Source organism: Blennius ocellaris (assembly GCF_963422515.1).
Source record: "Blennius ocellaris genome assembly, chromosome: 23".
In the NCBI taxonomy this organism is placed as follows: domain Eukaryota; kingdom Metazoa; phylum Chordata; class Actinopteri; order Blenniiformes; family Blenniidae; genus Blennius; species Blennius ocellaris.
In genome coordinates this window covers 15797283-15941461 of record NC_137672.1, presented here as the reverse complement: position 1 = coordinate 15941461, position 144179 = coordinate 15797283, and the positions used below count along the sequence as shown (strand labels likewise).

Sequence of the window (144179 nt, the reverse complement as noted above, 5' to 3'; positions counted from 1 at the left end):
CTTTTTAAGTGTTGTGGATTGACTTTATGGTAATTATATAAATCCCTTCATGGCTGATTATCAATTCTGCGACAGTAACCGGTCAATATTTATTCACATCTCATTATAGAGCTCAATCATTTTGATATACTGAAGGTATATTGACATTCCTTCCTTCCATGCATCCTACTGGAGGAGCAGAAGTGTTGCTTGTGATGTTGCAGGCTCCTTTGTCACTTTTAAATTACATAACTTTTTTTTTTTTTTCCACCTTGGTCTCCTACCAGCTGTACGAATTTTGCAGCCTTATAAATATTTAAGCTGCTACGATGTCCGGTGTGGATTTCAAAAATCTCAACAGTAAGTTTGACTGCACATTGTCACTTTCTACTTAATTGGGGGTGACGGGAAGCTAAAATCGTACATTTTGAAGTTTTTTCTTTCTTTCTTTCTTTTTTACATAATGTAACAGTAACACAAAAATGAGCTTTGAGATCTGCTGTTCCCACAGAGTATCTGCTAAAGTGTCAGAAGCAGAAATGTTCCTTCCTGATGACGGAAAAAAAAAAGAAGCAATGCACAACATGGAAGTGCTGTCCATGTCTACAAAGCTCATGATATTTCAGCAAAATGTACATGTCAGTCAAAACGGTTTGAAGAAACTGTTTCTATATCTGCTTCTTGCCGAGAACATATTAACATATCCACGAGGCCATCTTCTCACAGTTGTTTAACCTGTACGGGGTTGTGAAGTTGTGGGTGAAGTTGAAACCCACCGCAAAATGTTTTCCGTGTCCATTTAAAAGCGTTGCGGCCGACGTTGCATGAGGCAGAGTTCAAGTTCAAGAGGTCAAATATGTGTAAAAACAACTTCAGTTTTTTTTGTTTGTTTTCACAGTACAACAGCTGTTAAAATTGATCGAAACACAGCATGCTTCACAAACTCAGCTTGTTGCTTCTGTTATTTTGTTGTTGCCTCCACTATAAAAAGAAAAAAAAAGAAAAAAAAAGAAGAACTGAGGTTCGGCATAGACATAAAGTCCCATGATAAGCTCTATCTGCTGATGATAAGAAGGGCCGGGGCGCAAATGTGACTGCTTCGGCATGGACCGAGATATACATGCGTCACGTCACGCCACAAAACAAATTAGTCTCTGTCAAAATCCCTTCAGATGCCTTCCTGTGCAATTCCAGATTTCACAGGCAAAGCGGGGAGGGGGGGGGGGTAAAAAAAAAAAAATGGAGGCTTCCTGCGATAGAGAGAGAGAGAGAACCATATCAGGAGGTCATCTGTGCTTCAAAAGGGAGATATATTAAATTCATTCATCTCAGTCAGTGGGAGTGCCAGTGCTGAGGCGTCCATGTGATGAGGGATAGAGAGATCTCCCTCTCTCATTTGGCCTGCCTGGCTTCACTGCCTTCAGAGGCATTGTCGGGGAAAATATCCCCCTGTAACAGAGCCAATGATTAAATAAAGACAGAGAGGTGTGCATGAGTGTATTTGCTCGCGTGGCGTGCATGGGTGCACACGTGAAGAAGATGGTGAAGTCGCCCAGTGCCCGGGGAGAGTCTGCGAGGGGGGGGGTGGGTGTGGGGGGGCAAAGAGGAGGGGAGGGGAAATAAAAAATGCGATAGTGGGGAAGAGGGTGATGAAAAAGGGTGAAAATGAGAGTGACAGCGATGGCGGGAACGCAGAGGAAGGAATACGAACGCCGTGAAGAGGCCACCGGGAGGACAAAAGGGGGTGGGGGGGGGGGGCGAGGGCAGTGCTGCGGCCAACCTCACATTCATCATGTGTCGCCGCACCGCCGCTCATACAATGTTACATTCACACAGATCGACTACCTCACACATTCTCCCATGAAAAAAAAAAAAAAAACGAGGTTCTTAGGAGTGGACAGGGGTGAACAACATCACCACACACCCCTGTGGATTATTCTAATAAAGTATCCTGTTCGGTGTGCGGTTGCATGTATTTACTGTGATTGTTCCAGCAGTAAAAAGAGACGTCAGACGAGAGCAGGGAAGTTAACAGTGATTCATCGCTGTTTTCACAGCGGAGCCTCAACTTTGATCGATCTGCGAATGTGTTTTGCACTCCTGCGTCTCCTTGAGTCGTTAAATTGGCTGCTGAGTGAGAGGGAGAGAACGGGGTGGGAGAGGTGAAGGAGACGAGGGAGAGGAGAGGAGAGGAGAGGAGAAGAGAGGTGAGGAAAAGGAAAAGGAGAGAAGAAACGGCGTGAGAGCCAGCTGAAGGCCTCAACGCCTGGTTTATTACCTCGTGAAGGCGAGGTGTTGTGGGACGAGGGCGAGAGCTGCTGTCTCTGCAGTTTTCTCCACACGGAGCCTCAACGGGAATCTGGACGCAGCAGAAACCGTCGGCTTCGCTCACGATTACCCCCCCCAAACACATTTTTTAAAGCCATAACGACAGAAGAGGTCAATCTGCACCGATGCTGATACTTTAGGTAATCGTGCACCATCGAATGGGATCATACAATAACAAAGCAATGCTTTTACAACTCAGCTTGAGATGTCCGACGGCATGAGCAATGGGTTTGAGCTGGATAGTTGCTTCTAATATTCCGTCATTCAATACGAGTAACCCTTCTCTATTTCTCAATATATCATGGTCCAGTTAAGTAATGGACAGAGGCAGTCCATCACAGGACAAACGGCCACACACAATCACATTTATGAACAATTTCGAGTAAATGAATTAACCCTACAAGTATGTTTTGGGACTGTGAAGGGAAACCGTTTCTGTTCATGGGGAACATTCACAGCAAACAGATGGATTTTGGTGCAGAGTTTGCACATTGTCTCTCTGTGTGCGGGAGTTTTTCGCCAAAATAATCTGAATGGAATTGGCTACCATTCTGTCTATTTTCAGCCTCTGATCTCTGATAAAGCGGCACAGAAGATGAACGGACGGATGAACGGAACTGGAGTAGAAATATTACACCGAATCAAAGTATTTCGTACGCGGACAATTACAAAATGCAATTTTCATGCAGAAAGGACAAGAGCAAGTCTTCAAACGCTGATATTCTCACACACACTCAAACATAAACACCTATTTGACAATTAACCAAAAAAAAAAAAAGACGGAAATTGTGTGGTGACCGTTATTACAGACACCCTCTGCAGGACTGATAAAGTCACTACACCACAAAGACAGGAGATAATTATACCAGTGAAGAACAGCGGGAGCTGAGGGACTTTTCTCGCTGAGAACAACATCAGTACTTCCATTTAATTACGGAGCCCGTGACAACCCACCATTGTCTAATTTGTCCCACCACGGTGTCCTAACACTTCCTGAAGTATGTTTACACTTAACGCAGTCGTGTTTTGCCCCCGTGTCTCCCCTCACTTCCAGTCAATGCACCAGATGGATGCGCTTTCCATCAACCGTGTTCATTTGCACTCTGCAAGGGTTCGAGGAAAACGCAGCCACAGAAATCTGTGTTGAATGCGGGAGATTGTGCGTCCCTTTCCCTCAAAGACGCTGTATTGAAACAAATTCCTCAGCGGCGGTAGCCCCTGTCGTCTGAGACCCCGTTGACACAACGTTTCATGGGAAACGTCATCGTTTCTGTGTTTTTGCACAGCAACATTTTGAAAATTGCGTCCATTTATGAGGAAATGGAAGAAATGCTGAAAACTAAGTCATTTTCAAGTTGAGCCACTAGTGGGTGCTGTTTGTTTGTTTTTGTAATGAAACCACACACATAATTGCAGAGAATAATGTCATATAAACATTAACAATGGCGGGGTACGTTTTTGTGGACAGATAAAGAAGTTTTATTGTTATTATGATGACTGAACAACAAAACTACCAAGTCTCAGCAGACTATAGCCTGGGAGTCTTGACACTCTGCCACCATTGTCCGTTTACAAGCGTATGTGTAGAAGGGTTATTATGCACAGTAGCAGTGTTTCTAAAAGTTGTTTCTGTCCATTTATGCGCAGATGAAGAGTTTTCAATAATGTGGGTTTTCACCTCCAGTTTACATGGAGAAGGAGTCTGAGGGTTTTCCCAAAAGTTCCAACTTTGAAATACTTCTTTACTTCACTAATACTACGCATTTTCCGTGTCACATAATGCAAAATGCAACAAAAGTTTTGTGTTTTCACTTGAAAGTGTTCAAACAAGGCTTTAGACTTTTCTCCCTTAAATTAAATGTATAGTGTATGTGCAGTTACATTACACTGCACCAGAGTAGTGAAACTGGTGGCCTGGGTTTCACATTTCATTTTTTTTTTTTTGTTGCATATAGCAAGTTACAATGGAATCATCAAATGATTGATTCTGATTCAACAATCATGGTTTAAAGTCATTCATTTAGGCCTTTAGGATGAATGTGGCTTCAACTGTCATAGAAGTTAATGTATTGTCCCTTTTCTGTGATCCTCACCATAACCAAAGCAGTCCATTCCCATACTTAACATTATACTTAATCTTCTTTTCTCAGGGTATAATTACTACCATTATGGCGAGTATGGCAATATAATGACTCAACATGGGTTTTTTTTCTATAATTTGTAAAAAAAAAGAAAAAAATCTTTTTTTTTTTTTTTTTTTTTTACATCAACGTGACTGATTCACATCTCTTTATGGTCCTAATGGCTTCAAGGAAATGTACAATACTTTAAGTGATGCCCATTTTCTGAAAGTTATTTCACATTGCACCTGTGATTACACAGTGGGATTTCTTAACTGCCTTGTTAAGCCTAAAGAAAACTGAATAAAGTGATTTAAAATGTCAATTCTTTAGAAAGGCGCTCTCATACATCAAGAAAAGATTTACTTAACAGCAATTACAGCGCTTTCTGTGGTGTTAAAATGTCCCAGAATCACTTTATTGCGCTGAATACTGCGTGGGAGTGACCAATTTATCACCAACCGAAATATGTGAAAAAAAAAAAAATGACGTGTATATAAAGTCTGAGATGTGCTTTAAGAGCGGGAAGGTGAGAAGGACACAAACGCCGCGGCGGCGCTGGTGACAATTTGCCAGTAGACTTTCAATTTACGACGTTATTCTGCGGCTCATTTCATTTGCCACAGAGGAGGCTGCATTCTGGCTTAGACCTAATTCTGTGACAAATTCGGAGACGTTGGCGAATCCTTGGGGGGGGGGGTTGGGGGGGACTAATAAATGGGTTTCCAAGCTGCCAGCGTTGTTGTGTTGACACTGCATCTCGCAGCACTCCACCAATTTTCCCCCGGATCCCCCCTTTCTCGCGGCGAGCAAACACGTATGGGTTCGCCAGTGTCAGAGCTCACAAGGTGTATTCTCATGGTAAAGTCTTTATTTTTTTTATTTTTTTTTGCTCAATCATGCTGCATCCCTTCGATGCCACCTTCTACGTCCTATGCTCTCTCTCACCCAGTTCCTCCATCTTCGCTTGTATTCTCTCATTTATGTGTTTTTCCTCTCCGTTTGAAATTTTCCATCATTGTCTCCAGTCGGCTATGTATGCATGCATTTAAAAATAACCACGAAGGGGTTCACACTCTGGCCTCTAAGCACATGGCGTGTACCCTATTGCTTGGAGCTACTGCGACACGCCGGTCACACATTTTTACCCTTGTTGACTCCCCCTCCCTCCCTCCCTCCCTCCCTCCCTCCCTCCCTCCCTCCTTCCTCCCTCCTCACTTCTCTCCATGCCCTGCGACTGAACCCAGTGTGTGGACTGACTGTGATATTGGCTGTGTGGGTGACAGGCCTGCTGGTGTGATATCTTGAAGGGGAGAAAAACAGATCAGCGTCTCTTTACTTAACACCCTTCCTCCTTCACCAGCTGCTGATGAAGGAAGGACCGAGTGGAGATAGAGCAGGGGGACGCTATTCATTTATTTTTCAGAAGGTGGCTATCTTTCTCAAAGAGCCTTTCCGAGTTCGAGGTCTCTTCAGAGTCCCATAAATAACGAAAACTGATGCAAAAAAAAATAAATAAAAGAGGATGTAATGTCGATTTTTTAAGTTTTGTTTTGGAAAGTTGTGACTTCTCCTCCTTCAAGTATAAAATGCAAGAATTAGATCAAATCTAAAGAATGAAAATGTGGTGAGGGTCAAGAATTTCTTCTTATGTGATTGAGTAAGTGCAAAATCAGACAATCGCAGGATTTACACGCCCGTCTCCAAACACCATTATAATATAGCGATGCAGCATCAAGCAAGATTTCAAGTGACAATGCAGGCATGGTTTGCCAATACGGTTGATGAGAAATCCCTCAACGTAGCCGTTCTCTGTGAACGTCAACATAAAAACAGTTACAGAACAATGAGCTGATCCAGGTTGAGATCATCTGTGAATCAGTCACAGTACTACTCATCTTTTCACACTATTATAATAGAAAAGCATGAATCGATCCACATCCTTAAAACTATTAGAATAGGAAGAAAAGGGAAAAATAAAAATGTGGCGGTGATGTACATTAAGTCTGACCTCAGAATGACGTGGTATAAACTGGATCGCTACACGAATACTTTTGTCGGGTCACAGAGTCATGGCTCTTCCCAAATAGCAGTAATACGGCTGTCCTCATCCTGCCCTGCCCCGACCTGGAGCATCGATCAGGAACTAAGCGCCGCCTTTAATTGGTTGGACGAGGTCGATTGCCCGTGCAGACAGGGGAGAAGGCCTGAAGGGGTATTGGAGGATCAGTAGTGTGAGTCTGTGTGCGAGCGGGCATTTCTCACTTTGTGAGGTCCAGAGGACAAACCTCGTATCTAAACGGGGGCGCGCGCCGAGGATAACGTGCACAAAATAACACGCAATATCTGTTGAGTGTGCTCAAAATCCTATAATAGAGTAAATACAGGCTTTTCGCTGCGATGGTTAGGTTGTGGTGGGAACGCAACAAGCCGACATAAAATATACGACCGCAGGTTGTGGCCGACGTGAGCCGGCGCTCTTGTTACAAGTCAGAAAGCCTTGAAGCACACTGCAGGGACCGCCACGCCGGTCTCTCACGGTATTTTTATGCAGTTTGGAGTGCTAAGACCTGGTTTAGGAGATAAGGTTACAACCAAGTTGAGTTTCAGGTTAAATACTCGGTTAAGGAATGCGTGATGGGCCCCACAAGTGAGGCTGTGCAAACCTGTGTGTGTGTGTGTGTGTGTGTGTGTGTGTGTGTGTGTGTGTGTGTGTGTGTGTGTGTGTGTGTGTGTGTGTGTGTGTGTACGCCAGGAAAAACACAGGGAGCCCCTGCACATGCTCTCTGAGGGCAATCACGGTAATGAAGTGAAAATCTGCAGTTCAGAAAACCACTGACCCTCTGATTAACTGACAAGTGACGGGAACAAATAAGTTAGCACTCCTTGGTCGTCCCGTCCCATTGACCCCGAGAAATAAAACACTTGTCTTTAAATGTTCAATTTAATTTCATTTTTTGAGGGCAGTATTTAATAAACAGACCAAGACACATGCTAATAAAGAGAGGGGGAAGTACAAGCGAGTGCAAACGAGCCAGGGGAAGCACATTTTTTGGCTTTAATCATATTAAAAAAAATTATATATATATATATAACAAAACTGTTTATTTGTAAAGATGATTTATTTGATAAAGAATTGAAAATCTGGGCGTATTCGCAATGTTTTCTTTGTGCTCTTGCTTGTACAAATGCAATTCAGAGGAAAGTTTCCTCGCACTCTGACCTCAAGCGCAAATCTTTTGCTGCAGTTGTTAAACAGTGTTTACTTTTATCTCTTCTAAACTGGAGTCCCTAATCTCTACTCCCACTTTGCACTTTGTCTTACAATCCTCTCTCCGGACAGCAAAGTTTTTTTCTGTTTAAGGGAAAACGGGGCCGTGTTTCATGTGTTAAATTAAATTAGAATTAGTCTTAGAAGATGATTAGATGCTGGATAATACCGGGCACAGGTTGTTTTGTTTTTTTTTTCCTCCCCGTGGCACCTTGTGTGCTGCCGGTAAACTCATCTCATGGATGATCTGATTGCTTCCAAACGTCTTGAGAAAAGAACAAAAAAGTAATCTAATTATTGAGGAATAAACAAAGCTGATTAAAGTATTGGGATGAAAAAAAATAAATAAATAAAAACAAAAAGAAGGAAAACATACCGCCTGTTCAGAATGAATGGGCCGACCTGCTGGGAAAAAGGGCACATAACATGGTAATCTTGACACAATCGGCTGGAAATGAAGTGCAGCTGGAAAACTATTTTGAAATCCCGCGGGAATCCAAATTTGGGTATTATGATTTGCAAGATAATGGTGCCGGTGCTTGGTCGCCGCAAAAACGGGGCCAAGGACAGTCGGCCCGCATTAAGTCGACTGTCGGCTCAAAAACACATTTAAGGCTTCCGACGTGAAACCCAGCTGCAGCTTTGAAAATCATTAGAGGCCTCGCTTGCTGGGGCTGATTCCCTATCTGTCCACATGTCCAAGTGTCCTTAAGCAAGGCATTGAACCCCAAATGAATGGATGGACTGAACGCCTTGCGTAGGAAGCCATTGGTGTGTGTGAATGGGTGAATGTGATTAACGATATAAAGCGCTTTGGGATTGCTCAGACTCTTGATAAGTGCTGTACAAGTCAAATCCATTCCCCATTTATCGTTGTTGTTGCAGTCCAGCCCACTGAAATAGGATGAAATCAGATTAAACAGGGCCGTACGTCATGCCGGAACTAGAATGCGTTGGATTTTCATAGACGTACAACCTCATTTTCAGAAAAGTTACGATTGTCAAAATATAGTTTTTGCAGTCTATGCATTCGTTATGCTTATATTTTTATGCACTTACTCTATAAAATTAAAACAATTTTAATGATAAGTCAATGTCTGCAAAGAAAGCATGTAGATTGTTGATGAGCCTACAGTGACATGAAAATACATCAAAAATGACAATTATTGCTTCTTTTAATCGATAAAATTCATTATATTAAGACAATGTCATTGCGTTTGCAAGTTTATATCATTAACATAAAACAAAATATAAAAGTGTAGATGCATGAAAAGCTGTATTTGTACTACTTTTAGTTAATTCAGTTACATACAACTGCTGCATTGCTTTCATATTTTACACAACTCACATTTTCATAGTTTCGTTTTTGATAATGTCCCAAAATGTCTTTTATACATTGTACTGTGCAACTCACTGATATAAACGCAGTAAAGACCAGGGATGGGCCATTTACCAGGCATAACTTCAACTCAGTTCTGCTCAATATGACTTTGTCTCTTTCAATTCAATTCAAATCCATTTGATAGCGCCGAACACAATAGTCATTTCAGGGCACTTTTAAAGAAGAAACGCAACAATTATCTTAATATAATGCAGTATGTTGAAGCATTTCCATTTTGTCTCCAGTTCTTGTCCTTATTTGATTGTTTAGTCCGATTCATGGTTGTAATCCCTCCACAAAGCAAAAGTGATGCATAAAGATCTACTGAAAACTGCTCTATTGCGTTGCCGTACAGCTGTATAATGCAAAAGTCTGACCCGGTTTCTGACACCACAGAGCAGATTGAAACCATTTATAAAAAAAAAAAATAAAAAAAAGAAAGCGTCTGAATGAATAAGATCTCAGTCTGCTGCTGCTGCTGAGGAGTTTCTGCTGTAAACTGGAGGTCAGAGCAGCCTGAGCTGTCATGTCTGTCAATAAACCTTCCAGCTTAATTGGCTGAAAACAGACTTTCACAAGGACGAGTCATTTTCAAACACGAGTCATTAAATGTGATTAAACGTGATGTTGATTCACCGTGGCTTCAATGAGGATTATGTTTGGCTTGCTTCCCAACTCTGCCTAAATTATATTTAATCTTACAGTCGCATGGCAATTTAATTCAATTAAAGGTAAATCAGACCTACATATTGATGATTTAACGCTTCTGATGACTTTGTTTAATATTGAACTGCTCTATAAGTGTCGCAGGCTGTCATTTTCTTTCATTTCCAGTCTTTAAAGGGTGAATCATGTTCATTCTTACTTGTGGGTGTATGTGGGAGTTTGTTCCGACGACACTGCTGACGATCACAACGCTCTTAAAAGATCTTGTCCGGCGAGATGCTTTTGGGAGGCTGCGGCGAATGATCTCATTACTCATCTGCAACACGGCAGAAAACAAACACCGTCTCACACACTTGTCACAAATAATGAGCTTCGGGGGACCAAGTTACAGACACCGAGATTTACATTTATTACACGCTCAAGTGCTGAGCCATAATAACAAGTCACTGTTATACCGAACCCCGGATAGTAGTCTTACAGTACAAAGTCATTAGCTGCGAAAAGGGGGGTACAAACAGCACGCAAAACCAAGGTATTAGCCGATTCATTACTCGCTCCAGAGAACACATTTTGGTTTTTATACAGCTTAGCTGAAGAGACAGAGGCATTACACTGGTTGCACTGGATGAATAAGAGTGAATTTCGGGTCCAGCGAGGTCCACCGTCTCTTACAGTGATAGAGTCTTCAGTTTAAATGGCCATAACCGACATCACTTCTGAAGGCGGTGATGCAAGGCAAGAGGTCCCGAGCCAGATTTGGATCCATTATTGGGAAATCAAATCCATTTTATGTTACAAATGATCAAACACGAGCATTTTTATTCGATCAGCTTAATTTAGACAGTCGGGTGAGTGTGTGTGACTTCTTCTGTGATGGACCTGTTCAGGTTGAACTCTGCCTTCTCCCATCCAAATATGAACAATTTCTATGTATATAAAGGTAAACAATAGAAATTATCAGCGACAAGTCAGACTTTTTTGTGATAAAATGTGTGTATATGCAAGTTATTATTTACTGTACTTGTAACATCTTGCCTGTATCACAAAACCTCTTGTTGACTAAATGTATAACTCTTTTCCTAATTGTACACACACACACACAGGAAATACATATAAACTCAGCCTCACACATCGCCTCAATCCCTCATTTGAAAGTATAGAAGATGAATTAATGTCTCTGTACCACAGCTTTGCCCCTACAAGGGTAAACAGCAGTAACTCCCACAACATAAAGACGGAGACATAATTTAAAGTTGACGGTTTTACGCCCAAATGCCACTGGCGCAAAGCACCCGGGATACCTAAAGAAGTCCACGTCCTGCCTTCTGTCTTTCGACAATGCGCAGACGACAACTATTGTCTCGGCACACAGTTTTGGGGTAGTTCTTGGTCTCCACCAGCTCCTGAAGGAGAAATCTGTCTCTCCAGCTGCCAACGCCGCAATATGACCACCAGCTTGTTTCCACTCGTAAAAACATCAATTAGATCTGCCACATTCGACAATAAAATGTATATTTAAAGCTTTAAAAGTGAAGCGCCGAGTAGTTTTATCTTTAAAAAAATGTTCATTTTAATGGATCATTATGACTGATTAGCTGCAGCTGCAATATCAACAGATGAATTATGTTGATTCTCCGGATAACACGCTCACTTTGACTGGGATTTTTTTTTCCTCAGTTTTTCCAGCAGACAATAAAATATTTTAAAAGCACAGTTGTGAAACACAAACACCAACTCTGAACTGTGCGTGGCGCGTTTTGCGGGTGTCACGTTTCATCGTTGTGTTAGCGTTCGACGAGGTGAGAGGAAAACAAGTCACAAAACTGGCGTAAACAACAACAAAAAAATCTGCTTCTGTGAATAGTTAAATAAAAACAACAAAAAGAACCACTGCAGTCAGTCTAAAAATATTACAAATAGCTGGAACATACAAATTCGGAGCTGTGGAGCTTTATCACACGAAAAAAAAAAAAAAAAAAAAAATGACGGGTGAAATAAATGAAATGGAAAATGAGAAACAGAACTACATGCAATCATTTCACTTCTTCACTATAATTGTGTGTGCGCGTGTGTCATAAGCTGAATCCAGCCCTCTGGCCTCTGTTTACCGCAGTCAGAACGGAAATACCCAAAATACATGTCATAAAATAATGAAAAAAAAAATAAAATGAAAAGGATCACAGTGTGACAGCTCGGCTCTGGTACCTCTTGACTTTCCCGCCAAAGGTCACACATGGCACCGCCTTAAATTGACAGACCTTAAAAAGTTGCTTTACACTCCGGGCCTTTGCCGTGTAACACTTATTGCTTCAGCTGAATATTTGATCACATTCATGAGCCCGAAGCCCCAGACTGAAGCAGTTAGTGTGCGTATATCCCCCCGCAGGTTCGGTCTAACCTGCCAGATGTGGGCCGGGGGAGAGGAGGGGCCGGCACATCTGTATCGATTCAAACGGGTGGATGCGGGCGAGCGAGCGCATGACAATCCATACACACACACACACGTACACACACAAATCCACAGGTGTGGCTTTGTAGCACGGGGAGAGAAAAGGGTACGGCTTTAAAAGTGAGTGTAATTCAAGCAGGCGCACATTTCATAAAAGCCCCTATTTGATGTGCTGGGTGTCAGTCAGGCATGATGTCTGGGACACACACACACACACACACACACACACACACACACACACACACACACACACACACACACACACACACACACACACACACACACACACACACACACACACACACACACACACACACACACACACACACACACACACACACACACACACACACACACACACACACACACACACACACACACACACACACACAGGTAGGAGGCTGCAAGAGAGGGAGGAAGCGAGGCGAGGGAAGGAGAGGGTGTAATTATTGAGGATGATGTGTATAGAGGCCTATGCGGAATGACAGCTCCCCTTTCATTTCTCTGATCACTGGTTTAATCCTGACAGAGCTACAGCGGGCCACGGAGCAGCTCTGTCTGCCTGCCTGCGCTCCACTGCCCTGCACGTGTGTGTGCGTGTGTGCGTGCGTGCATCTGCACACCTGTGAGGATGCACGAGGTTGAGGTGACAACGTATATATAGGTGTGTACATCTCTGCTTTCGATGGTGTCATAACACAAGCTATTTCACTGTGTGCGTGTGTGTGTGTGTGTGTGTGTGTGTGTGTGTGTGTGTGTGTGTGGTGAGCGAGTGCTCGCTGCCCACGAAAATGTGTTGTACAGTCTGATTGCGGTGGCAAGCAAATGCTGCTTTTAATGAAGGATGGGGGGATGAGGGGGGGGAGGGGGGGGATGAGGGGGAAACACAGGAAATTAAATTGATATGTAAATGACGGAAATTCTCATTTGAGCCGAAGGTTGAGAGTGCTACAGCATTAACCAGCTTATGAGTTAATAATGATTTTTTTTTTCCCCTCCTCTTTTCCTCCGTTCTTTCTCAGTCTGACTCACACACAATCTCTCTCTCTTTCATACGGAGGGAAGAAGATGAAGACAACATATGTCCCTGAATGTGAACTCTCTGGAGGTCCCCCCCCCCCCCGCCCCTCCCCACCCCCTCCACTGTATAATCAGTCCCCCCCAGAATCTGGACCTTCTCAAAAATGACAACCAGTGACTTTCAAAGCTGCACATCCCTCCTACTTCTCTGACTTTATCATCTTCCCTACTGTAAAAACAAGCAGATGTGTCTCGGATGGACGTGAGGGGCGAAGGGTGCCGGACAGTTTTGTAAGAGCAGTGGAGCTCCGTGTATCCAGGGAGTTAAAAAAAAAAAAAAAAACTAAGACAACATCGGCTGCAGCTCCAGAGTGCACCAGAGGCAAATGACTGCAGAACGATCACTGCAGCTATTATCAACCGCTGGGGTTATTATTTTCTCTCCCTCTCGCTTTGGTATTAGCTGGAACCGAGCAGCCTAGTCAAAAAGTCCTTGCCCTGCAGCCTGCGGTGATTGGAAAATGATATTAAACCAGACATTGTGTTCCCCAGTGCAAAAAAAAAAAAAATAAGAGCGCGAGAGAAGAGTGGAGGGAACACAAAGCTGCAACAAATGAAGAAAATGGTTGAGGCCCTGCCGGAGAAGGGGGGGGGGCAGTGGCAAGTCACACACAGGACACAATGCAGACCCACGCAGTCAGAAATGGGCAAAAGAAAAAAAGAAAAAGCAGGGGACACAATGCATTAGACATCACACACGTAAAGAGAGGCAGACAACCACACGTGCTGTCAAGACATAAATGGACTCTGATTAGAAAGTATTAGCCAAAAGACATCAGACACAAATGGAAACCACATCGGGGATCCATCTGGTCCCGCGCCAGTAAAAGAAGCGTGGAAGTGGGGGGGGGGGGGATGATGAAATCCTCTCTCTGCACAAAGCAAACAAGACATTTTCCATCTCTATTATTTCATACGGCTGCTGGGGGGGGGGGGGGGGGGGTCTGCGGGAGGTGATGGATAAAACGCGACGTGAGCGATGCTGCATCTATCTGGGCGTCGAGGAGCCACAGGTCTGGATCCCCGCAAAGCCTCTCATCACTGCAGCAGGAGCAAAGTCACACACCCACTTTATGATCTGTGCGCCGCTCACACATGTACAATACATGCCTGCTCACATGTAATATCACTCCTAAACTTAGCGTTACCGCTAAAAGCAGAGAACAAAAGTTGCAAACTGCTCCACCTTTTCGTTCTACCAATATTACAGACAGCAACAACAAAAACTGTGAAAGAAAAGTAACGATCTCAATGACTTGTTCAATCTGTTTTAAGTGGAAAAACCTGGAGAAAGTCACTCGTTTTCAATGAAAACTGCTTTATTTTTAAAAGGGAACAATGTCAATCTGAGGAGGTCAAATAGTACGACTTTAATTTAGAAAGTCAGACTTTTTCACGGACTTGAATCTTTAAACTCAACTCGGAAAATCCGAGTTGCACTCAAGAGTCTTTGACGCGACGTTATTCCCTTTGAAATGAGTCCATATGTAAATCAAATAGTCTGGATGAGTCTGAATCAGCGGCGGAAAATGAAAGCAATATTTTAGGGAACCTTCATTTTCATAAATTTGATTCAAAAACATTTTAAGACTTTTAAAGAGTTTCTCTTATAAAGCTGAGCCACCACAGGGGAAATCATATTTTTCTCTCTCTTTTTTTTCCCCATTATTTTCTTTGTTTGCCTTGTTTGGATGATAACTGGCGCCCGTGTGGGTCATTTCATTTCAGGTAATAGGGCCACTGTTAAATTATTTATATCCAAATGCACCTTTGTTTTAGTTTTTATTTCCAGTATTCTGTATTTCGGGTACATTTTGTCCACAAAGGGAGCGCAATTATTTTGTGATTGAGCAAAAATTTCAACCATTTAAAATCTCCTGACTAATAGATGGAAGCTCTGCTTGACATTTCAAATTCTTCAGTTTCAAGGAGCCTTAAGTCATGACCCAAAGCCAATCTTTAAGCATTAAATATGTTTCCACTATACATATATATATATACACTCACTGTACATTTTCTATGAGTAATTTCAAAACATGACAGTGGAGAGACAGTCAGCAAACTACTAATATATTCCTAAAATACTTTTAATTCCTGTGCGATTTATTGAGTCTAGCACATTTTGCAAGGTGTCTACAATGTACAGATGGATGGATGCACAGATGGACGGACTCAGTGTCCATTAAGAATTAAAATACTTTAAAGGTCACTGATGTTTAGGCCCAGACGAAGGGACGTGTAAGGTAAAAAGTTTAACCGCTCTGTATTTTCCGACCATTTCCCTGCAGACACCGACGCACTGAATTCAGTTCTTGCAGTCAGTTGAAGCATTTAAAGCCATTATTTCCATTAGAGAATATCATGGGTGCTTTCCCCCCCGCTTGCTTATAACGTGTTAAAATGTCAACAAATGGGGAAGAAAAAAAGAACACAAAAAACACGAAGATGTACTGGGTTGCCAGGTCTGCCATTATTGCATTAAATTGTGATTTTATTTTATGTTTTTAATTGTTGCAGCAGTGTGTTTGTTTTTGTTTTTTTTTGTTTTTGTGCAGGTTAGACCTTCTGAATGCAAATTATATGAAAAATATCTATGAATAAAGATCTTAACACAACTGGTTTACATGAATGTTGCCGTCAACCCTCAAATGTCTTAACCAGAGTCAATTTCAAAATCTGGCGCTTCACTGAGAAGTGTTGTTTGATTATCTTTATGGGTGGAAATGAAGACGGATGGTTGAAATCTGATTTGAGTCTTGGACAGCTCTGAAAATGTAATGTAATTACAGAAAGATTTTTTTGGGTGTTGGGTGAAAGAAGTCTTTTGAGAGAAAATGCTTTTAAGCCAGCACACTGAAAAAAAAGTATATTTTGGAAACCTTATCAAATAAACGATTACAATGGCAGCCACACTGTCTGGATTTCATAAACAGTATTCATGGTTTTGTGTGGGCGTATTTTGATTTCTTTCTGGTTTGGTGTGACTTTCTGTGTCAGACCTGGCAACCCTGCAATGTACATGTCAGCCTATGTCTGTGCAGAGCTGCTCTCACCACCTGCTTTTATTAAGATGTTGCCTTTATGTCAGTAAGTTCTCAATATTGTGAAACATTTCTGCAACTCAGTGTAGTTTTACAAACAAATGTCCTTGTTAAAAAAAAATAAAAAGAAATGGAGGTCACTGCAACAGGAACAATCTGGGGTTCAGGTGGATGCTTTTTGCCAGGAACATTTCTCTTTTGACTTCTTTGAAGGAATCCTTAAAAAAAAATGTATGAATAACAAATAATTCTTTGTTGAATCATCCCGCCACACTTTTAAAGTCGAGGATTCAACAGCAAAATTCATGTTTTTCTCGAGCGGAAATACCCAGGCTGTGTAGTCACCACTCTCTCATCACCTTTTTGTATATATTTATTTTATTCTGACTCCTGAATTAGGCAAGTCTGTCTTGGAAATGATTTATTTTCAATTATATTGTCACAGATGCAGTCATAAAACACACCTTCCCCAAAGTAAACATGGCAACACAGAAGGTTTGAACCTATTTCAAATAGTCAAGCATGAAGCATTAAGGGATAATAAAAAATCTAATTCAGCAACCTGTTTTTGGGGTGTGTGTGTGCTGATGCATGAATTTAACTCTAAAGCTGATATTGGCCGCTCCAAACCACAACCCAATGCAAATACCCTGCAAAATCAGGTCGTAAGATTTTTATATCTAGATATAAGCTTATACTATGAAAATCAAGGACTTTTAAATACCTTTTAAGTCAAATGATTAATCATGCCATATAATTTGTAGCGTCTTGAACATTCCCCTTGAGGAAAAACATGTATGGAATCAATTTAAATACGAGTTCTTGCACCTGAATGTTCAAAATCTACACGTTTTCTCATCCTTGGGCTTTAGTAATAATAAACGCGAGTCTGGAAGGACTCAGCGGGCTGAAATAAAGCCTTTTATAAAGCCTTTGGGGACCTTACTGAAGAGAAGCAGGAAATGTCAAAACATCAAGTCACATGATGGAAATGCAACTGGATGAGAGGCCCTCAAGGCCAAGGCACTGATGTAGGTTGAGATGCCACCATATTCCTTTAACTTCTCAAACCGAGTGAAATCCTTCCCGTCACGTTCGTAACATGTCACTTACCGAAGCGACTTCCCCTCCGGTTTTGTCCCAAGGTGGCACACCGGAGGGACGTATTTAAACCCCAAAAAGGTTTCGGGGGCCGTTTTGAAAGAAGTCTGCCGGGCGCCGTCAGATCACTGCAGCCACATCCACACTCGGAAAATAATTACAGCAAATGTTTTGTTTGAGCCAGCATGCCTTGATGTATTATCAAAGGAATCGGAGAGTGAGACAAGCCGGAGAGGAGGAGGACGAGGAAGAAGGTGAGGATGATGCCAAAAATGAAGGCGCACATAAAAGAGAGAGAAGTCGTGTAACAGGGGCAGCAAATGGTTGCAACAACGAGGGTTCAGAACATAATTATTTGAGGTTAAACATTTTTGCCTTGGCCTGTGGAGCCGTCAATTGAAATGAAAAGCACTGAGGTAATGGAAACAGAGATGGGGGGGCCTTCTATTCGCCGCGCTCGCTCTGGGTATTGTAACCCTGATGTCTGAACACCCAGAATGAGCGAGAGGGCGCTTCAGCGGCGCCGATGCCTTATCAGAACAAGACAAAAAAAACAAAAAAAAAACCTAATCCAACTGGAGAGCTGATCAACCAGCGAAAAGATATTCTGACAGCGAGAGGTCATCTGTTAGTATTGTACTACGGACTTATCTCTGGGATACAGGACTGCTCGAATGGACGCTTCTTAATTGCCTCCAACAATGATGTTTGAAAAATTGAAGCCGGACAGTTTGACAAAACTCTACGTGGACGTTCAGAGCCGTGTGAATGTAACGGGAAGTAAAAGCATACAGACCAAAGGAAGGTCAAGGAAGAAATGATTGGTACTGAAGAGACTATTGATCCTCGAACTGATGTCGTCCAGGAGACGATTGACTGACTTTTTGTAGCACAAGCTCGCATGCACCTGTGAGGCCGTTTTGAAAAAAAGTCCAGATGCTATTGATTTCACTGGCAATGGGGGCAACAATGTTTAACTTAACCACATTTGAACCTGATTGTATTTTGTCCTATTCTGTCACTACTCTTTCCCCAAGTCTAAAGAGAAAATCACCCAATGCATGCGTTGATTTTGAGAAGTACGAGTAGTGAAAATTCTCATAAATCCTCGAGGTAGGAGTGCTAAATTGCAATATGGCCTTCTTGGGGGTTGAAGGCCAAACAGAAGGATGAAGTTTCTGAGGAAGTCACAATGACCAAAATTGACAATCCTTGATCAAGACTTGTCGGCCTGAACCCTCGCTGTTCCCGATGGGAGGATTCCTCCCTGATTTGGGAGGAACTGGACACCAGATTCAGGGATGGAATTGACAAGACTTTCCTAATTTTGGTTCCTTTACCGAACCTCATAAGGCAAAAAGGATTTGCAGTTTGCAGTAGCAGAAGATGTGCGAACATTGCTGCTGGGTTGAGATTCAACACGGGGCGGATTGAAAACTTTCTATTCTTTCAAAATCATTGGATGTTGTGTGCAAATTCTTCTGGTCTTATTTCCTCCCTTTGACAAAATTTGCACTTTGCAAGTATTGCAAGTTGCTTTGTTGTCCTTTTCATGAACTAAAACTAAACACTTGAGTGTTTGTGCCGCTTGGTTACCATGTTTCTTGTTGGTTGCGCTGGTGAATGACATCATGAAGCGGTTTTCAATTCCCTAATCTAATCAGAGATGGACGCTCCCTGGTCACCTCACATCAGGATGTGTTTCACCCACAGATAACCAGGTTGAGACAAGTTCCTCTGGACTCTCCCCACTGACCTCATGCAATAAGCTGTGAAGAAGTCTATGAGACAAATGGTAACATAAATTCCAAACGTCTGAATGTTTTCAGATTATGTGCATGAGATAAAGGTCTTGGTATTATGAAACCTTTGACATCTGGTGTCTCTGCTGTTCTAGAGAGACTTTAAATAAGAAAATGTGTGGATGTCTTAAAGTCTAGGATGAGATCTACAACATTTCCAGCTGAATTACAACCCATTCCACTGTGATGAACTGATCTGCAGGGGGTCGTCTGAGATCCATCTGTCTCCGCTAATTCTGGCCGTTTGATGCTGGACCAGCAGGTAAACGCCAATAACTGATGGGTGTCAAAGTACATTTATCCACAATCGGCACAAAATTGCATGCGAGGCATGTCTGCACAAAAAAAAAAGTATTTTCTGCCCAAGAACAACAACTGGATCAATCCAGTTTGTGAGCAAACATACTGACAGAAAACAGACTTTTTTTTTTTTTTTTAAATAGCATGTTCCGGACCACTGTAGCAAAGACAGATTGTTTGGACACAGTAACACAAAACATGCTTTGTGCAGACAAAAGTAACTTGTGTATGAATGTTATTCAAGATGTTTTTCATTATATATTATGTCAGGAAGCTCTCTAATAGTCATTTTTTTATTCCTCTGCAACAGGAATATCGAATAGAAAACAACATGTTTTTCTCTTCTTACTAAATACATTAGTGCACTTTAGCAGTAACTTTCTTTGTTGCCAAAGAAAGCACACTTGAGAGCTTCTCTCACAAATCTGTATACTTTGCATATATAACCGGAGTCTGAATAAACATTTACATAAACTGCAACTTTGCTGGCTTGTGTAGGCAATGCAACTATGAAATGGTAATTCTGCATAACTGTATGTTTGATTCCATTTATGAGAGGCAATTTGAGAAAGTGATGAACAACGGGAAGTGAAAGATGGATAGTTGCAGACATTCATAAGATCGGGGAGGATTAGCTGATGGGAAAATTTTGAAAACTTGTTGACATAGTTGTGGGATGAGTCGACGCCAGAAATGAGGACATTGCATTTCTTCTCATAAAAGGGTGCGAAAGAAATGAGCAGTTTTCTGCATCAGTATCGGAAATGAAAGAATAGAACTTCCCTATGTAATCACACAACTGAGACACGGGATCGGATTCATGGGATAGTTGATGTATGGTTCTGGTTTGTCTTCCAAACTCTTCTTGATCGACTATTGTGTTTGACCCAGATGAACCTTGGATGGAATATGACTGAATAAATGAACTGAAGTTTGGTTTTCCCATCAACAATGCAATCAACCATCATCCTTGCAGACATACATTCGCTCTTACCCACACCATAGAAGGCGATAGGCTGTTTTCAGCGATTGATTGTCATGGAAATAAACATTTGTCATTCGCGCAACATGATGGATAAAGTCCAACCTGTGGGAAAAGGGAGAGCAAACAGAGAGATATGTATAAAAGATGGGGAGACCTTAAAAGCGATGTCTGGTAATAAAGTCCACAGACAAGAGCCTTGGACAGCCAGCTGAAGAAAAGCATCTCACCACAATAAGAGCAGCCTCTCAAGGCTTATGCCGTTTTCTTTGTCAACCGCAGAAACTTTTTCAGACTTTGTAAATCACTAGAGCTTTTCATAAAAGTTGTCATAAACTGCTCACAGTATTTATCAGTCTTGATAAAATGCATTATATTCCAGATTTATGAAGGCAAATACACTAAATGGAGAATGTGTTTAGTGTCTGTCACACATGATGACCACATTCCACATCACTGTTAAAGTTGGTCTGGAAACTTCCATTATATTCATTTGGTTCAAAAAGTGGTGGCCGATAATGTGACTTTGATTCCTCAACAGAGAAAATTGTAATGGGAACAATAAACATGGGATCCGACTGATATGAAAGACAAATGAGTCCATTAACAAAAGAACTTCAATTAGGTTTGCTACCGTGGCAAATAAGATAAACTTTTAATATAAAAGAACATCTGCAGAACTTTTCATGAAATATTTCTGAAATCCTTGGTTTCTTTTAAAAAGATCAGTTGGTTGATGTTGAAAGTACATCAAAGAAGCTAATAATTTCCTTTTTATATGAGAGTCAAAGAGGAAAAATCTACCTGTAGAATTATTTTTGATTGAATGTCTGCACAAACTCCAGAAAAAGTAGCGGAGCTTTTCATTTTGTTTCTCTTTTCATTTAATCAAACAGTTGGTTCCCATGGAAAGATACAGTAAATGTTAGGGTGATAACTTTCAAATGGGAACACAAGTTATGTAATAATTAGAATAACAACTCCAATTAACTGAAATCTGATTCTCTTTCATCATAAACGTAATATAACCAGTGCTCAAACATTCTGTACTAAAACAATCAATAAAGTCATCAAGAGTGACAATGACTCCGGCAGGAAACTTGATCACTTTATATATATATGATTAAATTCTTAATTCCACCCGTCATCTGAACACTGCCAGCCTGTGCCATCCAGTCCAAACATCTCATTCCTTTATTCAGTCTGTGTATAACCTTGTAGTTGAGACTATAATCTCAAGGTATTCTGCACTCCAAGTGAAAAATGGCAAATGTCGAGCTCAATACAAAGAGACGCACTGATAGAGTCGGCTCTACAGCCCGCTTTGGCTTCTGGACGTGTATTTAATGAGTCTTTACCCAGCATCCCTCACTGATGCCCATCTAAATACATTTTTTTTTTTTTCCAGGAAAACAATTTCAAAATACTGGCTCCACTCGCCTGTATACACCAAGGTAAATGTGTGTGATTTGAGCGTGAGCCCAGTGTCATCAGTCATGGAGTGCCTAAAATCCACATCTAAGCAGGTGCTGCTGGGCAGACTCGGCCCTGCGCTGTTTAAATGGATTGTTTAGCTGCCGAAGCCAACTCAGAGCTGTAAAGCACAGCGGATAAGGCCTCCATATTCTCGCTTTGCCCATAATTCATCATATTGTGCTTCGGTGGGTGGTTTAATACCAGCCAATGTGCGGTGCTTTGCTGTGTCACGCTGCGCGACGCTCGCAAGCACTTCGAAAGCTGCCGTTTGAAAAAATGCAACATTAATTTAGATATGTGATAATGTAGCTAAGGGGCGGCACAGAGGTGTAGGAGCTCGCAATTCTTGCAAATATCGCTCTTTTGAATCTGGTTATGTGGGCTTTACCTATGTGGGATTTGCACGTTCTACCAATACAATTGGGTAATTTGTTACTCCAAAGTCACCTACCTCAGGGGTGCAACAACAATAATGTAATATCCATTATATAGCAATGATTGAGAGACCGTGTTGCAGAGAATGTATGAATATGATGACCATCCCAACCACTATGACTATTTTTGATACGCAAACAGACACAAAACCTCATTTAAAACGCTACTTCAGCCATGTGTAACTCGTTGCATAATTTGCAAAGTGTTATTAGAATAATGGACCAATAGACATCAAAAAGGCCTAAATAATTACATAATTGGTCATTTTTCTTGATCATTAGTACATCACCAGTTGTTACAAGGTGTGGATCTGAGTGTGTCGACTGTCTCAAAATGGGATAATAGATTAGTAGATGGGTAATGCACCCAACTAAACAGTCACACATTGATGTAAACACAGCTAAATGACCTCTATACTTATTCTAATTTGTTCAATCCGGAAGCTATTTAAAAATGATTCCATTGCAGAGTTAAATAATTGAGTACAGTATTTCTAATTCCTATAATAATGGGTAAAAAGAAATAAATTCTACTGCATATAACATAACACTAACACTTCATGGCATGTTTCAATAAGTTGCATTAGTTGGATTTAGAAGTCACATTGTGTCATCCAGAATGAAGTTTTAAACATTTATTTTACCCTTTTCTCTGAAAGAGCTCGGTCTGCTTGACCTCTGGCTGCGCCTGACCTCTGGCCGAAAGGCTGACACTGCAGCCTCTCCACACGGCCGCGTCTTCCAAGCATCCTTCCAACCTCATTTACCGAGCAGTCAGCGGCTCTCTCCTCTGAAGAGATGGAAGTGGAAAGCGAGATACAGAGGTGTAACGAGTCCAGATTGGTCAAAGGCTACCGAGCGACGGCTTGAGTGACGTAGAAAGCCGCAGCACAATGGAAGGTTAAAATAAAAGCACGGGGCTGGAGGAGGCGGTTTTAGAAATTGAAGGAGAGAGAGACAGAGAGTGAGATGATGGAGGTACAAAGAGGAGGATAGAAATACTATGAAGAGTGTGGAAGGCTGAAGGTGAGAGGTGGAGAGCACAGTGCCTCATTAAATGAGAAACTCTAAAGAGTCAGTCAGGAAGCAGATGCTTGAGCTTCAATGCTGTTTTGAACAGAGAATCACAGATCAAGAGATAAAGTCAGTGTGACCTTTCAGATGGCATCCCCCGGAGAGACAAATGGAAAGACAAAGACCACACACACACACACACTCTCAGTTGCATCCTCAGGGCTGTGCTATAGGCCTTCCACCGGGAGGTATGGCCCTGTGTAAACGCATCTGTGCCATACATTATACACTGAAAAACAACAAAACATCACACAGCCATGGTGAGGTTTTGCTGGATTACACTGGGTGCAGGTAACACAAAACGAAGCTCAAAAGATGGAGTGTGCTGCAATCAAAATACAGCAGATGTTGTAAAAAATAAAAAATAAAGTCCCATTCCTCCTCCAGAGAGCACAGCTGACTGACGTTCTCATACCGACAAAATGCAGGAAGAGGAACTGCATAAGAAATGTGTGGAGCATGGAAGGAGGGGCTCTCCCTTTTAGATTTTTCCGTGTCGACAAAGCTCGTGGAAAACAGCTGTTCCACGGAGTTAGATACATGGAGCGAAATATATAACTCACTATCTGCCTGGAGATCAAAATGGATTTCAATCTGCAACTCTCAGTGGGGGGGGGGAGGAGAGACTAAAGTGTTTACAACTTCAGCAGCAAAGGACAGCGGCAAAAAAAAGCCCAAAAGAAAACTTCCCACTACTCCAAAAGACTCCATGGGTGCTTCTCAATCTGAAGGATGAGTGCTTGGAAAAGGAAGGATCCTTTCAAATTGGATCCTGGGCTGACTGCAGACTGCATGTATACATCATTGTTCTTCTGTTTATTATACATACGTATTTTTTTTTTTTCAAATTCAGGTGGAACATTATTACCTCAACTGCTGTTTCACTTTGACACACCATTGAAGGAAAGTATCAAATTGATGCACAAAACACAATAATAAAACATCTCAAATCAAATAGTTAAATAATTGGAAATCAAAAGTACAGCCTGTAAATGCTCTATTGCCATGATTTTTTTTTAAATTCTTTTCAGAAACATAATCATTCAACTTTTTGTTAGTGTCGAATATAGTTAGTTTTTTTTAAAGAGGAAAACTTAAACTATTGCATTTCATGGCCACAGCAAACAAATGAAAATCCAATTATGGGAGAAGGCTGTCAAAATGAGGATATCAATATTTTTCTAGAGTTCATTTATAAAACCATCCATCTTTTACAAAACTTTATCCATCCGTCTTCTGTGCCACAGGGACTGCAATTTCTGTCAGTCTTTTTTTGGTTTTTTTTGTCCTTTCATTGCTCGTCTAAAAACACTCTTGTACAATGTTCCTCCAGAAATGACCATTGCTGCTTCAGTGAGTTCTTATACTCTCTCAGTCCGGTTTTAATAGGACACTCATGTGTGAGCACAGGTTTGACGGTATTCAGAGACACTGATGCCTCCTTGAGCTCTCTCTATATGAAAATAGCCGAGTTCTTGTCGGTCGTCGGAACGATCCTTCATGTGAGGACAGTCCTTCATGTGTGACAGGGGGCGGTCGCATTAAGAGCAGGTGAACAGCTTGTGTAAGGTCCTGCATGGACACCAGCCGCCTAAAAAGCCTGTTTAAACGTTAACCAAGACCCCATTTACACAACAATATCTATCTATATATAGTGTATGCCTTTGCGTTTCAGCAAAGTTTGGCATATGCGCGACAATGTTCTGAAAATGACGAAGGTACCACGTTGGGCCATGAGTTGGCGCCGTTTGTTTTGGAAATGAAAACGTACACACATGCACAGTGAGCAATACACTATAAAATAAAAAAAAATAAAAAACTGACGGGTATTCCAATGGACTGACGACCAAGCCGAGACACTCGACAATACAACTATCAAGTCCCAGGAGAATACCAAGGTACCGCACATGTACAGAAGAACCGTTTACCACGGTACCCAGTGCAGTAGAGGACAAGGACGTCGGCAGCGTCGAGAACATGCAGTACAAACCGCCCGGGATTTAAAAAGTGAGAAATAACATCATGTTGTGAAACAACAAGTCAGAACACGACAACAAGTCAATGACTGAAGAAACACGGTGAAAGCTGATAAGGTATAATGAGTGACTTTAAAGGCCACTGCTCCAGTGAGACCACGGCTTCAGAGTAAACTTCAAAACCTCACCGTTGAGAGGAAACAGCTGGTATCAGCGTAAATAAAATAGCTGGCAATCATCAAAACACTGTTTTTGCACCCGGTGGCAGTGACATGCAGCCTTCCATTAGCCTTTAAACAGGAGATAAACAAGACAAGGAGAGGAAACGACGGAGGAAAACAGCAAAAAATAATGAGCTAACTCAAAACGGCGAAGGTGCACGAAACAAGTGGAGCGCACATCACACAAACCTGTGCGTGTGAGTTGATGTGTGACGTTGGATTTCCTCTCACACACATATTTCTTCTATGTGAACACATTTAGTGTGTACATTAATGTATATGTTGATTGTGGGTCTATTGATCTCCGGGAGCCTGTAGTGAACGCGTGAGCGTGAAGTGATTGGGGTGCAGCCCAGCTCACATCCAAATGAGTGCTTTGCATGATTGCTACCACTCAACGTGACATGGGAGTGAAATATGGATACCCACGAGCTATAATATAACTTGTGTTCTCCTTATTCCATGCATATTTATGTTTCAACTCTCCCCCTCTGGAGTCACAGGGGGTAGATCATAGTGACTTTATTTATTTATTTATTTATTTTTTGTGTGTGTATGCGGAAAGTTTAGAGTAAAGTTTTTAAATAAAAAAAATTTAAGAAAAAAAAACCCAAAACTGTTTACCCCCATGGGCCAGATTTGACAGTCGAGGATTTTTAAATCCCTGAAATGCATTTGATTGTTGGTGTATTGACTGGAAATGATATTGCAAAATGAGAATTTGCAGGGGGCTGAGGGAATGAAAAGGATTTCTGTCAGGATTATCCAATCTTTGTCTGATTATCCAGGAAACATGGAGCTGTGTCAGGTAGAGGCGGTTGTAATTGTGGGTGTGCGGTTTCTGTTTACCGCTATAGCGTGCGTGCGCGTATGTACACAGGCGGTTTACAGTGTGTGTGTGTGGGTGTGTGTGTCGCCTCTTTGAAAGAGCACCGGCGTTCGGGGCACTGATTGAGATAATTAGCATGAGAATTGAACCATCACAACGCACCAGTACACTGTATGATTACCTCTGTGTGTCTTTCAATTCGGAGAGTCCTCCAGCATTTACCTTTGTGGCTTTGTGAACAACAGAGAGCTTTGGCTGCGACGCTAAAGAACAAGTCCAAATTGTCGAAGTGTTTGTCGCTCCACATGAAGCAGATCAGCGGTTGGCTGTCAAAATGATGTTTTGTCAGAGAGGAGAGCGCCGTAACCATTCTTGTGATGTACCGTCTCCTTCAATGGAAAACGCTTTGCACAATTGACAAAGCATTTTATTTTTTTTTTGTGATGAAACATATCAAAGTCCTGTTGTTGTGAAAGGTTGTGGTGGGAATGAGGAGTGCAGAGGATTTCACTTCAGCAGCATAAACGCTTTTCTGTGACTGTCATATATATATAGTGGGTCAAAGAGAAGTTAAAACCAAAATAGAAAAAAGAGCAATCTTGAAGTAATTTAATACTGAAATCTGTATAGTACCTGAATAGGTTTTCTTCATGTTCTCAGGTTTATTTAGTCAGTGCAAAGATGTGTTGTGTCAGTAATAAGTGTCTCTATACTCTGTGTGCGTGTGTGTGTGTGTGTGTGTGTGCAATCCCGAAATGCCAAAGACATAGGGAAGCTTCTTTTGTAGGAAAATGTACATTTCAATCACTAATGGATGGAACAAAGTGCATAATTAATACAAAATACATGTCATGTGACGCCCCGACACCAACTTCTCGAGCCCAGCGGTCGACTTAAATCATTTCCAAAAACTTTCAAGTCTATATGCCAACATTCTGATTAAACTCCCAAAACACTAAAGGGTCTCTTGACACATTTTCAAGTGACAATGCGAACCTTTTGTTGTGTTTAGGGATTCGTTTACATGGCAACGGTATTCTCAGCCTCTGAAAATACAACTTTTTGGACACTTTTTGAAAATGCTCCCACTGCGTTGCTGTGAAAATGCCAAACCTTTCTAAAAACAAGAAAAAAAAAGTGTTTTCACTTGGAATGCTGTGTAATCAGAGCCTAAAAGCACTGTATTATGTCTGTCCATTAGAATGGAATGGAACTGAAATGTAAACATTAAAGCCGCTTTAAGATGTGTTTTGTTACAGAAATGCTGTTAATTATAAAGAGTGAGCCACACAAGCTCTCGGAATACTCCATTGTTACCCGATTTTTCTGTGGGTGTGTGTGTGTCTACCAGTTGCAATGCAATTTTTCAGCCAATCAGAGACCAGCGGGGGTCCACACCTTTAATTAGGCGCAATCAGGGGCGATTCAAAGAAAGTGGATGGTGACCAGTGCAAAGTGTAGAAAAGCGAGGGAAGAGAGTTCCTTTGTTGTAATTCAGAAACGTTTTTTTTTTTATCTACCAATTTAGCACGGAAAATATGGACGTTGCAAAACTATTTTATGGGTGTGAACAAAGACAAACTACAAAGACCTGGTGATGTTAACTTAATATATCATCAGCAAAACTACAAGAAGTATAGTCTTTACCATCTACACAACTCGTAGCGGTTGTTTTCCTGTGCTTAAATTGAACCTGCTGTTGTCTGATGCAAGAGTTTGATGAGAATCATAAAGTTACGGGAGGAGTATATTTAAGTTAAGAGACACTTGTGTGTGCATGGCATTGACAAAATAACGAACAATTTAATAAATGAAGACACCTGTCTCCGGATAGGAAACATGTGCACGACAGTTTGGTTTGAATTTAGAAAGAGGGATTCTCTTTGTGGGAGTTGAAAGAGACTCGTTTGAAAGATCTGTAGCTTTATGGCATTTGACAGTGAAACTCCTTCCCTCACCTGCGAGGCCGCCGAGTTATTAGCCCACGCTGGTGGCGGCGCCGTCCTTGATGCTCATTTCCCAGCGGGCGCCGAGGGCAACCACGGGGGCACACAAACGGGTCATCTTGCTCAGCTTTGGGTGGGGTCGCCGCTGCGCTGTGCCAGAACTGCACAGCCGCATCAGAAATCTCCTCGGTGATTACAGCCTCTGACACGTGGACATAGTAGGCCAGCTGCTCTGCCACCTGTCCATGTAAGGGAAAAAAGAAAAAAGAAAAAGTTGCAGCAGACGATGTATGAATCAGAGTGACGGTGAAGAGAGGCAGCTGTATAAAAGAGAACACAAGGATGAAAGGAGGGCGAGAGCAGGAATTAAAGGCAAGACCGAAAAAGGACGGCGCACGAGGGCGAATTGGAGAAAATGGAAACAAGAAAAAGGAAAGAAATGGAAATGAGCGCTCGGAGAGAGAGAAAGCGCAAGAGTAATGAAATAGAGTGAACGTGGAGAGGGGGGAGACAGGGGAAAGACAAAGAGTGGGACCATAATAGGGATGCAAAATCTCCAAAAAGGAGCAATACATGCAGAGACACCCTGAAATACATAATTAAATCGTGGCATTCAGTGATTCTCTTTTGTGATCTCTCAAAAGCAGGAAACCACTGCGGCCATGAAATGGGGAGACATTTTTATTAAATCCTGTGGGTCTCTTTAGATGCAGCTCACTTGGTATTCAGGGACATCATTACCAAAATCTACAAAAGCTCTTATCAGTTATAATACTGCACAGCGCTGTGCCTGTGTGTGTGTGTGTGTATGTGGACGTGTGTGTCTTTGACAAGGCTTGGCAGCAATCTCTGCTTCACATCTTTCGGGCTGTGAGGAGAATGGGCAGTCCAGCTTTTCGACAGTGTTTCTGACATTTCCATTAGTCAGGATGAAAGCTAAACAGGTATCAGACAAGCCGGACACGGCTTCGTAAGGAGACCGAACAAAGGTGGCCCAACACCTCGCTCTGATGGGGGGGGGGGGGGGGGGGGGGGGGGGGGGGCACGCAGGTGCATGGACGCACGCTAACAACACAAAGCCAATTAGAAAAGAAAAAAAAAAAAAGACGGGTCAACGGCGTGTGATGCAACAATTCAACCCCCTATCTTCGAAATCAAAAATAATGTGCGAGGCGCTTGAACCTACTCGTCGGAATTAAGCATCCCCCTCCTGGGATTTTCAATGTCAGAACATTCATTATAGGGCTCAATGGGGCACAACTCTTTCATTAAGGGCTCCATAACACATCTCGCCGGGGTTCACTCGTTATCAGTTGGTGCCTCACTCCACCGCGGCTACATTTTAGGCGGGAGTCAGAGCGACGGCGACACTACTGGAGGAACCTGTGTGGGGGTGGGGGGGGGAGGGCGTATGTCGTCTGGTCCTGTGAGGATATCGAGGATGTGATGATGTCCTCGGTGGAGTTATATGGCTCTGTCCGTCTGTCCTTCATGCACAAGATCTCCGTTCAACTAGAAGCCGTCTTCACAACTAACACCGGCTTCTCAAGGATGACATGAGAGGGAAATGACTCCATCAGGTCAGTCGCATCAGTTGGTAAAACAAGCCAATTATAGTGACGGTATCCTGATGAAAAAAAAAAATCCAAGTTAATTTGATCTGAAGAAGCAGAACACTCAAGAAAAAATGCAGAGGCACTGAATAGCAAGGACAACAAAAAGAAAGAAAAACAATTCTTGGCATCCGTTAAAACCTTTGGCAACAGCAAAAGCCTTTAAAGATTTTTGTATCCATCTGGAGGCTTTTAGCACCTGTCTGCTGCTCGTTTCTGACACTTCCACTGCGATGCGTTCGGGCTCTTTAAGTTTGCAGGAGACCTTTGTGCCGGAGCACATTGCAGATCTCTCTAAAGGTTTTCTCTCGGTTTTAAGTCAGGATTGATGTTCCGACAGAGACGTTTTGTACATTATTGCTTGTTAATTTGACGGGGGTAAGCTATAAAACGAGGTCATAGAAAATGTTTCCAGTCCTCAGTCGCTGCGTGAACCAGTTCTCCGGAAAACGTTGCTAAATATACACAACAAGCAATATTGAGACATTGAAGGCTGATGGATTATTCACCATTACTCATTATCTGTAGAAACCGTTCACTGTATTTTCTTTCACTATTTTGCCTGCGCTGTCAGAATTAAAAAAATGTTTTACTATCGCAGTATTCTGTCGTCCTACACTGACATCTAGTGGTTTCAGATGGTATGTTCTGGTATATATTGATCAATAAGCTTCTCTTTGCGTGATCAGTCAAACAACGAATAATGTGCAAGACATAGTCTAGAAAATACATTACTGCAAATCAATGTACAATATATAAAATATGTTACTTTAATGATGTTGATAAGCGTATGGTACAATTCGGACACCAAGTTAAATTAATGAACAGAGAAGTTGCGAGCTAAAAGCATTTAAGTTCCAGAAGGTTAATTATTAATATTGTTGTTGCAGCTTCTAATGTGAACGTTTCCAGGTGTCATTACTAATTTATAACAAAGGGGATATGGCTTTAATTGTAGCCCTTTTTCAAGCTGCATCTCTGGGTTTAGGAGAACTTTGTCAATAAACACGGTTCACATTGTAAAGACCGAACAAACGAGGTCATAATTGAGGAAACAAAATAATGATAAAAGATGAAAATAGACAAGAACCATATAGTGACTTACAGAACCAAGTGGCTGTGTCTGGTGAGAATGACGCAACAACCATCGGTCTGTTCGGTCAGCAGAAGGCTTTAAGGTGAAATTGAGTCCATCTTCTATTCTGTTTCATCCAAGTCACAAATCCCCCCCCCCCCCTTTACAAGTAGCACCCCGATGATAACTGCTATTGGAAACAAGTGACCTTTAATTTGCAGTAAAACTATGAAATATAAACACTGGATCGCGCCACCTTGCTCCCGCTACACGTCGAGTGTTGAAGGTTGTTTTCTAACATCTTGAAGCGGCACTCGCTGACCCATCTGCCCCCCCCGTTCCTCAGCAGCAATTTAAACACAGAAGCAGCTGGTGCCAAAGTAGCCCCTCAATATTAGCCAAATGATATCGCTATGCAGATTACACAGCGAACTGTCTTGTCAAATAATGCGAACGGGCACGTATAGCAAAAATGTGTGTGCGCGAGAGTGTGATTGTATGTGTTTGTGTGTGTGTGTGTGTGTGTATATGATCACTGCCCATGCTCAGCAGCTGTTCTTTCCAAGGGTAAGGCTTGCAGCCACACACACACACACACACAAACACATACATAAACACGGCAGAGAAGAGATTATAGGTCACCGCATGTAAATGCCAGCCGCGTGTCCCCAGGCAGAGTGCGGTAATTAATTCCATTAATTCAATTGATGAGAGGACAGTGACTGTACAGGTTCACTGAGCACGTGGCAACAAGCTCAATCTGGTCTCCATATTCTGCAAATCTGGCTTTAAATAGAAAAAAAAAAAACTCTTCTAAGTTTTCTAAAAGATCTAGCTTACAAAGCAACAAATGCCTGAAGTCGGACTAAGAGACAGCGGTGAGAATAGTAAGAAAACGTTCTCCTGTGAGGTAAAGAGAAAAGGAACGATGGCTTGTAGCTGTGAGCAAAGCATCATATACTAATTAACTTGTATAATTAAAGTTATAATCTCAATGTTGAATGTGACCCATTGTTCTTTCCCCAAAACTTGCATGACTGTGTTGGATGCAGATTTCATGTTGAAGTCGGTCCTTTAATGTCCGGGTGTCCAAAGACCCCAAACTGAAAACAATATCAGTAGTGGGATGTGATTAAAAACACTGACATTAATAGTTAGAGGCGTTGTAGCTAATTAGTGGCTATTCATTACGTTTTGATTGCATCTTACTATTTGATACAAAGAACAAATAAATCATTAGTGTAGTTAAGTACACTTAGTTCTGATCCAGCGTGTTTTGGTTTATAACATTGTGGCTTTTATATTAAATTACTTAAGATTGTAACCACACTGAAACTTTTCATTTGTTTGTCACAAACCAAACTGTGTTGGCAAGTCAGTTATGATTATTTCAATCTGAAGAAGTGAATGCTTTTGGCGGCAAAAGCAGGTCCTCATCCAATATGGCCGCAATAATGAAGGCACTCCAGCAGTCCATAAGCATCTAACTGTAGTTACATTTTAAGTGAATGAAACATTGCATTGAACAAAGATAAGGCACGATTAAATTGTTTCATGAAAGTAATTACTCCAAATAAATGTGTTAAGCTCCCATAATGAGGCTGGTGTCAAATTACAAGTTGCCAAAGCCTGTCATTAAGTTCAGCAGTCCTCGATTTGTCTTGGAAAGCCAGTTGATCCATGTTTTCTCTACTCTAGTAGGTTTCACGGTTATTGAATCATAAATAAAACATCCTTAAAATTAAGACAATAATTTCACTTTAATGCTTACTCTGATATACAAGTGAAAAATAGACATTTAGTCTCATTTGTGACGCTCAAATAATAAATCTCTGGATGCCTCAAAGGCTCCAACAGTGAAACTTTACAATATGCAACGAATAAAGGCAAATGCTGTGATACAAAATTGTTATATAAAAAGAGATGTGTGATTAAAAGCATCAGACCCCTGGTGGTCCACTAAAGCCAAATGAAGCAGTGCCGAATCCGTCGGTCTGGTTTACGCAGCAGGTGAGTCTCCAGCGTCTGTTATTTCTGGATTTGGAGACGAGCTGGATCAGAAGAATAAGACGTGTCCTGGACTGAGCAGTATTCCAGCTCGAATGCTCGTCTACAAAGCGGATAATGTCGTTCTAAATCCTGCAGGGGGTCACTGTGGGTGACCATCAATCCTTCATGACAGCGTTCCCATTAAAAGCGATGTCTTTACCGAGACAGCAATTTCTTCTGCATTTTGTCACCTTCCGTGACGCCTTCACAGTGTACAAGCTGAGTTAAATCATTTTTAAAAAGCCATACAAATCCCTACTCAAAGAATTGCAGATAAAAGTGACCTTAATGTTCTGATATATACGACAATGCCAGATTATTACCAAACCAGAGCCTTACATCTGCACAAATATTTGAAAATAACAGCAAGAATATACAAATATATTTCACTTGCACTGCCAGAAATTTTTTTTTCTTGTCTCCATTTTCAGCTCTGTAAGCATTTTTAATCATAATAATATGGATTGCTGACCACCTTTTTTTTTTAGCTTTCTGTTCAATAATCACAATTTCCACCTTCAAGTTCAAATCTAATTGGCACCTTTCTGTCAGGAGTTTGCATGTTCTCCCTGTGTGTGTATGGGTTCGCGCCAGGTTTCCTCACAAACCCCCCAAAAATATAGATTGACAACATTAAATTATGTCCAATCACATAAAACTAACAATATTCTTATTCAAAACAAATGGAATGGAATGGTAAATTTCAGGTTTGTTCATCACTCATGGTAATCAGCCTGATCTTAAAGTTTATTGCTACAAATTCTTGTATAAAGTCTTTAAAATGCACTCCCTGGCTCGCTAGTCTCAAAAGGATCTCTGAAAATCTGGACTGAAGGTGAATTATTATTATGTATAAGGTTAAAAAAAAAAAAAAAAAAACGCAGCATAGTAATATATTTCTTGTCAAAATCGTATTTGTCCCGCCTGACTGCCACCCACTCTGAATGTCTTTAATAAACCAACTGTCATATCATTGAACTGGCACCAGTCTGCAGAGCCAAAGCTGCTCTGCTCCTGAAATACAGCGAGTCTGTGCTCCAACCGCAGCGTACAAGCTTTTTTTTAAAAAGGGGGGGAAAAAAGACCCGACGAGCAGACCGTGAGTGAAAAAAAAAAAAAAAAAAAGGGGAAAACTCAGCTGCGAATAAAAGAGAGGAACTTCCAGCCAAGTCAAACTCCGAACACATAAAGTGTGGATTTACTGTTGCACAGAGCAGCAGCCATGATTGGCCCTAAAGCCTTCTTTTAGTGCCTCGAGATTCTCTCAAGCGAGTGTTTAAAACCATCCAAGCTTCGCCGTCACTTGAGACAAAAGCACATTTTCAGTGTTGTCGATGGCAATTCTTCAATATTCCATGTAAAACAAGGGGCCCAGAGTGGGAGCGCTCGTTTGAGGGCTCTTGGCATGGCACAATGTTTGGGGTCAGTGTATGTCTTGGTGATGAGGTTTTCCATTCAGAAAAGGATATTTAAAAAAAAAGAGGTTGTTTGACTTTCAATTCAAGGTATTTTTCTTTAAACAGTAGTTGATTTCCATTTACTACTTTGAAAAGCAAATGACAAAATTGTAACAAAACACACAAAAAAGTACTCATTTTCCCCAGACTGTGCAACTTCATATTCCTGTTTTCAAAATAAGAGCACATTAGGACTGTGCTGTGTGTTTGAATTAACAAAACACGTATTTGTATCGCCAACACAAACCTTACAACACAGAGAAATCCAATAATATGAACTTGGTTCATGATTAACAGATTTCATTTAGGAATAGTGATTTATTTATTTTTTACTTAAAAACTGAGTTTTAACATTTTTTACTGTAGCAGTAATAAACGTTAGTTTTTTCCCTTTAAAAATAGTAAACTGTAATCTTTTTAACTTTAAGAATAGTGAGTTTTAATGATTGCTTTTTAAATTATAATGTATTTTTTGACTACAAGAACAGTGAGTATAAATTATTTTTGACTTACAAAATTGTAAATTTGAATGATTTTGACTTTAGGAATAGAAAATATAAATGTTTTTCACTCGAAAAATAGCGAGTTTAAAAGCTTTTTGACTTCAAGTCATTGGATGACATCACACTGCAATTAGAATTTACTAGTCATTAGATCACACTACAGGATCAGAAACGCAAGAACTATGGATTTTCATTTGAAACGTTTCAGTGTAAACTTGGCCTTAGAACAGCTTTTGAAATTCATCTCAGGAGAGACTTCATCCACTCGGGTTGAATGAGAGCAAACGCATAATAAAGAAAATGTCCATGTTATTGTCTTGATCTGCAGTGATGAGACTTTCTTTCATCACTCAAATAGGTTTGCAAAGCTTTTGCTCAGTAAGCATGCACCTGAGATCACGGCGAAATGATCTTCGCTAACTTTTCCAACTCCTAATCCCGGGATTGACAGTTCAGACCCTTGGGGAGCGCGATGAATAATTTGTGCGCTGGCGAGCTGCAGGCGGGCGGAGGAATCTTAGACAAAAGTAATAAAATGGCGGAGTCAACAGCTTCATGAACTATTTATCTTTCTGGAACCGATATGTCCTCCTTCCGTCTCTTTCTGCACCGCTCCACTCCAGCCACCTTCCTTGTCAAAGCCTGCAGCAAGTCCAGACTTTATTGTAACTTTGATTCAGTTGCACAAGTTGTCACTTTCTAAGGACTGGGTGCAATAACAGAGACAGGTTATTGGGGGAGAGGACACAAAAAACAAAAAAGACTAATGGAAAAAAAAAAAAAAAAAAGCGCGTTTCAGTGGAAAGAAAAAGCCAGAACATGGTACGACAAAGCGCGAAACGACGTTGGGAGCTACACAAAAGTTGACAATGATCAATTGCATTAATAGGGGTTGCTGCAGACAGTCGACTTTGGGCAGATTAACTAGCTGCGAGTGATAAAGACGATACACAGCAGTGACAGCGCAAAGCTCTGCTTGGATATCCAGGCTTCAAAAGGGTTTTTTGGAGGCCTGGGGGTTTTGCACGGGTGATCCCACTTCCCACATCAATTACTGGACTTAAGCTAAACGTGCATTTGTAAAACCTCACAGTCCAAATTGTTTTGGCACACGAGACATATTAGTTGAGGAGTTCCTGCTGGGAACAGTGAAGTAAAGTAAGTGAAGATACTCACTCCCCCCCCCCCCCCCCCCCCATGTCATCACATCGGTGGGAACGTTGTGGTTTCATTCCCCCACATCAGCGTGTTGAACGGATTCTGATCTATGAACCCTTTTCCACTGCTGGAAAGCATTCCTCATCATGAGAACTGCTGCTTCACAACTCTCTTAAAACAGATACAAAAAAAAAAAAACAACTGATAGTGAATCAAGATAAGCATATTAGGCACAAAGACGTGTGTTTTTTTTCCCCCACTTACTTTCAAAATGTTTGATGCTCTCTCTGTGTTCAGTCCAGCTCATCAGCAGGCTCCAGGTGCGCCTGGCAAAACAGGGAGAAGGCGGTCCTTTGCCCTTTTATGGTGAATTGAGCACCGGGTGCAGCAGGGATTAGGGGGTAAAAAGAATTGTGTTAATCATTGTACATTCTTTGATTATCCCTGGATTGCTGGTATTCCGGAACTGTGGTGGGTGAATTTGTAGAACTTCAAAGTAAAGTATAGGAATTCTGTCGATGGTTTGGTTGCATGGGAGGGAGAACAGGTGTATAAAGTCTGCAGTAGACCCCCCCCCCCCGGGTAGATTGATGGTGGTGCTGCCCGCCTCAAGAGAGTTGACAAAGTTGAGTTTGGCCATAATTAAGAGCTAAATTCCCTTTTGTCCTCTTTGAATGGTTTTCTTTAGTTATTTTTCATCTTTATTACAGCCTGAATCATTTTAGTAATCTCTGGTGAGCTTTCAAGTCCGTCATTAAGCTCTCTTCTGGGACATCGTCGTTACATGTCTACTTCTGTCACGGCCGTCGCTTATTTCAAGAAAGCGAAGCTCAATTTTTCATCAGATTCCGCATTCATGCCAACTTTATTAGGATGCAGTCGGACGCGCTTCTCCATCTTTCGCTCTCTCGGCTCCCCCACAGCGCGGGTTTGAATACCGATGTGAGCGTAAACGCTCTGAAGTGGTTGGTTAATGTGCGGAGCTTTGCAGAATGTCAGCGAGTCGTACCGACGGGCCAAACACACGAAACATCTTGGCTTCCGTGTATCACTCGGCTGCCTCTTATTCATGACCTCCCTCAAGCTTTTAACGACGGCAAGTCAGACACGGACGGGCCCCCGTAGTATTCCTATCAGCACGCTGACCCTCGGCTAAGCAGAGTCACTTCCATGATTCCCTCTAAAGGGTAAGTACCGCTCTGTGACTGGGGTGACTGGGCTCTGAGTGCTTTTTTCGCTGTCTCACTCTCTCCTCTTACCACTCGGATTGTCCAGGAGTTGAACCCATCCGGCAAGGCAGCGGAGAAGAGACTGCAAGTTCACGGTCCCACTTTTACATCATGTTTTATTTAAAAACAGCGTTTAAACATTAAATTCCCTTAAAAACCTTTTCTACCCCCGGACGAGGCTGAAGGGAACCTCTACCTCTGGTGACGGTGGAGAAGTCGAGACGGAGTGCTCATCATGCCATCCACAGTATTGCCACTCAGGACGAGTGCTTGTGGACTGCCACCACATAGCGGGAGAAAAAAAATATTCTGTACAACTGTATTCCCTACTGTACTACACCGGCAAGAAATACAATACACAATGTATTTCTCATTTAAACTTTTTCAGCTATTGCACAATTAGTGAAAGATAGGACAGAGACACACAAAAGAATAAACTATGCATATGTAAGTCGATAATTACATACATTGGATATTTACCTTTAACACAGGAGGCCCAGATGAGGGGAAAATACAGTCGCCGTAATATTTACATTTATAGTATTCAGCATGCCTCCAAATCATAGAAAACGAAATTATAATAAAGCATTGCTTTTAATTATTATGAACCTACAGTAATATTGCTACTTGCACTAGATAATCCCAAGTATTGTTTGTTTAGATGATCAAGTTATGATTTAAAGCAAGTAATGATCACTTTAAAAAAAAAAAAAGAAGAAGAAGTAATAAACATGGTTAAAAACACCACTTTTAATTTGTGTGCACTCAATTATTATTGGCACCCTAACCCTACATTTTAGTGTTATTGAGACAAGTTATCATGACTTATCCTGGTCAGTTTGCATTATTAAATAATGTTATGAAAACTTGTTGCCTTTAAAAAACATGTCAAATCAACTAAAAATGTATTACAGTGCACACGAATCTGTGTACATATAAGTGTTGTGTCTGTATTACCTTTGTGTGGTTCGTTCTTAATCGGGTGATACTTTCTCCTCTGCAGGTCTGACTGATGAAACGTCCTGATTCAAGCTGATTTCAAAAGTAAAGAAAGCAGACGACTGGATTTTAAGTGAAAAGGGACACGAAAGGACACAAGCCAGCAGAAACTCAGCCCTGGAAAAGTTGAATATATTTACGTATTCTGCACAAAGTTGAAAGTATGAATTACAGTCCTGTCTTCCCTTCTAATGTCATAAAATTCAACTGAACAAACTGTAATGTTGAGGTGCCTCAGATAGCGCTGCCTGCAGTGATGTCTGATCCTCAACATATTGACAATAAACTGGTCCTGACAATGATTCTCTTTCATTTCATTGCGTTACTATAATGCAATTTTCAAATTTACTCTCACAGCACTTCTCTTGAAGAAACTCACTGACAATCAAATATGACTCTGCATAGATGGCGCTGGGATAAAAAGACTTTGTAATTAACCTTGAGCAGAAGCAGAGTGCCTCCCTGTAGCATGTCGGGTATGACTCTCGTAGATTAAAACAACCAATTAGCAACTTCATGTGCCAAACAATCGAGAAAGTTAAAGAATAGTCTTGAATGTCCAATGTAGTGAGACACAATGCGAATTATGTAAATTAGTGGCATTGTAAAGAAGAGAGATGATCAGGCTCAATGCATTGGAAATGTAGTCTAAACATAAAGCAACAGACCTAAAAAAAATACTTCAGACTGATGTCAGCCAGCCCAAATGATCCTTATTATGAATTCAATATAACTAACCCTATGTGAAGCATGTCAGGTGTTACCGCTATCCTCCCTGAAAGGATGAAGCTGATGGAAACAACGCTTCCACAAACATGTTCTTGACTCTTAAGGAGCCTTTTTTCCTCCCTCGTTCAATACGTCTCTTTAAGACGCAAATCAGAGTCACCTGCCCTGTTTTCTCTGTCAAGAGCGGAAACGGCTGGCGACGTTTTGTTTGTCTGTACAAGACATTCAGAAACGTAATAAAAGGTGTTCAACCTTCAAAGGACATTCATGAAAATACTCTCATGGTGTGATTAGAGGCCATTTCAAGACTTTACTGGATGCATAGACGCTCTAATTTGCCGTTCGTGTGAAAGAAAATCGGCTGAATGAAACGAGCAAAACAGCACACGATTCATGATGGAATTATACATCGGATATATTTCTATGCAGTACGTTTATATACATTTTTATTTCTCCATGTAAGAGGCCTCTCAAAGGAACAATCACAGCAACTGGACTTGGTTATTTTTCATGGAAGACATTTTGCCTCTTGTCTGTTCCTTTAATTATATTATATTTAACAGGAATCTGAAAAAATGACTATTAAAGTATACTGTCCTACTCTATCATGTGGTGTTTGCAAGAAATTAAGTGAAAATAAGCTTCCTAGGCAAACAAGATGTTCAAAAATGAACACACACACTCATTCGATTGCCCAAGCACATACATTTAGTGCAATTATTCAATTGTGTTTTGTATTTGGAACTTTAGAAGAAATGTGGAAGTTAATTAAAACTTCATTTGCCCAGTTACATGCTTGAACTGTGGACACTGTCACTGTGAGGCAGCTGTTCTACCAAGCCAGCCACACAGATATTCATCATGAGAGCACTGAATTAATTTACCATTTACACAATTAAATATTAGGGAATTTAAAAAGGTTAACTTATTTAATTAAAGCACCAAAAAAGGTAGTTGCATAACGTAAAGTTAAAAAACAATATATACAAAGTGTATAGATGTAAAATGGATGCTGGATAAAACAAGTGGCTTCTACTTGATTAAATTCAAAACCCACTTCAGTTTTTGAATGAGCCAGATGATAGAAGTGAGGGCAAATTATGGACGCGCTTTCTTTCAGTATTTTTTGAAAAATTTAATAAAACAGCTACCAAACATTAAAATAAAATAAATTAAAACAAATTCCAATGACTATTTGGTCATTCGTCTCCATTCGTCTCTCTGCTCTGCAACTTGATCGTCTTACCTTCTGCTTGCAAGCCGGACGCCGTCGAGCTCTCGGCGAGCAGATGTGGACGAGCGTGCGCTTCGCCAGCGTTCTGAAGTGAATAGAAACGTGAAGGTGAGCCAACGGGGGAGCCGGCGTCGGGAATAAGCAGGATTGATGTGCTCACAGCGGACGACCTCGGATCCATCATCGGCTCGTCTAAATTGAGTGCACGGCTTTTGTTTTCGCCGTGGAGTATACCTGCAGCATAGTGCCCTTTACTGGTCCCCCACTGCACGGGAGGCCTCTGCAGAGAGGCTATTGTACTGGCCGTACCAACACTTGAATTCACACCTGAACAGTTCATGTGAACACACACACGCTCTCTCACACACGCACACACACACTGTTGCTGAGCAGACCTGTGCAAGGGGGCTAATTTAGGAACAAAGCTGGAGTACCGGTGTGTTCCAGGAACAGATTTTGTTGAATGCTGTGAATCAGACAGTCCAGCTGTGTGTCTTGATGCAGGCGCCGAGAATTTTAGCAGGACAGATGTAGCACACATTTACTTCTTTTTTTTTTTTTCCCCCCCTAAAAGGAAGCACACTGTTTTTCTTGTTTTCTTGCTTTTGTTGCTCATCCCACTGAATCCACAAGTATTTCGTGAACGCAGACAGGTGGACGGCCAGTACAACACAAAAGCAGCTTTTTTTGTAGTCGCGCCGAAATGTTCGCACATTTTAAATAAAACATTTAAAGCCGGGATACCAGAAACACCGACATGGTTTTAAAAGCAACGGCAAAAAGAGGAGGTGTTTCCTTTTGTTCACGCGTACATTTTATTCCTCAATAATTCACCGGGGAAATGGAAGGGACAAATTGTAGCCGTGGTTGTCGGGGAAGTCGTCGCTGTGTTTACAAAGTTGCTCTATCATGTGCTGCCAATACAATTCAATAAATCAATGTGAGTTCAGGGATTCAAATCTACTTGAATGCACCCTCGAGGTTTGGCGTTGTCCAAGTCGGTTTGGGGAAGAAGTGAGAAAAAAAAAACAAACAAACAAAATAAACGTCTCTGCCTGCGTCACCGCTGTCAAGAATGATGTAGTTGTGGCCAATCCACACATACGTGATATAAATAGTGCGCGTTTGATTGATTTGTGTCAGACAACTGAAGCCTTTGGTAGATTAAGAAGCGAGTAACTAGAGAGTGGTGAATATACATATTAAAATAAAAAACAGCTCTTCAAAATTGCTGTAATTACCCTATTCTACATCGATTAGTTACATTTAAGTCGGGCGACGTCATTCATGTTGGTTTCCGATGCATAATGGCGGCATCGATTCCGGATGGCATTAAGAGATTAAAAGGTTCCCTGTCCTCTCGTGTTGTTGACAAGCGCCGTAACGCATCGCGGTAATTAGCATTAAGCTGGCTCATCAATAAGCACTTGGCTGATCCATCGGTCTTCCTCAGATGTAGCCCAGGGGACCCCCCCCCCCCCGTCATACCGGTTCCCCCGCCAGCTCTGAGAGCTCCTGGCGCTCAAAGATCCAAACGGTCACTCCGCAAACACACACACACACACACACACACACATACACACACGGCTGACGGGAAGGTTTCAGGTGTCACCGCCAGCGCCTGTTTGTTCAACTGCTCTGTTGATGCTGCTATAGGGGCTGTGTCAATGTAGCCACTTCTGCTTGTCAGCATGTTGTCAGTGCACTCTTGTTTGTCATTTTGTTTTGTGTGGACTTGATCGTTGAGTACTTGTGCTTGTGTGAGAGAAGAGGGCTTTAAAAAAAAAAAAAAAAAAAAAAAGTAACCGTCAACTTTGGTAATATCTCGCACATCATTTTCATTTGTATGTGCTGTGTAGGTGTTGCTGTGCAAGTGTCGGGTTTGGCGGTGTCAGTGTCACTCATCGGGAGACTGTGCGGTGCCGGTGTGTGACAGCCAGACGTGGTCTGATGTGATAGCGTGCTACAGTGAATGACAATGTCTCAGTTGGGAAACCAGTGTGTCGCCTTTGAGAGGGAATGTGAGAGGAAAGAGACGAGGGAGAAGAAAGAAAGAAAAAAAAAAAACTGTGAGACTAAAGAAACAAGTCGCAGTAGGCTGCTACAGTTCGTCGTGTAGGGCCTCTCCCCCAGCGTGGTCCAGACATCCCGTCAGCAGCAGGGCGCCGCTCGCGTTTGTCTCTCACCAGGATGACGAAGGGGTGATCGGCGTAGAACAGCTTCGGCTTCGCCGCTTTCTCCTCTTCCAGTTCGCTTTCTCCCTCCCCGGCAGTCGGCAGCCAGCTCCAGGGGAAGCCCAGTGGAGAAAGGTCCCGAGACGAAGCTTCCCCTCGCCTTGGGCCGAAAATCCGGAAAAGTCCGCCGCCTTCTGGTCCCAGGCGTCGGTCAGGCCCAGGGCAGAGAGCTGTTTCTGGAATTGGGAACACGGAAACGACAGACAGTGGTGAATATTTCGGTCTGGGCCACCTCCGCCGAAGTTTCTGGAAGGCCGTCCTGCGCCAGCTGATCAATTATGCAAGTTAGCAGACAAAACAAGGCGTGGGCGGGAAAGCCGGGTTTAAAACTTTCATGATGCTGTGACATTCCGAATAAGACAACACACGCTGCTGTCCTTACCAAAACCCGCCTTGCCATTACCGTGAACATCCACATACTGTCTGAAACAGCCAATCACTAACTTCTCAAGAGTGTTTTTTTTTTTTGTCTTCATTTTTTTTTTGGCCATAATGTTGATTTCCCCAAAAAATGTGAGGCCGGGGAGGCAGGCTGACAGTTGCCCTTGTTGTGAGTTGGCAGAACAAAGTGGGCGACAGGCAGAGAGGAGACGGAAGGAGGAAGCAGAGGATGAATAATTTAAGAGTGATGCCCCGTGACCTCGGCACCTCCTTTGTTTTGCCTCTGATATGAATTCCAACAGAAAGTCGTCGTCGTGACAGGTAGTTTATCCTCCCATGGCAGAGGGCCACTCACAGTGACAGGCTCCTCCAGGGGCCAGATGAGAGCATGTGTGTGTGTGGATGTGCGCTCATTTGTGTGTGTGTGTGTGTGTGTGTGTGTGTGTGTGTGTGTGTGTGTGTGTGTGTGTGTGTGTGTGTGTGTGGACGAGCAGGAGGCCAGGGCCGGAAGCGGGGCGGCGGAGAGGACGAGTGTTTGACGATGGTGTTTTTCCCGCACTGTTTAAACTTTCGCTGGCGAAACTCTTTATTGGAGAGATCGTTCACTGGCAGGCGTGACGGTAAATCATTTGGATGCGTTGCCTGGGCAAATGTAAAAAGCTCTGTGGGCGATGCCTCGCTGACTTTGGCTCCGCTTGCGGAACCACATTGTTGCGGCTCAGCGTAATGCAGCTTAGATCAGAAAACCACACGCTAATGGACAATTGTGATAATCCACGTCGAGTGGCTGCTTCCCTGCTTAATAGTAGAGACATGCACAGAAGAGGAAATTACACTAGATCATGTCAGCTTATGCCTGAACATGAAATAAGTCGATGTATACCCAGCAGTAGGCATGTGTCACTCCTACTACATTGTCTTGCTGCAGGAAGCCCTCCATCCTCTCCCAGACACACACACACACACACACGCCACCTCCTGCTCTAATGCATTTATATTGTCCTCATTCATTATTCCTCCACTCTTCTTCTCTCCTACCACTACATCACTGTCCGTCTCTGCTGCTCTGCCACTCGCCTGGCTTCCCCATCCCTCACCGTGCCCCACGTGCCTCTATTTTATCCTATTCTATTCCTAACTCAGACTTTTTCCTCCTCGCCTCATCTTTCTAGCCCTCCGACAGGCCGGTTCCACCCAGTACGCACTGCTCTTTAAAACTTCCCCATCTCCAGTGGCCATCTTTAACAGACATTTGCTCCTTATCTATTGAATGGCGATACGAACATTTCAATATCGAGGTTATTGGGATCAGAATGATCGCACTTGCATTGTTAAAAATGTGCTGCAAGTGCTGATTTCATCTTTCATTTATCTGTCCAGCCTTCATTTTTACATGTTTTATCTAACTTGGGGTCCTTTGCTATCAGCCCACATTATGAAAAAAAGATAGATTTCACCATTTACAGGTCACCAGTTCATCACAGTTAACACAGGGAAACATGCAGACACACACCTCATCAATCGTCAGGCGAAGTTATTGAAAGCTGAACTTTTGACTCCATTTTGTTCAGGTTCCAAACCATTAGCCTTTTCTCTGTCTACCTTCTATCTAGTAGTGCGTCAGGGGCAATTTGGAAGTAGATGTTAGGAAGCTGACTGAAAAATCGGTGGGTCTACGCCGTATACCGATGTGATCTGATCATGATCATCACTGTTCATGATGATCACTGATCATGAGGTATGAGGTGGGAACTTTCGGCCAAGTGTCTTCACCATTTACTCTCAGACCACATCACACAGCCATCCCCTCTTACTCTCCCCGTTAAAGCAAAAAGAGTAAAAAAAATGCAAGAGACTCATTGGCAGCACAATGGGAAATGGGCGTGGGGTTTCAGCCGATCCCGCCGAGGCCTTCAGTGACACTGCATTATATAGGGAGTGGAACCTCTGGGAGGTGCTCTTTTGCCTGCCCTTTCCTCAATCGCTCGCCGCATGAATCTCAGATCGAACAGCACTGGGTGGACTGCTGATGCGTCGCACATAACATCAACGAACTATTTGTCTGCGAGCAAGAGCCACAGGCGTTGTCAGCTGGCGCTTTCGTCGGGAGCGTGCGTGCGTGTGCGTGTGCACGACTCACTTGGCCTACAGAGGAGCAGCCGAAGCAGGCCTGAGGTAGCGTGGCATTAACCCTGAGGCATGCAACACTCAGCATCACATTATTTCACCCTGATGGTTGAGCCCACTCAGTTTGCTTGTTGCGTGTACCTGTGGGAGCTTTAAGGGGACAGTTCACCGCAGCTCGGGCACGTAACAGCTCCATCCATAAGCCATGAGGAGTCTTGATGGATGATTTCGAAAACAGGCAGAGGAGCTTTAATAATGACAACGCAGGTAAGGGAGGAAAGGGGAAGATCAGACAACGGGGCGACAGCTTGACAGCCCCCCCCCCTGCATGAAAATGATAGGATCTGAACTGGGAAAAGACCTAAAGATGATTAAAATCTGAAAAAGACAGCACACTAGAACACACAGTGTGAGGATTTCCACAAACTTATAGCAATGTTTTACCCTCACAGCGACAGTACAGAGAAAACCGACTCTCTAAAATCTCACAAAATGCTCCATTTGTTTGTGTGTAGTACCGATTGTGCCTGTATGAATGTTTTTCATTGTGTTCGTCTGTGATGTTTCCAGTGTGCGAATCGCATATTGCATTTATTGTTTTAAGAACATCGGTTGAGCCAACGCAAATTTCCCAAGGGTTCAATAAAGCACACTTGTTTCTATTTTAATCTTGCAAGGACTCGGGGTTTTGAGTTTCAGCACAAAACAGAAACTCACATCAATCAAACGCCATCTCCCTTGCTAATTACCGCTACAATTAGCAAAGAAAAGGCAGAAAAACAAATAGAAAACAATAAATTTGAATGCGATAGCAGATAAGGACACATTGGCAACAAGGGATATAAACTACAAAAAGAGTTAGAGAAAGAAGATTGAGAGAGCGCGGGCAAAAGGTGAACTTCAGCAGAACTGAAGCCTGCGACTAACTTCGATCTCACAATTTCCAGAGTCTTGTTTCTGTTCTGCAACTAAAAATTGTAAAATAATGATTTGCACTACTTCATAGTCGTGCCTTCAAAACAGCAACAGCAACGACAAAAAAAAACAGAGATGAGAAACTAGAAATTTGCACATACGAAAGCTGTGAAATGACTAATTTCCTCACTAAATGTTTGGATTAATGATCTGTCAGTCAAAGTATTCATCTCAAACATGTGTTCACACTTTGGATTTGGTCTCTACTGGTTTGTAACCAAACAGGACGGAACAACTTTCCATTTAGGCATAGTCTGCTTTATACTCCCACTTGTATATTTAACCTTGAATCAAGCCTAATGAAAATACAGTAACTGTTTTACTGTATATGAAAAGATTTTAATAAATCCATTTATGAAACAGAACCTCTATCATCCATTCTGGACTACAGAGGCTAATGATATTAGTTCAAAGCCAACAAGACGCTTTTAAAATGTATAAAAGAGCCAAGAAAAAGTAATATGACACCAATATGACTACGGAAGATGCATGCCGGGCTTGGTTTGTACGTCTTTGGTCTGCAACGTATCTGTATGCAGGTCAAATCACATCAGAGTTGTCTTCGTTCTGCCCAAATCCCACCTGTTCGGGGGCCGTGATTTTCTTTTTGTTGCATAGCAATGTTTCCGTGGCTGCATTTGCAATTGAATGAATAAACAAAAGTGAGTCACAGCTACCAACGCAGTGTGTGTGTGTGTGTGTGCGTGCATCATCCAACACACACACAAAGCTGCACGATAGTAGGTGCATCAGGACAAACACAGACCATGTTGACCTTCATTCAAGAGGGTTGTGCATCCTCTTCAACCAAAGGGCATGCGGTCAGCGTGGAGAGAAAGGGGAAAACTCGATGTAAACAGATCGGACTGGCGGCGGTAGTTCAGGTGATGATGCTGGAATAGAGAGCGATGCAAGCCTTCATTGTTTGCCTCAGTCGGTGGTGTTCCAGGCATAAAACTCTCCACTACTGGTTATTGGAACAAACTCGGGAGATGGCTTTGCTACTGTGGTTTTTCTTCTATTTAAACTATAGTCCGGTCTTTCTACGTCCAAAAAAAACATTTGCATATCTGGACTGAAGGCAATCACTGGGTAAAAATCCAAGCACAGTGATCTCTCAAGATCAGAGTCAAGTCCATGATGGTGGAAGTATAGAAGTGTCCAATACGTCACAGAAAATGTCCAAAATCGACTTACAGCATGCTCCGTGGTCCCAACATGGACATGATGGTTTCTTCAGGTATCAATGCTCAGTGATGTGAACAGACTTCAGTAGAACAACGTCCCTACTTGTCTAGAAGTAAATAAACACCAATACACAAGGTGAGAATCCCTGTTGTGGCAAAAGTAGTAGGTTTACTTACCGAAGTTATCTGCTCCCTATCTGTCATTGTTTTCTATCAAAAGTGATAAAAGTTCCTAACAGTCATTGAAAGTGTTTCGGGGACATGCCGCAGTGGCTGGATCAGAAAACAAATGACATCTTAGACAGGAGACACTATACGTTTAAATCTTCAAAGCGAGGCCACCAGCTGAGTCAGACTGACCAAATTAGACTCAATTGATCGGAAACTCAGAATCAGGTCAACCATCACAACAAAGTGGCGCAAAAAAACTATGACTCCTCCTGAACACTTTACACCCCGTGTGCTCTCTGGCTCAACAATAACACTCTTCAAACAACTCTTTTAAGCTCCTGCCACCATACACAGCTACAGACATGTTATGCCTAATTCATTACTGCCATTAACATCTTGCGTGGGCGTTCTCAAGCATGCAGCGTGGGGCACTGGCATCGACACGGCTCCATTTCATGGGCACATTTGAATCTCGTCTCTTTCTCTCACGTCGTCAGCTTTTTAAGGGCATCAAAGCCTCTCCGTCTCTTGATGGAGACTCATCGACATTACTCTTATTTACCTATTTGGGTATCTTATTCACATGAGCTTTTTTACCTGTTTTGCTTGGTCAATGCGCTCAGCTTTTCATTCACTCGGCCACATATGCTGCTCTTTCATTCCACAAGGCCATCTTACTGCGAATAAAACTGAAAAAAAAAAGAAAAGAAAGAAAAGAACTCTTTTGCTTTTAGTGAGATGTTTAACTAATGGATATAAAACGCGTCTGATTAATTCATATGATGCCGGGCGATGGCAGTTGCGTAAAAAACAGCTGCCCCCTCGACGCTGTATACCACGGAGTGTGCTCTTGTAAATATTTGATGGCCTTTTGACCTCATTAGCCATGATTGAGTGAGCTCTCTGGTGCACACTCATATGTCTTAGTCACCAATTGGAGATAAAGCCAGAATGAAGCTCGAGCTTGGCCATTAGTGTGCACGTGTGCGTGTGCGTGTGTGTGTGTGTGTGTGTGGCCTGGTCAGCAGTGGATCAGAGGGAGAGGCGGAGAGCGAGAGAGAGGGATGAGGGTGGTTTATTCAGTGACCTCTGGGCAAGGCTTGTTAAGAGGGTTCTCCGTCTCTGGCTACAGATCCCGACACAGTCTGCCCTTCACCAGAGGAAAACACCACAAATAGGGAGACGGAAAGAGAGAGAGGAGAAGAAGAAGAAGAAAAAAAAAAAAAAAAAAAAAAGGCCAAACGCATCAGCTATTTATAGTCCCGGTTCCGCTTGCCACCTTGTCCCCAAGCAATCATTGACCCTCCTCGTCCTCCTCCACCTCTCTTGCTCACTTCCCGGGCGAATGTCAGTCCTATTTAGGTCAGCCGAGCCGCGGCGTGGTCGCTCAGTGATATTAGAGAGCCCGAGTGAGACCTGAGAAAAGGATTTAGATCCCTGGAAAAGATAGGCCTGAGGGTACAGAGGTGAAGGAGGGAATGGGTGTACTGAGATGTGTTAAATCCACTCAGCGGGGGGGGGGTGCCTGATTTTGTTTGTTCTCATTTGCCCCGTATAGGGAGCACAAGTGAGGGCTGACACACACACACACACACACACACACACACACACACACACACACACACACACACACACACACACACACTTGTGATCTTCAGTTTTTCCAGATGCTGCACTCGAATCTCAAGACGCCATGGCCATCCCAGGCCCTGACAGAGGGGTAAACAGTACTAACACACTGCGATGAGCAATTATTTTCCCCTCGCCCACTTGGAAAAATGATCGTCCAAGAGCACAAGGAAGGCCGTTGCTGACCTCAGGGACGGACGGAGATGCAACGGGATTGAGTTCGGGCTGAGGGTTTGTGCGGAGGTTCAGCCTTTTTCCTAATGATTCCTGAAATGCACTTCTTATTCCTTACAGGCCAAATTGACGAAGACAACGCGTGACGAGTCAGACAAGCGGGGGCCAGAACGCTAATGTGCTTAAACATAATTAGGTTACGTAAGAAGAGTAGTGTACAGCTACTTTTAAGTTATTTACAAGACTCAAAGCTTTTTTTTTCTTTCCCTTCTTCAGTCTGGCGAGCTCCCTCGGAGAGACAAAGGAGGATTTGTGCAACAGTACGTTTTCTCACAGCCGTGTCAAAAGGAGTTGTTTCAAGCTTTAGTTCTAGATTACTGCCTCTTCCCCAGAGTGTCCCGACAATGTTAATGTCAAAATCTTGTTCTTTGGGGCATGGCGAGAGAATAACATGGCAGCACAGCTCTACGGAGGTGTTTGCTAAACTAAGAAGAGGGGAAAGTGGATTTCATCAGCCCATGATGAGGTTACAACATACATATAAAGAGGACATGGTAATAAGTTCCAGTCAGTGTACCCTGCCTTGGGGAAATGGGTTTTACTGGCATACCCTCTGTATCTGTCAGGTCCAACTAACCTCTCTCTCTCTCTTATTTTTTGCTTACTCTGCCTTTTTCATTCACTCACTGTAATGCTGTAATCTACGGCGTCGGGCCTATTCACACTGACTGCGATGCAAATTTTAAGTGGGGGAATGAGATTGGAAAGTCAGTGGAGAGATCTGAGAGGACGCAAACAGATGTGAATTGTGTGAAATGGGGCGAAGACGAAGCCATCGACACTGGAGGTGTTTTAAGTTGCGCCAAAGTATCAGTGCAGCCATGTATGGCTCCACTTCGTAACTGTGCAGAGGCGAAATGAAAAAAGGAGAGAAAGTGGAGGAAATGAAGGGAAAGAGTAATGTCTGGTATCCAGTGTTTACTCTGTCCTTTGGGTGGGCTTGTAGCTCACCCGTGGTATTTCAGTACAATGTATTGGCTGGCGGATTGTGCCGACTCAGCCTTTCAGTCACTTTTTCGCCTTGCTTTTGGGGCTTCTCGCATCGCTAATTAGACTACTTTGTAAAACTGATTGCTTATTTGCCTGTTTCAATCATAATTATTGATATAATTTCCTGCTTTGTTGGGCTGATTTGCATTCATGAATGTGGACCATAGATTGGAAATAAAAATGGATGAGGAGGTTTCCATTCACTCCCACTCTAGAGCCAAAAAAACCCGCAGCTTCATGTGCTCACATGCAGCACTGCTGGAACCAAGCATTCGAATGGCAGTGTTAACATTATCGATTTCACCTGATTTCAAGTGACGACTTTGCCATGTGGAGCTGTCAATCATGAGGTTATAGAACATTTTTCAAAGCTTAAAACAAAAAAAGGGGCCAGGCAGTTTACGTGACATCATTTTCAAGTGAAAACACAGAACTTTCAAAGCGTTCTGAGCATCTGTTTACACAACGGTGCTCGGAGTCAGTGAAAATGCCACTTTTTCAAAATGGCTGCCAAGGTGGAACTTTTCGAAAACACTCCGACTCTGAGGAAACTGGGGGAAAAAGAGGCATGAGCACTACAGCTGCAATAAATAGTTCTGCACATGCACGCATAGATGGACAACAACAACAATGGCTGCCTCCAGAGTGTCATGACTCCCAGTCCATATTGTGTGAAAATGCAAAAACAATGCGTTTTTCACTTAAAATGTTGTCACGTAAACAGGGCCTGAGTGGATATGATCAACTGCATCGGCTTAACGGGAGCTGGACAAGAGCCCAGAAGGATCTGGTGAATTTTAGAAGTACGGCTTCTCGTCTCTTCCAATTGCCTGACGGAGGCTTTCAACGTTTTGAATCCATGCACATCTCATAAGCATTTATGTAGAAGTTTTTCATTCCGAGCCAGAACTAACTGCAGCTTCTTTTTTTTTTTCCATTTTAAATAGCAAACACCTCTTCTGAAAGGTCACATCAATCGTCATTTGTTCAGAGGAAATCTGTAGCTTTGACGACAGACTAAAATTAAATTCAGCTCTTGCCAGGTTTGTGCTCTGTGCAAACTCATGTCTGTACTTTGCCAAAGAATATTGGAGAGGCAAAGTGAGTGCACTCAGTATCTAATTCTGTAGTTTTAACACCAATACTATGAGAAGTTGTATTCATGACCAGCAGCATTTGGATCAAGTAGCTCGTGGCAAATTTGGTCGACTGCATCATTCATTAGCTGCTGAACGCAAAACAACCGAACTGGAACGTCGCCACTGAACGCAGCATTTGGCAGCTGGAAATAAAATCAGTTGACTCGCATGAGGACAGCAACTCCTGCCAATAAAGTTCGTCTCGATACAAACATGTGCTTTTACCACGACCCCCTTAAAAGTGTTTCCAGAACAGGCGGTGGCCTGTTTGGGTCTGCCCCTGTGACTGACCCCCCCCCAATGGCCCGGTCGAATACGTGCTGATCCACCAGACCGACAACTCCCCAACATCCCAGCCGGCAGCATGACAACAGTCTCTTGGTTTGGCCTGCGCGAACCTTAACAACCTCCATACACTCACATTAGCATGAGCTGCCACTGAGCCGCCGCCTGCCTGCTTGCTTGGCCCTCCTCCTGCTCTGCACTCTCCCGACTTCTTCCAGCTACCCGCTGACTTGCGGGGGGCACAAGGACCAGAGATCCAGACCGCCAGCTGGGGCCGAGACACAACCTCTGCGCTCTTCCAAACAGGACGTCTGTGGGAGGCTTCGTGGGGGTTGGAGGTCATGGTCATCGGTGGGCCGCCTCTTAGCCTCCGAACAGGGAGGGGTTCGCTTCGCCGCTGAAGCTTGAGTCTACGTGTACAGCCGGATGCACCTCCCCTCGAGGGAAAGGGGGAGAAAGGTGGGAACGGATTGACATTTTGAACCCACCTGAGTCAAAGTCTCTATTGAGCTGGAAGGGACAAAGCTCGGCTGCGGCTTCAGTTGCAGTGGAAACGAGCAAGACGGAAAACTCGACAAGAAACAGAGGTCAAAGTGTGCAGCAGGGAGGCACAGCAGCAGGGAGGGGCCGAGGGAGGAGACACAGGTATGAAAAGAGGGGGAAAAAAAGGAGAATAACAAGGTAAGAACTGGCGAACAAATATAAAAAGAAGGCGGCAGAAAAAAGGATGAAGATGAGGAAACAATGAGAGTGATGACTGCATCGCGTGGTGATATGAGGAAGCGTTTCAGGTGAAGTGAAAAACGATGCGCCGTGAGGATGCAGGAAATGAACGAGAGAGGAGAGCGGGATGGCAGCGGCACGCGGGGGATTCACTCTGTCAAACTCCACGACGGTGTTAGCTGCTACACGCTAAATACTCTGTGAGAGCGTCTCAGCCCGCTGGTCTGACGAACATGGATCACAGGACAAACTATAAAGAGTCAAACGGCATCATTCACACAGGAATACCTCGAGATATACACAGAGAAAAATTAAAAACAATATTTATTTATTTTTAAACCCTCTGGGGTGTTTGAGGGCCATTTTTGTTTTTCAAATGAACAGGAAAGACTATAATCTGAATGAGGAAAAAAAAAGATCAGTGAAGTGAAAATTTCAGGACAGAAAACATATATGCCATACATGAATTGCTTGCTATGTTGTTATTCTGTGTTTGATCTTGAAAAATCTTAATTATGGGAGCGCGGTCGTGAAGAGTACTCTCGGCTCAGTGAGCATCGAGAGGTTTGTTTAAAGAATATCAACGATTTCTTTGACATTTTTACTATTCGCTTGGTGGTTTTAGCGGGCGGGATTGGAGCCCCTTGCGGTCCTGTTTTTGGCCCATTACCCCGTGTTCGACACCCCTTTTTTGTAGAGACCGGATTGGATTAGTGTGCATGGAGTGCCTGATTGTTAAAAGGAAGACCAAATCGAGAGCTTCTCGACCCTGAGATGGAACAAAGTGACACAGTGAATCTGATTATCCTCTGTGGGCCTCTCGGAAAAAAGAAAAAAAGAAGATCAACCCGATCTTCTGTCAGTACTTCTAAGCACTTCAGAGCAGTCAGAAATCTTTCTATACGCCTTGCCATGGAACACGGGAATAATACATTACTTCTGTGTGACTCTGTATTAATGACCCATCTCAGAATAAGTCTTGCGTCGACACCGCGAGTGCAAGTCAATCATAAATCACAAAGAACATAAGGGTTTGCTGTACGAACCTGCAGACTGAGGGAGCTGGTGATGTTAGCAGCAGGCAGTGAGATGGCCACACTGGTGACGGCGGGCTTTCTCCGGCCACTCGGACATCAGCGGCGGGGTCAGTGGCTTCTCCAGGCGGGCCAGCTTTTCCACGTGGGAGGGCAGCAGGAGCACGAGGGCTGGCCTCGCCCTCCCACAGAGGCAAGCCTCCAGGACCTGCACCATGTTGTTGATGTCCTCGTGGTGACGGTTACAAGCCTGTGGGGTGGAGGGCAGCGGCGGGGGGGCAGGCACGGAGTCGGGGAGAGATCAGAGAGTGGAGGAGAAGAGCATTGCAGTAATTGAACTTTTTAGCAACACTTCTCCTGGAAGTTGGCAAAGGTTTTTTTTTTTTTCTTTTCCCTGCCTCAACGAGCCGTACTGAGGTGTGAAGACTACAGATGGATCACCTTCAGCACTGAAGTGACGGCGGCGCAATGTCATGAGATCACATGGCGTTAAGCAGAGCACCAACGCTTAATGCAATATAGAACCGCAACGTGTTTTTTTTTTCTTGCCGTACGTACAGAAACTCACGCCGGCTTGTTTTAGGCGAATAAATAAAATATAACAAGCATGCTAAATAAATCATGAGACACACAGTGATAAATAGAAGGGAGGCAGATTGGACCCTACAGATGTTCAAGCCACTTTTTTGTAGATTGATTCCTTTGGCGGCATTTATGCGCTGGCAGGAGTACAGCAGCGACAGACTGTGTGTGTGTGTGTGTGTGTGTGTGTGTGTGTGTGTGTGTGTGTGTACTACCTGCTCTGTGCATCATCACTACTTTGGTGTATTTCGTCCCCAAGAAAGTACGCCGATCCGTGCCGTCCCGACCGAACTCCCTCTCCCACAGCCCTGAACAAACAAAGCCATTTAGAAAAACAAGCGCTTTCACTGAGCAAGACATGAAAAAACAATCAAATATTGAAAAAAAAAGTAGGGGGAAAAGTAGGTTAAACAATGTCATGTTCGTGAAATCCATATAGGCCTCGTACACTGGCTGGTGGAGCTCATGAATCCTTAAAGTACACCGTGCAATAAAATCCTATAGACTTCTTCGGGCTGCGGAGTCGGAGTGCAGAGCCGCATTCACTCACCGTGTCCCGCTCGCCCTCGCTAACCCCCCTGACAGCTGTCAATTTAAGAGGGGCCGAGACTTGTGGAATTACTGCGGTAATAACCTCACATCACGGCCCTTTCAATAGAGCGCAGGTCGACAGATTACGACTTGTGGACACGTCTCTCGCTTTGTGAACGACACCTGCTGCCAGATGTGTCTTGTAACGAATGATTTAGCACATACTGCTATTGACAAATCGATTGGAGAGAAAATTACAGCACACAATACTAAGTGCTCAGGTGCAATGAGGCAAAAAAAAAAAGCGGCTTTTATTTGCCAACATGGAAATGTGGACACTGATTACAAAGACCAGCAATGAAAAAGTGACGTGCAAAAGTTGAAAAACTTAAAAGATAAACGTCTAATAAGGTACCACACACTGCCTTTGGCTCTTTATGGAAAGTTTAGAGGAACCGCGGCGCACAGATGGCATGAGGGATGGTGCTCCGAGTCGAAAAGGAACGGTAAAGAACGCCAACGCATTTTCATGAAACATTCCTGACTTTATGTTTGTGCTACGAGAGATGCTTTGTCCATGTCGGCAGATCAATCCTTTGAGATCTGTGGACAAAAGTGCAAAAATGTAATAATCCGTAGCGAGTTTTTCTACGTTTGGCGGGACCAGCTTGGAGCCTGTCGTGGACTGGTGTTTGGCCCACGGGGCTTATGTTTGACACCCCTCACACCGTTTTCAAATCGTGGGAAGACCTGACAGTTTGATGCTGAAATAAGCCAAAAAAGAAGCCGTTTTTCTTTCCCCATGAAAAGCTCGTTACTTTCCATCGGTCTTCATGTGAGCTTTAGATACACGCCTGTCCTGTTACACAGGGGTGATACTATTTCAAGCTATCTCCAGACTGCAGATTTTCCACGAGAAAACTACATGTGTCGTATGAGAGTGCGAGAGGTTAATGCATCTTCTTACCCTTTCATCCACTGCGCTTTCAAAAAAAAACGGACGGAATGTAACATTTTTTCTCGCTTCTTGTACCGATAGTGCTCACTATATGGTCCTCGACAGACGTGTGACCTCGCGTTGACTCCCATTCACTCACACACATATAGGGACTTGAGAAAAAAGCATCTCAACAGGATGAGAAAATTAAATGTATGCGCTTTAGCGTCGCTTGCGGAGGCCCGCAGGTGTGGAATGGACTAGATAAAAATGTTATTAACGGTCTGTTTTCAGGAAGAGCTTAAAGCAACAGTTATTCTTAAAACACATTTTAGCTGAGGACTTTCACACGGTTTATTTTAATGCAAAAATCGATCAATTTTATACTACTTTATCTTGGCCCACCATGGGATGGACCACTAAGGAGTGCAACACTCTACATGCATTTTTATTCAGCAGTGTTCACTGGGTACTCAGGTACTCACACTCCCCAAAAACGCGTGTTAAAGGCTCGATAGTGACTCTCAGACATTGCAAGTAAAAATGCATCAGAAAGGTTTTGCATTTACACGGCAACATATTAAAAGATGCTGAAAACAATGTAGTTTTCATGCTGAGCCACCAGCCGGCGCCGTTGTGCATTTTTGTACTAAAACCACACACACGCAGACGACAAGAGACTATAAACATTAACAATGGCGAGTACACGGACGTGTACGGACAGACAAGTTGGGATTGTTATTACTTGTGGCGCTTAACTATATAATATTTTACTGTCTACGTGGTGCATGGCGCAGCATTGTTTACTTTAGGTGGCTTTCTGAAGATTCAAGATTTTGTATTTGTCATCTCTATACATAACCCGGCGATTTAGACACTTAGGACTTCTTGTGCTGGGCTTCCTTGGAAAAACACACAACAACTTGTCAAAAATAGAATTAAGAGAAGACACTCTACAAGAGTGACATTACAAAACCAAAAAAACGAAACGAGAACTTCTGAGGATGAGCTGGACCTGAGGGTTACCTGAAGTGGCAACCGCGCTGTAGCAATGATGTCATGATGATGAACCGTTTTCTCCACACAGTGCCAGTACATAGAGCATGGGGGGGGTTTGGGGGGGGGGGGGAGGGGGGTGGTGTCAGTGCAGAGTCTGGGAATTTATTCTTCGGCTCGTTACCAGACGCGCGCGTTGCCTGCTCAAGACTTCGTCTTCCTGTGCGGCACGGCGCTTCTGCAAACCTGGCTCCATTAATATCCATCAGTAACAAAACAGCCCGACAGTTGCGCTGCTCAGAAATCCAATGTTTCACAACGCACTTCCCAGTTCGTACTGTAAACTCCGGGGCAGAATTCAGAGGAGGATCGATGAGCGCCCGGGAGGCTTCCTCTCCTCCCTCATCAACTTTTGATTACACTTAGTTGTGCTATTTCAGAAGCTATTATTAGAGGTTAAATATGCTGCGCCTTGTTGTTCGAGCTCGCCATTTTTAGATCCCCACGCTGTTGCATTATCATGTTCTCTTTGCTGCTTTGTTTTTGTTTTTTTCCCCTCCCCACACAATATTATTTTCTTCTTCTGTCGCCAGTGTTTGTTTAAAACAAAAACAAAGCCCGAATTAATTAACCGGCGTGGACGAGAACTCCCAAAGCAGGCCTTTTTACATCCCTCCACTCTTGTCTGTCAATCTCCTCTCTCTCTCCAGGCCACCCTTTCTCTGGTTACTCTTCTCCATTTTCACTCGCCGCTTCCTCCCTCCTCTCTCTCTTTGTCCCCTTCCCCTCCAGAAATCTCTCTCTGCTCTTAACATCTCCCGACTCCAAACATGTTCCACTGCTAATTGGCCCTGACCTTCCCTTTCTTTGAATGCCGTGTACAGCCAAGGGAAGGAAAGACGGCAAAGAGCTTTTTTTTTTTTTTAATTCCCCCTCTTCAATAATTAACTAAAGGGAATGAGAATGAAAAAAAAACAAACAAAAATGGGCATGGAGGCAGACGTCCCATTCGGTGCCAGAAAGAATCCCAGCCCAGTCGAGGAAACCATTACATTATCACCCGCGAGGAGCTTCTTTAGGGAGGCGAAACCAGAAACAAATGGCAAAGTTAAAGCCAAACCCAGCGGCAGCTTAGCGAGCGGCAAACTATCGACCGGTTTTCAAATTATGAATCAAAACTAAAGGAATCCAATTTTCTGTAATCTAATTTGTGCGCTACGATCTGCTGTGTAATCTAATTTGTATATTTCCAACGCAAAAAAAAAAAAAAAAAAACTAATGAACCGACCAACGAGGGTCGTTTCGTGGGAAAGGGAGAAAAAAAAAAAAAAGAACTCATTTTTGTAATGAAGTCAAAACATCAAACAAAGGAAATTAATTAAATTGCTTATCAATGTATAGTCTGTCAGGGAATGTTATTTTTTTCGGGGTGGGGGGGGGCTGTGTATCTGCTGGCAACCTGTTTTCACTTCAGCAGCCCTGCTTGTTTTGTACCTAATAATAAGGCAAAGAAAAAAAAAAAAAAAAAAAAGTACCTGCAGGAGGAAGCTGCGGGAATGGAGGCAGATAAACTCCGATAAGGACGTGCGGGGAGAGGAGAGGAAGAGGAGACGGGGGTAGATTAGAGACGTGATAAACAATGACAAAAGCACACAAAAAAATAAGCCGACGAGCGCCACGGAGGAATGGGAGTGAAAACAGAAGGGTATATTTAACACCTCGTCACACCTTCCTTCCGGGAAGCCGCCGACGGGATCCTCCGTCGGTCGGCGGCACGCGGACGCGAGCTGCACTCGAAGACTGAGGGATGGCAGATTAGATTTCCTCAAAAGTTATCGTCGATTGACCTTCGGAAGAAAAAAGAAAGTTGCGTGTTGTGTGATCATCAGCCACTGCAAGCCTGTCACAAAGAGGCGAGGCGAGCCAAAGCTGTGCCATTGCAGAATTTGGAGCGATGCGGGCACAGATGTTAGACGTGACACTGGAGGGGGGGGGGACAGAGAGTCTGGACACTTGTTACTTAATTATTTAAGATGACACATCACCCCCCAATGGAAGATGAATAAGCTCTCAGCGACAGACCGCGGGATCATTCTTTATCTGCTGCGACCGACCCAGCTGGAGCCCGAGAACGTGCCCGCCGCACACAGGTGGGCACGCTGGCAACGCGCCATGAAGCGGGAAAACAGGCGGGCCTGACGGGGGATGGGGTGGGGGTGGAGGGGGGTGGGGGGAGCCGCGCCGGTCGGTTGCCTGCCACATTCGCAGTGGAGGATTTCTCATCCAAACTCCGCACAGCTCCGACACGTTCACACGCCGCGGAGTCGCTCCCAAATGACTCGGCGATCGTCAAGCACGCAAATTCTATTCCGGCGTCGCTCGGCCCAGACGAGGCAAAGTCGCAATGTTACGGGGCGACGTCCAATCGCAGCCCGTCCGGTGAACTATTCGCAGTGTCGAGACGCTACGCTTACGACACAAATGACTGATGATGGTGCGCAACTGATCCACACTTTGTGCTCGATCCCGCAAAGGTCGGAGTAAATTCAGCCAAATGGTAAAATGGTATAATAATCATGTCCACCACATATTTAAAGGGAGAATAATGAGGCCTTAGGCTGCTTTTTAAACACAAAATACCTTGTCAGGGGTGTCAAACTCATTTTAGTTCAAGAGCCACGTACAGCCAAATATCAGCTCGAGTGGGCCGGACTGGGAAATTTGTTGCATAATAACCTTTCAATTTGAATTTTTACAGTTTTTCCTCTGCTGTGGTGTCAAGTTGAAGTTTTAAAAATGTCTTTTTTTTGCAAAATGTTTCACAATTAGACCTACAATCTCAACATAAAGCCTTTTTTTGATACTTTTTGGTGCAAAATACAGTGAAATGTACCCAAAAAAAAACCGCCTACAACTGTTGCACTTTGCAGATTTTGGCCCTGATGAACTGTATTAAAAAGTCAATGGATTCTTTGGAATTCTTTAAAATGTGCTTGGCTGTTTCACGGGTCTGACTGGATCCCCTTCTGAACGACCCTCGAGAAGGTGCAATCGGACCCACCGAGTTCAGTTTCACATATACAGGGTCAAATTCAGCACTGTCACCTCATGGTACTTCACAATCAAAATAAAATTTTGGAAAAAAAAAACCAATTAATTGACGCCTATAATGTTCATGGGAGATGATCGACGGCGAGTTACCTTACTGATATCCCAAAAGCCACAGAATGAGGGTGAGTTTGTTGAAAATGCACTTGGCTGCCGCAAAAATCCTGTTTTGATAAATGACAGGCCTTTTCCAACACCAATCTGAAAACCATTTCAAATTGCACTTTCGAAATTTCATGGTTTTCATAATAGTTTTTAGAGAGTGCTTTAAATTTGCATTTGCTGAATCTACTCAAGTTTGGGTTTTTTTTTGCCACACAGTATTTATAGGTAAGCTTGCGTTTGATTTTTCTGCTGCATGTGGCCCCTGGATTGAAATGGCCGTGACGACACTGCCTTAAATGGACATCAGACTTGAGCAAAACTGGACAGTGATGCTGGTGTCCAATCACGGGTACTTGGCGCTGAATGTCTACAGACTCGGTGCTGTTCAAATAAAGGCTTCCCGAAACAGTTTTCAGCAAATACGGAACTAAAAAAACAGAATCTAAAAAGCGGATTTCAGACAGAGGATGACCTCAGTGCTTGTTTTTGAAGGACCATTAACTAGAAGGACTTTATTTTCCACTGACGGTTGAAAAGCAGCCCTAATGGAGTCCCAAAATGGGGGGTGGGGGGGGGGGGGGGTAACCCTCAAAATAATGTTATAGATCCTCTAATGCCTTTTTTTTTTGTAGTTGAGGTACAACAAACAGTGAGGTTCAAGCAATTTATATAAAATCATAAATAGATTTTATATTACATAAAGTGGTTGAACGTCTAATTTGTCAAAAAAAATAGGTGCATCAAAAATGAGGAAATTTCTCCTTTATGCATTTGATAATATAGGCAAATAAAAATTAGGAGAACTGTATATTTTTGTTACGGACCTACCGTAATCTATAGATATATTTCCGTTCTGGGAGTAAAACTCTTTGATGAACCAAAATGTACTCGCTGTCAACCTTCAGAAAAAAGCTGCGAAATACAAAATGCTTGTGAGGTAAATAAGGTCAGAATGATGAGAGAAAAGGAAGGTCATTAATTGTGGTATTATGTTATTTAGACCTTTTGTTTAGTCTTCTGTTTTGATGTCAGTCGTGTTGTTTTGGGTTTGTGTTTGTAAACTTCACCTATTACAGCGAGTTCAATGGAATTTATAGGACAGGCATGAAAAGAAGCCACTGGCTTCAGCCTATCGATGTCTTAGATATTACTTGCCGGTGTCTGTATTTTCTGTGTACTGAATAGAATCCCATCTAATGAGGATGGCTTTTTGATGATCATGTGTACTTGCGGCAGTGTTTTTATAAGTATTGTTCTATTCTATAATGTTAATGTTTTGATGGATCAAAGCTGAAGCAGCTATTTCCACTATCTCAAAATATCTAAAGTTGCTTTAACCGGTTCCCCTCACCTTTGAAACGCATTACATTGGCCAGGACCAGGACTCCGGCCCTGGCCCTGATTTCTGCCTCTACGGGCTCCCCATCCAGCCCACCCAGGCCGGCCTTCGCCCAGTCATGGGCTGCTGTCTGAGTCTCCCTGCACCAGGAGAACCGGCACAGCAACCAGGAAGCCTAAAGGAATTCTGGGCAGCATGGCAGACCTGGAGGAGACAAATCATGAGCAAGAACGCCCTTCAATTTGTAATTCGAACCTGGAATCAATGTATTTGAACAGTGCAAGTTGATATTTTGGGTTAAAGCATGGCAAACACAGTGTGAGGCGTCCTGCTCACACACAGGCACAGCAGTGAACTTCATTTAGTTAAACAAAATTGTAAAAGTAAAAGTGCGACTGAGGTTTATGAAAGAAGTTTGTCATCATTTTTTTTTTAACTAACTTTTTAAAAGACAGCCGCCCCTCCCCGACAGTATGCGACTTCTGTTCCGACTTATCTCCGGGGGAAAAAAAAAAAAAAAAAATCGAGGAAATAAAGACGCGTTTTCGGTCACATTTACCGGTATTTCTCCCCTTCTCTTCCCCTTCCTCCGTGTGATGGGGGGGGGGGGGGAACTCTGGAGGAAGTTCGCCGGGCTCTCGCTCGCCCTCCTGCCCGGCTCCGCGCGCTCTCAGCCCCGCAGCGCGTTCACACACTCCCCGCAACTTCCACGGAGCCAAAAAAGATCCACAAAACTCCTTATAAAAAAAAAAGAAAAAAAGTGTCACAACACATCATATGTAAATAGCGCCCGCATTTAAAGATAAATATGTGTATTTAAAGATGAAAAAAAACCATGTATGGGGTCTCTTTGAATTACTCCACAGGCTTTTTGCATTTATCCCTTTACAAAAACCATAATTAAATATCTGGAAGTCCTTCTGGGAGTATATTACAGCCTGTCCCCTGGAGTTTTGGCAGGAGTTATGTATATATAATGTTAGTACAGGGATTTTTTTTAAGTTGCAGTAAATGAGGCGTCCCTCCATACATTCAAAGCCAGATTTTGTGGTGGTTTTTTTTATTTTTTTATTTGCAGGGATAGTAAAGCCTCTTGTTCTTGGCTCGGGTTGGAGTTGTAGTTCCTGGAGTCACTCAAGCGGGGTCGCTAATGATCTTCCCATGGCCTCAGCTCAGTGACCCCCGTGAGAGGTTTCTGCATGTGGGCCAAGGAGGGAGGGGGGGGGGGGGGCTGAAGAATTGGACTCCCAGCACCTCTCAGCAAATCCTGATTGGTTTAATCTGTCCGAGGATTCCTCCTTCTTGGTCATGATTTGATATCAGACATGTTCAAAACAGACCCTGTTTTACAGTCTGCTGATAGATAATGAAATTACATTTGGAGACCACACTTACACACACACACACACACACACACACACACACACACATACTTTCCTCAGTAGCCACAACAGTGGAGTCCACTGTCAAGGAAAAGTAGGCCAGACCATGCAATGCTTGCAACACGCCTGACCCCTTCCAAATGTCCTCATTCTGTATTCTCCTCATTTATGGCTCCGTAAATTGTCCCCGCCCTCTCCCCCTACAGCAGAACCAGGAGTGCTGTGGAGATAACTTGTAACGCAGTGCTTTGGGACAGGGATTATCGCCCCAAATTTCAGGATGGAGAATGGTCATATAGGGTCCTAATCGATAAATGGGGAGATAGACTAAGGAGGCTAGAGAAGGATCAGAGAGGGATATGGGGGAAGATAACTGCTCGAGACCACCAATGCTCAGCAATCAGGCCGAACATGACAGCTTGTAGACCCAACCAATTATTTACCCCAGCCAAATCAATAGAGCTCTCTCCGAAAAGATAGCCATCAGCAGCACTATCTGGAACACATTCACAGCAGAAAGCACAAACACACACCAAGCACTCCACTTGCCGCCACTCTTGTTCTCCATCTCTTTTGCAAACACACACACACACGCGCACACACACACATGCGCACGCTTCCCCGCACAGACACTTCGTTATCACACTTCCTCAGAAATAAAAGACAAATCATGCAATTATTGACCTATACTACAGTGAAAACGACACACACACACAAAAAAAAACTGTGTACACACATCTCCTAATGATGCCGAGGCCTGACTGAGTCTATCTGGTGGTGATGAGTCGATGTGTGCAACCACAAGAGGTTGTAACCTTCACCAGTGGAGTCGCCGCCCCCTCCCGGGACCTCCCAGCGCCGCATCACAGTCAGTTTTGTCAGTAATGAGCAGAGACATGCTCTACGTTGTAGGTGATTCATAAGAAAGCGGGGCCTGCGCCGCAGTTAAACGAGTCCCCGGAGGGTGGGGTGGGGGGACGACTAGAGGAGCTCCTCACTCAGCGGATTTCACTCCTGTGGTTGTGTGAAGGGATTTTAACCGCGGCGCAGCCACACATTTACCTCTTACCAAAAGGCCTCGTCTGCAGCCTTGCTCCGCTGGCCGTCACCTCTCCACACTCCGTCCTCAGCCCCCAGCTCTCATTCGGTTTTATAGCTCTTGATTTCATTGTCTTTGGCAGTAAATATTGTAATTCATTTCGCACCTTATCCTTTTATGCGGCTGTTAGCTGTTGTTTTTGGATGCTGTGGAGGTCAAACGCCCCTGGCTCAAAGGCTCGTCAGCAGAATCAGCACCTCGCAATGAAAACTGTTACGGCCACTGCCAAATGGCCCAAAGCGATCCACTCGCCCCGTGCTCTGTTTGTGCTCTAATCCTCCCTCTGCTTTCTTTTCAACACACACACACACACAATTTACGATTTTCTTCCTCTTTCGCTCTTTGCAGAATTTGATATTTCACTTCACACTGCATTCGCTCGGCTTTCTTTTGCCACCCTTTCACTCCATAATGCTGTTTCTCTTTGCGTTTCATCTCTCCCTCCATGTCCCTGTGCCAGAGGTTCAAGCAGTCTCTCCATACTGCTCCTCAACCTCTGGGGCCTCTGCAATCTACACACCTTTTTATCCCTCTTTATGTTCCTGGAAGAATCATGACACTTGTACTTTGGGGTATATTACAGACAGAGCCCCTTAACTATACAAAACAAACCCCTCAAATGTATGTAAAAATGTCCTCCCACTCCCATTTCTGCAACATCTCCTTTCTCCTCTTACCGGGTGTCAACCCATTTCCTCCCTGCCTCTCACCTCCTCTCATTTCATCACCCCGACTCCTACTCACTTCCCATCTCTCCTCTCCTCCTCCTCCTCCTCCTTCGTCTGAAATCTCACCCCTGTGCCTCAGTGTCTCACATATTTTTTGGACTCCGTACAGAACAAACAGCATGTAACACGTGAGCCCCGGTTCTCGTCAGTTCTGGTCGGCGTCGTCTGTCATCAGCTCTGGAACCTCTCGGCCAATAGGAAGGCAGCGTAGGACCCTGTCTGGACAGGCCCGCGGGATCCCGTTGCTTTTTATCAAGTTTCACTGCGGTTCTTTTTCAAATGACGGCTCTGACTTAACGTCTGGCTGAGCTGCAACCCAGAGTTTGACTGAAGCATTACCCTATGCACAGCCTCGTCCTGATTGGAGAAATTCCCCTGAATGACAAGTAATCAGGACCTTGATTTCTGGCATTATTGAGTCTTTTTTAGCCAGCGCAACATTTTGTATCGGTGGGTTACAACTGGGTTCTACAACCAATCACTTAATGTATTCGTTGCAGAAAAAAAGCATATGGTAAACTTTGATTACTTTTCTCCCAAAGCTTATATTCCACTGCCAAAATATAAGAGGTTGTTAGTAACACAGAACTACATTAATTTGATGAACCTGATTTTGATGAGTCGCTCATCTGAATGCAATGAATGCCCATCAGTCTTTCTGCAGAACTTTATAGATTTCATTCTGGTGTGGTGAAGAAGGAATACATTGGGAATTTGACCAGAAGAGCCTACCACTCGCCTTAGAAGTTCAGCTGTTTTGCTCAAGTCCTCCTGCTGACCTCTGAACACTGATCTAGTGGCAAAGCTTCAGTTCGGAAAGTTTCCTAAAGAAAATGTGGAATTGATAATAACACTGCGCTTTGGATTGGAGATGTCATCTTGTACATGATTGACTGGAATACTGCAGAACCTCAATGCAAAACTTTCCTTCTCATCCCAAGACGCTGTAAATTATCTCACTCCGAGACTGACGTACGGCTCAACGTTTACAGGAATACGATTTTCTCTGGTGGATACCCTCCACAAACGTCCAACGTCTCAAAGTCAGATCTTGCCTTTTCAGCATTACCATATCAGCGAATGCTCGTCGTTTCATCTGAGCCAATTCTATGTTTCAAAATGTGCACAAGATATAGGGAAACGAAGGAAAATTATCCGTGCGACGAAGCCCCAGCTTTGCTATATACAGATAAGAACAATGTTCAGCCGAACATTATTATTGTAAACACGCACAGAAAGAGCAACACCAACTCTGATGATGGGTAACGTGACGTTAGACATGCAGACTTGGGGGGGAAAAAAAAAATAACACTACTAAAACCTAACATCACCAACAATGTGACTACTACCATTATTACAGTATAAGAACTAATGTAATGGACGGCAAACCTTCACAGGGGACTGATGGGAAGAAGGAGGAACATGGACAAAAAGAAAACTCGGCAAAAGACAACAGCCATAAAATATATTGAGCTTCGCTTCGCCGAACATCTAAAAATACACATTCGCTGCAAGATTTACTGAATTGTGGATGAGTGCATCCCTCCACTGGGATTCTCTCTTCACCCCCGATTTAAATCTAGGGCAAAACTTTCTGAAGCAACAGGAGGTATCGGTAGGCAGACGGAAAGAGGGGGGACTATGTGTATTTAATCGATGGGGGGGGGGGGTTAGACGGAGGGAGGCAGCAGTGAGGGAAAGGTGAGGAGGGGCCAATGACATTTGGGGTCGGGGTGAACATGTTGAACAGCAACCAAAATCACACGCACATCTGCTGTTCATCTTGAATGTTTCCAATAAGCTTTAAATGTTTCCTGCGGCGCTGTGGATACACACTGAGCTGCCAAGACAAGAACAGGGGCTGGTGTTTGATTTCCTTGCGTGAAGAAAAAAAAAAAAGGTGGTCTGTCACCTTGTTCTGAAAGCAGGTATTTATAGTGCTATGCTTAAATACGTCGGTTAAAAAAAAAAGCAGTAAAGTTGCAAACTCGTTTCTGCCGGGCGCATTCGCGCAGCAAGAAAGACAAATAAGTGGCTTTTAATGTGCTCAGTGAGTCAGACAGAAGCAAATGCCAAGCGCCCTCAAGAGTACACAGCTGCTGCGAACAAGTGTTGACAACTATCTTCATAAGAATTAAATATTGCTCTGAACCCCACCCCTGGTAACCGCCACACACCTGTGACTCAGGATCAGCCAGACGTGTTGACATTAAATCAACACGTTCACTTTTCCTCTTTGACGCGTCGCAAAAACCCGCGCACACCAGCTGCACAATGACACACATAGGTCTGCAGTCAAAAGTATGGACACGCACCTTCAAAAGACAGATATATTGACACCCCCTCCTCCTCCTCCTCCTCCTCCTCCTCCTCCTCTTCACACAGAAACTCACAAACACATGAAGCTTATATCCTCTGGCTGTGAGTTTGCCAGCAGCCAGCTGGTACTGTCATGTCTGATAGGCTGGAACAGAGACAGAGAGGGAGACGAGGCCGGCAGAGGAAAGGAGGAACGAGGGAGGCAAGCTGGGAAAACGTCTACAGCAGAATGCATTAGCAAGGCCCTGTCTGTCTGGGCGAGTGTGTTGCCGATTTGGGAAAACTGTATCAAAGCCTGGCAACTCATTACACCGTCTCATCTGGGTCCGCGGGGAGCGTCTTCCCATCCCTTCGTCCCGATCCCCGCGAACGACACAACTTGTTTGTTTGCATGCAGACTCGCTCCGTTTGCTCGGCTTGACCCGCCATTTGCATTTTCGCACACAGTTTGAATCTAATTGTATTTCACTGTTAACTAAGTGCGATCACGTCGGCGATAAACGGCGCGGCGATGAAATAATCCGAGACGTGTTTTGGCGCCAATTTAGGTAGTTCTGTCAAGGCAAATCTTTGCAGTCAAAGAAAATCAATAACAAGATGAGATCATATGGAAATGTCGCATATCAAGACAACAACGTATAATTTGATGCCCCGGCCCTTAAATTTAATCGCGTACATATTCGCCGGAAGCCTGATGATAAAACTTTATCGCAGTGTTTTTGCAAAAGTCTTTTAAGCTTGTAATGTGAATACGTGAAGTTGTTGTATTGGACAGTTTATGGTCACAGCGACGGGAGCTGATGAAGGTCATAGGCTTCTTAAAAACCAACTGTCCATTGACGACAAATGGGCCTTGAAATCCAGCGGCTCATATAACTGCCTCACTCCAAACGGCTAATGTACGAGCTGCCCTGTTTACATGAATGGCTCGTCATCTAATCTGATTAAGTGGTGTGTGTGTAGTTCCTTCAGAGGTTTTAACATTACTCATTTTAGCTGCCTCCTTATTGTGACTCTCCACAGAGAGTGGGGGGGGGGGGGGGGAGGGCGATTCACATATCATGCAGTCGTAAAGAAGCCATAGAAGTCAGGAGTCCTCCTGTGTGGGACAGGAGGATGATGAACGGGACAAATTTGTTCATATTAGTTAAGTTCTTTGGGAGGAATAAATACTGAAGGTGTTTGTGTTGGACGATACCTCGACAACAGTTGGTTAAATAAACATGAACTCAAATTTCAGCATTAAATTATCAGCTCCCTGTTCATTTTTGGATCCAGTCCAAAAATTCTTTAATTTGCTTTTCTATGTCTTTATGGCCTTCCGTTCCTTCACGCTCTCTCAGGTCATTAGAGCAGTTATTATTAGTAGTCTCAAAGTTGAATATTTGCAAATCAGGATGGCCAGCTGGCTCACTTCTTGTTTTTAAATCATAAATCTTAAATTTCCAAAGCTTTTAACTCAGTTTGAGATGTGGGCTCATATTGTCTTCACTGCTTTAGTGTTTTCAGGTTTGTTCAAAATTCTTTAATTTAGATTCTTTATTCTCATGTTGGTGTACAAAACTTTGGCCAACTCGGTTATATTTAAAGTATTTTGTGAGTAAGGTTATGTAAAATCATTTAATTAGCCAACACACAAAACATCCTATTTTGCGTGGCTACATTTCAATTATACGTCTATTCTAACCTCAGATAGCAATATTCAAATTTAGGAATGACTATGTTTCAGAATAGTGACATTTGCTGATTTGAGGACAGACTGAAGACACAATTGAAGCTCCTCATCCAATCAATGATGACATTATTATTGTAATAACATTTTGATTGTGGAAAATGTACATTTTCCACCAAATTACCTTAGAAGTCTATTAATCAGGGACACTCATGGTATAAATACAGAACTTATGTTGCCATAACAGTAATATTGTTGGCATAAAATTGATCTATATGTAGGTTTACGTACCAATATGTGAGAAGTATTTCAAAAATAAGGCCAACGTTATTGTGATTGCATTAAACATGCTTGGACGTGACTTCAAAAGTGATTCACTTCACATACTTATTAACTATTCTTGTTATTTGTAGACATGTAATATTACTTTTGGCCCATGCATAAAAAGTGAGCATAATATTCCTGATACCTCATCGACCACCTCTTTACATAGCCTCTGTCATGACAACTATGACCACAAGGAGGTGCAACAAACCATCAATTTGGTCTTAGTATATGCAGTTGGGTCCTATTAGTGTAAATCTGTGAGTAGTAAAAACAACCATTAAAATGGATTAACGACACCGGAGACATCCGCATCAAACTTTATAGGACTCGATCCAGTAGTTGGGATATTCATTTTGTACCAAAGTAGTAAAAAAAAAAAAAAAAAAAAACCCTCAAAATTGGTCACTCTGAGCAAAACTTTGTTTTAATTTCCTCCTCCTTTCAAATGTTAGCTCAGTACGTCTTAATAACGTCTGATATGTTAATCAGGTTTTTCATAACACCGTATCTGAGGTAATATAAGCAGGTTATGAAGTTTACATACATCAAGTAAAACACAGAAGCCTGTCAAAATGAGTGATGTTTCCAGAGTTATAAGCAAATAAATATTATAGCTTTATTATGAGTAGTGAATGGCTGCCATTTAATTATCAAGAAACTTTCATTAACATACCTTTTTTTATGGAAGCTGTTAAATATTGCTCCCAATATTAGCCGTCTACCATCATACAGATGAGGGTTTTTTTTTGTTTTTTTTTCTTCCACCCCAGAAAGTCATTGTTATTGGGATGTGATTCCTGTTATAGAGAGCAGCCGTGGAGCATGTTCAATTCAGCCCGGCACTTGGGATGGACTGACATTTCAGCGGGATATTGTGAGTTCCTCACAATCGCAGCCAGGTAACAACCTCAGAGATTAACAACCTTAAAGAGTACCATCGTCTGCCCCATGTTTTATTCACAGCCTCTCCCTGCGCATTACCATACATATTTATAGAGATAGCTGCATTTACATGTACACAAACACCCTTGAGCATGCACACATGCACAGAGAAGTTCAGCCTGTCCCCCCGGGGGCTGAGGCTGTCATTTTAGCCCGTCACAGCCGTTACTGTATACGCGCGTGTCCCGCGGAGCGCACACGCACATCCATTGTGTGTGTGTGTGTGTGTGTGTGTGTGTGTGTGTGTGCTCGGATTGACTGATAGAAGATGGCTTCGGGGCAGGGGGGGATGGATGGAGGGGAAATGGTTGGGGAAATTCCCGAGCAGGGGAGGGGAGGAAAAGACGAAGTTGGGCAGCGACGGACCGTCGGACAGGCTGCCGGTTGGCCTCGTGGGGGGAAACTGGTTCCACCACTTGCTTAAGGGCACACTGATTGAGCAAGGAAGGCGAAATAATGTGGGAAGCAAGGCTACGGGGGAAGGGGGAAGGGGGGGGGGAAAGGTCAAAATGTGGGGCACGGCGATGGAGCGGAGTAAAGATGCAAATGAGCGGTGCCACCTCGTATTCATCGCTTTGCATAGGGGAGGTGGAGGGTGAGCTAGACACGGGGTAATCACAGGAAAACATAACGAGACGCATCTGAAAGGAGGAAGATTTTGAAGCACATGAGTAATGCCGGAGGAACGACAGACGGGGCGAGTGGCGTGTGCGGGCAGAAAAGGAAAACCGCATAAAACAGAGGCAAAAGCTGCGAAGGCTGAATATAGAACCCCCCGCGGCTCGGCTATTGAATCAACAGGTGATGTCATCCGGGCTGAATGAAACTCCGTCATGCCGGGTTTTGGGGCGAACAGGTTTGGGAGCGGGTGAAGGAGGTATAACTGCAACCTTGTAAAAGAGGAGAGATCTGCTCTCACCATTCTCATTATCCCATCATCTCCTCCTCTCTCCCCCAGTTTCAAAGCTTCTCTCACTCCCTCTTTCTACTCTCACCCCCCCCCCCCCCCACGCTCGCCTCTCCTAAGCTGCTCTGCTATTCGCCTCGGCGAGGCTTAAGATGGGAGGATTTTGCCCTCTTCTCCCACCGTGTCAGTTCATTTCCAGTACGGAGTGCCATATGCAGAGCCCGCATCTATCAGCGAGGAGATATAAGCTGCTATGAATGTCAAGGGTCAACTGGTGATATTATTCCGCTGTTAATGGCCCCACAGTGTCACAGGGCCTGTAATACCCCTGAAAATGACTGCTCAGACAGCCGTGTGTGTGTGCGTGTGTGTGTGTGTGTGTGTGTGTGTGTGTGTGTGTGTGTGTGTGTGTGTGTGTGTGTGTGTGTGTGTGTGTGTGTGTGTGTGTGGGACATCAACAGGCTATAGGACCACCTTGCACTCAGTCACATGATATCTACAGAAAGAGTTGTTGACCATAAGAATTTTTATGAGACAATTGTCTGAGGTTCAAACACCTTTTTTTTTGTGCTTTTGTTTCATATTTATTTAATACTTCCACAGTCAGCCACGGGGTACAAGTGTACCACATGTCTGCGGGTTTTCACCTTCCTTCAATGACCATACATTTCCATAAGTAGGAGTGAATGCTTAGCTTTTTTTGCAAGGATCCAGAGAAAACAAGGCACAGACAAGTCAGAAAAAGAGTAAGCAAGAGCAATAAACAGTGTTAGAAGCATACATACATAAGTAAACAATCTAATAAGAGGAGGTGATGATATTTTCAATTTCTACATCTAAACACATTAATGCACCTACAAGGTAATAAAGACACTAGAAACAATAACAATGGCGAGTACACAGACATTCGTATGGACAGACGACAAACTCAGATTGTTATTACGGCGACTACCAAAAATATGGACTGGGATTTTTTTTTTTTATTATCCATCGACACACGCTTGTGCAGAAGAACTGCTTTCTACAAAGTACAATATCTCATGGGAAAGTCTGAATCTCGAGATACAACTGCAGCCATGCACACACTCACACGAGCACCAACACTTGTTTGCAATAGATTACTGGAAACACCGTATTTATGGATCGATGAATAATACGAGGCAGAGAATGAGATTGTAAACACTTGTGAGATTGGATGTAAAATAAAATTTCAATTCTTGTTAAAAAAAAACATCTCCACTAGTCTTTGCCCATAATGGATTTTAACTGAGATGCGTGTCTTCTGCGTTTTTCAGCATCATCTCAAGCATATGGAAGATGTGGCGAAAGCAAAAATAATTACATGCTGAATGTTAAATGATCACAACTCGCTCCCCTCCTCCAAGTAAGGGCAAGTATTTCTTAAGCTCGCAATCATCAAAATTGCATTAGTTCCAAGCTCACCCGGTGCGTGGAGTCAAAGGATGTACACCGAGAGGCTTGTAAATATTACTTCAATGTAATTCCAAAGCGGCCACAGGTGCAGCCTTCATGCATTTATTAAAAGCCCATTTCAATTTTTAAACTGTTGAATTGCATTGTGTGATGATGCTGATCCGCAGATTCAGTTCGTTGTCTCGCCCCCCCCCCTCCCGCTGCAACGAGCGATAAAACGCTCACGGGACTTTTTAAAGGGAGGAAGTATTGTTTAGCCAGCATTATGCGGCATTTGCGGTCGGCTGTGGTTTCAGCTTATATGCGTCTTTTGTTTTTGAGAGCAGAATCAATGGCTCAACGTGGGACATCAATAATTCAGTGTCACATTAATTTTGAGACACAGAAGCAATTATCCTCAACAAAAAAAAAAAAAAGAAGACCACAGCTGAGTAGAGGAGCAGCCTTTGTTGGGCCCATATTACACTGTCGATGCAACAAAAAGTTACAGCAATTATAGGCCATGTGGTCATGCGCTAAAACCAGGCAGATGAGAGGGAGGGTACTAATTATCTTAGCTATTGTCCTCCTTGATTACAGCATTTATGTTGAAGGTGCTGTACATGGATGTGCCCGAATTAAAAGTAGCAGCAGTTTTATGATGAATGTCGCTATTGAGAAAATACTTTTACCTTTTTTCTGTTTTTTTCAGAGGACATTGTTCTGCCGCGCGGCAACAGATGTCACGAGAGGTCTATGTGATTGGCTTCGATTCATTTCTATTGCCTCAAGTGCCCCTGCATTGTTCCCAGTGTCGTTCCGACTCCAGAAGCTCTGTTTTTCATTTGATTCATGTGGCTAAGAAAAAAAGAAGAAGAAGAAGGAGGAAGTCAGCATAGCATTAACACAATGCAAAAACACTTCATCATAAGTTCAAGTCCTGCTGTTAAAATTCAATTCAAAAAGACAAATGTATTAGCAAGTTCATTTAATTTAGTCTAAGCACTCTTTCTAGAGAGTGGCTCCTTTCAGGGTATTAAATTAGCAATGAATTTAAATGTAAGCAGAATTTAATCAAAAGGAAACTAAATCTAACTAGCTGTGTACAGCTGGATAGTTCACGCTCAAACAGTAGATTTGCACACACACACACACACACACACACACACACACACACACACACACACACACACACACACACACACACACACACACACACACACACACACACACACACACACACACACACACACACACACACACACACACACACACACACACACACACAGACCAGTGAAAAAGGCATCGTTTTTGCTTCAGTAAAGATCCATGTCACGCTGCAACAATTTGAAAACAAGGTCCATTGACCCGGAAATGGCAAGAATGTTGAAACGGATGTAGTTTTCATGCTGGGCCACTCGTAGGTACCGTTTGTTTTGTTTTGGGTTTTTTTTGCATTGAAACCATGGGCAGAGAGAATAATACGCAAAGTACACGGATCTCCGCAAGGACAGGCGATGACGTTGGATTGCTGTTACAGTGGCCCTCAAATATAAAACTACCAAGAAAAGTATTAATTGCTCCTCTGTATAGACAGTGTATCCCACCGTTATTCAGGAAATAGAGCTGGCCCAGGTTCAGGGTTAGAACATAGAACAACAAGTATAAAAAAAAAAGAAGCCTTGGATATGTGGAGCCATTAGTCTGATGCTTGAGATAGGAAACCCGTTTCTCCACCATATTCTCGACTTCTGCTCAAAAGAACACAACCCGCAACCAATTTCTATTCGCGTAAGCCTTTAAATTAGTGACGAGTCCACTAAGGGAAATAATAGATTGGATTTCATCCTTCGTCTGCTGCACTGCAGGACATAGACATGAGCTTTTTAATGACCTGAAAGGACAGGAGGGATGATTAAAGCAAAAACAAACCCTTTGATGCAGCTACATGGTAACCTCATATTGGCCTGAGAATGGACTCAACCTCACTGATCTTTCTAAAGCTGTCCACTTTCTCTTGGTTAATAACAGCGCTTGCCTTTTGGCACTAGTTTTTTTCTTTTTTTTTCACTACACACACAGGACTGCCGAGATATAATGTCCCCAATGGAGGGTTTACTCTGATAGGTAAAAGATTTGCTCCAGGATGCAATAGAACAATAGAATAATACAATTACTGAGAAAATGGCATCGTCTTCCACAATAAGTGGGTTTCCCTTGCAAAGAGGCAGACGATGGTCGGCGCTATCAGTCATCTACATTTTCAAGAGAGAGCCAGTTATTTAATACGACTGTATGTCGAAGCTAAATTACATCAGCTTAAATAAGTTAGTGTGTGTGGCCTGTGTGAGAGTTCACCATACTGTCATCTGATAGTTTGACACAACCGACATATGCCAGAATACAGTTCAAGTCCATTTCTTTTTCTTTACCTAAAATTGGAATATCAGAAAAGCATGAGCTCACATTACTCTTTACGGATGTCAGACACATTTTAGTTAAGGGGCCACATTCAGCCCAATATCATCTCGGGTTGGCTGCACCAGTAAAATAGTGTCACAATAACCTTTAAATAAAAACTTTGCAGTTTTTCTATGTTGTGGCGCAGAGTATACATCATGGAAATGTGTAGATGCCCGCAAAACCAAACAATTACTACAGAAGATGCCTACAGTCTCAACATAAAGCCAATTTTAATGATATATTCTGGTGCAGAATAGCGTGAAATGTCCCAACAACTTTTCCTCAAGCTGTTGCATTATGTATGTTTTTACAAACTCACTAACAGCATGACTAGTTTGCACACAATGAGGTGGACAGATTTAATGGCAGCGTCACCAATATCTCAGCTCGGGTTTCTGTGTTGTGTTATGTACTCTTAAGAATTATTTTTTTTTTAATCTCTATCTATATACTCTGCTTGAGACTATAGTGATATTGATTTCTAATCCAAATCCTAATAAATCCTTCCCTATAGTGGGTTGATACAATTGTTTCCTCAATATTCTAGAATATACATCATTAAATTTCCCCTTATTCTGCTGCAAAAGGACATATTTTTGGTCTTGATGATCTTCATCTACCTGTGGAAGTAAGGCATGGTCGATTCATTTACCTGTCAGAGTACTTCCCTCCCTCTGGAACACATAAGCACATTCTAGGAGCTGCTTTTCAAGACATTGCACGACCCTTTCATAAAAAAAAAAAAAAAGAAGCAACCATTATAGAAAATGACACCAATTCCAGTTTTTCTTTGCCTTCAACAGCCCTTGTCCTGTTGCACTACCTGGCTTGATTTACGGTCGTCAAGGTAACCACTCCATTATGAGCCTAATAGCTCGCTCAGAACAATGCGCGTCATAATTTTGACAAATTTCTCTATGGCTGGCTGGAAAATCATTGTCATCGTAATTGCGCTTACATGTGTGTGCCGCAGCGTGAGCACGTACCCCGGGCGCCGGGTGTAGATTTTTTTAAGTGGCCGAGCTCTGACAGGCCAGACAATGAGGGCAGAATATGCACCGCGCAGAACAGCTCTCGGGTGCAGCGTTTCTCTCAGAACTCCCACTGTTTGCCATTTTCTTTCTTTCCTTCTTTTTTTTTTTGGAAAGCCATTTAATTTCTTCCCTCCTTAACAATCCCTTCCTCGGACAGCGGGAGGCGGAGAGGAGGAACGTTGTGCACGGGTCGGCACTCGGAGGGTCACGAGAATACACGACGTTCAGAGAGGACAACAAAACCGGGCCTTTTTTTTTTTTTGGCGCTTCGTGACGAACGCTGTGATTTCCTCGCGTCGTTTCCGCGCCGGAAACAGACGAGGAGAGCTCAGGTGGACAGAAGGCGGTAAAGAGCTGGTGCGGGGTTTTACGGCGTTGTGGCCTCAGCTGTAATGAAGCAGGTGGAGGTAGAGGAGGGAGCAGTAATCTGGAAGGCTGTCTGCTTTATTACCCCCACAGTCTCATCATGGGAACACACACACACACACACACACACACCATGCATGTACAAGGATAAGAAGAGAAAGGCCAAAAAAACCAAGAGAGAGAGGGAACAAATTTGAATGTGTGAAGTGGAGGAGCAGAGAGGGGGGAGGAAGGAGAGGAAGCAATCAGCCGCCTGGTCCCAATCATGTTCCCCCTCTCAGTCTCTTCCTCTGAAGCCCGTGCTCCCGGCTCTGCATTTGGACACAGTTAAGTTGCCCGAATTATTTCATAAGCATCTCGGCCTTCGCCACCAGTGAAGAAAGAATGCGCGGGAATGATGTACGAGGCACTGATTAGACCTAATTACGAGTCCTGATTAAGGCTTTTAATTAGTCGAGCCAGCACTTCAGCTGGAGAGGGCGGCAGGGAGACGGGGGGGAAAGACGGCGGGAGAGATGGCTTTTGAGGGCCTGGGGATTTGAAGGGAAAAAGTGGGGAGGAGGAGGAGAAGAAGAAGAAGAAGAGCGATGAGGTGAGATGGCTGGAATTTACGATCACTGTTTACACCGATTCTAAGGAATACACCGGGAGCTTTACGGGCTTCAGCTTATCTGGGCCGACAATATTTCAGCGTAAAGCCCAAGCTGATTCAGCGCTTAGATTTTTCTGAGCTCCCGCTTCGGGTTTTTTTGGGGGGGGAAATTTTTTGAAACAGTTGACACAGACTCATGAAAAATACCGACAGAAATCTCTTTTAATGACACTCTGCAAGCAATTACTGGGCGGGAATGTGGAAGACGAAGGCTTTGTTCATTGCTAACCCAAATGAGGGCAAATATGCAATCATGGGAACTATTTTGAATAATAAAGTGAAATCTAAACTCGAAAAGAAGTTGTCTGAACCACACTAGAGTGGAAAAGCGTCGTATTTTTAGCCACAGAATAGAAAATCTAAGCGTAATGGTTCAACTTTGATTTGGAACAGCACGCCTGCAGGATTATCTAATAGCGCAGCAGTTCAGGTGCATTGATCGCAGCAAACCAAATGTTAGCGGTCTCCTGCAGTGGAAAGTAAACTTACAAAAATTACAATCAAGCTCAACTCTGGCCGACACACCCATGGAGCCTTAAGATCAGGGGTTTCAAACTCATTTCACTTCAGGGGCCACAAACAGCCCCATTTCAACTTAAATGAGCCAGACCAGTAAAATAGTGCAATAATAAACTTTAAATTTGTACTATAAAGTTTTTCTTTGGTGTGGTGCAGAGTGTTTATAATGGCAATATATGATATATATTCAGAAATCCAAAGAATTGAAAATTATTACAATCTCAACATGAAAACAGCCAAATTTAACAATAGCTTCAGATAAATGTCCCAAAAATTCAAATAATGTTTTACTTTTAGATATTTCATGATGCATGTTTTTTTTAATGCTAGATTGAAGCCCGGTTTAAGACCACGGGCCATTTGCTTGACAAGACAGCTCTTGATTGTAGAAAGTGTCGTGCTTTGGTTTAATGTGACATAACATCATCTTAATCTTCATAACAATCTCTCCTTTCGTGGGTTTTTTTTTGCAACTTGAGAATGACTGGTCGACAGCATATTGTGCTTTGAGCTGCATCCAAAACACTTTTCTTTTTTTTTTTACAATTTGATAATTGTACGATTCTAAAACCGAACACTCTTCTCATAGTATCATTAGAATAGTTGGTTTCATCACTCATTCAATCTCTCTTTTGTAAACAGATTAATTCAATGAAACACAGCAGCAACATGGGACAAGGAGACGAATGGACCCGAAACACTATAAACTGTAAAAATCCCAGTAAGCTTAGGAGTAAACTCAAAGATTGGAAAAGAAATGAGTTCCTTCAAGTAACATTTAGGATTGAACAAATGAAGCAAAGGCACAATATCATCTACAGTCAGATTTAATCGGGAATAACATTAATGATATGACGCCTTGTTTTGGACACGCAGGCATGAAAACACATACGACAAGTACTTTGTTCCCTCAAAATAGAGAAATGTTGCACAACTTAAAACCTAAATTAATATTCGTTGCGTCCTGATGGCAATGCACCCGACCACGCCTCGTTTCAAACACAACATACCCAACTAGTGCACAGATGGGAGCGTGTAAATTTGCGATATAAACAGTGCGGGCTCCAGATGAGGAAAATGACAAGTGAGTCAGTCTGCAGCTGGCACGAACACCGCCTTCACTTTTACTTCGCGCTTTTAGATGGAGCCCGGCGAGTTTCGGATTTTCAATTTCAATCAAAGTTTCCCCCGATTACCGTGAACTAACTGTGCTAATCTAATAATTTGAAGTTTAAAAAAAATTGGTGCCGTGTCTGTACGTTTTTATAGCAACAGCTCAGTGTAACAGTCAGAATAGGGGCAGTAGTCTTACAGGCCGTGGCCTTTAGCAATGAGTTTATGTTATTTGAACACATCACTTTGAATTCATACAGTTTGATTTCAGCGAAAGGCCAACAGAGAGACGAAACTCTAGAAGTGCTATAAATGATGTGTTGCTCCGTGACAACCGTGAACCATTTGTACTGACAAAGAACACTGTGGAGCCAAGAGACAAACCTGTCGAACCTTATGTGGTGCTAATTTACACTATATAAACACACAGTAGATCTCTGTGGGGGGGGGGTAAAAGGTTTAATGTGGGTTTGAGGACAAAAGTTTTAATCAATCATTCCTACAGCACTAAATCTAAACTGATCACTTAGTATCAATAATTAAATCAACCAAGAGGTGGGTGTTAAGTTTGCTTTTAAATCTGCTGACAATCTGGTCGGCTTTCCGTTTCGTGTCATTATTAATTACAACACAGGCGGCAGGCCAGTTCGTGACTAAGTTTTTCTGCACATGCGCAAGTCAAAGAACAATAAAAACAATCGCGGTCTCCAGAGTGTCATGACTCCCAGTATGGATGACTTATTATAAGTGATTAAACCTCAGAGGGTTGTGATTATAGCAGGAGAAAAGGGACAAATCATTGCAGTTTACATATTTATCAATCTAAATAATTCACATTATGTACACATTATGTATATTTTATCATATGGATTCCATTTATACTTCATAAAGGTCATTAATATAGACATATGTAAAGTCCTGCTACATATGTCCTCATGAAGTGGAGAATTACAAATGAAGGTGAAAATTAGATGGAATTGGGAAATTTCCTGACCATGTCATTATTTATTTATTTTGCTTATAATAAAGACATGAATGTTTACTCTTTAGTAAAAATATGAGCAACAGGTTGAGCAGTAGGGCATCAACAGGCTGAGCTCAGTGAGCAAAGCACAATGGACGTAGTGGAGCAGATACAATGGAGAGAAAAAACACAAGTAAAACACTCGTTTGATTCAGGAAAACTACATGTTTTCAAGTTGCTTTTCTTCGGATTATCAGATATTCCTTCAGATGGGAGAATTTTAATGCACCATTTATTTTATTTTTTTTAATTTAGGGCGGGAAACAGTTTCCAGAATACAAACAGACAGAAAAAACGGCTTTATAAAGAATGACAGTGTACCGTTAGAACTTGCAACATCTCTGCTTTCCGGGTGTAACCACTCACTGAGTGTGGAAGATCTGGACATCCTCATTTGTTCTGGAATCATCAGATCATCATCATTTCACTGGTAATGAATCATTCGTGGTCTACAGCGGTGTTTTGACACAAAAGTTGTATTTTAGCCATAGTAACGTGCATGTTTTTTACTTTTCCACTATGATGTAATAGTGATGTGCAGCCAAAGTTACAAAAAAAAAACGACATGTTAAAAGTTAAAGTGTAAAAGTATCAATAAAGTACCAATAGAAGCACAAAAGTATCAAAAAGGTACCAATACAATTTGATAAGTATCAATCAATTACCAATAAATGTGAAAAAAGTATTCATAAAGTAGCAATGAAAGTGAAAATGTACCACTGACATACCAATGTTACTGAAAAACTATCACAATGAACCATTAACAGTAAAAAAAATAAATAAATCAATATAGTCCCATTATTAGTGAAAAATAATCATAATTTATAACCCTTGGCCACAAGAATTTGTCATTGTGGTAAAAAAAAAAAAAAAAAAGGAAAAATACATGCAAGAAGTGCATGAAAAAAATGATAATTTTTTTTTTTTATATATATATATATTTTGAAATGTACACCCATAGTTTCTATTCGTCTGCTCTCTTTTGCAAAGGTTGCCGCGGCAACTTGCACCTCAGGTTTGGCTAGTGTTTTTATTTTTTTTTACGCCAGATGCACATTGAACCTCCACACCCAAAATCAAGACTCGACCCGACGCATTATAGAAAGTAATGCAAAGTCGAGTGCTGCTACTAATGAATGTAGCAAAGCAACTCCAGAAGTATTACATATATATATATATATATGTGTATGGAAAACTTCCTTCATCTACACAGTCCTCAGAGTGTCCCCAACAACTTCATGTGATCTTGTATTCCCACGCCACAATGTAAAGTAGAAGGACATATGCCGAGTGCGAGCAGCACATCTGTGCTTTCCACCAGGGAGTCGCGGGGAAGGCTGATCTCGTCTTTTGACTTCCCCGCCACCGTTTGCATCCGCGCTTCTGATCTTCCTCCGTACGAGAGGCCTGATTTGCCTCGCCGCCGTTGATCTCCGCGTTCTGACAGATCCTCGTTACAAACACAACCTCTCAGTTGTCGCGTTTCCTCGCCTCTCATCATCTCTTCCTTCCCCTCATCCTCCTTGCGCGCTCCCTTTGTTCTACTTCCCATCTGGCTTTTCTTCTTCCGCTTTCTCTCTCAAAGTACGTTCCCTCTCCCTTCTCTCTCTCTCTCTCTCCCTCTCTCTCTCTCTCTCCCTACTGTAGACCATTTGGCACAAACCTCATCTCTCCCCCTCTCATCCTTCGCTCTCACCTCAATTTTCAGCTGTTGCATAATTAATTAGCAGCACTGTTCACTATCAATGCAATTACTCCAGAGAATGGAGAAAGAGAGGAGGGGGGGGGGGGGGGGGGGGCGGGGGGGTTGTTTAAATGGGAGAATAGGGCCAAAATGGAGATGCCATGAAAAACATGGAATAAAAAGGAAGGGAGAGAGAGAAAAGGAGGGCAATTTTAGCCCTTAAAGGATGAAGTCAATATGGCCAAAAATCAAAGTGGTAATTTTGACAATGCAAAATCCATTTGGAGGCTCAGGGATCCAGATGGAAACAACACGGGCTTGGCTCAAAAGGGAATATCACACAAAAGCCTCTTAAAAATTTACTTCATTTCCAGGCATTTCAGGTTTCATCAACGTATCCATTTGCTTGGAGCACATTAGGACAAATAGATGAATAAATAAATAAATTATAAAAAAAAAAAAAAAACAGTACGCAGGCCTCACCGCCAGTTTTCCGGAGCACTGCGCTGGACCAAACATCTGCCTGTGCACAAACCCTCCGTGTGAGATTTACACATCTGGGTCATTACAAAAGTGTTTGCATGTGTGCGCGAACTTCACGCGGCAGAAATTATTCATACGCTTCACGTCAACGCTCATGTTTAATCTTGTTCGGAGCAAAGCCAGACTCAAGTCAGACTCTGCCGGCATCCAACAACACAACCACATGCATCAACGTACGTCGTGACCCCGAACGGTTTACTAATAAGAATAATGGCGAGTGTGGGGGTCCGACGTATGATTATTCCCGTTCCCACAGTCTTGTACAGCGCTGGCTGGCGATGATGTAAACAAATTACCCACGCTGGGATTCGTTCACACATTCATTCGACAAATGCGGCTGAAAGCCATGAAGTCATGAAAAGATTGCGGTTTCAAATGAAGTGTCACACGTGGAGCACAGAAGGCGTGAAGGTATGCACTAGTTTTTTTTTTTAATATCACATTCGGTGCAGAAAACCATTTTTTTTCCCCCCCTTTCATTCAAACACGTCTGGTTTTTTCCACTATTATTCATTCCCCTCCTTTATCTCACGGTGACTGGCCCAAAGGAGTACTCCAACAATTACAGGTCAAAACAAGGTGCCGTGTTTGTTGGTGATTGACCCAGATAAAGTACAGCGAGTGTTTACCGCAAATGACATTTCCGCGAGAGTCTTGGGTTGGGAAATGGACCGTTATCAGCTGCTATAGTGTTACAGCATTTCAATTTACGAGTGGTAGTGTAGCGGGGAACAAAAAAAAAAAAAAACCAGAAAAAAAACGACATACAGTATCACTGCACCAAGATGAGAAATTATTTATTGTGTCAACAGCAAAAGGGCCTCAAAGTGTAAAAATATCTACAGGTTTGCCTCTTCCCACGTGGGACTCTCGGGATCTTCGTCACCCATTACTTGCGCCGTCGCAATTATCGCAAAGCCGGGCGCATTCGAGGATCGACGCCATTCGTCTGTCTTTAATTTGCCCGCCAGTCGCCGTGTCGCCACGCCACAGTCCGGTATTTCATCCGTGACAGAGGGATCCGTGGAGCGGGGATGCATATGGAGGGGCTCGACCGTACCCAATCGCCAACAGAGAGAAGATGTTCTCTGGAGTCTGACAAGCCGTAAATGACAGATGGACTAATGCGACTTAATTCCCTCCGCCTGTAACTCTTTGTCCTGCTCTTAACAATGTAATTGCAATCCGGGGTCTGGATGCGTTTCCATGCGCGCGCGAGACGCAACTGGTGTCGTCGTGAGCTATTCTTGGCAGCGTGGCTGCGCTCTTCTGTCACGATCTGTCAAGTCTATTTGATTGGATACAGATACTTATTGTCTTAACAGTGAAAATAATAAACAGGATGTGTCGGGGAGGGGGGGGGGGACCCAACGTCAAGTAAAGAGAGGCGTGAGAAGATAGAGAGCTATTTCAGTGTATCCTGTTTCCCTATTCATCCGCGGCCCATTCAGCCTCTTTTGATTGTCGCTTCTACGGCTTTACTTTCAGAGACAGCCATTACTGAAATAGCAATTCTATGAGCATTAATGAGTGAGTCACACAAAGGGGCCAGCAAAGTGGATGAGAGGGGGGGGGGGGGGGGATCACTGCTTTCAAGGAATTTATTAAGACAACACGCGTACACAGAAATCTGCATGCAAGTGAACACGCTCATATGCATATGTGGAATAAACCTGGAAGGTATTCCTAATTACAGGCAAACGTATTCAATGATATTGTTGCAGCACTTTATCGTCACAGGATTTGATTTGCATTGAATTTTTAATTTTTTTTTTGGGGGGTGCTGCTGTGTTAATTGTTTACTGTGGGCTAATTAAAGCCCGCCCGTCATTAACAATGATCACTGCTCTCTGCGGATGGAGGCAGCGGTGACAGAGCCTGACAGAGGGAGGCCTGGAACAAAAGAGGCTGAAAGAGGGGAGGAGAGAGAGAGAGAGAGAGAGAGAAAAATTCATTCTTTGGCTAAAGGAGCCGCCGTGATGGACTGTTGACCGGTCTGAAGTGCCATCCGCAACCCAAAAAGTTATATAAAGCGGTAAAGATGATAAATGGACGGGTGAATGAATGGCAAAGAGACAATGAGTTTGTTCTTCACTGATTTATATCATTTATTACTGGATAGGACAAAATGGACCTTGAATACGTTTTTCTCAAATATCAGGAAAAGATTTCACTCAAATCCTTGCATCTACCTCACGAATAAAGTTTAGACTGTATTGCAAATATTTCCACTAATATTATGAACATTTTGACCATTTCCAACCCAGACTATAGTGAAAGTACTGAAATAAAATTTGTAATGTTTCAGTTGAAAAAACTGAGAATGGAAGCCACAAGTAGCCCACCTGTTGTCCATGTCTGGTATAGAGAGTAATTATTCCCAGAACATATCCATTTAGTTTATACCTTTTCAACATCAACATCATAACTGAAAAAGTCACATATTTATATTGTTATACAAAGATGTGACAAAAAGCCCATTTCCTCTCAAGCACATCAGATTATCTGCTGACATAACACAAATTCAACAAAAAGTCCCTTAATTCATTGCATTGTTTTATATGAATTCGGAACCGTCGTATTAATGCAATTCTGTTAATTAACATGGACATAAAAATGTACATTTATAAGTCCTCTTTGGGCCCCCTGGTGGCCACTGGGACTGAGCTGCAGCTCGGTTAATCACATCTGCGACTGTGCATCAATAAAAGGCAATTAAAACAGATTCACATTTCTGTCCCATTAAGGATGCAAAATAATGACTTAAGGTCCTCTGCACATTCGCAATATAAATACTTTAAAGGTACAGTACTTACTGCATTTTACTATCCAAGTTTTGAAAAGCTAATTAAAATAACAGTTCAACTAAAGCGCTGTTGTCACGGCAACGTTGAACGTGAAAATGCATTGTTTTTGCGTTTTCGTGACTCATTGAGCGGCTCACTACTGCCCCCTAATGCACAAGAGTGTCAATCATTCATTTGCACCATTAAGCATACTGCTATGCTTTTATTCTAATTAAGCAACGCTGCAATGTTAACACAATAAAAGCTCCATAATGAATAATGGAAAGCAGCATCACAGTCCTCCCATGCGCTTGTTGTGATACTTTATTCATGTCTAAGTTATGCCACATGTTTGTTAGCAAACACGTTTGTAAGAAGTCAATCGTCTCCATTAAACACCAGCAAGATGCTTGGTGATTAATCTACAGAGCTAATATGGAAATGGCTTTCACAAGCATGTTTGAAATTAAACGATCACTGAAGGGGAAACAATAGCGAATGTAAACAAGCTGCTGGGAACTTTCAATCAATGTCTGATAGCTGTACAGACCAAGGCAAAAATAAAATATAATAAAATAAAAAAAACAAACAAACGGCACAATCAGGAAAAAAAAAAAAGCCCCGAACAAAGATTTACTATACGATTACATCTCTCATCTTAAATTTAATCTTGTGCTTATCATTGTGCCTGCAGCTGGCCCCCCCAGGAGTCTCTGTGTGTCCCAAGTCTCATGCACATCTCTCTGCATGGTTGCAATCCAAACACCACTTTATGTGTGAGTGCTTATAGGTTAAAAGTGCCATATGCATTTGGGTTTTTTTTTTTTTTTTTTGGTTGTGTGTGCACACTGTTTATTCATCTAGCACCGGGACATTGAACTCGGAAAGAAATGCAGTCGTTATTGATGGTATTACTTACAGACATTTCTAGATCTTCACTGAGCGCCTTGCCCTGCCGGTTGTTTGGCTCGATGTACCACAGTGTCTGAAGATGGTCTCAGATGGTAGCAGCCGCAGCTGTGGAGTCTAGTTGACTCGAAAATGAGATTTACACTCTGTCAGGATCAAATCCTGGTGGACGTACAGCTGTTGGGAGATGTTTGCACGGATTTATGACAGAACGCATTTATCCCGCGTTCGCGGCGTAGCCTGGATGGATCAATTAGTTATAGGCGTTTTCAAAGCATCTCGGTGGCAAATTATTTGCATGTGTGGCTGTAACGGTGTCCATACCCTCAGAGCACGCCAACCTTACTTGTAGGAAACACATAGTTTTGCATATTATTTTAGTTTTAAAATGTGGGCTAGGGGCACAGTCGGATTAAAATGTCTCTTTGCACTAAAAAGATAAATTTGTTCTCTCTCCATAGGGGGAAAAAAAAAAAAAGGAACACCATCATTCTTCAGTCAGTAATGATTTGTGAAGACTTGCGGGTTGATCTCGACAAGCTTGTGCGATTGGTCAGAAGTTTGGGTTAATGTGGAAACACCTACGTTCACGCGGTTTTTAGTTCATCCTTTTCCGGGAGTCTTTCCAAAGAAACTATGGAAAAGAACATGAACGTCTTATAGCGGCCTGGACAGAAGACACTGTCTCGCGCAAGTTGGACGACTCATAGCTGCGCAGTAAAAGTAGAGGTCGTAACACAACCTGAAAGGCATGATATGGACGAGAGTAAACAGTCTGAGTCAGGACTGGCCACAGGGGATTTCATCACCCCAAAAAAAACACGTTAACATTCTCCCTCTCTCTCCAGTGGATTTATCACTTTATAACAATCTGTTAGTTGTTTTTTTCTCGTGTCGCTCCCTACTTGAACCAGACTCTGTGTCCCTCCCTACAATGCAACTTTGTTATAACAATCTGTTTGTTAATTAAAACAGAAATAAACATTGGGGGAGAAGAGCGAGAAGGAGGCCTGCGGTGTCAATTGCAAACTTATCTGTTTCCATGTATTCAACTTCTCTCTCCTTCCTCTTCCCTCACTTGAGCTCTCGTTGGTTCACTCAACAAAGCCCATCGTTGCACCCATTTTCTGGAAAACATGGTTGACTCCGGGAAGAAATGAAAATTACCGGGAAAGGAGGCATTCTGGGAAATAACCCACCCCATTTGTTGACCCCCAATGTTGACGGTGAGAATATATCAGAAAAGCAAATCACATCTCAGCAGCAGTATTCTTGATATTGCCAAGGGAAAGACGAGTATATAAATCTAAACCACGAAGGTGCTGAATAAATGCAATACCGTGAAATGTTACGGCTAAGTCCCTTTGTTCCACCGCTAAATGTTTCTGGGGCGAGCTGTGGGATCGTGTGTGCGTTGCTTTTCCGGTCCGTAAGCTGCTGTGTATTTTTGTGTGTGTTCGCGCGTTAAAAGACGGGCAGCTTTGTGTCAGTCACTGTTAACTGGAGTGGATGTGTTTGTTAGCGTGCGTCTTTCTCCATCACTGAGTGTCCATCCACATTAAATCCTATGGGGGGGGGGGGGGGGGGGGGGGGGGGGGGGGGATTAAGTGGCACTGCTGCAGGTACACGGCGGCCAGGAGTGGTTATATCTTCATTTACGACTGGCAGCTGGTGATTTGTTCCCGTGCTCATCTCACAGGTCTGTGTGTGTGTGTGTGTGTGCGTGACAGAGTGTGTATATCCACGCACATGCAAACGGAGTACAAGTAAATAGGGAGTGAAGAGATTTTCGACAGGAGTCGATCGGCGCCGTGTATATCGCGTGTAGAATTAAGTGTGCGAGGAATTGGCATGTTTGTGGCAGAGGGATGGGGGAACGGACGCGGAGATCGAGGGGTTAATGTGAGGAGAAGGCTAATCTCTATTGATGTGAGAGGAAAGATCGCAGGTGAAGGTTGCCGATGTTAAATTGATCTCCACAAGATAGAGTGGCTTTATTTCCTGAAAAACAATTTGAGACACACCGGATGTAATTGTACAAATAAAAGCAGATAAAAATGAACAGTCAACACCTTAAAAGCTAGTGTGCCCCGTAAATATTAGGACTCATGTGGGATCAAACTTATTGAATCGATAATGTAATATTGAACAACTGGAGGAAAATCAATTTAAAACATTGCAACAAGTCCCCAATCATTGACATAATGCAGCCATAGCCCTCAACCTTAACCTTAATGTAACCTTGTACACAAGCTATTATCGTCACTTCAGGACTCTTTGTATTGACTAACATTTTCTTTTTGGAGCCAGGAACTATTTCCTGTAGGTTAACTATTGCTACTATCGCCTCGTCCTAACCCCTAACCGAACCCGGGGTGCAATTAGCTGAGCGGGAATGGGAGGGATACGCTATTTGTCCTGCTGGTCTCCTCATCCTCCCATTCTGCTTCATCCTCTTTATTACAGGAGGGAGGTAAACTTTATCTACCCTGCATAGTGATTAGCAGAAAATGGACAAAACGACAAATAAAAGCTGTCAAATGTCAATCCGTCTGGATAATTCTGACTTCCGAAAATACAAGATGTTGTCATCGGCATATCCAAAGGCAATTGATCACATCTGTTAACGCCTTCATGTGAAACAAATGGCTGTCCAGCTCTTCAAAGCTTTATGAGCTACATGGGGGGGGGGGGGGGGGGTTGTTATTTATTATTTTATTTCCCATAATGTGTGTTGAAGCGTCCATATTGGAGGAAAAACATGCTGATTGGCAGAACCTCACAAGCTGAGTTCATGAACTAACTCTTATGAAAGAACTTTTTTTGTTTTTGTTTCGTTTTGCTCTGTGAGACTAAAACAAGCATGAGAAGGCAGATTTTAGTACCAACAGAAACCAGTGATCGGATCCCTTTATTGTGCCAAACCTTAAGCTTATTGTGTGCATAATGTGGTTTTATTTCTAGTCTGCAGAGTACATACAGAGGATTGAATTTCTTGTCGACCTCCAGCAATATTCCTGCAGTTTAGCTCATTCCTCCATTTGAAACACTGCGGGTTTTTCATCTTCTGAGGAAAACCGGTCAGACTGAATCCACTGCAGTCCAAATCTGCTCTTCACAAGCCTGTTTAATCGACTTTGCCGTTCCTTAAAGGTGTTTAGGATAAAACCAACAGGAAAGACCGCTCGAACTATCGCGGATTCATGTGTGCACATGCTTCTTCAACTTCGAGAAATACAAGCAACGCTTTACTGCCACCTGCCAATTTGACCGCCCCCGCGGCAAAAACAAAATGGTTATACATAAAATAAGTACAAAGGAATTAGACGCACTGATGTGGGATATAAATTACACAGTTTGCAGCACGGGAGCCAGGGCCGTGTTAATTCGGAGCCAGCCATGCCTGCCCGTGTATGTCCTTCCCCGGCCAAGCCGACAATGCCAGCTTCCACCAGCACCTGCTTTCCTCCCGGCTGCTGCCCGGACAAACCAAAACATTTTCGTATCGGGTTTACGCTTGACGCCTTTCCTTTGAACGCGAACAATAACTGTATGGCGCGAGCAGGATAGCCACAGCTGAGGAGTTATCGCCAAAAGAAACAATTTGTTGTACAAAAAAATAATAAAAAAATGGTGTTTAAACTTCATTCCCGGACTTAAAAGCTGGGTAAACTGTGTGTGTGTGTGTGTATCTTCTGGCGCTGCCAATCAGCTCTTTTGTATGTCTCACTGCCCCTGTGCTCCTGGCCCATATGCCTGCATGGTCTCCAAGCCTGATCACACAGGTCAGGACCCTGCCAGCCTCTGGGACACCAGTGTGTGTATGTGTGTGAGCGTCCATCTGTTACAATCGAGGTGCGTTGTGTGACAGACAACCCTTGACCTCAACCCGCCGGGGGAGAGCGAGAGAGAGTGAGAGAGAGCGAGAAAGACAGAGTGTGAGAGTGTGTGCTGCTCCTGTTACACACCACAGCTGTACCATGTGCTCATATGCATCTCCCCACGAACGTGTCGAGAAGTGTGCGCTTCCATATGCCTGGATATCTCCCTATAAGCCGACCTGACAACCGGCAACATCAGCACCGCTCCTCCACCCCCTCCCCTCCCCTCCCTCTCAGTGTACTCTGAACCAGATGGGGTGCCAGGGTCACCTCTGACCCCCCCGCTGCTCTGTGACTGATGGGACAGCCCAGCCCCGTCGCCGACCCCCCCCCCCCCTCGCCATTGTACCCTGACGGGCATCTGACACCACTCAAACCCATTCATTAGGGACGCGGCCGGCATGCACCTGAGCTTCTTAATAAGTCTGCCAATCAGCGTCGCTCCATAGGCGGCGCCTCTCCACAAATCTTTGTCGTTGCAAATGTATCATAACGCCGTAATCAGTCGTCTGTCCTGCGGCACCTGAACTTAATAACAATCCGTGCATCAGGCATTACAGAGCTACTGACCTGGAGCTGAAGGGTCACGCAACCCAAAATTACAAATAAATATTTTCTCACTCATTTTGAGGCAAACATGTATAGAATAGAATAGAACAGAAAAGAAAAACTGTACTAATCCCAGAGTGAAATTCGTTTGAAGTCACCATAATTCTGCAGCAGAAGGCAAAATAAATATTTCCCCAAAATGATTGACGATTATATTATAGAACTATGACTTAAATGTGCTGTAATGGTGTGAAAACAGAAACAAAACAAAACCCAGGAGCACTACGTTCTTGTTATGAATTCAATGAATAGAGTAAACACTGTGTTGCAACTACCATCATATCATCAGTTTGTGAGTCTTTTTTATGAGCAGTGGAATCCCAAACAAATAGAAATAAAACATTGAATTAGGATTAGTATGTATAAATACACAATGTAAATAATGAAAACTTGGTCACAAATGTAATTTCAGTGAAGGGTTTTCAGCTTTAACAACAAATCAACCCAATTAATCGTGTTTACATGCATTCCGACGCACAAATCTAAAAGTTGCCTCAAGAGAAAGGTTATATACATTTCAAGTTGCAAATGACAGATCAGGAATTCGTGTAAAACAACCATTGCCACCTTGAATTGAATTTGAACTGAAAAGCTTATTTCGGACATGTGGCACACAAAACAACAACAACAACAAAATTAAATAAAACCCACACAAAACATATAAACATGACAGAGCAAAGCAAAGACAACAAAATAAGTAAATGAAATAACTGTCCGAAACTTGGTAATGACGCGGAAGGAGAGAGACCGGATGAGGATGTGATTTTGCAGATAGCTGCCGTTAAGGTGTGAAGACCCATTAGAGGTAACAGTTATTCACATATCAGTGGAGTAGGTGCACCATTATCTGGCTTAACGTGCAAGAACCTAATTTTCACCAGCTCAACAACGTGTATACGACGCTAGAGGGGATTGAATGAGAAACAATCGCTTTTGTCTTGGAGAAAAAATATCTCAAGGCATGACTGGCTGACAAACGTTGTCTCTGCAATCAGCAAAGACTTAAACTACAACTTCAAACTAAAAAATATCTGGGAGAGACAAAACTTGTCAGTGAACACCGGGAGTTTATCAAATGGTAACCAACTCACAATTCAAATGAGGAGGAATATTTAGAGCCGTAGAAAAATAATAAAAAATACAATAAAAATATTCACAAACACTATTTGGCATTGTTAATGTTGATAATAGCGTCTTGTTCTCTGAGTGATTGTGTGTCTGGTTTCTTTACAAAAACAAACGACACCACCAACTAGGGCCCGACAAGAAAACTTTCTGCTCTTGCCGTGTAACCATACATCATTTTCAAAACGTTGCAGTGTAAACACAAAACCTTTCTGAAATGGAAAAAGTGAAAACGATGCATTTTCACTTATAACATTGCGTGAACGGGCCCCTAAATCTAATAAAGCCAATAAGTAATACCTTGCCAATAGTGTAATTTGATCCATCATTGTGACGGTATTCTGCCCATAAGTTATGACATGATTGAAGTTGCATTCCAAAATCCTTTAAAAACTTAATAACTGCAACCAGTAATGTAATAATACATGAATAAGGCTTCATCTCTGGGAAATAAAAGCCTTTTTTTCTGGGATACATACCGGTACTACAAAACTACAGACTAAAAAAAAAGTAAAATTTTATTACAATATTATTGCGTTATTGGTTGTTACACGCCTAATATTGGATGAAAAGGACACGACAATTAAAAAGAGGTTCAGAATTTCAGTATTGATATTCAGTAATGATGTAACTTACTGAAACAATGCATATTTATTAAGTTTCAAATAGACTGATCCACATGATCTCGTAAATATACGTATCTGATCACATCATGAATTGCAGGAACAAGAAATTGCGTCAGTTTTCTCCAACACAACCACAGCCTTAATAATGACGCCTCTTTATAATCCATTTTGAATTCCTTTGTGCACTCCAGGTTTCTTGTCAATGACACATTTACACATAGCATTACATTGTTGTGATGCACCTGCAGCAGACAACCCAGGATGTGCAATCTCCACGAACTGACCCTCACCTTTGTTATTCCTCTGTGGCTGACGCACGACAACTCACTTTACCTCCGTCCACGTGACGGCGCAGCGTGTCTGCAGCGGAAGGAACCCCCCCCCCCCCCCCCCCAGCTCCACCCCATCAGCAATCGAAGGAATGTATTTCAGATTGTTTGGTCATTTTCCCGTGGCTTTCTTTTTTGCTCGCGTCTGCTTTTGATATCCGTGTGTCCGTCTCATGAACTCTTCCTTTTGCTGTGTGGAGTTGTAGATTGAACATCAAGGCCGTTGGGTAGGAGGTGGCTGTTTGTCTAGAAGAAAGCGAGGGAATGCCTTATGTTAACACTCCGAGGCAAATTAGCATCCAGTCTCGGTCTGCGGCTGTTTGAAATCCATTTTTCTCTTTGCCGATCTGTAATAAACACCTTCTTTGCTTATGAGAACTTTTTTTTTTCCCTCTCTTTGTGATGATTGCTTTTTTTTTCCTTTTTTTCCCCCCACCTTCCCAACATGCATTTCACATTATTATGTGATTGCTCCAGCATGCTGCAATATTAAATGTAATGTTTTGCTTCTTTTGGTCACGATTTCTATCGCGGCATTGAGGGAGATTGAAATCACATGCTTGCAATTGCTCAGTGGCGTGCAAATCTCTTTAGGGCAGAGGTGATAAGCCCAAAAAAAAAAAAAAAAAGCTTATTTCCTCCAAATGCCAGGGAGGGTCCAAGAGGTCAATCTGCTTCCCTGCAACACATACACACACAAAAAAATGATTATCTCCAACTTCGAGACAGGATTACGATTTCCCTCCATTTACCCAAGTGCGATTTTCAAGGTGTTAAGAGTGTGCGCTCGGTGCGCTGCTTTTTGTTTCATGATCATCTTGAGCAGATGTGAGGACATTTACAGGGAGCGAACGCAGAATAACACCAACAGACGAGCTCGGTGTTGTGTGGGAAGCTGGGGAAAAAAAAAAAACCCATGATGCCAAAACGAATAAAAAAAACTTAAACTGTGTTTCTCAAGAAGATTGCGGTTTATGCTCGAATGGGGGGAAAAAAAATAAAAATACAACTTGTGGGGTTGGGTTTTTTTGAAATGAGGGTAAAAAATAAATAAATCCTACTTTTGCGGCATGTTATTGGACAAACAGTCGGTTACAGATCAAGTTTTGTACCGGACTCGGCGCTCTGAGGAAAGTCGAAATGAAAACCATCCAAAAAAGCTATTTGCCATCTGCAATCTACATCCTCTGGGACAACGTGCATACGCACACAGTGAAATAGCTGAGGGAGAGGAAGGGGGAAAAAAAAAAAAGGCATTTGAGGCTTTAAAGGTCAAATGTTGGCTGTGAAGCGCTGTCCATAGTCAAATGAAGCCCCCAGGGCCGTGTTTTGAAGTGAGCGTTTAAAAACGAGTACAGTGAACAACGCAACCGTTCACCTCTCACACAGTGAAGGTGACATTATTTAAAAAGGGCACCCTGTCCTGCAAATGGAGGGTTTTCAGGACCGCGTTCAGCCACATTCAGCAGGAGCTGCAGGACTGAGACCAGCTGCTCTGACTCATACTGAAGGTGAGTGACTCACATTTCAAGATGGGTTGAAGCTTCCCACCGACGCGTCCTGCCGAGGACCGAAACCGGAAGCTTTTGCTGGAGCGTCCAAACACGTCAACATTCCAACTGAAGAGCCATATATATATTTTATTACTTTGGCTTACCGGGACCTGAGTCCAAATTTCGTATCATTTTTGATATGACAATAAAGAATCCTTGATCCTTGAATCAGGAGAAAATGGGAGTTTTTTTTATCCACATTTTTATTCTAAATCCATTTCTTGTGTTTCACCTCAGTTTAGTTGGTATTGTTAAGACCTGTTGCTCAAACTAGTGTAGCCTGGGTTTTGACTCGGTTTATTCTAATTCCTACACAGTATGTCAACCATATCTAACCCCTCCCACCAGGAATATAAATTAAACGTGCGATTCTTACCAGTTTATGACTTATTTGTCTGGTTTAAGAGGAAAGTTTTGCACAACTAGTTTAACCCGGTTCGAATTTCCACTAGTTTCCATGTTTGGTTTGGTTTTGGCCTGAATTAAATAGTTTGTGGATCACATTCAGAGCGACATGCACATTTTTATTTCAGAAAGGGTTTATGTTTGCTCACCGTTTTGAAAATATCCGTCAGAAACACTGAAAACAATGAAGCTAGCTTGTACATGTTGTAAACCTGGTTTTAACCTGCAAACTAGAATAAACACGATTTCTAGTCTCTTTCTAGTCTTTTCTTCTTTTAGCTCCTGAATGTAAAAACAAACAAAAGTAACATCGCTGGCATTTGGGCGCTGCTTAACTATTTCACCCTGCTTACAGCAAAAGGTTGGCATCTGCCGCATAATCTGATTACTTTCCATATGTTTGGCCTTGTTTGCTCTGGAGGATGATTTAGCAATCTAATCCACATCTGTGTTTTCCGTGTTCACCGGCACCCACTGACATAATGCAGCGCTACGCTCTAATTTAATCACGCGGGTTACCTCTGGAGATGAGCCAGATGAGATTCACAACTTTCTACATGCAACCTTTACAGTTTTTTTCTCACCTTTTATAACGGCTTTCATGTATAATTGTTTATTATAACTGGTTTGATTTTTTTTATCGTTTGGAATTTATCGTCGACGGTAAATACAAAAAAAATAAAATAAAAAATGCACTGAAACGTGCCAGTGCAAATAAACACCGACGTGCTGTGAAGTTATTTATTAGTAAATTAGACTAAAAACAAAAATAGGCAACAGAAAATATAAAATACGATTTTAAAAGAGGCATTAGATTAATGAGACTGATTGGAAAAATGATCAAATGATCTCTGTTTTTGGCAAAACAGAATTTATGATGATGTTTTTTATAGATTACAGACACGGCAGATTTATCTGGGATTAAGAAGAACGCGCAATTATTCCAAATCCCGCCCGAGGTGACGCGAGTCCTGTGCGAGGAGTGAATCATTATGACGCTGGATAGACGACGTGCTCCAAACAGATTATTTTGAATGCCACACTTTTTCTTTTTCCCATTATTATCTACAGCCATAATTATCTTTTATTCAGGTTGTGTTAAATGACTTCAACTCCAATCGCACAATCAGATGCTTTCATTGCCGCAGGTACATTGTTGCCTGGGTGACAATCAACAGCATTGTTTGATCGGGATGTGACGAACTCGAGAGCGGGGAAAAGGGTTGGAGGGCGCACGGAGAGGCTGTGAACACGCCGTGTGAGGCGCAACACGTGATCCAACACACAACGGCTTAATCTACCATGACACTGAAGCACTCCGGGCTCGTTTTTCTTTTCTGCTGTTGTTGTTGTTGCTTCAGATAACTTTAACTACCATCCTGAATGTTTGCCGAGTGCAAGAGGGATTTAAAGCTGCAGCTCCCACTGTACAAACTGTACACGGCCTCGATGCCATGTGTCCCATTCAATATGGCCGATAGTGCCGCATTGATCTCCGAGTGCTGTTTGCGAGCGCAGAAAAGCATTTCCACTCGTGAGGGCCCCCCGATAGGAAGGCCTGACTGCCTCTGGCCAATTAATTAGTTGGTGTCACACATGTCATCAGTCCTGACATGCACACTGACTTACAGACTCTGTTCTACAAGCTCGGGAGCCTCGTGCCGCGCAGTAAGTATTAACATAATGAAATATTGAAAGTGACATTGTCGGCCTGTCAATTTGTTACACACAGAAGGACATTAGCCCGGGTGTTAGCTGTTGCCGCTTTTTCTTTTGTGGTAAATGAGCTGGCGTGCACACGATGAGTCAGATTCTACGAGCCCCAAGCGGTGGAAATTTATTGCTTGGGCTGGCTTTGTTTTGGCTCGGTGGCGACAATGCCACTCAGAACCGTGGTGCCACTAAATAAGGACAATGGCGGCCGGCGCACAAATCACCCCGGGAGATTTGCAAAACTTCATCCCGTCGTGCTCAAAATGCAAGTGGATCTGCGGGGGCCTTCGGCCATAACGGTGTCAGGAAGGACGCAGACGTGTCAGTCCACTGCTCAGAAATGACCACGTTCTCATTTATTTCAAAGTATTGAGCCAAATTCTAATATTAAGTTGTATTTTCCAGGGTTTTGTGTCGCAGAGTGAATGAAATACTGTTTGTGATGAACACCGCTTTGAAACTGAGACATTAAAACTGGAAAACAAAAAACAAAAACCCACCCCAGTATTCATAATATGCTTCATTAAAGTGTCTCATTAGTTCAGGATAATCCACAATACAGCAACATCTATGGGCTGTAATAATCCTAATGAAAATGAAGAGCGGTGTAAGGGATTGCAGTATTTCAGCAGACATTACCCCCGTCATGATAGAGCAGATCAGTTAAAACATTAAGCCATGATAGTGTGTAATACCGTTTTTAAATGAAAAATTAGCTGCTATTTTAAGGTGCATTTTCACCTTAGAAGGAGGAAGTGATTTAAAAATTCAATCACGCTCACCGAGACACCAACAATGACAAAGTAGCAACCCAGGGTGCTTAAAAAGCCGACAAAAGGAGTCAGTGTGCTGGATGAAAGTACCTTTTTTTTTTTTTTTAACATTCACACCTGAGGAGGCGGAGATCAAACTAATAAGCAGGGTTTAGAAGCGGAGGGAGCATAACAATGATGACTGCACCAAACCATCGTTCTAAGTTCTTATGAAGACATTAATTTTCCTAAAACAAAAATAATAAAAACACGTGCAGGCGAGATATTTTTGCCTTCATGCCTGCTCCTCCCGTTGTGTGCGTCAACCCTTGATACCGCACTTAAATTCCTTGTTAATAACAGCGTGCGGCACCCGTTGCTGGTTTTCTCATCCACTCCGGTACGATCATGAAGTCATTCTGCACACCTGATATTTGACTGACTCACGACAGAGCACATCCAGCATGTTCCTACGGTCGTATTTATGAACAACTCAGATTAACAGCAGGAGTTAAATAGGCCCCGTTTACATGATAACAAGTGAAAATGCATCATTTTTTGGGGGGTTTTCATTTCAGAAAAGCTTCACGTTCACATGGCGACGTTTTCAAAAGGATGTCTTCTCAAACAAATGGCAGAAACGGTGACACCGATTATCGTGGCTGGCCCTAAGAGGGTGCAATTATCCGTTTCTGTAATGAAACCATGCACACGGTGTTGCACGCAGAGAACAATATGCTATAAACAATAACAATGGGAAAACATGGACATTCATATAGAAAGACCATAAAGTTGAATTAATATTATGGGCAAATCGACAATAAAATCAACAAGTCCCATGAGAATACCATGCCAACCTATGCCAGTTGTTGTTACTGCTGATCCACTCCTGCATCTGCATAAGAACCATTTACCACCTTGCTACTTGCAGTGTGTTGAAGGCGACACTCATAGTTGTTACACAACCCAGACACTAATGTTTGCACCAGTAACTATGTCACGGTGCTTCCTCATGTTTTCATAACTTGCGTCGCTGCCAAAGATGAGCACTTTTGGCAGCAGGCGCGGACAGGTCCATCAGCACGAGCCAAAACCTCTGCTGGATTGGGATGATGGATCACTGCAGCTGTCCCATAAAACAAAACAAAAAAAAAAAAAAAAAGAAAGAAAGAAAAAAAAAAAAAAAGCCATGAATCTGTGTGACTTGTTCTCAACACGGAGGTATTATTTCTGCTTCCCTAGCAAAGGGCAACAATCTCTGGGTTCACTTTGCTGGTTGAAAACAGAGTAATTGCTAAAAAAAAAAAAAAAAAAGATGCTGTAAACATGGTTTTCAGGTAATGAGGTTTTGTTGACCTTACAAAAAAAAATAAAAATAAAAACCCAAGCCTTCCTAAAGCAAACTTTATAACTGGTTCAGAGCCCAGTAAGCAAACTGCAGGTGTGATATTAGACCGACTGTTTATTTTAAATTGCACAAAAAAAAAATCCAACACACGGAAACGTCTCTTCTCTCCTCACTGAAGACAAAGAAGAAGGGGGAAAAAAAAACTGTTTATTCTTATAGCCAACGCAGTTTCCAAGGCAGGGACGCCCCGTAGCTCCAGAGCAATAACTGTTCATGATGATGATCCAGCCCGGAGTCAATGAGATGGAGGAAAAGAGGCTCTGAACAATGATTTGACTCATTGTTTGCATTGCAAAGACTTGCTATGGGAAATGTCCACCCTGAGCTTCTTCTCATACTGTGGTCTTTTCAAAAAAAAAAAAAAAAAAAATGTTACTCATCCTCTCGGCCTCATACCTTTTCCTGGGTGGCCTTGTTCTCCATCTCACCATTTTCACTCTTTCCCAAGAGACCCCTGAAGTCCCCCTGATCCCAGAACAAAGGTAACGCTCTCAAATTGGCTTCAGGGGGGGAAAAAAAGGGGACGACAACTAAGAGCATGTAATGTATCTGTTTCCATCCAGGCAGCCGGTGGGAACAAATATTGACATGAAATTCTTTCCTCTGTCACGCCCCCCCCCCCTCCCTCTTCTTGCCACGGACTGGGCCTTCGCTTCCATTACAGCTGTGAGGGAGAGTAGGAGGCTGAGTCGGTGTCGCCGGGGAGACCGACGCCAGTGATATATCCCTCGCTCTTTTCTCCCGCTCCTTCTCTTCCCGCTCCGTCCGTCCTCCTTTCTTTACCGAGGCTGCTCCGCCGTTGCTCACGACCTGTTGTGCGGCGCGCAGCTCCGGTGAGAAAGCGAAGCCCTTTCCAGCAAGGTAAATAACCATTAGCGGGGTGAGTGAGTGGGAAAGAGGGAGATGGCGCTGGTGGCGGCGGGGAGAGAATGAGAAAGACAAGGGGGCGAAGAGATGAAACTTGGAGAAGGTCATTTGTTGCTTTTTCAATATCCTCCAAGCTCCCCCTTGTCCAACCTTTTATTTTATCCCGGGGCCTATTTGTCTTCGCTCGAGTCGTCTCGACTTGACCAAAGACAGCAAGGGCCTTTTACTATTCACGACTTGTAATATAAGAACACAATGGCTGCTCCACACAATGTTCTAAGATTTTTCATTACATCTCCTTATTTATCTTGCCAGCACAGAGACACGGAGAGACGGATGAGGAAACAGTAGATGTGAAAAAGAAGGGGGAAGAGGTTGGGAATAAGCAGGGTTTTTTTTTTTTTTTATTCTTTAAGCACAATCTCCTGCTCCATGAGGCGTACTTCTTTACTGCGAGTGGCAGTGATGTAACGTACCCAAGGCCCCCCCCCCACCTCCCGAGTGGGACTGGAGCTCCGCTCCGCTGATCGAACATCGGACGCGTGTTATCGATCACAGATGCGGGCGGTTGCCGTGGTTGCTTCAACTCGCTTCGCCCTCTGTCTCGCCGTCTGTCTTCCCCTCTTCCCCCCCCGTCTGTACTCCCCCTCCTCCTACTCGTCTCTGCGTCTTCCGCTTCCTCGCCGTTCCTCCTTCCCCTCCGTCCTTCTGCCTTTCCCAAGCGCCCCAACTCCTCGTCGTCTTCCATCTGCCACCACTTCCTCGCCGCTCCTTCTGCTCCTGCACCCGTCGCCCGAGACGTCTCTTTGTCGGCGGCGGAGCCTTCGTTGCCGTCGAAACGTCCCCCCTTTTCCGTCCTCCTTCCTCCATCGAGTGTCCTTAGGAGACACTTGTCAGACGAGGCAGGGGCTCGTACACTTGGAGGTTATGAAGGAGAAACAGTGACTCAAGTTCGGGCCCATTCCAAGTGTTTGCTCGGCATCCGAGCACCCTCGCTCATTTGCGGATTTCATGAATAATTGATTAAATAATGGAAAATGTAATGAGGGAGATGTTTTAAAATTCAAATTCAAATCAAACAACTAGCTGTGGCATTCGCCGGCTCTTCAGTAAGCAGATCTCTCCGGTGATTGGCTCGAGGACGGGGCTGCATGACTACGCTGTTCATCGAGGCATGGAGGGAGGAGATTAATTTGACGGGATTTTTCCTGCGCGTGTGTGTGGCGATGCAAGCACACAGGTGAACACACAAAACCTGGCCGAGTTCAAGAAAGTCAAGCCCAGACGAGACGCGTCACGAAAATCAACAACAACAAAAAAACAAAACTATTTTGCATGATGATATTGTATGTATGCAGGAATACAGGAGGACAAATAACAATTTTCTTTGACAAAATTGCAAATGAGAATGTGACATTTGGGTTAAACAATGGAGTTGAGAGTTTCTCAGATGTGGAGATATATATAATGAAATATTCATATTAATGTTTAAAATTATTTTAAATCAAATAAGATAAAGATGGACTCTAGAATTTCAAATGACCAGGTTCGTAATATAAGATAACAGGATGGTTTTATCCAAAGGCTGCAGAGCTACTGAAAAACCAGTCCAGCTCAGTTAATGGAAGGACCTCAAAACTGTCAATGAAATACACATTTTCCAAGAAAAATACAATTCTAAAAGCAAAGTGAAACGCTGCAATACCTCGTGGGCATCCAGAATGGTGGATTTCTATGCAACAATAATGGTCGATACTGTCACAATAGACTGGCAATAACTGTCTGAGGCTCAATAAACTGAAGCAACTAACCTTCAGCGAAGTGTAACACTAAAAAGATGGATTACTAACAAATATCTGATGGCTGTACAAGGTGGTAAAATCCATGTGGTTCACTGTGACAGTTGGATTCAGTGTACTTATGACTGGAAAAAACCAAATTGTTTATGTAACATGAAAGAGTTAAGGTGGAAAGTGTTACTTCGTGTGATATTATAACAGAAATGTGTTCTTGATCATGTGATCAACGTGTCATCATCAAGAGTTGTGTGACTACGTGAGGGCGGTATGAAAAATGCATGCGCGTGTCCGCGCCTCGGCGCCACGTGTGACTGAGTGTACGTCTGCCGATCTGCTCTCATGTGCCTGTTGTGCGGCGTGCATGCCCGTTAATGTCACGCTCCGGCGGCGGCGGCGGCGAGCAGGCAAACATGATAGATCCGATGCCGTCGCTGGCACGACGCTGAGCAGCCAGGTTAGGAAGCCACGCTGCGTGGAAAAGTGCACGTTACGTCCGCGTCCGGCCGCCGCGCCATCCCTCACTCCGCACCGCTCTCGTTTCCCCCCCCAAACCCACTCCCACTTTTGTTTCCTGCTACTACTTCTTTTTCTCCTTTCCCCGTCCTCCGTCACTCCCCGTTTCTCACCCTCTCCATCACTCACTCCATAATTTCACCTCTGCTCCGAATCACTCCCAGACTCCACCGCTCAGACATTTCTCTCTCTCTCTCTCTCTCTCTCTCTCTCTCTCCCTCCCCGACACTGCCATGGCACAATGCAGGGATCATTAGTGGCTTAATGGAGGTAGCCATTTTCTTCAGGGGGGAATAACAATGGCAATGAGCAGTATCCACTTCTCTGCCCTTGCTTTCCTCCGTGCACCCGTCCTACTCTCTTTTTTTACCCTTCTTTTTCTGTCTTGTTGACTCGGCTTCCTCACCCTCGCTCCTCTCGCCGTGACAGTGACACGGAGGGCTGCGTGCACGCAGTGTTGGAGTGGTCCTCCTGTCTCATTTACACCGGTGTTCAGACGTGTGTGTGTGTGTGTGTGTGTGAGAGTGTGTGTGTGTGCACACGCTCAAGTTTTGACATGGGAGCAACCGTCTCTGCCAAATAACTGCATAAGTGTACTGTGGTGTGACACATCCCCAAGAACAAACGCAGGTGGGATGCTTACACAATCACACACACGCACACGCACACACGCACACACACACACACACACACACACAGAGTTATGCAGAACATTGAACATTTTCGGCTCACATTCCTTCATCTGAGCAACTTTCTGACAGTTTATTTTCGGGACTATTGTTGAATAGGAATGGGGAGAACACAGCGGCGGTGGTGGTGGTGGTGACACACAGACGAGGCCTTGTGGGAAAGTACGAGAAAAAAATAATAAAAAAATCTCACACAGACCTGTAAAGACACATGTACACAAATAAATACACAACCCGCATGCAGGTGTACAGCCAGGGGACGACCTGAGGTCAGCACTTTTATTATGTAGCTGAAAGGGGTAGCTCTTGAGAGCTCGCGGAGATTTATATTAGGCCTTCATTATTTATGGATTCAGAAAACAAAAATACATGAATTCCAACACAAGGATGTAAAATGATCTTATTCTTTCACCTCATTTCACTGTGACTTTAATTGAAATCTAAAAATGTATAGTTAAGGCTACAACGCTTGTGCTGCTTCTATAAAACATTCAAAGTACGCCATGTGAACAATACTTTGCACCCAAGTTAGGACAGCAATAAAACTATTCCATTTTAACTTACTCCATTGTCAACCGTGAAATCCCCCACATGCGCAGAATAATATGTAAAGTCAATATGAATTTTTGTTTGTTCCAGATATAGATATGAAAAGGTTTCGATGTAACTTATTATGGGTCCTGCATTCATCTCCAGGTAAAAAAAAAAAAAAAATCAAGGTCGATGTGATCCACAGAGAGTAATTTTCTAGACTCACTGGAGACTGTACATCCTGTCCCAATATTTAAACTTGTTAACAGCAGTGGTTTAGTTTTAAGTACTTTAAGGTTTAAAGATTTATTTTAATAAATAGCATCATAAAAGCAGGGATTTGCTTATATTTGGAGATATACCGTATATACAGTATGTTCACTCCGTGACTAAGAACAGGATGAAGTCGTATATAAGGTGGATCGATGGAAAAGAGAGTAAATATTAATGATGTCCCTTTGTGGAGCAAACAGCTGCTTCTCAGACGAGAAGCGTGTATCGATGCAGAGTTTCATCCACCGCTTATATGTGATCCTCCACCGGCCTTCAATATAGTAAAGTAGACACCTCTGGATCCATTACAGTATTAACAATGGTGTTTTTTTTGTTTTTTTTTACACAATTAGATTTATCAGGTAAACTAGCATCACTGGCAGTGAATAAAACTATTCTCCTTTGAACTTTCTTCTTTCTTTTTGGACATATTCAAAGTCGACAGGAAGAACTTTTATCACCCGAAGTGTCGAAATGTGACACATTTTAGCTGATAAACTATTGAATCGTTCAAGTGTTGAGATAAGAGTCCCTTTGATTATGTCCCGAAGATTATGTCGTACCGCTTGTTTGTCTTACTGTAACATCAGCTGCTGCTAACGGCTTGTGGCAGAAGTCACCAGATAACAGGGGCACCAGTGAAACCCGAAACACCGGACCGTGAAGCACAATCCACATTCTGTAATATTATTTATACATATATAAAAATATATACTATATAAGCACGAAACTTTCCTCCAGTCATTGCTACTGTCCATATTTGCTGGTCACAAATAAAAAAATGCAGTTTTGCACTTGTCCTCCAAGTATATTCAAGTGATGGAAGCTTAAAACTGCTAGTCGATCCAACATTCATTACTTTCCAATGCATTGAGATAAAAAAAAAAACGATCAGGGACACATTTGACACGTCCACAGACCAGAGTACAAACAACGCCACAGGACATCCGTCCAGATAGAAAACAAACTCCTCTCAAACGTATTCGAGCAACAACCTACAAAAACAAAATCCCCGGACATTTCAAGCTTTCACTTTATCCACGTAACATCTCAAACGTCAGGTTTCACCGTTCTCGTGTATTGAATACATTTCCACTGCAAAAGTTCTCAAAGACAAATAAAGAAGTGTCTCAAGAACGTTTGTGGAGTTTCAGCCTGTCAGTGCGCACACTGAGTGTTGTTGTTAGCACATCAGAGTACAGTTTTCTTTTTTTCCCCCCCCAAAGATAAGAGTTCATGTTGAATTGCATTCAGTGGATTGACAGAGTCTCTTTGAACCTTTGTGAGCAGAAATTAAAACATGTCTTGTCTGATCACAACATTGAACACATCACTTTGCCGACTATTTAATCAAATTGTTCTTCAGCCCCCACACACACACACACACACACACAAAAGACAGACAGACACTTAACATATATTTTCTTATCTTCGAAGGGGACTCTCAATTGAGTTTTTTCATAGCCTGTAAGCTTCAAATGGCGGACAAATTAAAGGAAGTGAAGTGGGGGAAGCATACCAATTGCCAATACTTCAATGCCGGGCCCAAAATGTCAATCAGTCCTTTGAGCAGACGAACCAGCAGTACAGGAAGTAAAGTGTTATTATACAGTACATATTTCAGTTTCACTTCTAAATGTCCTTACACGTATTTATCGAGGAACTTTTCAGTTCATCCTTCTGCATTTACTCGTATACCAATCCATTTGACAACACTACAGTTTAAGCCCAACATGCCAATTAGCGATCATATAATCCAAACACAAATCGTGTTCATAGACATTATGGAAACGGTCCGTCTAAAACTACAAAGATAGTTTGACTGTGGTTGGAATCGAGTTAGCTCGAACCTTTTATGCTATTTCTGACCTTAATTCCCAACACCCATTTGTATACAACCAACAGACTCCAGTCAATTCAGTCTTTTCTCACAGAGCCAGAGCCAATCAGAGAAGCAACAAACCATGAACAAGTCCCATATTGATCATAGTACAACCACAAAACACACATTTATTCACATTACCCACGTTTACATTCATACGTATGGATAATTTTGATAAATATCTTTGGAATAAAGAAAAAGGCCACGATTTAGGTGGAAACCAAAGTCCATTAAGAACATGCCGACTCGACAAAAAAAAAAGGCTCCAGCTTTGCACAGAGATGCCATTAATTCACACTAATATGCAAACAGACCAACACCACCAATGCACCTGACCACTCTAGATTTTGTTTTTGTTGTTTTAGATCAGCACTCAGAGTGCACAGATGGACTTGAGTACATTTGCTATTTAAACTGTGTTGATGTGGGACGGCCAAACGACAAGTGTCTCAGTTTGAAACCAGCGGATACTTGTACTGCGGGTTGGCGCCGCTTTGCGCCGGGTGTCGGAGACCTTGATGACGGATTTGCGTTTCATTTGTCACCCATCTGTACATACCCACACACACACACACACACACACACTCATACATCCCAATCCCTCCGCTAATCGCGCGCCGCTGATGTACACTGGGCAACGAGTCACAAATTGTTGGCATTAAATTTTCATTGTATGGATTGGGCTCATTAATATGAATGAGGTCTGCTGTGTGTTTGCAGCAGTCCATCTGTGAGAAGATTCACAGCAGAGCATGTGTGCGTTATCACACACACACACACACACACACACACACACACACACACACACACACACACACACACACACACACACACACACACACACACACACACACACACACACACACACACACACACACACACACACACACACACACACACCATGCAGATTTACTGACTTAGCAGAAGTCTGCACACACACACACACAAGCTGGCACAATGAGTGGCCTGACAAACTGCTGCTCCCCAACTCACATCCCTTTATTTACCCAGCGATGTGCCCTGTGTCCCTCCACGCCTCTCTCTCTATCCCTTCTTCTCCTTTAATACAAGGCCCACCCCGCAGCCACCTCCTCCCCATCACCGCCCGCCGCCACAAATCACAGCAGCAGGAAGACTGAAAGGACCCGGGGAGACGGTTTTAAAAAAAAAAAAAAAAAAAGGGAGAGAGAAACATAAAATGCTAAAGGGAGGGGAGGCATTAGTGAGGGTCTCTCTAGCTCTTTTTTTCACCCCCCTTCCCTCTTTCCTCTTCAACAAAAGACCAGTGGGCATCCATCTCAGGCCTATCTGTTGACACAGGGCCACAGAATGAGCAGCCAGCTGGCTGGATCAACACGGATGAAAAATAGTGGAGTCGCGGCAACAACAGCGAGCATGACTATGACAGCAGCCGCGCCAACGACAACAACAAATATAAACAACTGGGGACCGTCGGCGAAGACTGCCAGCGACTGAACATCAACATCCCAGATCCGGCAACAATGAAACCTCATTCAAGAGGCGGAAGAATTACGCTACCTGCGAAAACAACAGCGAAAACTACCTCATCGACGGAATCAGCGCTTAACGACCACCTACACGGCGGCGGCGCCGGCGGGCAAAACGCACCGACAGAACTGCAACGAGAACAAACCACAGCAGCTGTGAGGAAAACATCCCCAATCCTTTATCACCGCCTCCCAACAATTGCAGTGTCTCGCACTAGTATTATTATTTCTGTGTTTGCGTTTTATGTCACTTTGTGATCCTCTATTTCTCTTTCTCTTGCCACGCTTTTCATTTCTACACGTCGCAGCTGTGGCGGCGTGAACGTCTGACAACCCCAAAATCCAGAATTTGTTGCACTCCGGCCAAACGGCACCCCGTCATTTCTTCGCAGCAACCCGATCATCTCCCCCCCCCCCCTTCCATCTCGCCTCTTTCCGTTGTTCTCCTCGCAGTCATCAACCACGGCAATCAGCCGGGATCTTCAGCGAGAGGCGAGCGGGGCGGGAGCAGAGAGCATGAAGAGGAGGAGGAGGAGGAGGATGAGGAGAGAGGAAGATTAAGAAGAAGGATGCAAGACTACAGCCGCTTGACGTTAGAAGCTAAAACCGATGGTCTTTCCGGCTGCTGAAGGAGCTGTTGTGAGTTCATGCAATAGAAGGAAATAAATGACTGAAATTCTCACTTTCAAGCCGTTTTAGAACTGCCGTCTTCACCTTAACAGTTACAAAATAAAACGTGGTCACTTAATGAAAAGCCGAGCAAAGTTGAGCCAACGGCAGTGGGATTGCCCGACTGCAGGCGCACAGCTTCCGTCAAGTAATGGCGTTTAGCCGTTTAATTGCAAGGACACAGAGTCATTTAGGCTTGAAGAACAGTGAGTACATCTCAAAATTGTCCTCAATTTTTTTGTTCTCTGCAAAGTGGGAATACAAAACCAAATGTCAGCTCAAAGCCAAACCTGAAATTAGCTTCCAAAATGGGAGGAAAAAAAGGCATTTTGGAAGGTAATTGTCACAACTATTGTGCTTCTAATGTGTCTGATTACAGCTGGAATATTGGACCATTTTCAGTTTCAGACACAGAATATGAGGGCCAAACTCTACCTGCTGAGGAAACATGTGTATTTAGAATGAATTATCATGACTAAGCATTATTATAAAATGATTCAAAGTCAGGGCACTTCAGTTCAAGGCCATAACAGTTGCAGTGCTCCATATATGGGACAATTGACCAAGATTTCACTTTTTTATTCAGATACACTCTTTCATTTACGCACCAGTCTATATATATATATATATATATATATATATATATATATATATATATATATATATATATATATATATATATATATCAAAATGGCTACAATTGGCAGAAACGGCTCAAAAAATGAGGAGTGCTCCAATTACTAAAAATGGCAGCAGAAAAGAAAACTGTAAACCAACAACATGCACAAAAGTTGAAAATGGTCAAAACTGGTAAAAAAGCTTTCAAAATATTGTCTGATTCTGCTTCTAATAGCTCATTTATATGTGTTACACAATATTAGTAAAACCTACGATACGTAATACAGGAGAGAATTGCGATGAGGAAATGGCTTGCGATATAGAAATGACCGCTTGGGTGTCTGAAGTAGATATTTGTAGCCGTCTCTGGAGACGGACAAGGAGCTTCCTGGATCACAGATTCCCAGGCCAGTGGTGCTGGTGGATGATGGGGCGGAGAAGTGGGGAAGTGGGGAAGTGAGAGAGGGGGCGGCGAGGGAGGATGGAGGCGGCGAGGGCCGCGGCAGCAGCGAGAAGTGACGAGAGCTGATCTCTATTGATCACCACAGACAGCTTCATTATCAGCACTTACTGGACACACCGTGAATCGGCAACCACTTCTTCATGTGTGTGGGCGGCGGCAGTGTGTGTGTGAGAGATTCACACACCGACTGTCGCATCTGGCCGGTTATTTCAAATCAACTCACCTCTAAAATCTCCACAACCTATTTTTATCAGAAGCCTACTGCCATTTATTGGCGTCCCATTACTCCAATACATTCAAAGTGCTGCGGAGGTAACCTTGTTTTTCCGAGTGTGTGTCCGTACGACATGTGCGCCTGTGCCAACTGTAGATGTAACCTCCGCAAACAGTCGGCGCTTTCCGCGGTACGGCCATGAATAAAAGAGCGCGGCCGTCGAGACGTCCTCTCCAAGTATTGAACGATCAAGGAGGACAGTGGGGGGAATGAAAGGAGGAAGAGAATCGGAAAACAAAACGGTCTTTGGTGAGCAATGGTTGCAAGGTCTCCCTCTGCGTTACGCATTTGTAGGAATACTGTTGATTCAGCTCTCGAAGGCCATAATCGATAGCAGTTTTGAAAATATGCTTTTTTTTTTCTCCATAATGTGAGATTTCATTCCAACAAATGAAAAAAAAAGTGCAGCTCTGCTATAAATTCCGCATTTGATGGTTAAACCTGAAGAATGGCATGATAAAATAAACAAGACAAGACGGCTTCAGCAAGTATTGGTCACTTTCGCTAAGTTTTGTTTTACTTGCAGTTCACTGCAATGACATTTGGCCATTTTCTGACATTTTCTTTGACAAGAAATCACACATAGCACCTTTAAAAAGTGGAGATTGTCACCCGACGGTTCACCACCGAGTGGCCTCTATTCAATGCGATCTCGGACACAGCGCCGGAGCCTCTGCTGGTTGCCAGGCAACTGTGTGTGGCCAACAACTAGTCACATCAACCCCGGTAAAAATGGTTTACACTAATGTGATATAATAAGCTAATTAGTGAGCTTTAGAGGTACTGGTAGGAACCTCTGGACAGAAGCGAGCTCGCTCTATCTGCTCTTTTTCTGCTTCACGAGCTCAGCCAAGCTGCCCACCTGTTGGCTCCGTTTTAATGAAACAAGACTGGATCAAATATTTCATTTTTACAGCTGGAATTATTTTTTTTCCAGGGAATTTTAACCAATGTAGGTTCTAATAGAACTCAAAATAAAATCATTGTAAAGCAGCTGTCTCATTAAACTAATCCAAAGATGTTAACCTAAGGTTGAGCTGTTAGTCCAATTCACACAACTTACGCGCTGCTTTCGACTTGTCGACTAAGCTACATTAGACTAAAATACACAATTTATGCCATTTTTATACTGAAATTGGCCTGTTAAGGCTATTTTGGGAAATCTTAGGTATCAAGTAAGATAAGTCAGAAACGTTTCGTGTTTACATGGCAACGATGTTTGTTTACAGTGTAACAGCAGAAATGCTTAAAATGATGTCGTCAATGTAAACCCACCTCTGTATGCACACAGAGAAAAGTACCATTGAAGCGATGTATTTCTTCATCGTTTTGGTCGACTCAACATCTGTTGTCTTTAAGACTTAAGGATCAAGATGAGGGTGTAGTAAATGTACACTTTATTAAATATATTGAAGAGTGAAGTTCACACGCCGCACAGTGGTGAGTACATACAATGCAAGAAAAAACAGTGTAAACGTTGCTGTAGCCTGTGATGCAATCTTATTTGATACATTTTGACCACAATGTTGCACAATGTGCACGGTCAGTATGAAAGCAGCTTTATGTCTTTATGTCAGTATTATGTTTTTTTTTTCTCCATGCTTGTAGCAAATGGGAGGAGTTTTTCAGGCGCTTCAAAGGGAAAGTCCATCTCGGTAACGTAGCAGGCTAAACAAGCATTTTAAAGCGTGGATTTTAAAACAAGTGGAACTAGTGGATTATTGTTAAAGTTATGAATTAAAAATATTATGATGACTTGCTTCAAAAGCCTTTATGAACCTTATTTCAATATGTTTTTGTTCCTTTTTGATTACAAAGCAGATCTGGCGGTTGTATAAATAATGTAAAAGCATCTTAATGCTTCCAGTCATGGACATTTCCAAATGAGTGAACTAACATTCTACATTTTGTGATGTCACAGGGTAAACAGCAGAGCAACAGCTACCGGGCTTGTTTCTCTCTGAAAGCAGCAGATGATTTATGAAAGAGACTTTAGAATGACCCTCGTATATTAAGACCTTTACAGATTCAGTGTGGTGATTTTGGCCAGGGGTGCATCAAAAAGTAGTAATATTCTACTCTGCAGATTTTGACATTGAATTAATGTTAAACACACCAAATTACACAATCCCATTAAAAAAAAAGGCAATGAAAGGAGGAACCCTCCAAGAGGGGAAATACTCCTTCAGAGACAGTGTATGTAATCACCCATCTGATGAGCTGCTATATGGCGCCCCACGGGTTAATTAAGCATCATGTCTAATATAACAAGCACGGGCCAGGCACAGGTTTAACTAGATGGACTGAAAGGCTCAATCAGCGAAGGCAACGTGCACTGCATTCGCATCAGGATCGCTCCCAACGCGAGCCGGAGAGAGAACGTTGTCCACTCCACATCCAGGCATCACATCAATGAGCCATCTCAATGCATCGAATAGTCAATGGGACACGACGGCAGATAATACGGCAGAGGGAAGGGGAAACAGCGTATAATGCATGTTCCCCTCAAATCTTTTCTTTCCTGCAACACACACACACACACACACACACACACACACACACACACACACACACACACACACACACACACACACACACACACACACACACACACACACACACACACACACACACACACACACACACACACACACACACACACACACACACACACACACACACAAACACAAACACACTGCTTCATATCTTCCTTTCATTACCTGGAGAGGAGGAGGTGGACGGGGGGGGGGGGGGGGGGGGGGAGGAAGGAGGGGTTTCAGATTGAAGGTAGTTAGTGGCTGCTGGAGTTAGGTGTAGGTGTGTGTGTGTGTGTGTGTGTGTGTTGGGGGGGTGACAGGAAAAGAGAAGAAAGAATGAGCGAAGGTTGGCGAGGCGTTGCCTTGGCAACGGGGAGCAGGGTCCTCGTTAGCCCAGCAGGTGCTAATAGAGATAACAAGGGGGTCTTGGGGTGGGGGGTGGGTGGGGGGGACACACTGAGAGAGGTGGAGGTGGTGGTAGTGGTGGTGGGGGATACAAACCCCATTTCTACCTCTCCCAGCATCCTTCACTTCAGACCTGCACGCACTCCTCCTGCTTTTTTTCTCTCCCCCTCTCCCTCTCCTTCTCCCTCTCTCGCTCTCTTCGTCTATCTCATGTTCCCTCTTTAATTCTCCTACTTTTCTCCAGCTTTAACCATCTCTCTCCATTTCAGCTGCACCGGTTGCACTCATTTCAACAACTACCGGCCTCCATTTTCCCCTCCCTCGCTCGCTCTCCATTTTCACTTTTCTTCTCCAATCCATTTTTGCCTCCCTCTTTAAAGACGCCTCCTCCTTTTCAGCCCTCCATCCTGTCCTCCATCCATCCCTACAGTACTTCAAGACGGATAGAAAATAAAGTCCTCCAGCAGCTCCTTCGATGTGGTTTTGGGGAGGGGAAGAAGAAAAAAAAAGGCAGACAGACAAGAAAATAAAAGCAGAGGGGATGGCGAGGGCAAAGGAGAGAAAGGGGAAAGAGAGACTGAGGGAGGACATTCAAATCAATACTTGTGTTTGTCAGGTTGCATTTTTTTTGCCCCCACTATACTTTCTCTGTATCGCTCTTGCTAAACACACACGCCAGTGTTCTGGCCGTGAACCCAGCGGCTGCCGCCATTTCAGGTTGGTTTTCTTTTTGTTGCTCAAAGCTCTCTCTCTCTCTCTCGCTCCCTCTCTCTCTCTCTCTCTCTCTGAGCTGCCCTGGCCATTTTGCTGTCGCTCACAAAGCCTCTTCCTGAAGGATTCAGGGGGGAAAAAAAAGAAAAAGGAGGCCAATCTGACGCTGTCATTTCATGCGTTCCGGGTTCATACAACCTGATGCTAATTAAAATTACAAGTGCCCAAGGCCTGCCCACTTATCGACACAAAGAAAGCACAGGGACTCTATTTGGCCACTTCACATCAATGCAGCGAGACATGTTTGGATGAAAAGAGCTTTGCTATGTTACATGTTCGCAGCACACAGTACATTAGTGGCGGCCGCATTACATGATGCAGTCTGCCATTTGATCCTGTCGGTGAGTCTGGTTGTTTGGAGACATGGAGGCGTGAGTCACCGGTGCTTCCTCGGCCCAGACGACGAGGATACGGCGAGGTAGCAGAAACAGGGACGGCTGACCTTCCCGACACGTCTGACACCGGACGGGATCGCCAGAAGTGCTATCTTGAACATCTTCGCCCAAATGTGAATCCCTCAAGCCTGGTTTGTTCTTATTTTACTCAATGCGAAACCAACAGCCGAAGCGCGCTCTCTCTCTAAAAACATCGGTACCTGTAAAAAGCATTCCCCGCAGACGCCAGATACTCGGTACCCGTTTCTTAACATACCTGTCAAGTTTCTGCTTTTTTTTTTTAACTGTGAAGGTTGTGTCTTCGCTGGTACCTCGGGAGCGGGGCATGAAATGAAAATCTCACGGATCGTCACACTACCAAACAAAACAGTCAACGAAAAAAAAAGTGCGAGTTGTAATCTCGATTCCGTGATACAGTCCCGATGCGCCATGGAGAGAGCTGCCCGGGAAGCGGTGTACCAACTGTCTTATTTGTCAGCCATCGTGTGTATGGCTAACCTCGGGGAGCGTCGAGAGACTGTGGCTGAAAGGTCTGAACACAGGTTTATGACCATTTCTGCGGATTTAACAGCCGCTCGCTTCACATTTTCCAAGGACTGTCGTTGAGGACACGGTGGATCAGCGGGCAGCACCGTTGCATAGAAACCTCATTATTTTGGTTGCATGGTATTATTGGAGTCAGTACTTTGCATGTTCTACCCGTTTTTTGTTTCTTTCCCAGGTGCTCTTGTACATGTGAATGCGAGTGTATGCTGCTTTCGCCCGGAGCCTGCATGAATCAGCATGCGGTATAAAAGTGGTAAATGAAAACGGATGGATGTATTTTCCTATCAGGAGCACCCCGAAGGCACGACAAACAAAGAGATCACGGAAGGGCAGTATTGTGGTTTTTTGTTTTTTTCCCCCGCTGATACATGGATATTTTCTAAATGAGAAGCAGATTAGAAAAAAAACACCAATATTTACATATCAACATTTCCACCTATTAGCAAAGTAAACTAGCGCCGTCCCCTCAGCACAGTCATTTCCACTGCGAACCATTTCTGTGAACTCTTCTGGCAAATGAAGACATAAAGCGCTAATTCTGACCTCTTTCTTGTAGTTGAGCATCAAGAATCCACACACAATATTAAAGCTATATTTTATTGGCTCATCACGTTCACAGAAATACACAGTTCTGGTCAATATCAGCCAATAGCGATGACCTGCCAATACTACACACCACTACAAAACAATAAAATGGGTCAGCTGCCACTGACCTATAAAAAGACAGAAATTAGTGTTCGTGTCCTTTATCACATGCAACACTTGCATAGAATTGACAGAACAAGCTAATTGAGAGTAGCAGGAAATAACAGGCCTTATTGTGAAAATTTCAAGAATGGGTTAATGAACCTGAAGCACCTGGTCAAGGTTGAAATATCGTTTTAAATTTAATTCAAGTTAAAAGTTGTTGTCTTTATTTTGGAGGTGGAAACCGAAAGCCATGCATCGACCTAAATCTCAACTCTTCTGCAGGAATCTGCATTTCAACCAACTTCAATCATTTATTCTATTTCCTGCAGCTCTGTGTGGAGCTTTTGATTCCAGATGTATGTGAGAAACAACACATGACCCTTCATAACACACCCTGAACGAACTCACAATCACAAATCGGCTCAACACAGTATAACCATAGAAAAATAAGAATTTTTGCCACGCGAGCCAAAAAAAAAAAGAAGAAGAGCTTTTACAAAGCTTTAACTCAGGCAAGGTAGATTTTATTTCCCCCTCCAGCAAAATATAATTCAGCGGAAGTAGGCATGTGCCTGCAAAAGGGTTCATATCCTCAAACCCTCCAGCTATTCTCACCCTGAATATAGGTCACTTTAACAATCGATCAGGGCTGTAATGTCTAAATGACACAATATGTGATGCACGATGGTGACTTAGAGAACCGGACGTTTACTGCTCACTGGTCCCGGTTTTCAAGGAAAAACGTAAAATGCATGACAACAGTGATCAGAGCCAATGACAATGAATCTTTTTGCAATTTGTTCCCAAGGTGGAACTTTTGACCACCTTCGTCATCAGTCCATACGAATGTTTGTGTACTCATCATCGTTAAATGTTTATAGCGCATCGTTCTCAGCATGCATGTGTATTGGGTTGTATTACAAAAAACAAAGAACGCCCACTTGTAGCCTGGTATGCCAGATGCAATATTTTCCGTATTTCTGCCATTTCTGTTGAAACGGAAAACTTTTCTGAAAGGAAAATGAAAGAAACAAACAAACAATTAAAACATTTAGCAAGACTTTTTTGATTCCACTGTGAAATGCAGAGAAGTTTCCCTCACTGTCTATACAGTGTGAGGGGGGGAAAACAAGTCATTGATGTCATGTCCCTTTGCACAGACCACCTCAACGATTTTCTGATCGTCGATTGTTCCTGTGTGGGGAAACACAGAGGAATGATCCCCGTTATGGTTTTACACGCATGACCCATTTTACATGCATCGTGCCACTGCACAAGACAAAGGACACGCAACAGTTCTCTTTTGTTTCAGACTCTCTCCTGCATTCCTCGTGGAAGTGGAGCAGGAGCACAGTTCACCACACACAGTGGCTCGCTGATCCAACCACATCATATTCTGTGTTCTACGTCTCTCAGTTCCAGTAACATTTTACCTGCTATCCCTCCAACATCCACCTGTACTGACAAGTTTTCCCTCAAGGGGGGGGATTTCTTTTTTTCTTTTCTTTACTATCAAACATAGTTTGTACTGTATGCAAACTTTGCAGCACACACCTCAAACAGCAACTACTCTATTCACAAATTAATACAAACGCTTCCTCGTAGTTGTTGGTGCTATTAAGTATGCATCCTGCATCGCAATTACCTTCATTTTTCTTTATTTTATTTTTTTTGCTTTTGCACCTAATGACGGCAAGCTATTATTACTGGTAATAGTCGAGTTGTTGGCGCAGCGCTCGTGGAATAAACAATGCCTCAGTCCTCATCATGGAACACACCCATTACCCTCTCCAATCTCCAAACCCCAAAACTTCCACATGCCTTTCTTTAAAGATGTTGCTTCGGCCGTCTGCTTAAATCATTGTGATAGTGTATGCACTTGCGCTGCTGCAAAGCACTCTGGATGAAAGCGTCCCACCAAATAGCATATTATGCATATATTGTGTATGCAGGTAAGATAGAGGGTACATAAGTAAGTGCAGTGATGCACAAACCAACAAGGACACTTAAGCTCGCACACACACACACACACACACACACACACACACACACACACACACACACACACACACACACACACACACACACACACACACACACACACACACACACACACACACACACACACACACACACACACACACACACACACACACACACACAAAGTTGTGCCCAACAACTTGAATGAATAAACCAGCGATGCAAAGGACTACCTCAAGGACTATCTCTCTTTTTTGTGCAGTGCTTTCTACATTTCTCTCATCCCCTCTTCACAAAAATAAACCAGGTGTGCATCTGGCGTTCCCTCCTCCCCCCCCCCTACCTGTCACCTCGGGGATGAAGGAGTGAGTGAGTGAGAGAGAGAGAGAGATAGAAGAGAGGGAAACAGAGAAGAGGAAATTCCCAGAAGGGGAAGACAGCCAGTACAGACATTCCTGGGCTGTGAATTGTAACAACCCCTCCTTTTCATCCCGCCCTACTCGAATCTGGTCCAAAACGCCTGGGGGCAGATATGACCCTGAAACTCACACACACACACACACACACACACATGCTTGTGCACTGCCGTTCACACGAATGCCCCCAAAGCGTGTACCGTCTCCTGAAACAGCTGGATAAAGACATCATCTGTCACGGCTGTCAGCTTACGCCCCGCGCTTCTCTTCAACAGCACCAAAATACAGGGGCACCCTAGAACACACACCCGGTGAAAAGTGTGTGTGTGTGTGTGTGTGTGTGTGTGTGTGTGTGTGTGTGTGTGTGTGTGTGTGTGTGTGTGTGTGTGTGTGTGTGCATGTGTGTATGTGTGTGTGTTTCACTTGAAAGCCACCCTCCCACCTCCGGTAAATCACACGGACAAACACTCATTCGTCCTTCGCTCTCATCTCTCCATAATGGCAGGATAGAGACGTCATCTGTCACACTCGACCGTCAACTGTCCAAACGTGGACGCCCACCTGTCCACGCGCGCACGCGGACACCTTTACGCGGACACCTTTACGCGCACACATACAGCCAAAACAGATGCAGTCACAACATGTCACACACACACACACACACACACACACACATTTGCGTGCATGCGTGCCCACACCCAAACACACACACACACACACATTTTTTTAATATTTGTATCTGTAAACACTCCAATTACCTGTGAGCAGCATGGGGTCTGTGGGAAATTGCTGCTTCATTATCATAGCAGTTATTTTGTTAATCCACATGTCAGAGTTACACACACACGCGCACACACACACACACACGTAATGATGGGGGTCACACTATAGGGCTGACGGCACTTCCATAGGTGGATGACGGAGGTTATTACAACAAAACACATGCATTTAGTATGAGAGCAGAACACATGTGTTTCTTATAATGGGGGAGTTTAGCTGCATAAATAAAAGAGTGCATGTGGATTTGCTTCAGACGTCACTCCAGAAACACGCAGAAAAGCTTCCCTTTCCGACATAATGGTCAAGCTGCTTCCATGCAGCTGTTTGTACGATACCAGCCCGGCTCCATCATGCATTGTCTAATATTGCATAACTATATTAAAGACCAGCTCTGGAGCAGCTTAGCCGTTACTGTTAAGTGGCAAAATGCTTCTTAATACCCTTCATCCTGTGTGCAGGATGTTTTTCAAAAAAAAAAAAATGATGTAAAGAAAGTAAAAGGAAACGGCTTCAATAAAAGGAGAAAATGACCGTTCGGGAATTGATGCAATGCAAAGTCGGGGGATCAGAGGTTTTCTCTGCATCACAAAAACAAACAATGGCAACATGTGGGCGAAGTTCACAGATGCTGCGGCTGATCGTGACAGGGACAGGTGCGAGTCTGTAGATAATGGTCACTCAATGAAAAAAACAAAAACAAAAAAAACAAAAAAACAAAGCTATTCTGAGACCAGTCACGTTTTGGCTGTGTCGAAGGAAGACAAACACTTGTCTTGTTGAAGTTTCTGAACTTCTCTACTTTAATTTAACACTCCCGAAAATGATCACTTAAGGGTTGTAAACAAATTAATTCCAATGTTGCAATGTTTTGAGAATAATGTCTCTGAAGGTGCAGAGGTAAATGAGTCAAAATAAAAGATCCCCATTCAAAACAAAAAGCTCTTCAATCTCCATCTGACTTTATGACACACACGCACACACACACACACGCACGCACGCACGCACGCACGCACGCACGCACGCACGCACGCACGCACGCACAAAAGAAAAGCGGTCTCATTTCATGATGTTAATGCTTTTAGCTACCAATAGACTCATTGAATAGCTATTATGATGCAACTTTGGAGCGTGATTGCTTGAGAATGATTTTGATGAGATTGATATTGATTGAAATTAGTAATGACCCAATTTATAATACTTAGTTTTGAGACACAGTTTGATCAAATAGGCCACTATTTCAACAAGAATTCACAGGAAAATTCTGAATTCTTTTGATCATTCTGATAATTATGTATTGATCAAGCTGGGCTTTTTTTGTGCGTACATAGTGAACCCAAACTGCACATATCGCCCCTCAGGCTGAGGCTTCGGGATTGCCCAGAGTTGCGCTGCCTACGTCAATGCAAAACACTCTGCCCGTGTGCCCTAAATCTAACAGAAACCCAAAAGGGATGAATACACCAGGAGCAGCTCGAGTCAGCGGGCTGGGAACGGGACGTTTGATTCATTCCGGCTTTACGGGAACGCTTCCTCTTAATGTATGAACATCCCATCAAGCGGTCCCGCTGATTCGTCGCTCACAGGTATATTTCCAGAAGTTATGCGTAGGTTAAGCTCCCGGTTCACTCCCTTCTTGTGGCAGGTTAATTGGTGACTATAAATAAAAAAAAATGTAAATGGTGAAAACCTGGTTGATGGCAGAGGAGCATGAGCGTCAAAGCTCCACGTGCAAAAACATACGTGAGCCTTTTAAAACACAAAAGTACAAATACAGCCACTAAAACAAATGTTTTTTTACACATCTTCCTATACTCTGCACCTGGAGGGATATTTAAAGATGGCATAATGTGAACATTTCAATAGTTTTTCTTTTAAAATGTCAACTTGTTGTTGACAACTTTGCATTAAAACTAAAGGAAATAAGAAAATAGAAGAGCCACTGATATTTAGGTAGTTTAATGTTATTGACTTCACTCTTACTGGTAGTTTGACACTTTTTAAGAGTTACTGCTACTTTATTGACATGTTTTCACCGTCAGTTCTTCTGTATTGATACTTTTTAACTATTTCTGCTGCTTCATAGATGCTTTTTCATTTTAACTGTGACTGTATTGATGCTTTTTCATTTTAACTGTGACTGTATTGATGCTTTTTAACTATCACTGCCACTTGAGAGATACTTTTTCTTTTTCACTGCTACTTTATCGACACTTTTTAACTTTTACTGCTGCCTTTTTTTAAACATTTTCCACTGCTATTATTAACACCGCTCATACACATGATCCACTCTCTCACGGACTCGTACACAATGATAGAGCAGATTGCTATTTCAACTTAATAGTGGCAGAATGGAGGGATACTAGTCGGCAGCGAGCAGCTGGCACACTCAAAATTTCAAGTGAAATTTTCTAGTTTAAAGGTTATTATGCGGACATTTAACAAGTCTGGCTGGCTTGGAATGTAACCAGAGAAATATAAAAATAGAAAGCCATTTTGTGTGTTCACAGAAGTTGAGTCGGAAATCTTTTCATCGGCTATATATAATATTTATATCGAGTTAAATTAAGACACTTTAACTGCAGTAAAGCTGAAAAGGTGCCTTCTTCTGGTGAATTTCTCGTTTCAACAACACAGGTTTCCAAGTTTTCATCACAGCAGGAGAATTAAATTAATCCAACTATCTGTTTCTGGTATCACTAAAAATAAAACTAGCTAATTAAACTTCAAATATAAAGTCAATTAGACTTTTCGGCATCTGAGTTTTTTTAGTTTGAGATACCAGCATATGAATGTTTACTTAAAAATGTTTTTTTTTAACTTTTCGCAAGTTAAATTACATTAAATCGGATGTGGATGCTGGAAGTTTCTATGAGTTTGTTCACTTTCTCACAAGTTTCTTTTCTTGTTTGACAATTATAAAAAAAAAAACTGTGTTCACTCCCTGTCTGTATCCTCGAGCCGCCACGTCGTCGTTTCTTCATTAAATCCTCGCCACCTGTGCCTGGCCAGCGCAGGTTCAACGGAGGATTGTTTCCCACAGACTAAACTCATAAAGGGAGGCGGTCTTGGACACCCTGAACCGTTACTGGCCACAAAAATATCCTTCTTTTATTCCCACTCGACAATGACTTGTCGGTGCTGGTGCTGGCGCAGCTCGAGAAGGAAGTGAAATTGACTGTGGAGAGAGCCGTGGCTCAGCAAAAAAAAAAAAGAAAAAATACTACTTCTGAGCGGCGTTTTAGTCCTCTCTTTGACGGTGTTGGCTCTGTCATCCAGTCACCGGATTTAGCAAAGCAGACACACATTCAATAACATCCTGATCACCGTCCAACCCTAATATGGGCTCCATAAAACGCTCCGCTGCCAGCCGAGCTCGTAACGTTCGGCGACGCCGCCGAGAGGGGCCGGGCGACGCGGGGATCACATATTTTCATGGTCCCCCCTGACCTTGACGATTGAACGCTATTTGTTTTCGGATGATTCTCGAGTGTATTAACGGTCCTGGCGTTTCACGAGGCCGGCGGTATAAACACAAGCTGTGTTTAGGTTTGAATGGGCCCGGGCATTCCTGAATGACAGCGAGAGGCAAATAGCGTGGTCAAAGCTGTTGGCAAGCGAGACAGTAGAATAGAATATTGAATCTGCCCAAATATGGAAACAGCCGTACAACAATCACATCAACAGCAGGACTCTTTCAGGACAAGCGTGTTTTTTTTTGTGGGCGTCCAAGTGAGGGGATTGAAATGGCATACACGCTCACGCACACACACACACACACACACACACACACACACACACACACACACACACACACACACACACACACACACACACACACACACACACACACACACACACACACACACACACACACACACACACACACACACACACACACACACACACGCGCGCGCGCACACACACAGTGTCGAGCAGCAGTATCTCCATTTGAACAGAGGAGAGGAAGGAGAAAGCACATAATGGCACAACAAAAAGCACGAGAGAGACAATTAGCTCACGCACATAACGTCACAATGGACTCTACGGGAGGGTGTGTGTGTTCATGCGTGTTTGCGCGCGTATGCAACATGTGTGCGTTGACTGTGCGTGCGTTGCAGCCGGCTGTATGCATGCAAGTCAGGGTACTTGTTTGCTCACCAATCAAACACAGGCCACTTGTGTGTGCACTGTGGCTGTCACTCTTCTCCCCTGCATGCACGCGCACACACACACACACACACACACCACTTGGCATCTGGGTAGGCATTTGCATTGGCAAGCATGGCACCCGTGTCTGGTATCCACACAAAGAGCGAGAGAGCTGTAATCCAGACCCAGCCCTTGGTGGGTTTTGGCGACTTTGTGTGCATGTGTGTGTACGTGTGTGTGTCATCAAGAGACAGTCGTCGTCCTTAGTGGGTTGCGTAACAGCACGCTTCAGCCTCGCTTTCCTCTTTCTCTGGCACTACATGCCACAGTGGCAGCCAGACAACTACCATTCAGGCCCTGGAGACGTGCGCCTGGCCAGGACTCTGTGTGTGTGTGTGTGTGTGTGTGTGTGTGTGTGTGTGTGTGTGTGTGTGTGTGTGTGTGTGTGTGTGTGTGTGTGTGTGTGTGTGTGTGTGTGTGTGTGTGTGTGTGTGTGTGTGTGTGTGTGTTACATCTGCTTCTATGCGATTGGATGTGTAGCGATGTGGTACAAAATGCACTGCAGTCTGAAACCCTCCCAGGTGTGTGTACAACGTCGTTGCGTTTCTGATATCGCACACAGATACACACAACAGTCGCCGTCACACAGGTGTTGCCGAGCTGATACGCTTTTGTGTCGTCGCACGCGGACAGATTTGTACAAGTTACATATCTTTTCACACCTCAAAACCGCCGCGCCATGCGATCCGCGTGCAAGTCGCGCGCGCAGGGGAGACTCAGGTGTGGATTAGCGGGCTGGGGCTCGGGGAGCGAGCTCGGCGCACCGCCACTCCTCCCGGGGGGGTTGAGTTGGGTGAAAGGGGTTAATTAACAGTGAACACACACAATGTTGCACACAGATAAACACACGCATTGTGTAAAACGCGTCCGCACACAGCTGGCCTGTAGAAGACGACCAGCATTTTTGGTCCAACCTGAGCAGAGATCGAGTCCGAGTTCAGGTGACGCATGTGTGAATGTGAAGGCGTGTGATTGGATGGTACAGATATAGAAAGTAAATTGGAGTGGGACAGACGGGAGGCGAGGTAAGAGGACATCGCGGAAGACAGATGAGCAGACAGACAGAAAGCAAAGGTCAATAAACAGAGAGTAAGAGCGGCAGAATGCAAACAGATGGAGACAAACAGGCAGAGGAGCAAATACACCGAAATAGATTGAAAACCAGAGGAAAAGAAAAAGGAGGCTTGAAAGGGTCAAGGCACCAAGAGATTCTGGAAAAGGAGCCGATATTGAACAACTAGCAAGGCTTTTTGATAACAAAACAGGAAAAGAATGAATTCATGCTGATTGCTTTGTTGATATACGAGCATCTTAACCTGATGCAGATGGACTGGTTCCACATTTGAATAATTGATGACAAAGTGTATTGATGAAAAGGACATCGTCAACTCAGGTTTATTTTTAAAGCCCACCATCTGAAAAGGAATTTGCAACACCCAAACCGAACCCAATAGCTTTAATAAAGCAGCTTCAAGTCATGACGCAGGTCTACCAACTATGTGTTTAGCTCTTAAATGACACTGTGGCTGAAAACAACTCTCCAGAGTCAGCTGAATAAACACTGAGGAACAAAGCAAAAAAAAAAAAACTAAAACACGTCGTTCATATTTCTGTGTCCTCGGCCTTCATGAGAAAAACACAAAAAGTGCAACAATTTCAACACCTCAAGAAAAGAAAATAAGAGTAAGATGTTTTCGTGAGCACAGGGCGACATGGCTAAGTACACCGATAAAAAATGTGTACAAGGCAAAGATATACCACTTTTAAAGTACTGTAAACATTATGATTTACTCCAAAACTCAAGCTATTTGATAAATACGCCATAGCAGCCATGTCTGAACGTTCTTGGGTACAAAACGTTTACTATCGCAACTGTGCAAATAAGCAATATTACTTGAATACTATATATCAGGCTAATGATTGATGAAACAATTAGAACTTTGTTTAGGCTGAAAAACAATGGATAATCAAAACACAGATGTGCTACTTTGGACTCAATAGCAGCCGAAGAACACAGCCGTCTGTCTCTGCTGTGATGACGTTTTGGCCTTGAGCATTCCTCAGACCGAAGGCAATAAAATAAATAATAAATATCAAACAGCAGGAGATACCCCAGATTGCCCCCGAATCCTGAAGTGAAAATGCACTGATTTTGTGCTTTGTTTTCAGAAAAGCTAGGTGTTTAGACTGCTCCATTTTGAAAATGGCAGAAAGTCTGGAAATTATGTAGTTTTCATCTTGGGCCACTAGTAGGTGCTGTTGTCTGTTTTTGTAATAATATTACACTTGCATGCATACAGAGAAGAAAATACTCTATAAACATTAACAAATGGAAAGTACACAGAGATTTTTATGGAAAAGAAATCAGATTACTAATACTGGTAACCCTCAACCACAAAAGTCCCAGGAGAATATGGACTGGGAGTCGTGTTGTTATTGCTCATATAGTCGTGCATGTGCAGAGGGATTTACTATGCCCGTGGTGTGCATGCACAGTAGCAGTGTTTCAGAAAAGACTGTGTTTTTACATACAGATGGATTGGAGCGTTTTTGAAAAGTTCTCCTTTGGGACAAGTTTTCCCCCCCAAAAAACACATTTCCACTAGTTCCAAGCACTTGAAAGGCTGCAGATCTCGCCTTCCAATCTTTCACTTCACAGTGAAGCCAAAAGTGGATGGACACACCCAACCTTGGTGGTTTCCCCCAAAGTGTCTTCTAAGTGCTTGCATACATCTCACTATCATTTTCTTTGACGTGCAGATTTAATTTTGACCTCCTGAGTGCAGCCGGATGTCTTTCGGCTAATATCTCCAGCAACCTCCGAGGAAATCCCAGACCACAGCTACGTTCAAAGTTTGGTGTGGAGGGCTCTGTATCCATAATCTTTGATCCACACAAATGAATGAAATTTTAAATTCAGAACGAATGGAGCTCAGCTCAAAGAGCTCCAAACATACCAAACACAGGACATTGATGTTGTGATGCTAGAGGGGACATGACATTTACATGTTTGGGTCCACCTCTGGAGTTTGTCCGCTTAGTTTTTTCCCTTGTTGCCGTCACTCTGGTTGACGACTCGTTGAGTTGCTATCCACACTTACTCGCTCCGCTTTGCTCCCGTATCCGAAGTGACGGAAAAGCTGAGCAAGGCTCTGGCGTGAGCTGGTGCTTTTAAGAGCGAAGCCACGAGAGAGTTTTTCCAAGGGTGGGAGAAGTGAAGCTCACATGCCGCAGCCACAGTCGTCTCCACAGATATCTAATTGGGGAGCTGTTTAATAATGCCTTCATGTCAAACTACAAAAAAAAAAAAGAAGTTTGATGCTCCAGCACAGATGGTCCTTCATACAACAATTGTGAACTCAGGTCAGCTGATGCAATTTCAACCCATTCAGATCAACTGCCAACACAGGTGATTAAAACTTCTGAGCCTCGAAACTTGGAATGAACCTCTGGAGAGAAAAAAAAGAAAAATTAAAGAGACGCCCTCAGTCTTTTAGAGCTGAAAACCCAACATTTTAATCAGATACTCTTCAAGTGTGTAGGAATTATTATTCTGATTATCATTCTATGTATCAGTGGATTTAGTCAAGCAGGGTTCAGTGGGCTCTATCGAATGCTGCTTCACTGGAATTTCCAGTCTGGTACAGTTGTGAGAGAAACTCGGAATAATGATTGGATTAGAAGATGAAGATATAAACGATCAGATGTCGGGTGCTTGGTTATTGACCGGGAAAGACAGCGGTTGAACTCTGCTCTCCATTTCATTTTTTTTTTAATGTTCAATCATCAACGGAGAACTATCGATTCTTCTTTCTATGCGACGCCGGACCAACAGTCTCTAAAGGTCAGTAAATGAATGAATTAATGAGCGCTCATTATCAATGGGGACAGAGGGAGCAGTGCGATGCAGCCGGCCCGTGTGACACACCGACTGTAGACTGCAGTAATGTGGGCACTGGGAAAGACTCCATATTGAGGTCATGGCAGCAGGATGGCGGTGAGTCAGGTATACCATCTCATATAGGGGATTGGAGATAGAGGGAGGGAGCAGGGGGAGGGCACAGACAGGCAGATAGCAGACAGTCAGCGGGGAAATTACTGAGGGTGAGCAGAGCGAGGGATGGCGACCGGCACAGAGAGAGAGAACGGTAAAATGTCAACTCAACACGCACATTATGGAGCACACAGAAATAAGGGGGGGAGAGAGAGCGAGAGAGAGAGAGAGAGAGAGAGAGAGAGAGAGAACCGTCAAGAATGAGAAAGTATTTGTGTTTGTATCCGAGTGTTGGTACATATGCAAATGTTACTGTCGGTACAGGCAGGTGGAGGTGTTTTTGTTTTTTTGTTTTTTTTTATTGTGAGTGGTGTTTATAGGAGAGGGGAAGGGACTCTCAAACGTATGTTCGAGGAAAGAGGAGATGTGAGGTCATGAATGATGCAAGAAATGACACGGGATGGTGAATGGAAGATGTATCACGCCTCCATATCCCAAAGGAGGATGATCAGATTGAGATCTGGAGTCTGAGTCCATTCCAGTCCAGTGAAATCTGTATCACTCAAGAAAGCAGTTTGAGATTATTTGTGATGCGGTGTGTTATTCTCCGAAATCCAGCAACCAGGTGGTACACTTTGGCGTTCAATCCATCGAAACTGTGCTTATAAAAAAAAAAACCTTTCTTTAAAACATAAATAAAATCAGCATACAGACCAAATATTCCATTCAGCTCATTCGTCTCTTACTACTGTTGTCCGAGTTGAAAAGCCAGCCTGACTCACACTCTTGTTTGAACTTTCACTTTATTCATACTTCTCACATTTGCTTCGGCAAATTTTGGATGTGCTCTCCTCTTCCCCCGTGACAAGCCTCGAAGCGCTAGCCGCGGCTAAATCAATAGCAGAAAGTAGTTGAATAGCCGAAGTAGCCTCTCACTCCGGGCAACACATCGCAATATTGTGGCACCGTGACCTGCTCTTATAACAACATTAGTAGCCTCTGTGTGAACAAACTTTGGGGACCGACGGTGCCCACAGACTGAATGAATATAGTGAAGCATTGTAAAAGAATGTCAATAAAACGCCATGTGACGGTGCAACTCTCTGAAAATGGAAAATGTTCACTCCTGGGCTTACATACATTACAGACTGATTGCTGCTGTCACGGGATTTTTAGTGCTGTCTTTTTTTTCTTTTTTTTAATTGCTCTTGATGTAGACTTTCCAAAAACTATCAAAACAGTCCTTTTTGTTTTATCCAGTTCAAAGGCTAGTTTGAACTACAACATCCACAAGAGGACATGTTGTACTGCTACACCTCGCAGAATGAAGCCCTGTGTGTACATGACCAAAGTTGTTTTGCATTTTTGCTTGCAGAAATCTTTTTACGATGAGATAGCAATGTTTTGAAAAAGACTGCCTTACACACAAATACCAGAAATGGTTGAAATGGTGTATTTTTATACAGGGTCACTTGTTGGTGCTATGATGCATTTTTGCAACATCTGCATGCACACAGAAAACGGTATGCAAGTTGTTTCAACCACAATTTTTCTCTTAATTATAGAATTTTGAGCAAATAGAGCAGAGTAGAGGATGGTCTAAATGCAGAGAAGTCATTTCCCCAATGGGAAGTAGACTTTTTTTTTCTTGAAAAAAAAAGTTGCAGCAGTTTTTGTTTTTTGTTTTTTTTGTTTCAACCAACAGACAGACGGATGATGCATGACCACTCTCCAACCAAGTTCAATTTCTAGAAAAATCAAGGACCACCTGACATGTTACGAGGCACTTTTGCATTTGTGGCTTTCGAATAGGCTCTCTGGGGTTTTTGTTACGATGAGCCGCTTCACCATACTCACCACAGAGAAATCCAGACTGTTGATTAACTTTTAGAGATTTATTTGCCGATATTTCGGGTTTTTTTTTTTTTTTTGAACAAAAGTTAAATCAAACAAAGAAGAACATTCTTGCGTCAAAACTCACTCAGATGTTCTTCCAAGTGACAATCCAATAATTGTGGCTCGGAGGAGATTGAGTTTCACGAGGCTTAGACGAGGCAGCACATCTGACCGCGGTGGTGGATGCGAGGTTTGGAGGATGCATGTCCCACATCAATAATCTCCGACTGATAAAACATTTAGTTTGAGGTTTCAGACGAAGCGCATTTTCAGTTGGATAATGAAAATGCAAGGGAATCCAGTGTCATGCTTCAAGTCAGAGTTGAATATTTCATGATGGAACGTCCCAAGCCTGAACCAAGAGCTTTCAGTTGTCTACATGTGACCACAAAACGGGAGGCGCGCTTTACTCGCCTGCGAGGGAAATGTGAAGCAATAATACGGCGATCGGGTCGACCGGATCACAATAAATGTATGTTTCTCAGATGAATTTTTAAGAGTATAGCAAGTCGACCTCACCGTGACCCTCTCAGGGGTCGTAAAGGAAAAGAAAAAAAAATTTGACTTTTTTTTTTTTCTTTTTTTATAGTTGAGTGAATTTGATCCTCTGAAATAGGTGAAGTACGTTTGGTTGGTACATATTTAAGTGCTTCAATTAATTATTTGCATCAGTTGATTCTGGTTGGTATTGAGACAAATCAGTGACATGCAGTCATGACATGCACTGTGTGTGATGTCGTTTTCATGTTGAGGGCCTTTATATGTGTGTATGATGACGGGGGGTGGGGTGGGGGCTTCATATGTGACACATGTCACCATTAAACATTCATGTGCAGGATGCATCTGGTTAACAAGCGGGCGGCTTTGGCATCAACATGTGTGTGTGTGCATTCTCACACACATGACCGACATCCTTGAGGGAGCCGTACTCAGGAATCGTACACTCCCCTTACTGGAAGGTGCCTGCCGAATATGGAGCATCGGTTAATGTATCAAGTGCACACACACACACACACACACACAGTAATGGCTGCTGCAGGCACAGAAAATGACAACGTCAAGAGCGCCCAATTACCACAGCGACTGATCTGACTACCATTTTGCCTGCCTCTGTCAAATGCGCTCTGTCACACAGCCGCCTCCCCCAACTTCTCTCTCGCGCGCACACACACACACACACACACACATACACACACACACGCAATAATGAAAACCCAGCCATAAGCTGCAGATCTTTTTCCCCCTTTTTCCCCTCTCCTGGCAGACACACCCATGTATACATAAACATACACAAACAGTGGAAACCGCCATCACAGCGTGCATCGTAGAGGGTGGGGGGCAGGGGGGGGGGGGGGGGGGGGGGCGCACATTTACACACCAGAAAGGAGCTGTTGCTCTGCTTCGATGGAGAGCTAGCACCAGGAGACGCCCTGCAGCTTCAGGATGAAACGGGAGCAGAAACGTCTCCCGTACTCTTCAGCATCCGTTAGCCAAAATGTCCCCCCTTTCACAATTTCTTCTCTTTCCCGTATCACGGTTGCGGCGCTCTAAGAGTTGCGATGTAAACAAAGTGGAGGAGGGCAGTGTTACACGGGAAGGGATGGGATTTTGGCTCGCAGCTCCCGGCCTGATTACCCTGGTAATACATGATCTCTTTGTTTGCTTATTTCTCGATCTTTGTTGCCGTCCTCGCTTTGGAATAAACAACGGCGTGATGCTTTGACAGTAGGTTTCCTGCTCATCAGTCCGACGGGATCGGCAGCAGCTCGCAGATTTGCGGTTTCCCCAAGTTCCATGAAATGAGTGTTTTGTTGTAGGTTGTTATGGACTGCAGTCACGGCATTCATCACCAATCGAGCCTTCGCCAAGGTTCTTGATCCCAAACAACGACCTACATATTGTTTCCATCGACATGTACTTACTGGAACCCTAAACGCAATGATGAGGGGGGGATCAGGAAAACCAAAGAAAAATATGTTAGTATCAAATCATCTCTACAGACTGTATCTAAAAATAATAAAACCGACTGAAGCTCTTGTTCAAACACTTTAGCATTCGTGGAATAAAATCAGATAATGAATGCCTTTCAAGCTCACATTGGACAAAGACGACCTGGTTTCCTGTCTCGTGGCTGTAGAACACCACACCTGTTTAACTTTGCTGATCTCCGCCTTTGCTTGAGCCTTTTACACTTTGATGTTCTCCTGGCCCCGACTACAGAAACTTCACTCGTATGTTGGCAAAACTCCACAATTGTGATCGACGGAACTTGTGTTTATCACCTAAGTATGATGGGGAGCAGAGCAGGCAAATGTGAGGCTTGATGGTATGGAAGTACTTAAACCAGCACCACTGCATGATGTAGGGCAGGTGTGAAATCACAAAATGAGTGATGAATCACCCTCGAAAGAAGAAAAAGACTCTGTAACTACCTCACCAAAGGTGGTTCAACTCAGTTACTCATTTAAAAAAAAAAAAAAAAAATAGTTAAAAGTCACGGTGAGCTGAATCCTGAGGTGTTTGATTGGTGGAAGTTGTGTTTGGCGTCACTCTATCAATGAAACCTTTCATTTGAAAACCCTTCAACTGTAACATTTGTGTGGTTTGATGAATCGAATTGGCAAATTCTGACAGAACAGAGCTTCGTCCTGCTCACATCTTCAGTTGGTCATTGTTCTTCTGACCTTCAACTTCAAGATTAGGTGACTCAGTGTTTACTGTGCGGCCAGTGTCTCAATCAAGAAAATTAAAGGCTCATTGAGGGAAGGTGCTCTTGAGGTTGCTTGTGCAATTAGATAAAAATTACCAAAAAAAAAACACTGTGACCTCGTTGAATCAAGGAAGTTATTCATCGAAACTGACGATATGAAATAGAAACTGCTGCTCACACAGAACAACAGTTTTTTTTTTTCTTTTTTAAATGGGAAAAAAAATCAGTCGGTTCAAGGCCTCAGATACAAACGAGAATAGTATATGTCAGTTCTGACCTCAGTGCCATTGTGTTTTGAGTGTAATGTCTCAATGCTGAGAGCTTCAAAAGCACAAATCCAATAACACTGCTGGAAAGCTAAAGGAAAAAAAAAACATTTGGATTGCCGTCTGGTCGATGAGTAGGAAACTGCTATCTTTTAACTTGGTTGAACCGACATGTTAATTACATCTCTGCCTGTATGATTTAATTGACAAATTACAGATGGCTTTGACTTGATATCACAATCATCACAAAATATAACAATCAGAGTAAGTTTCCCTGCAAATATTAACACCCAACCTGATATATAGTGTTTTCATAATAATTAAAAAAAAGGCTTTTCCTGGTTGCTGTGAGCAGGATTTGATGTTTACGTGAGCCAACTCCCAAAGATAGACGCTACTTGAAGATCCTGAATATTAATGAGTTGTTGGTGTGTGTGTGTGTGTGTGTGTGTGTTTGCACTGATAGGGACCCGGGTTCAGGAGAAAAAATATGAACATATGGAGAGAGGAAAATGTGCCAGAGAACAGAGAATGAAAGTGGACTTAATAATGGCAAGAGGTGTCATTTGACACACACACACACACAAACATGTGCACACACACACACACACACACACAGCATGTCTGAACCAACCTCCAGCTCAAGCCCACATGCACGAGCACAAATAAATGTGTGAGCTCATCCATGCACTAACATTTGTACTAGCCTCATTTCAGGGACTCGCCTCTTTACCACCCTTACTCTCTCTCTTCCTCCTACAGACATATACACGCACACACACACACACACACACACGCGCACACCTATTTTCACTGGCCAGGCAGTCGAGCAGGGTCAGAGTTCAACCCAGTAATGGAGTCTCTCCCACCTGGTAGTGTCAGGTAATACACAGAAGGTGGAGGTGTGTGTGTGTGTGTGTGTGTGTGTGTGTGTGTGTGTGTGTGTGTGTGTGTGTGTGTGTGTGTGTGTGTGTGTGTGTGTGTGTGTGTGTGTGTGTGTGTGTGTGTGTGTGTGTGTGTGTGAAATGGGGCTGTGCTGAATGACCCAAATTGTGGCGGCAACCTTGAAGAGCTCAGGTGGTACAAAGAAAAAAGCAAAAAAGCAGGAGTTAGAGGCGAATGAGACGAGAGAGTGCGAGACAGAGGGGGGGGGGGGGGGGGGGGGGGGGGTTGAGGCGGGAGTCAGACATGGAGCGCTGTGGTAATACGTGTCCTTAAACTGATTTCAGTTGTTTTCAGAGCAAGGTGTGGTCCTCTCAGCTCAGCATGGGCACTGCTGCTGATTGAAAGCTGTTCGAGGTCTGCGTCAGTGTGTGTGTGTGTGTGTGTGTGTGCGTGTGTGTCTGTCACACAGTAAGAAGGTGAGTGTGTGCGCCGATGTCTTTTGTGTGTGCACAAACGCATACATTATGTGCATTATACTTGCTTCCTTACCTAGATGCAATCACAATTTTAGACACAGTGTGTATTCAGCTCTAGTCTTGCGTGTTGCGTGCGTGTTGCGTGCCTGTGTGTGTGTGTGTGTGTCTGCAGTGAGTCGTGATAGGCTGAGCAGCTGGCTTTTTCTTGCCGTCTCTGATTAGTAATCAGTCAGCATTGTGCCTGAATGCAGATTGTTAACGGGGCTGATGGACCTCATCAGAGACCCAATTTAGGCCTTATTTAGCCTCATACATATCAGCTTAAGTATATTTAAATAGATTCTAATGGGAGGGGGTCATATGATTGGTCAGCGGACACCTAAATTATCACGACATGTTCCTGGTCAAGTCCTCCGCGCTGACACACACACCTGCACTCTAATATCATAGTTAAATGGAAGAACTACAAAAAACAATTTTAAATGATTCTGATATAACAAGTCAAACGATATACATAAAGTTACACTAATGACATATCCGCTGATTGTGTTTGTCGTCTGAAACGCGCCTGGCTGCAGATGGAAATCATTATGACTTCGCGTGCATTCACTCAAACCGCAAAATTGACTGAGATCAGATTTTGCGATTGTGGATGAATAAGTTAAGAGGAAAAACTCCCAACCTGAGAGCATCTTGACCTAAAGAATGACTCCATCTCTGCTAATTATATGACCTAGAAGATGAAGAGCTTGAATCTTAACACCGTGCTCTTTTCTTTCGAGCATCTTTGGGTGGATGTATTACAAAAACAACTAGTGGCTTCTCATCAAACAGACTACGATGGCAATTACAACGAGAAAAATTTCCTGAAACAAAAACTATACCGATGAAATATTGAATAAAAAAATGCTTAAACAGGGTCTGAGAAATGTTTATTACAGTGTGACAAACTTAGGCCCATTTACACAATAACATTGCATTACACAAAAGCAGTATGTAATGTGATAAATCTAACTGCAAACAGAGCTTAACATTATCCTTTGTTTGACATATTCTGGACTATTTTGCACTTAATTGATGCTTTCTTTATTGTTAAAGTCAATAATTGTGGCGATGTTCTCTGAATTGAGGAAACCACAGTGTTTGACTTCATTACTGAACCAAACAGAGAAACCGATGACTGGACGATGACTCATCATATTGTCATTTTACCAATATGCCAATATAATGTTCTTCTTGTGGTCATCATAGAAGGAAGACACTTTCTCCGCTGGATAAAATAAAACAGGCTTGATGTGTCTGAGTTGTAGTAGAATATGGTACAGTTTGAATAATCTATCAATTCTTTAAAATACTATTAATCGTGTAAATCGTGTACGTATGCTTCGATCCAATATGAATCTAATATCAGATCACCTAATGATATATTCTGTTTATGCTTTCCCGAGATGTAGGCGATTTTACTTGACAGACAATGAAATGTACTGGTATGCGCGGACAAAATGTGGAAGAAAAGACGTGAAGCGGCTGCCAGCATTTGTGCATTTCATTCTCTAACTCGTCACAGATTTGTTTCGAGTCTGTCTACATAACACAATATACAAAGAAATGAAATTCAAAGTTCAGGATTTGCAGCTGCCAGAAGTAGTCCGTTTCAATTTGTCCTGTGATGAAGTTTCTCAACACATTTCTTATGCATATTTGGTTATTTTTTTCTTTCTTTCTTTATTTTTTAAATACGTTTCGGCCCATTATTTCCACATTTTTCACCGTTGAAAAACATATGGCCATATTGATGAATAAGACCTATTGTTGGAGGCGTTATTTGTCATCGTGACTCTCTCACGGTGATAGATGTGTGCGAGAGAGAGAGAGAGAGAGAGAGAGAGAGTGATTTATGAAGCCGGGGCCACTACATGGTGGTGTGAATGACTGCGTGTGAGAAGAGAAAAAGTCTATTAAGATGACCTTGGGAGTAACTCCCCGCACAGCGTGTACGTAAACGAACAAAGAAAACTGAAAGTGACGAGCTGACAGAGTCCGCCTGCCTGTGTGTCGCCGCACAAGGTGCAAAGCTGGGATAGGTTATATTCAGAAGGTGGCAATAGCTGACACTAAACTACAATAAAAACCTGAAGTATTGCTTCAATATTCTACATATTCACCCCAAAACTGTTCATGAGATATTCCGTCTTCCTCGGCCTTCTGTAGAAACGTCCATTTTTATTCTGAAAAACTGTTTTAATCACTGAAATGATGTGAAATTCCAGCATTTAAAGTGTGCAAAGATTATATTACAAGTACAGACGACCATTATATCAAATTCAGCTCAAGCAGAGATTGTTTGATCCAAAAATACATCCAAAAACCAATGGATTTCACTAGAAGACTCTTACGAGCCACAAGAGATGCGCAGAAATTCAAAAATGTCCTAAGATATTTTGATCCATGTTGACGTGCCTCAGTTTATACATTTTCGTGACGTTATTCCCATTTTCTTGGCAACAAGTACTCAGTTGCACTGAAATCTGGTGACGATGAAAGCCTTCGATTGAAATGAATTCATTGAGACATTGGAAATGCTAAATGTTTCAGATGATTGAAGCTTTGGACTCTATTGATGCAACTTGCCTGTCTGACCATGCAGGTCAGAATTTTGTAATCTTATTTCCGATTATAAATCCCTTCGAAAGTAGCAGTTAAAAAAACAAAAAAGAAATTACAAAATCTTATTAGGGCTATCATACAGCACACATTTAGTAGTATACGAAATGTTATAGCAGTATTTTCTCAAAATCACCATCACTTTTACAAAAAGACATCTATTCAGAAAGACTTAAAAAAAAAAAAAAAAGTACTTTTCCTTTGGTGTGTGCTTGGGTTTGGTAATCGAACATTAATATCCTCGTTTATTTCCTTTCGCAACTGTTTTTTCATCCTTCCTTCCTTATATCTCCTCCCATTTCCTTACATTTGTCTGCCTTCCTCCTCCTGCCCCGTCCGTCTGTGGTAATGTGCTCTTCGTACGTATATTGCCAGGGGAGGTCTGTCCGTTAGCCACTGATCAGCCGGTAATAAACACACTTCATTAAACCACAGACTCATTCATCAGTGGCCTGCTTACCTCCCCTATAGGAGCCTGGATTAGACACACACCCATCACTTACCAAGAGATGTGTGTGGCTTCCTCCTGGTGGGACGCCTGTGCCCAACTTGATGATTTATTTGCAATTCTAACCATGTGCTTCTCTGGTAAATGCTTGACTTTGAAGGGAGGGATTACTTTGTGAAGCAAGGACACCGGGCAACACGCCGGAGTGTGACTTGGCAAATGTGATAAGTCATTGTGCAGAGCCTAACAGATGATGAAGAAAGTGTAATTATGAGAACATAAATCAGCTTTAGTATTAATTATGATGTCAAATAGCTGATTACAGGGCTTCAAAATATTAGTTAGGTAACGTGAATGATAATCTAGATTCTGGATACAAAATGCTTTTTTTTGCTTTCTTTCCGTTTATTTTAACACATGATGTAGTTCACTAGACGCTAAAGGTACTGTTTTATAAGGGCTATAAAAAAGTAGAGGCCTCAAAACTCAATTTGGATTTCCTGACAAATGCCTTCCGCGGAGGCCACTGAAACAAACCCAAACTCGCAGTGAATAATGAAAATAAATTATTGTAAAGCAATAGGGAAACTTTCCATGAATAATATAGGAGCCGGTCAGAGCACACAGATGGATTAAGGGTTTGAGATTGACAAAGACGCCTCTCGGTGGAGTTTTATGGCTTAAGAGACCATGCTGGCAGTTATGCATATCTCAGACCATTAACTACAAATCACACGTACTTCGCATGGTTCCCAACCGTTTCCAGAGCTCGCTGGAAGACGGATTCCTCACCTCTTCAACAATAAATTCCCTCACATGTTCCTGTTGGTTCATTCAAGGAAACACTGACACAGAGAATCTAAATTGTTGGTTGTGAAATTCCAATGTTTATCTTTTTTCCCCCCCCAAGTTGCTAAAAGCTAGTTATCATGCATTGTATATGTAGGAAAAACTATTAAATCATAGTTTTACCGGGATACGAAACATAATATTAAAGTCACTTGTGTGGTTTTACAATGTTGTCTCTTTAAAAATGAAACATGGCTAAATTGTCAAATAAATAAATTAAACTGGAAGCTTAAATACTACTTAATAGTGGCGGGTTTACGGTCAGACTGCACTGAATACATATTTTGCATAAGATAATGGCCATTTCAAGTCATCAAAAATGAGGCTGGTGTGCAATTACAGCTAGAGTATAATTCACATTAGAAGGTCAGCGCTGTTGAAAAGAGTAAATCTCGAGGTTGGCTAATTAGAAGCGTATGGTAGAAGAGGTGGGGAGACGGAGACAGAGGTTAAAGCTGCACACCACACGATGAGGCTGGTGATAAATTACAAGGGCACAATGAGGCTCCTCTTGAAGGTTTGTCGAAAGACAAATGTTCAAACAGTTTGAGGCCCCGGGTGCACGACAATGTTTCAAGCGAAAATGCATCGGGTTTTTTTTTTTCATTGTTCGTTTCAGAAAAGATTCGCGTTTACAAAGCAACATTTTGAAAACGATGTGCTTTAACACAGAAACATTAAAAATGTTGAAAATGATAAATGATAGTTAGCACAGAGTTGCGTTTTCAAAAGCTTGCATTTCAAAAAGTCGTGTAAACAGATACCCAGGATGTAACCGAGAAATTTGCGTTTGGCGCTACATAAATAACATTTCAACAGGATGCTGGGCAACAAAATAGTTTGTGAAAAAGAAAGAATTTAGCATTATTATTCAAATTGAGCAAGAATAAATTAACTGCTTTTGTTTAAAAAAAAAAATTTAATGATCATTTCACCTTCTAATTGCTGTAGTGGAGCATCTCAGCCTACCTTTGCAATTAGATTCCTTTCAGACGCAGTAAATATGACCGCAACTTCTCTTCTAATAAGTGGGAATGACAATCTCCGTAGGTGGAGGAGCAAATACTTAACAAGCAGTAATTGACAGATTAAGACTGAATGATTCATGAGAAAGAAAGAAAGAAAGAAAAAAAAAATCAAAAGCCACCACTTTTCCCAGACACGTGAAGTCGGCGACGCTGTGACTGAGGAGGGCGTCGGGAAGCGATTCAATTAAAGAAAACGGCAAGGAGTCTCAGACTGTCGACGTGAACCGGTGCGGGCGCCGCCCTGCTGCGGGACGCTGGCTGGGAATATTCTTCAGGCTGTTAGTGTAACAGTCATGACTGCTGTCTGCAATTTATTTATTTATTGAGCTGGAGATGTTTTCATTGCCGTGTTGTTGTTACAGTAGGTGCACTGCGATCCAGATGGTTTTCAAAAAAAAAAAAACCCATCATAATGGGCTCTGTGGTTTGGACTCGTCTCTATTCAAACCAGGCTAGTAACCCCCCCTACATACACACACACACACACACACAAACACTCCTATTCCTCCCCCCCCCCCACCCGACATGATGCATGCGAGGCCCGCCGCTGCGATTGGATAAAATCTGCCTGAATGGCGTCATTGATTGGGCGGGAAGATGGATGGCGGTCAGACAGCCATTTAACATGACCTCCCCCCCCCTCCCCTCGCCCGGCCCGTGTCAGAGTTAGAGCCTCACGGTAAATCACAGACTCCGCTGAAGGCAGCATAGATCACCCCGCTAACAACTCTGCATCTACAAGTAGACAAGCGGAGAATAAATACCAGCGGAGACAGAGAGCAACTTTAATAAACATGTTGGTTTTTTTTGTTGGTTTTTTTTTTCCATTTATGATTTCTCGCTGCAAAAATGTCAGTCTCTAAAGGTCGACTCGTGTTTGGATGAGGCGGGCATCCCTTTTTATTTTTCACCATTTCTGTACACATTTATTAGGGTACAATTAACATATCTTGAAGTCAGTGTACCGGATTTGAGCACTTTGATGGTTTACCAATGAAGACCACCTCTGCTCGATAGTGCTTTTGCATTTTACGTTGTTTTTTTTTTAACAACATACCAGAGGGATCATTTATGCAGAGTGAGGGTGACCGCTAATATCCAACACATAATTAGATCAATATTTACAGTCTTTGGTGTCTTGTTGTGCACTTTTTCTTCAGCCCAATGTCGATCACATTAACTGTTGCAGAGCAAGTTGTCAGGAATTAGATCTTTGATTTTGTCTTTCTGTGAGTGCGCGCATCCATGTCGAAGATGGATGAATGCATGGACTGAATCAATCATTATGATACGACTATAGCTTTTATGCACTTGTGAAAGAACTATTGTGGCATCGCCAATATATTATCATTAATGTCACAACTTTAGGGTTCCCGTAGGAGTTACATTAGTGTATTGTTCAGCAGCTATTTATTTTTAAAAGAAGCTCCACAGTTCATTTCTGAACCAACTATGTTGTTTTCACCGTTTCTGTCATTTCCGTGTAAACAGACGATTCTGAAACGTAAATGCAAAAACGACGCGTTTTCATTCGAAATTATGTAAAGGGGTGAAGAAGCCATACATTTTAGCTCGGGGCCCGCCACACCTAAGCTGAATAAGCTTAAGTAATCATGTTTCCTGAAGGACTCAAGAGCCACGATGTCAAAGACCGCACTTCGAAACAACATTCACTAACATCCCGAAAAAAGCTCCAATTTGAAAGGAAGATCTAAATATACTAACTCAGCACTCTGACGCTTTCATTAGCAATCATTTAGCGCTTCAATTCTTTTTAATTCACAACATGATTAGGGTCTATTTCTAATTGACTGGATCAGCTTTGATCTTAAAATGCTAAAATTACCTCGATAAACAATGAAATCTGTAAACAATGTCCTCCAATCTAATCTGCAACCACCTAAAAACAGATTTAATTGCAGCTTACTTTTACTCTTTAGTCGTATCATTAAGAATATCATCACAATAAACACACACTGAAAATACCTTCACGGCGAGCCCGAGGCTGTAAGTATTGATTTCTATTGTTTCCAAGGTGCTTGGATTGTTTCTTTACCGCGCATCTGTTTATCTTTGTTAAGGAGTTGACGTGTCAGTGTTGGTGAGACTGTGGTTAAAGGTGCGAGGTTACATCCAAACAAACTGAGTGCACTAAATAAGTCATTTTACTCAACAGCGATGTGTTTTAGGGTGTTTAATCAATGCCAGAGGAGGTACTTAAACCCATCCTCATTTCCCCCTTTTCTTCCGTTTCTGCCTTTTTCTCCAGATTCTGTAATCCCTCTGTTTGCTGACTGACAATCCCGTTTCGAATACTGCGCTTTGTGTTCTTCCAAGCTTTCCTTGTTTGTGTAAAGAAAAAGAAAAAAGAAAAAAAAAAACCTCCCTGTCCATCATCATAAATTATATTTCTGAGAAAACATCCCAGGAGTTGTCAAAGATGAGGATATGTAGTCAAAATCAATACCGGTTATGCTCCATCGTGTTTTGTCTATCTCAAGTTATGTAATCAAATCACATTTTAAAGAAAGTGGCTTTTTAAAGCTAACTGATTGAATTACATCCCTTTTAGTTTGTTCTCAGCGGCGTGGGAGCCGGGCTGAAAGAGCCTTTTCCCCCCCCCCAATACAAGCCAGAGCTACTCATACGAGACAATGGCACCAAATGCTGCCACTCATCCATGATGCTATTGAGAACGCCGCGGAGAGTGGAAAAGGAACGTTTAGCGGCGGGTCTCCGTTTTGTCTTAGCAGAGTAGGCTTCCACTCCTTCCTCTTGGAAAGCAATAAATTAAAAAAAGAAAAGAAAAAACCCCACAGTGGATGTTTGTGGGCGGGAGGAGCCTCATCAATTTATCTTGTTTATGGAGGCGACAGGAGACCGCTCCGCTATTGTGTCTGCCTCTCTGCCACAATTGGTACAATACTCAGGACAAGGATTTAACCGGCTCCATCTGCACCGCACTCAGTCTCACTCTCTAACTCCCCATCCGGCTCATTCGCCCCAATCTGGTGCGGCAGCGACTGTACGCTGCATGCTTATAGCTTTCCCTGCTCATTTTCTCACTCACCCATCCACTTCCTGACATCTATCTTCCCCCGTCCACATCTACTCGGCTTTCTCTCCTTCCCTCCTGCCTTCATTGACTCCACCGGCTCCATCATTGACTCCTCTGACCCTCTGACAGCCTTGACTTGACATTCAGACATCGTGTTCACCTCCTGTTTGTCTCCGTCAACACAGCCCAGGGTATTTGATCCATGCACAGACTGTCAATAGGCAGCGCGGCGGCAGCCTGTCCACCCTCCGCAGACTCTCTCCGGAAGGCATCCATACCTCAAACTGGCAACAACCTAAATCCTTTTTCATACAGCTGCGAGCTGCTGCGACCCGTTTCCTCTGTCACGGCCTTTGAATTCGCAGCGCTCCAAGCCGGAGGTTGATTTGTACTTTATGTGTCAGTGGTTCTTATTGGAGGAACAGCCACGAGGACGGCGGAACTGCAAGAGCCAAGGCCGTACTTCGGTGTCCGCTCCTGTGACCCGTCATACGGCGAAGGTTTCCGTCTCCCGATGCCCCACTTCACTTACTCTACTCCTTTGGGAAAAAACCAAAACAAATCATAGTTTTAGCCTGACAGAAAATGACCCTCAATGTCCGACCGATACTTTTTAAACAGAGCCTGTTAATCATTAATGACTTCAACGCAGAATATTTCTCAAGGATTAATCCAATAAAAAATATCACAGACTTTTGTTTTCATCTATGGAACTGTGAGCTAATATTAACACTTTTAGCTTTTGCTAAACATTTCGACCAGTTTCGGCACATTTTTGTCATGCTCCATTTTTCATGGCAATCCTGCATCCAATGGATTGCATTTAGGATTCTGAAATGTTTTCACGTTTGGGGGGAGGGGGGGGGGGGGGGACTTATAGTTTTTTTGTTGTTTTTTTTTATATTGAAACCCAAAGTTGTGTTTTGGAAGGAGTTTTTAAAAAGTTGCATTTTTCATGTAAAGTTTTGTGTTTTCCCTTGAAAAAGTTGTCGTGTAAATGGGGCCTAACACCATATCGGGATAAATCCTCTTGGAGTTTTGAGCACTGAAAACTCAAACTGAAAACCAAACTCAATACATCAGACTTTGCCGACATTCACAAAAAGCCTTTTTTTAGATCCCATCATCATTACGGCACACAAGTGCCACCTATCACTACTTTAAAGAAGCTTAAATGGTCTGTGTCAAACCCGGAACATCCCTCTCCAAGACGCTTTGTCTCTTGTATACGTGAATTAGAACGCTAAATTTAACTTTCCAGCCCCAAATGTTCCATAACCTTGGGGGCCGTGTCACTTGACTTTCAGTGACGGGTGCTTTTCATGCCGGCACTCGATGACAGTCGAACGCAGATCATCGTTGTTAATCACTTGATAGCGTCTGACAGACAGTTAAAGTATGACGGCACTTGAAGTGTGACACTGGAGGAGACGTGATCTACGTTCGTGGCATTCTTCCTCCGTCTCGCTGGATTCTTTCCCGCTCTCGACTCGCCCGTCTGCGGAGGAAGAATGCGAGACGCCATTGAGTCAACCTCTCCGCTGACTGACATCATCATCATCATAACTTAAAACCGGACCGGGAGAGGCGACAGGTCCCAACCTGTGGAGCGCTCTTGGCGTTCACCTTCCGCCAAAACGTCCAGAAGGGATTCCGATTTCTTGTAAAACATCTTGGGTGACTGGAGAGGCAGTTAGTCAGTGGCGGCGCTCACTGCTCAGTCTGATACTACTGCCGTGTTGTATCGGAACAAGTGCTGGAAGGAGAAACCCTTATCACCAGACTGTTCGACGTCAACATTTTTTAAAAGCCGCTTTCTGCACATGGCGCACGAGGCCTGTCAAACACTCGACTCTGCCAATGTGAACAGAATTTCTCCGGCTTAAATTATCACCATGTCCTGATGGAAAACTATACTGCTACTCCTGATGATGCTGTTCTTTTTACTATGAAAACAAACGTGCATACTTGTTAGAGGGGTTATAATCATGTCAAGGTGAGAAAAATCAATCCAATATTGACATTGTGATTTATCGAGAAAGAAGGCAACCAGGCTATTGGCAAGAAGCCGGAGTTGCCACATTTGCACGCACGACTGCAGAAATGACCAATGGAGCTGGTTTTCAAATAATGTTCTCAATGTTGCATCACAAATGTGGTCACGGCTGGGGCTTCGAAAAGAAGAACAGCAGTGCTTCTTGTGAAATATATGGACGGTTTATGAAAAGTTTTAGAGTCAAAAGTGTCAGAAACAAAAGATGAGCTTTCGTGATGATATATCTTGCAGTGGGATGGGGGGGGGAGGGGGGGGGTTCAGTGGAGGGCAGTTGTCACGGTCTTGCAACCCAAGATAGCCCGAGATAATCTTCTGTCAGACATTTCGCTGCGGCTCACTGTGTGACAGCTGCTGTGAGTTATGACTACTTAAAACCAATAGATATGCAGCAGAAATGGAAATGGACACAAAGCGATGCACCGAAATGATAGCAGATTTGAACGAAGGTAAAATGTTGCATCCATTTGTATAACAAAATTGTTCGTCTCAATTGAAATTAACTTTATTAATGTAAGGGCACGGATGCATTATATTTACAGACCAGACGTCTGTACAAAGAATCACATTTTATTTGGCACATAAACAGTTAGCCCAACTTAAAAAAAATTTTTAAAAAAAGAATCTTTTGGAAATTGATTTTGTACGTACAACTGATTAAAGTGCACAGTAGATGTCTCAAACAAATTACATGCAAAATATAAAAATGTCAGCAATTTCAATCTAAAATGCATTTTGCATGCAGCAAAAAAAGACATTTTCAAGTGAAAATATAAAATTTCCGTCACGTTTTGCGTGTCTATTTACATGGCAATGATGCTCAGAGCCACTGACAAGACAACTTTTTGAAAATTGCTCCCAAGGTGGTATTTTTTGAAAAAAACACAGGCTCTTTGCCCATGTATACAGCGGAAACGCTGCTGCTGTACATGAGCAAAACAGTCGCAGTAAATAGTTCTTCTGCACACTAGTGGTTGAACAATAACAACAATGTTAACGTCCAGAGTGTCACGACTCCCAGTCCATATTCTCACTACATCACTACGAACTACATCAAACTCAAAACTTTACTGAAACGAAAATGCAAAAATGATGCGTTTTCACTGGAAACAGTGCCTCACGTCGCAACTTCATAAGTTTGGATGTTGATCTAAAAATAACATTCTATTGTCAACAGGTCCCTTTTCAATTGGTTTAGAATTATGGGTGGGATGTATACGAAGGAGGATTAGGGGCACCATACCAAAAGGAAAGGCTTAAGAATTTAATTCTGAGACTATTTTTTTTCGGAATTACGACTTCTTTTTCTAAGTCAGAATAGGATTAATTTGCTCTAATCCTCTTCTGTAGATTCATTTTTACAACTTTAAAACTGAACTGCGACTGCTTTTTTTTCTATTAAATGTGATTCTCATGTTTGCACTGACAAATAAGTACTTGGACTCTTAAAAAGAAATTAATGGATGGTATTTTGTCAGCTTATTTGCACTAAACCACATGAACACAAACGCAGCGGCGACATGTCACTGACATGCAAGTTTATTCACAGAGTGAATAAACTTATTTTCAGATTCACTGTACCGAGGCCACTCCTAATAAGAAGCTAAAAAAAAAAACGGTCGTCAAAGTTATTAGGGCCAAACAACCGAAAACAACAACAGCCAATTTCTCAACCCCTTAATTTTCCATTCAGCATTAGCGCAACCTGTCAGATCCGTCCCCATGCCACCTTGAAACATTTGCGCTGATGAAAACAAGTGTCTTTATGAATGCTAAAAATACAGATGGAAACGGAGCCAAATCGAAGCTCAGGTGTTTCCCATCTTTAGTAGCACCTGAACGCTGATGCAAGGAGTGGAGGAGGCAGAACTCTGACTTCCACATATGATCAAATGTGGCACCATCAAACCGCGGCGTCTCCGACTGACACAACAGATCAGCGGCGAGACGAAAAAGACTCCTGCCAAGCCGCCATGAGAGCTACAGGTAAATACACCTCGGATAACAGCTTCTCGGTCTCGTCGTTTCTCTCTCTCTCTCTCTCTCTCTCTCTCTCTCTCCCCTTTATTGCCACCTACTCCTACCTCCTCCTTATTTCTTCTCTGTCTGTCTCGGTGTCGCCGTACCCCCTCCCCGCGTGTTGTCCTGGCAACGCTGCGGCCGCCCCATTATAACGCCTGTGTGTTTGTAAGTGGAATTGCTGCTTTGCCGCTGTTGGTTTCTCCCTTTTTTCCCCTTCTCTTTGTCCCTTTGAAATAGAGAATTAAAAAAAAAAAAAAAAGAGAGAGAGAGCCGGGGCGACAGACGGGGAAGAAGAGGAGGAGGATGAGTAGGAGGTAAGAGAGGTAGGTTTTCCAGGAGGTGTGTGTGTGTGTGTGTGTGTGTGTGTGTGTGGGGGGGGGGGGGGGGGGGGGGGGGGGGGGTGATGGAGGAGATCAGGCAATCATTTAGCACTTCCCTCTCCTGCTTTTATCTGCCCTTAGAGCTGCTCTCCTTACACTTCCCTTTTGTCTTGGAGGTTTACTGGCTGCTCCTGTCAAAGTGGCGGCGTGAGGGAGCAGCTGGGAACTTTATTAGGTTGATCATGCACATGCCACTTCGCCACCCTCATATATATACGTATATGTACACAGCATATATACTTTACAACTCACAGAGTGTATGGAGCCATTAGATGCATTGATGAGGACGCAAGAATCAAAGAGAATCTACAATGAGAACAAACATACAGAGCAGATGAAACACCTCCTTTGTGTTTGGCCCTAGGAGCACAAACACCTTCTAATGAGGAGCTGAGCGCACGCACGCGCGTGTGCATCTGTGTGTGCACGTGTTATATTTCTTTCCTATACATTTGTTTTTCAGCACACGGCGAGCTTGCATCATTCTGGCGTTGCGTCTGGTGGTGTGTCTACACAACCAGACTGACAGGTGTGTGTGTGTGTGTGTGTGTGTGTGAGTGAGTGTGTGCGTGCGCGTGTGTGTAATCTCTCAGAAAAGGTAGGCAGATAGAGTGAGCAGATAGACAGGGAGTCGGGGATGAGATTGCAGGAAGGGCTTAAAGCTGAAGCTGTAAATCACTTAACCTGGGGCTAATGGGCTTATAGGCTGTACTACAGTACACACACACACACACACACGCGCGCGCGCGCACACACGCAAACACACAGACACAAACAGTCCCAGTTGCCTCACCCAACACGCGCGCAAAATAACTTCATTTGTGTGACGTCGGGCCCCGAGGCCTCAATAAGTCTTATCTGAAATGCTAACTATTAAATCATGTCCGCGCAGAATGTCATATTAAAAAGTGACTAATTTAGAGTCGGAGCGTGCCAAGTGATGTATCGCCGCGCTTTGGGTTTTTAATAAGTTTAGGTTTGCGTGATGAATATTTGTGTGCGGATATGCCGTTTGGCTCGCACACGCGTCTATTTGTCAAGGTTTGCATTGGTGTTGCGTCACGACATGTGTGCACACGCGTGTGGGCGTACGCATGAATATGCAGTATAGCAGCTCGCATCCCATATGACGTGAATCACCGT

General features: G+C 43.0%; 1 protein-coding gene across 1 annotated transcript; it reads right to left on the bottom strand.

Moving 5' to 3' along the window:
• Positions 1-42603: 42603 nt before the first annotated feature.
• On the bottom strand, positions 42604-111787 carry serpinh2 (serine (or cysteine) peptidase inhibitor, clade H, member 2; the record flags this gene model as incomplete). The annotated part of the gene is given in 16 exon segments (XM_080519406.1): positions 42604-42678; positions 42680-42772; positions 42774-42791; positions 42793-42912; positions 53624-53686; positions 53688-53855; positions 53857-53861; positions 54409-54501; positions 58386-58457; positions 58772-58852; positions 61222-61349; positions 80536-80609; positions 97889-97957; positions 98803-98882; positions 99017-99237; positions 111672-111787. Coding segments are annotated over 16 exon segments (1476 nt in total).
• Positions 111788-144179: the final 32392 nt, after the last annotated feature.